The sequence below is a fragment of the Bufo gargarizans genome, chromosome 2 (assembly GCF_014858855.1).
Source record: "Bufo gargarizans isolate SCDJY-AF-19 chromosome 2, ASM1485885v1, whole genome shotgun sequence".
NCBI classification, from domain to species: Eukaryota; Metazoa; Chordata; class Amphibia; order Anura; family Bufonidae; genus Bufo; species Bufo gargarizans.
In genome coordinates this window covers 132210783-132354961 of record NC_058081.1, presented here as the reverse complement: position 1 = coordinate 132354961, position 144179 = coordinate 132210783, and the positions used below count along the sequence as shown (strand labels likewise).

Below are 144179 nucleotides of genomic sequence, written 5' to 3'. Positions count from 1 at the left end.
CAGAAGACTGGGTGGGAGATAATGTGAACGTGCTGGATCCACTGTCGGCCACCCAATTGACTAATGCCTGTACCTGCTCAGGCCTTACCATCCTTAGAACGGCATTGGGCCCCACCAAATATCGCTGTAAATTATGGTGGCTACTGGGACCTGAAGTAGTTGGTACACTAGGACGTGTGGCTGTGGCAGAACGGCCACGTCCTCTCCCAGCACCAGAGGGTCCACTAACACCACCACGAACATGTCCGCGTCCTTTACTAGATGTTTTCCTCATTGTTATCGTTCACCACAACAACAAAAATATTATTTGGCCCAATGTATTGAATTCAAATTCAGGACTTTTTTTACAGACACCTAACACTATCTGGCTATCTATTTAGGTACCGTATTACACTAATACAGGCACAGCAGTAACCACAGATTTAGCTGAATATAAATTTGAGGCCTAGTATTTAGGCGCTGGGTGACAGGTATAGGTTTACTGACAGAATTAGACTTGGAAATGCACAGTAGCGTGTGTGTGAAGTTATTCAGAATGACCCTATGTGCACCTTGAATATTATATACCCTTTTAGGGATAGATTTCAAATAGCTCTGATACAGCAGAAACCACTAAATTATGAAATTGCTAAATTGGGAATTGTATTTCAACCCAGAACAAAAAATGTGCTTTGACGGACACTAAATAACTTGCCCAGCCACAACAGTACGGCAGTAACGACAGATTTAGCAGGATATAAATTTGAGGCCTAGAATTTAGGCGCTGGGTGACAGGTATAGGTTTACTGACAGAATTAGACTTGGAAATGCACAGTAGCGTGTGTGTGAAGTTATTCAGAATGACCCTATGTGCAACTTCAATCTGATATACCCTTTTAGGGATAGATTTAAAATAGCTCTGATACAGCAGAAACCACTAAATTAGGAAATTGCTAAATTGGGAATTGTTTTTCAACCCAGAACAAAAAATGTGTTTTGACGGACACTAAATAACTTGCCCAGCCACAACAGTACAGCAGTAACGACAGATTTAGCAGGATATAAATTTGAGGCCTAGTATTTAGGCGCTGGGTGACAGGTATACGTTTTACGGACAGAATTAGACTGGGATATGCACAGTAGCGTGTGTGTGAAGTTATTGAGAATGACCCTATCAGCACCTTGATTCTGATATACCCTTTTAGGGATGTATTTAAAGTAGGCCTGATACAGCAGAAACCACTAAATTGGGAAATTGCTAAATTGGGAATTGTATTTCAACCCAGAACAAAAACTGTGCTTGGACGGACACTAAATAACTTGCCCAGCCACAGCAATAACCACAGATTTAGCTGGATATAAATTTGAGGCCTAGTATTTAGGCGCTGGGTGACAGGTATAGGTTTACTGACAGAATTAGACTTGGAAATGCACAGTAGCGGGTGTGTGAAGTTATTCTGAATGACCCTATGTGCACCTTGAATATTATATACCCTTTTAGGGATAGATTTCAAATAGCTCTGATACAGCAGAAACCACTAAATTATGAAATTGCTAAATTGGGAATTGTATTTCAACCCAGAACAAAAACTGTGCTTTGACGGACACTAAATAACTTGACCAGCTACAGCAGTAACGACAGATTTAGCTGGATATAAATTTGAGGCCTAGTATTTAGGCGCTGGGTGACAGGTATAGGTTTACTGACAGAATTAGACTTGGAAATGCACAGTAGCGTGTGTGTGAAGTTATTCAAAATGACCCTATGTGCACCTTGAATATTATATACCCTTTTAGGGATAGATTTTAAATAGCTCTGATACAGCAGAAACCACTAAATTATGAAATTGCTAAATTGGGAATTGTATATCAACCCAGAACAAAAAATGTGCTTTGACGGACACTAAATAACTTGACCAGCCACAGCAATAACCACAGATTTAGCTGGATATAAATTTGAGGCCTAGTATTTAGGCGCTGGGTGACAGGTATAGGTTTACTGACAGAATTAGACTTGGAAATGCACAGTAGCGGGTGTGTGAAGTTATTCTGAATGACCCTATGTGCACCTTGAATATTATATACCCTTTTAGGGATAGATTTCAAATAGCTCTGATACAGCAGAAACCACTAAATTATGAAATTGCTAAATTGGGAATTGTATTTCAACCCAGAACAAAAACTGTGCTTTGACGGACACTAAATAACTTGACCAGCTACAGCAGTAACGACAGATTTAGCTGGATATAAATTTGAGGCCTAGTATTTAGGCGCTGGGTGACAGGTATAGGTTTACTGACAGAATTAGACTTGGAAATGCACAGTATCGTGTGTGTGAAGTTATTCAAAATGACCCTATGTGCACCTTGAATATTATATACCCTTTTAGGGATAGATTTTAAATAGCTCTGATACAGCAGAAACCACTAAATTATGAAATTGCTAAATTGGGAATTGTATATCAACCCAGAACAAAAAATGTGCTTTGACGGACACTAAATAACTTGACCAGCCACAACAGTACAGCAGTAACGACAGATTTAGCTGGATATAAATTTGAGGCCTAGTATTTAGGCGCTGGCTGACAGGTATAGGTTTACTGACAGAATTAGACTGGGATATGGCCAAAAAATAACCACACTATTTATGGTTAAATGCACTTGGTGTGACAGCTTGACCAACCACACTACTGAGGGTTAAATGCACTTGGTGACAGGCGCAGCTTGCCCCTGATGTAGTATTTGCCCAAAAACTAACCAGACTATTGTTGGTTAAATGCACTTGGTGTGTCAGCTTCACACTGATGTAGGAATAAGCCAAAAAACAACCACACCATTAAGGGTTAAATGCACTTGGTCGCAGCTTGTGCTGGCACACCACAAGACACAAAATGGCCGCCAATCACCCCAGAAAAAAGTGACTGACAAACGGTCTGGGCAGCCTAAAAACAGTGAGCAATTGAGTATCAGCAGCTCAATGATCCACAGCTGCAGATCGATCAATTAATCAAGTCCTTTGGAGGAGTTAATCTGCCTAATCTCGCCCTACTGTCGCAGCTGCAACCTCTCCCTACGCTAATCAGAGCAAAGTGACGGGCGGCGCTATGTGACTCCAGCTTAAATAGAGGCTGGATCACATGGTGCTCTAGCCAATCACAGCCATGCCAATAGTAGGCATGGCTGTGACGGCCTCTTGGGGCAAGTAGTATGACGCTTGTTGATTGGCTGCTTTGCAGCCTTTCAAAAAGCGCCAAGAAAGCGACGAACACCGAACCCAAACCCGGACTTTTACGAAAATGTCCGGGTTCGGGTCCGTGTCACGGACACCCCAAAATTCGCTCTTCCCTAGTACGAAGCTCCCGTTCCACCACATCCAAAAGATGCTCTATTGGGTTGAGATCTGGTGACTGTGGGGGCCATTTTAGTACAGTGAACTCATTGTCATGTTCAAGAAACCAATTTGAAATGATTCGAGCTTTGTGACATGATGCATTATCCTGCTGGAAGTAGCCATCAGAGGATGGGTACATGGTGGTCGTGAAGGGATGGACATGGTCAGAAACAATGCTCAGGTAGCTTGGGGCATTAAAACGATGGCCAATTGGCACTAAGAGGCCTAAAGTGTGCCCAGAAAACATCCCCCACACCATTACACCACCACCACCAGCCTGCACAGTGGTAACAAGGCATGATGGACACATGTACACATTCTGTTTACGCCAAATTTGGACTCTACCATTTGAATGTCTCAACAGAAATCGAGACTCATCAGACCAGGCAACATTTTTCCAGTCTTCAACAGTCCAATTTTGGTGAGCTCGTGCAAATTCTAGCCTTTTTTTCCTATTTGTAGTGGAGATGAGTGGTACCCGGTGGAGTCTTCTGCTGTTGTGCCCATCCACCTCAAGGTTGTGCGTGTTGTGGCTTCACAAATGCTTTGCTGCATACCTCGGTTGTAACGAGTGGTTATTTTAGTCAACGTTGCTCTTCTATCAGCTTGAATCAGTCGGCCCATTCTCCTCTGACCTCTAGCATCAACAAGGCATTTTCGCCCACAGGACTGCCGCATACTGGATGTTTTTCCCTTTTCACACCATTCTTTGTAAACCCTAGAAATGGTTGTGCGTGAAAATCCCAGTAACTGAGCAGATTGTGAAATACTCAGACCAGCCCGTCTGGCACCAACAACCATGCCACGCTCACAATTGCTTAAATCACCTTTCTTTCCCATTCTGACATTCAGTTTGGAGTTCAGGAGATTGTCTTGACCAGGACCACAACCCTACATGCATTGAAGCAACTGCCATGTGATTGGTTGACTAGATAATCGCATTAATGAGAAATAGAACAGGTGTTCCTAATAATCCTTTAGGGGAGTGTATATAATCTATATCAGGATGGAATCCACTGCACTCCACACAGTTTCAGTGACATATTAGAGAAAGATCCTGGAGAGGAGTGAAACGTTGTACTGGCATAGGTGAATAAACATCATGTTGCTATGACGCAGTGCGCTTCATGCCGCCGCTGCACTACAGTAATACACTCGTATAGTGTATTACTGTACTGCAGCGGCGGCATGAAGCGCACAGCGTCATAGCAACCAATGACGCTGTGCGCTCCTGCTCTCAACAGGAATCCAGGATGTGTTACCACGGACCGCTCTCGGCCACGGAACATGGCCATGTGCATGAGGCCTTAGTCTCATCCCACAGCAAAAGCCATGGTCCACAGAGAGCTTCCAAAGCATCAGAGGGATCTCATTGTTATAAAGTATTAGTCAGGAGAAGGGTACAAAAGAATTCCCAAGGCATTAGATATACCATGGAACACAGTGAAAACAGTCATCATCAAGTGGAGAAAATATGGCACAACAGTGACATTACCAAGAACTGGACGTCCCTCCAAAATTGATGAAAAGACGAGAAGAAAACTGGTCTGGGAGGCTACCAAGAGGCCTACAGCAACATTAAAGGAGCTGCTGGAATATCTGGCAAGTACTGGCTGTGTGGTACATGTGGCAACAATCTCCCGTATTCTTCATATGTCTGGGCTATGGGGTAGAGTGGCAAGACGAAAGCCTTTTCTTACGAAGAAAAACATCCAAGCCAGGCTACATTTTGCAAAAACACATCTGAAGTCTCCCAAAAGCATGTGGGAAAAAAGATGTTATGGTCTGATGAAACCAAGGTTGAACTTTTTGGCCCTAATTCCAAAAGATATATTTGGCCCAAAAAAATCACTGCACATCACCAAAAGAACACCATACCCACAGTGAAGCATGGCGGTGGCAGCATCATGCTTTGGGGCTGTTTTTCTTCACTGGGAACTGGGTCCTTAGTTAAAGGGGTATTCTCATCTTAATGATCACTGTTAAATCTGTTAATGATTTAACAGTGATAATTTTTCTAAATATATTTAATTAACAAATTCCCACCACTTAGAAATAAATAAACATATACTTACCTGACTGTTGTCTTCCGTCTCCCCTGGTTACGGCCACCGCTCTTCTCAGGAATCGCGGTGGCCGCGCGTGCGCAGACAACTTCTTCTCTTCTCCCGGCCGGTCGCGCGCTGTACTGAAAGCGCACGCCGAGGCCGCGCATGCGCTATGGTGATTTCTTCCTGGCCAGTATAGTATACTTGCCAGGAAGAAGTCACCAGGGTGCATGCGCGGCCTCGGCGTGCGCGTTCAGTACAGCGCGGCGGCCCGGCTGGGAGAAGACTTTAATCAAGATGGAGCCCGCCCCCTGCCGAGTGCCGAAACCAGGAAGTGGACAGCGCGCCGGGAGCAGGTAATTATGAAATAGAATCTTGAGAATACCCCTTTAAGCTAGAGGGAATTATGAACAGTTCAAAATACTAGTCAATATTGGCACAAAATCTTCAGGCTTCTGCTAGAAAGCTGAACATGAAGAGGAACTTCATCTTTCAGCTTGACAACGACCTAAAGCATACATCCAAATCAACAAAGGAATGGCTTCACCAGAAGAAGATTAAAGTTTTGGAATGGTCCAGCAAAAGCCCAGACCTGAATCAGAAAATCTGTGGGGTGATCTGAAGAGGGCTGTGCACAGGAGATGCCCTCGCAATCTGACAGATTTGGAGTGTTTTTGCAAAGAAGAGTGGGCAAATCTTGCCAAGTCAAAATGTGCCATGCTGATAGACTCATACCCCAAAAAGACTGTGCTGTAATAAAATCAAAAGGTGCTTCAACAAAGTATTATGCAACCAGATTATTTTATTTTTATATCTTTTCTTCCCTCTACCTAAAAGATTTCAGTTTGTTTTTCAATTGAGTTGTACAGTTTATAGGTGGAAAAAGTTCTGAAATGATTTATCTACATATGACATTTTAATAGGGGTGTGTAGACTTTTTATATCCACTGTATATAATTTTTATTTTATTTTATTTTTCATTCTAATTCTGCCTGTAATGATGAGCAGATAATTGCAGTAAAGTGATCTGTACAGACCAAGAAGTGGCACCTATTATAAGGCTTAGTGGTCAGTGCAAAAACTGCAGGATTTTATGGTTTTATTTATATATATATATATATATATATATATATATACTGACATGAAAATTTTTAAATAACATTACCAAAAAATCTGAAAAAATATGTTTAAAGGGGTTGTCCCACAAACAATATTCTACAGTTTTCAAACCAGCACCTGAATCTGAATACTTTTGTAATAGCATATAATAAAAAATGTGGCATAGCCACTGAGTTATTCAATAAATCGTATCTGTATAGTAAAACATGTTAGTTTTTTTTTTCTTATTTCTTTGACCTGCTTACTGAGATGGCCGCACATGCTCAGCTTCATCCTTCAACTGCCTCCTGAGCTGTGATAGGGAGAGCTGAGACACGCCCCCTGAGCTGTGATAGGGAGAGCTGAGACACGCCCCCTGAGCTGTGATAGGGAGAGCTGAGACACCCCCCCTTAGATGCAGCAGAAAAGACAATCCCCTTGAGCTGTCAGCTTGATATAAATCTAGCAGAGCAATGAATGAGGAGATCTCTGGATCCATGTGAGGTACAGGGCTGGTTCTAGCTTTGTTAGAATGAGGTTGCCATGTACTATATGATAAATAATACAAATCAGCGGCTCACCCTATGTACTGTATGGAAAGGGTGCTCACCTCTCGGTCCACCCAGACCGCACGAAAGGTAAAAAGTATTGATGTAAGAAAATGAGGGGCACTCCGTATAAGGGAACAGGAAACGGTAGTTGACTGTACAAATTTAATATCGCATCAGATCATCATACATAAAAACATAATATCAATACACTAAAATATAATAAAATATAATATAACAACGAAGGCAGGGTCCTGAAAAACTGATGATATTTCAAGGGTCCATGAGACACTATCCAACCTATAATCAGTCTCAACAGGTAAGAATGGCCAAATGCCGTTCCCAAGATGTGTACTTCATGTGTATCAAAAGGAGGTATAAGATGTCAACACTGTCCAGTTTGAAACATCCAGAATCAAGCAATACTTCTGTCAAGTCCTAAACAGAGTTGCTCTTCGGATATAATGACACAGTAGCAGCCGAGATCTCTTACTATCTGTATCCACTCCGCTCACATGGAGACTCGAGGTAGCGGCCGAGTACAGCTGACGCGGCGTCCCACGTGATGTAGAGTCTAAACGTGACGTCTCACGTGACTCATCAGCTGGGGTTGTTGTAGCGTGTTTCTGTAGCGCTTAACGAACACCACCTCTGTACCGGACTGGCTCTGCAGATCACCCCGACCGACGTAATCACTTTGCGGTCACTTGTAGTACTTGGGGGAAAAGGCTCACTGTCCCAACTTGCCCAGACGCGTTTCAGGGTATACACCCCTTCCTCAGTGGTGTATTGATATTATGTTTTTATGTATGATGATCTGATGCGATATTAAATTTGTACCGTCAACTACCGTTTCCTGTTCCCTTATACGGAGTGCCCCTCATTTTCTTACATGTACTATATGATGTCTGATTTAATTTTTTTTTTAATTACTCATGGGATAACCCCTTTAAACAAGAGGTCATTTTCCCTTTAGAATTTGCAGTGCAGGTCAATTTCCACAGCGGATTTTAAAGCAGACTTTAAATCCCATCTACTTTTCTGCTACTCTAAGGCCTCATGCACACGAACGTTGTTTTGGTCCGCATCCGAGCTGCAGTATTTGCAGGTCAGATGTGGACCCATTCCCTTCAATGGGGCCGCAAAAGATGTGGACAGGACTCCGTGCTCCGTTCCGTGGTCCGCAAAAAAAATATAACCTGTCCTATTCTTGTCCGTTTTGTGGCTATTAATGGCTGTCTGTGCCATTCTGCAATTTCGCCATCCGTGTTTTGCGGATCCGCAATTTGCAGACCGCAAAACACACAACGGTCGTGTGCATGAGGCCAGATCCCCATGAATTTCCATGCGGATCTATGTGCATTTCTGCAGCATGTTTGCACCAAAATCTGCAATGTCTAACAATGGATTTTGGTGCATATTTGATGCGGTTTTGCCTCAGATCTCAGCCTTCGATTGAAAATGCTAAAATCCGCAGCTAAAACCACAAACATAATTAACATGCTGCAGAATTTTATATCCGCAATGCAGGTCAATTTCCGCAAGGAAAAAATCTGCAAAGTGTTCATGAGATTTGTGAAATCTTATACACTTTGTTGATACTGAACCTAGAAAGTCACACACATGTATATATTTGATAATGCTTTATTAGTAGAAAAACACAATAATAATTACATATATGGCGGTTTCAGTTAATGGTAAAAAGTGCAGGAGTGTAAAGTGACAAGTGCATGGAGCCACCCAACCAATCCAAAAAATTGATATATCATTAGGATTTCACGATTGATGTATCATGACATTGCTGGTTCCATGTGTACATATCACATGCTTTGCGATTGACCATCTCGACCCATCTCATGGGCCGTGATCTTCGTAGTCCAGTGATTGCTATCACACGCGAGATTCACTATGGACCTCTTTGTCTGTTCTGCGCATGCGCCAGCTCTGGGGACAGATAGCGCATTATGAGGGAAGTCCGATTCCACGCCTATATTCCCGCAAGATCTCCGAGCTCTGGGGTGTTACGTCGTATAGGCGCATCCCTGCTCGGATTAATACGCGCACGCGTAGTGATTCTCTCCCCGGAACTGGCGCTCTGCGCATGCTCCTCTCGCTGTGTGTGGATCGCGAGACACTTCCGGGTTCGGCGTTCTTGGTGAACACCTGTAAGATTGCCTGGGAGGTCTTCCGGTCGGCACCAGCGTTCATTGGCTACTTTGATGGGAGGTTCCCGGATGTGAGTGGGACTGTTTAGACTCACACAGGTATTTATATCGGCTCAATACCAGGAGAAACCATACGCCCCCTGAAGAAGCAAGGCGAAACGCGCGTCGGGTAAGGAGCCATCACACCATCCTCTTTGGTCAGTATAGGTTACCACGGTCGGTTCTATTGAATGGTTGTTTGCAGGCGGATTAGTATTGGTCTATGGATGTTCATTTTTACTGCTTACCGCTTTGCACACTATAAGTGTGGACTCTTTGTCTTTCCGCCTATACACCAGTGACCCTTGGTAGTGTAATAAGGTCGTTGTGCTTTTTTGCAAGTTTTAGTGGGTATTTTACCATCTATTGCAATTACTTCTAATCGTCCTATTACCGTTTGTACCATCCTACCTATCAGATATATCAATTTTTTGGATTGGTTGGGTGGCTCCATGCACTTGTCACTTTACACTCCTGCACTTTTTACCATTAACTGAAACCGCCATATATGTAATTATTATTGTGTTTTTCTACTAATAAAGCATTATCAAATATATATATGTGTGTGACTTTCTAGGTTCTGTATCTATGTACACACATATTATCTTACACCCTAGCCTTACATCTTTTGGTTGTGTAATTAATTTTTTCCTGTATTTTTTACAGAAGGCTATTCCCTAAGGGACAATGAACTTCCGTTCACGAGACAATTCCTGGTCTTCCCAGGTGGATGCGGTTTTTGCAGGGGGTATTGTGGCAGTGGGGGATCCGGGTCAGAGGAACATCACTGAGCTTAAGGCTCAGCTTAAACATATGCTACATAGAAGGATGAAGGTGTGGTGGAACAGGGCCACCCTTGACAAATACATCACTAGAGGTCTGATACCGCGAGGTCTAAGGGTTCAGACCTTTCCCTCATATGGTAGGGATGATGAGGACTTTTGCAAGAAATGGGAGTCCATTTGCGGCACTTGCTCAGGCTCTCTCATGCGCCTAATTGTGGAGCTTAACACAAAAACCCTAACAACATTGGAATCGGAGATTGGGGTGATGGAGGAACAGTTATCCCAGAAATTATCAACAGATGAGCTTGAAGCCTTTAAAAAGGAGATTGATGAAGCCTTTATATCATGGGAGCGGCAAATCAAGGCCGCAAAAACCAAAAAATTCCAGCGGGATCTCCTTGACATGGAAAATAATCGTGTATACCGTTGGAGAAGTGTGGTACAACCGACGGGCACACGATCTATGTCCATCTCATCGAACACGTCTATGAGCGATGATGGGAATCCCGCACCAGCCAAGGATCAGAGATATCCTAAGAGATTCCCTAAACGAAGAGGGACCACCAGCTACCACACTGGCCAACGCGGTCCTAGTGGTACTCATCAACTGCAGGTAATCAATCTCTCTGATCATGTTTTGACTCATGATCAAATGTCGATCTTGGAAAAGGGACTCTCTCTCTCACCAACTTGCAATCTCGACCTTTTTTCTATAGTGAAAGATCTTCACCTTTTCGCAAGAAAACTGGTTTTAAAAAATTATTTAGTGGTAAAAGTGATCCGTTATTTCCGACGCGAGTTGAACAGGATGCCTTGGCAACACTCAATGCACTCTTGGATGAGCAAGAAGTCACGCCAATCACGGGTGAGTTCCCTAAACATCTCCTACCCAGGTCTAGCAAATTTCCCCCCCTGTCCCTATTCCCCAACGTGGACATGTTTGTGAAGCTGGTGGAGGCTGAACTACGTGGGATTCCCACTAGTGGGGGAAGGGATAACTGCACTAGGGGTGAGAGAGCCGCTCTTCGTGAGATTAGTGGTTGGAGTGATGTGGTGGTGAAACCGGCGGACAAGGGTGGGAACATTGTGCTGTGGCCAACCACCCTCTATGAAAGGGAGGCGCGCAAACAGCTCAGCATTGGTGATTGCTATCAAAAGCTCACCTTCAACCCGTCCATCAAGTTCAGGGCTGAGTTGGAAGCCTTGTTGATGACGGGGGTGGATGCTGGAGTTCTATCAGCACAGCAGTGTTCCCACCTCTTGCCCGTCCATCCAGTGATTCCGACATTATATTTTCTCCCCAAGGTGCATAAGGCCCTGTCGAACCCACCCGGGAGACCGATCGTCTCTGGAACTAACGGGATGATCGACCCCATATGCAGATACGTCGAATACTTCTTACATCCTTTGGTGGAGGAACTCCCTTCATACCTAAAAGATACGATGGATGTGCTGAAGAAGGTCGAAAGTATCCACTTGGAACCGGACATGCTGATTGCCACCTGCGATGTCGAATCGCTTTACACCTCGATCCGACACCAAGATGGACTGGAGGCGACACAATTTTTTCTGCAGACATCAAATTGGGGTAAGGAGAAGTGCAAATTCATACTGTCCTTGTTGGAGTTTTTGCTGACCCACAATTTCTTCACGTTTGGGGGCTCCTTCTACCTACAGCTCCAGGGAACAGCGATGGGGGCCTCTTGTGCGCCCTCATATGCAAATCTGTTCCTGGGGCTGTGGGAGAGGGAAATCCTCCAGACTGATCCCCTGCCAATGATGAGCAAGGTCCTATTTTGGGGACGTTACATCGACGATGTGCTCATCATTTGGCAGGGGACCGAGGAAGAATTTGGGCTTCTTATTCAGGAGCTCAATATGAATAACAAAAATATTAAACTCACATTCAAGGTGGGTCGGACCAACATGGAATTCCTGGATGTGGTCTTCCGGGTGGATTCACAGGGCCTCTTGGAGACGGACCTCTATAGAAAGGAGACATCGGTCAATTCTCTTCTTAATGCACAATCAGCACATCCCAACAGCCTCATTAGAAGCATACCAGTGGGTCAATTTCTTCGGGCAAGGAGGGTATGCTCGTCAGACTCCGCCTTTGAAGTACAAGCAGAGGATCTACGACATAGATTCCAGCAACGTGGCTACGGTAAGAAATGCATCGATCGGGCATACTTGAGAGCTAGATCAGAAAAGAGGTCGGATCTCCTGTTCAAGAAAAAAGTAAGACAGGACTCTGTGGACGAGATTCGTCTGATTACCAATTATCACAAACAATGGAGAGAGGTACGGGCAGCACTAACCAAGTACTGGGGCGTGTTACGTCTGGATCCTCAGTTGCAATCCTGGGTTCCCCCATATCCGCGCATTACTTACCGAAGAGCCAGAAACATCAGGGACCATCTGGTTCGGAGCCACTATTTGCAGAAAGCTCCGGGCATTTTTGGCACAAAAGGTGCACCTTGGGGGAGCCGAGCATGCGGCAAGTGTGTGGGCTGTGCAAATATGGACAGGGCCACACACTTTTGGGACTCAGGTCACAAAAGGGAATATGTGATTACACATCCAATAACATGTACCACAGTAGGGGTCATCTATTGGGCAATTTGCCCCTGTGACCGCATATATGTGGGTTTAACATCCAGAGAGCTTAGGCGGAGAGTTAGGGAGCATGTTCTTTCCATCGAGGCTGCCAAGGAGGAACAGGACACATTGCAACTCAAAACATTGGCTAGGCATTTTAAGGAATGCCATGACTGTGACGGCACCCTTCTCAGAGTTAGGGGGATTGACAGAGTCATCGTGTCCCCCAGGGGTGGTGACTGGAAGAAGGTATTAGGTCAAAAAGAAACTAGGTGGATCTATACCCTGAATACCAATGTCCCACTGGGTCTCAATGAGGGTAATAGCTTTGCCCCCTTCCTGTGAGGCACTCTGGGATCATCTGGTCTCTGTTCGGACTGCTTTGGTTTTTCTGTTCCTCCTTGGCAGTTTCCCTCTCCCCTCTTTTCTCTCCCTCCCCCCAGTCCTGATATCTAGATTTGACAAGTTCCTCATCAACTTCTTTGTAGCGTTTTCCTCTGACCCGGTACCCCCGGTACCGACTGTTTTTAGCAGTTACTAATTTTTAACTTGATTATCACTAATTGTGTTTTTTTCATGTCTTTTTAACTGCTTGTTGTATTAATTGTGCCTGGTTCTCCTGGTTACTTCTTATGTATGTGAGCCTTTGTTTTTTTAGATTTGCGTGGATCAGTTGATGTCTATTGGCCATGCTGTTAAGGTTCTGCATCGTTGGATTTGGATACATTGTCAGCTGAAAACTCGCCTATTTCGGAATTCAACTCTTCCTCTCATCATCTTCGGTTCAACTTGATCCTATCGGACTAGTGTTATATCCTCTATCAATTAGATTGTTAGTACTGAGGGAGATCCTCTAATTGGAGGATTATATATAGGGTTGTATGTCTTTCAGCCCACCCTCAATCAATTTTTTAGAAAATACTGTGTTGTAGGCATTTTTTAGAAATGCTATCTTTGGGTCATATGTTGTGGACTTGGGCCAATATTGCCCATTCACATGTTATGTATATATATTATATTTATGCTCATTTATTTTCCTTCACTCTGGATCTGCATGCCACTCCCTGCACTTCTCACTCCCTCACTTGCACCCCTTTCCTGCACTTTGCACGTTAATTCGTCTTAGCTTATTTAGCCTTATATGATGTTTATCAACTCTTGTCTCCTAACTTTCACAATATTGTGTTAATTGGTGTGGTGCCATTGGATTTATTATCCACTGCACTCTACACCTTCTAGGGAAAACAATTTTTATCAATGGAGCAAGTGCTTATTTCTGTCTCGTATTAGGGACCCCCTCCCCCACCCCCCCCCTCTTTTCCCTCCCCTCCCTCCCCTTTTTTGAGCCACATTGTTCTGTGGTTGGTGTTCATTGGCCCAATTGGATGTGCATACACAGAATCTTTTTAATAATCATTAGGATCTCACGATTGATGTATCATGACATTGCTGGTTCCATGTGGACATATCACATGCTTTGTGATTGACCATCTCGACCCATCTCATGGGCCGTGATCTTCGTATTCCAGTGATTGCTATCACACGCGAGATTCATTATGGACCTCTTTGTCTGTTCAGCGCATGCGCCAGCTCTGGGGACAGATAGCGCATTATGAGGGAAGTCCGATTCCACGCCTATATTCCCGCGAGATCTCCGAGCTCTGGGGTGTTACGTCGTATAGGCGCATCCCTGCTCGGATTAATACGCGCACGCGCAGTGATTCTCTCCCCGGAACTGGCGCTCTGCGCATGCTCCTCTCGCTGTGTGTGGATCGCGAGACACTTCCGGGTTCGGCGTTCTTGGTGAACACCTGTAAGATTGCCTGGGAGGTCTTCCGGTCGGCACCAGCGTTCATTGGCTACTTTGATGGGAGGTTCCCGGATGTGAGTGGGACTGTTTAGACTCACACAGGTATTTATATCGGCTCAATACCAGGAGAAACCATACGCCCCCTGAAGAAGCAAGGCGAAACGCGCGTCGGGTAAGGAGCCATCACACCATCCTCTTTGGTCAGTATAGGTTACCACGGTCGGTTCTATTGAATGGTTGTTTGCAGGCGGATTAGTATTGGTCTATGGATGTTCATTTTTACTGCTTACCGCTTTGCACACTATAAGTGTGGACTCTTTGTCTTTCCGCCTATACACCAGTGACCCTTGGTAGTGTAATAAGGTCGTTGTGCTTTTTTGCAAGTTTTAGTGGGATTTTTACCATCTATTGCAATTACTTCTAATCGTCCTATTACCGTTTGTACCATCTTACCTATCAGATATATCAATTTTTTGGATTGGTTGGGTGGCTCCATGCACTTGTCACTTTACACTCCTGCACTTTTTACCATTAACTGAAACCGCCATATATGTAATTATTATTGTGTTTTTCTACTAATAAAGCATTATCAAATATATACATGTGTGTGACTTTCTAGGTTCTGTATCTATGTACACACATATTATCTTACACCCTAGCCTTACATCTTTTGGTTGTGTACTTTGTTGATACTGTAATACGCTGCAGTTTTTCTGCACAGGAATCTGCGCCGTAAAACCACACATATTCCGCACCGTATGCAGATAGCCTAAGGGTTGGGACATACACAGGTTTTTGTAGCAGTCTTTGAACTGATAGACCTTGGTTTATAACGCTGTGTGATCACTATGCGCCTAGGCCAAGATGTCGACGGTGTGTGTCCCTGTGGGTGGGAGAACAATGATGAACTAAAATAACAGAAAGAGTCACACAGAACAAAACCTCTGCACGAATGGATCACCTGATTAGAAGAATGGCGTGTAGTGATCCATTCTGTACTGTAAGTGAAATTGGACGTCACATCCCAAGCCTAGAGGGGCAAACAGTGTCTACACAAACCATCAGAAGGCATTTGCATGACAATGGGCTATGAGCCAGCAATGGAGGCTAGAATGGAGGTCTATCCTCTTCAGTGATAAGTCCTGCTATTTTCTAGAGATTAGTCTGGAGACCATGTGGGCAACACCAGGAAGAGGTCTTCACAAGGGAACATCACATTGGTCCTACTCTGGGGATTATGGTGTGGGTGGGTCTATTTTATAAATAATGCCCCTGTGCCCCTATTATAAATAATAATGCCCTATGCCCCCTGAAATTAAAAATAAGGCTCTTGTGCCCCCAAATAAATAACAGAGCCACAATTGCTACCAAAAATAAACCTTGCATGAACTTCAATTCAACTATCAATAGATGTCTCTTGCTCTCCTACACCTGAATTCGAACAGCGCTGCGGCAGCACATCAGTACCGCCCCTGCTGCAACCAAGATATCGACCACAAGAGTTCTAAACCATTGCTAACGCACAAGCTGTCTGCATCAATATCACCCTCGATTGCGTCATAAGGGTTCCTTGACTCTCTCTTTTTTATGCTGAGATCAGCGTCAATCACAGCATACAAAGAGTTAAGTGATGATCAGAGTTTGCTCTGATCTCCGCAGTTATGGCGGAGCTGCAGCTGGCTCCGCTCCCGATGACATGGATACCGTAGTAGCACCTATGCAACCACCAGGAGAAGCACGCTTGTTATGATGCAGCTATTTATTATACTCACTTATATAGCGCTGACCTATTCTGTAGCGTTTTACACCTTGTCATCATAAGCTCTCTCCAAGGGAGCTCACATTCAAAGTTCCTTATCTCATGATGAGCACGCTCCTCATTAGAAGTCCCAGCCTTAGTAAAAAAATAAATAAAAATAAACTGCTAGTGGTCTCAAATGCATAGTAAAACATTATATCATGCAGTTTCCATGTTATGAAATAAAGGCCCCTATCTATATAGTCTTTCCTTCAATTTCTCACGAATGCTTGACGCCCGAAGAACAGTGCTGTGACAGACAAGGGAATTAATTACATAGCTGGCCGGAAATTATATGATAGAAATTACCAGCACAAAATGGCTAAAATAACACATTAATAACACTTAAGGTAATATTTCACCTAGGTCACGAAGAGTTTTTAAATCACTGTGAAGCATTGTATAATTAACATTCTAATAGAGAATTTTCCTCTTAAACCCCAAGAAGCCACACTTTTACACACCTCCAAGACCAGACTCATTTTTAATATGTTCGCTGCATAGGGACCCTTTGTTTTACTTGATCTAAAGTAGGTCTTACTTACATTTTCCAGGACCGATAAAAAAGTAATATATTCAAATTTTGTCAGAATGGTTCCAGTTGTAGTAAGATTCATTACTATTGAATACCTGCATTGTAATCTATTACTAAAGATGCAATAATCATGGTGACAACAGTTTTACACTGTACATTTATCCCATAGGTTGGGCCGCTCTTCAATTAGGGTAATTAATCTCTCCACATCATACACTGGCATCTTGACAACTTTTCAATCCAGTCAGATTCAAAAAAAAGATGATCCAGCTCTGCAAAGCCCTTCCCCTTTGGTTTCTGTGGGCAGGATTTAATTTCCAGGAATGGAATCCGCAAAAAACGGATGACATACGGAATGACATCCGAATGTCTTCCGTTTTTTGCGGATCCATTGACTTTGTACCAGGATCCGATTTTTGCGGAACATAATAGGACATGTTTTATATTTAAACGGACATGCGGAACGGAACAACGGAAACGGACAGCACACATTGTGCTGTCCGATTTTTTTCCAGGACCCATTGAAAATGAATGGGTCCAGATCTGGTCCTGATCTGTTCCGCAAAAAACGGAACAGATCAGGAAAGAAAAAACGGACGTGTGAATGGACCCTTACACTGTACAACATTTATCCCATATGTTGACTGATTTAAAAGAGTGCAGATTAAAGGGGTTGTTTCATTTGAGACAATGGGGGCATATCGCAGGCTAAAGTGGTCGCTGGAGGACTCCAGTCCGGCCACCACCAAGCGCTCTCCTCTTAGAAGTGAATGGGAGCGCAACGTGCATGACCGGCCACTGCTCCCATTCACTTCTAGGGGCCTGACGGGAATAGCCAAGCTGGAGTTCGGCTATTTTCGGCGGCCCCAAAGAAATAAATGGAGGGCGGCTGTGTATCCTGCACCAGCTGTGGGACCCGCACCTATGAGACAATGTGAGCATATCCTGTCTCAGATGAGACAACCCCTTTAACTGTTGGCTTCTAAGGCCAAGCTCTTGATGAACGCAAGCCAAACAAAGCATAGAGCTCACACAAAACTATCATTTAGGTGAGGGCAAGACCATTAGCCAACAAACCAAACCGTACAAGACTGAAAACACCATTCTGAAAAAATGCCACCCCTTGTCCAATAAATTCCACATAGATATTTTAGTCTGTCCCTTCTCTGAACAAGATGCTGCCCATGAAATTGCTGTGAGTCGGACCTTACAGTGCTGCAATTTGCCCACTAGCTCCTGGTACTACCCATACGGTACAGGTAGGTTTAGCGTTAGGTCCCGGGCCACTTGAGAGACCTTGGTGTGGTGCACGGGCTCAGGTATGTCCTTAATATAAGAATATACTGGCTAAAGTCTCATTTTTAACATCAGTGTGATGGTTTAGTCAGATGTTACTGTTTGCATCCACCACAGTAGTGAACCTATTCTTGTAACTATTTAGCCTCTCTATATAAAAATGAAACACCAGGCCAAGATGGCCTATCGGCAGAAGCACCCGGGTTGCCTCCTTGCTTACTTCTTTGCTAAACTCTTTCAGCGGGGATCCTTTGTGGAAAACTTCTATAAAGCATGGACTCCAGCCAAAGCCAAACAGACGTGACATGTGGTATGGTATCGCCTGATATCCCTCTTAAATGTTGATTAGAAACTTTTGACGAGGATCCTGGCAAATAGACTTCAGGAATTTCTACCCACATAGTTAACACTTTCCCAATTAGGCATTGTTACGGGGTGGCACTCTACTAAAAGTATGGGCTTGACAATCTAATTTTCCCACTTTCCTCCTGCCCTTTCTTAAAGGGTTTTTGCCACTTCAGCAAATAGCATTTATTATGCAGAGAACGTTTCCATGGTTACGACCGCCCTGCAGTCCAGCAGCAGTGGCTGTGTTTGCACACTATAGGAAAAAGTACCAGCTTACGTGAGCTCCCACAGTCCCGTCCACCAGAGAGGCTGGCATTTTTTCTTGTAGTGCAAGCACGACCACCACTGATGGATTACAGGGTGGTTGTAACTATGGAAACGAGCAGTGTATAATGTGATGGAAAAATGAACCAAGCCAACAAAGGAGGCAATATGGACAATCACAATACATTAGTAGGTGGCTTGTATTAACTTTCTCTACATGATAAATGGATGCGGACAGCACACATATAACATTTGTGTGCTGTCCACATTTTTTTGCGGCCCCATAGAAATGAATTTGATCCGTAAAAAAATGCAAGCCGAAAATACATTTGTGTGCATGAGGCCTAAGTGTGTATACATATGTATATAGATTTCAGTCACTGATAGTTGACCGGGGGCAGTCATAACAATGGTCATAACCAGGGCCGGCCTTTGGGGTGTGCGAGCTGTGCGGTCGCACAGGGCGCCATGGCAACAGGGGCACCCGGTGGCCGACACAGCTCGCAGTCGGTCTCTTACAGCAGGCCAGCCCGAGATTGTGTGAGGAGAGCTGCTGCAGCTGCCAGGTCAGGTTCCGAGGCGTGGAGGAGGAGCTTACGGGCACAGGCGCAGCGTCCAAGTGCTGCGTCTTAAGGGGGCAGGGGACTGGATAAGGGTGACACTGGGTAGGATTAAGGTGCAGGGGACTGGCTTTGGTTGACACTGGGTATGAATAAGGGGGGCAGGGGACTGGGTAAAGGTGACAGGGTATAATTAAGGGGGGCAGGAGACTGGCTATGGGTGACACTGGGTATGATTGTACTTGTTTGCACTTGCACTTAAACTATCTGTAATTAAAAAAAAACTAAGGCCAGCCCTGGTCGTAACCATGGAAACGAGCAGTGTATGATGTGATGGAAAAATGAATCCAGTCAACAAAGGAAGCAATATGGAAAACCACAATACATTAGTAAGTGCCTTGTATTAACTTTCTCTATGTTATAAATTCTATTTGCTAAAGTGAAACAACCCCTTGTGTAATCTTGTGTACTCTCCGTTATTCACTGATCATCATCCATTATTTATCACACAGGTTATTGCGGATATTAGAACAGCAAATATATGTATCTTTATCTACTTTTACTACTGCCAATTGCAAGCAACTCTCCTTGTGCTTACACTGCCGCCTGAGATAATCCATAGGGAGGTTTATAGAAAGGCAGAGGTGCCAGAAACCAAACCAAACTGCATTCAGATTGTCAGTGGATATGTAAAACTCCCAATAGGCTGCCCCTACCCAATATGGTCCAGCAGTGGGATCCACATGGAGATCACCAATAATCTCCAGGCCACAGCTGTACTTGCTGGACCGTACTTGTACATGGTATTTGAAACAATCGGCATGTACAGGTGCAGCCTGGAAAGTACAGATGTGGCCTGGCAGTTATTGGTGATTTGCATGTGGATCCCACTGCTGGACCGGATCGTGGTCACTGGCACTGCTCTTATGGGGGCACTATTGTAGTTAATTTTTTCTTTAACAGTTTTCCAAGATTTTTATACTGGGGACCTATCCTCAGGATACTTAAGCGTAAGGCAGCTCTCACCTGCTCCACAACACCCACTGGGCACAGACATCACACCTGGACGCGGGAAAGAATGAAATAATGAAGTCCAGCTCAGTTCGGGTGCAAATAAGTGGCTCTTTTATTCCAGCGGTTATAAAATTTCCATGCAACAAGGTGCAAACAGTGACGCGTTTCAGACCTCTATAACATAAGGGTCCTTCCTCATGACAAACACAAAAATGTAATGGGAGCCCCCTCTGATAAATACCTGTCCAATCGCAAATTGCACCGTACACTGTAAATGCATTTGCTGTGAGCATATGGTCACCGACAAGGTTTTCAAGTCCACAGCAGATGGCAAAACATTCAACATACAATCATATATCAATTGTAGTACCAAATATGTGGTGTACTTGATTACCTGTGAAATATGCTCACTGCAATATGTAGGCTGCACAATGAATCCATTGAAAAACAGGATACGCAAGCACATTTCGGACATACCGCATTACAAGAGCCGCAACGTCTCAGCTGCTAGTCTACACTTCGCGGTATTGCATGCAGGGGACATATCTGGCCTGAAAGTGCAGGGTATAGAGAGGGTCTTCTTACCACCAAGAGGGGGTGACCGCAGAAGAAAACTTCTTAATAGAGAGGCCTTCTGGATTTTTCAACTGGGATCTCGCCAGCCAGTAGGTCTCAATAAACGTTATGTCCTCATTTTGCAATATTGAATTTGCTGATATTATTATCATTAGTATCACTATTTTCTGCCCTTTGTATTTATTCTATTTCTTTTTATGTTCCTGTTTTTTGTACTTGTATCGAGACATATATATTCATTTGTCAAAACAACTATGAACACACTACTCCCTCTTATGATTTTAATCACCACGCCACATTTTGTATTTTTTAACTGAGGACATTGCGGGACCTCCCCCCGATACCTCCCCCTCCCAGGTGATACACATCAGTCTGCGATTGGACAGGTATTTATTAGAAGGGGCTCCCAACATTTTGTGTTTGTCATGAGGAAGGACCCTTGTTATGGAGGTCTGAAACGCGTCACTGTTTACACCTTGTTGCATGGAAATTTTATAACCGCTGGAATAAAAGAGCCATTTATTTGCACCCGAACTGAGCTGGACTTCTCCTTCTTTTCAAGTTATTTTATCCTCAGGATACCTCTTCAGTAGAGTTGAGCGGACACCGGGATGTTCGGGTTCGAGAAGTTCGGCCGAACTTCCCGGAAATGTTCGGGTTCGGGATCCGAACCCGATCCGAACTTCGTCCCGAACCCGAACCCCATTGAAGTCAATGGGGACCCGAACTTTTCGGCACTAAAAAGGCTGTAAAACAGCCCAGGAAAGAGCTAGAAGGCTGCAAAAGGCAGCAACATCATAAATCCCCTGCAAACAAATGTGGATAGGGAAATGAATAAAAATAAAAATAAAATAAATAAAAATTAACCAATATCAATTGGAGAGAGGTCCCATAGCAGAGAATCTGGCTTCCCGTCACCCACCACTGGAACAGTCCATTCTCAGATATTTAGGCCCGGGCACCCAGGCAGAGGAGAGAGGTCCCGTAACAGAGAATCTGGCTTCATGTCAGCAGAAAATCAGTCTGCATGTCATAGCAGAGAATCAGGATTCACGTCAGCCACCACTGCAACAGTCCATTGGCATATATTTAGGCCCAGGCAACCAGGCAGAGGAGAGAGGTCTCGTAACAGAGAATCTGGCTTCATGTCAGCAGAGAATCAGTCTGCATGTCATAGCAGAGAATCAGGCTTCACGTCAGCCACCACTGCAACAGTCCATTGTCATATATTTAGGCCCGGCACCCAGGCAGAGGAGAGAGGTCCCGTAACAGAGAATCTGTCTTCATGTCAGCAGAGAATTAGTCCGCATGTCATAGCAGAGAATCAGGCTTCACGTCAGCCACCACTGCAACAGTCCATTGTCAGATATTTAGGCCCAGCACCCAGGCAGAGGAGAGAGGTCCCGTAACAGAGAATCTGGCTTCATGTCAGCAGAGAATCAGTCTGCATGTCATAGCAGAGAATCAGGCATCAACTCACCCAACATTGGAACAGTCCATTGGCATATATTTAGGCCCAGGCACCCAGGCAGAGGAGAGAGGTCCCGTAACAGAGAATCTGGCTTCATGTCAGCAGAGAAACAGTCTGCATGTCATAGCAGAGAATCAGGCTTCACGTCAGCCACCACTGCAACAGTCCATTGGCATATATTTAGGCCCAGCACCCAGGCAGAGGAGAGAGGTCCCGTAACAGAGAATCTGGCTTCATGTCAGCAGAGAATCAGTCTGCATGTCATAGCAGAGAATCAGGCTTCACGTCACCTAACATTGGAACAGTCCATTGGCATATATTTAGGCCCAGGCACCCAGGCAGAGGAGAGAGGTCCCGTAACAGAGAATCTGGCTTCATGTCAGCAGAGAATCAGTCTGCATGTCATAGCAGAGAATCAGGCTTCACGTCAGCCACCACTGCAACAGTCCATTGTCATATATTTAGGCCCAGCACCCAGGCAGAGGAGAGAGGTCCCGTAACAGAGAATCTGGCTTCATGTCAGCAGAGAATCAGTCTGCATGTCATAGCAGAGAATCAGGCTTCACGTCACCCAACATTGGAACAGTCCATTGGCATATATTTAGGCCCAGGCACCCAGGCAGAGGAGAGAGGTCCCGTAACAGAGAATCTGGCTTCATGTCAGCAGAGAATCAGTCTGCATGTCATAGCAGAGAATCAGGCTTCACGTCAGCCACCACTGCAACAGTCCATTGGCATATATATAGGCCCAGCACCCAGGCAGAGGAGAGAGGTCCCGTAACAGACAATCTGGCTTCATGTCAGCAGAGAATTAGTCTGCATGTCATAGAAGAGAATCAGGCTTCACGTCACCCAACATTGGAACAGTCCATTGGCATATATTTAGGCCCCGGCACCCAGACAGAGGAGAGGTTCATTCAACTTTGGGTAGCCTCGCAATATAATGGAAAAATGAAAATAAAAATAGGATTGAATGAGGAAGTGCCCTGGAGTACAATAATATATGGTTAAGGGGAGGTAGTTAATGTCTAATCTGCACAAGGGATGGACAGGTCCTGTGGGATCCATGCCTGGTTCATTTTTATGAACGTCAGCTTGTCCACATTGGCTGTAGACAGGCAGCTGCATTTGTCTGTAATGACGCCCCCTGCCGTGCTGAATACACGTTCAGACAAAACGCTGGCCGCCGGGCAGGCCAGCACCTCCAAGGCATAAAAGGCTAGCTCTGGCCACGTGGACAATTTAGAGACCCAGAAGTTGAATGGGGCCGAACCATCAGTCAGTACGTGGAGGGGTGTGCACATGTACTGTTCCACCATGTTAGTGAAATGTTGCCTCCTGCTAACACGTTGCGTATCAGGTGGTGGTGCAGTTAGCTGTGGCGTGTTGACAAAACTTTTCCACATCTCTGCCATGCTAACCCTGCCCTCAGAGGAGCTGGCCGTGACACAGCTGCCTTGGCGACCTCTTGCTCCTCCTCTGCCTTGGCCTTGGGCTTCCACTTGTTCCCCTGTGACATTTGGGAATGCTCTCAGTAGCGCGTCTACCAACGTGCGCTTGTACTCGCGCATCTTCCTATCACGCTCCAGTGCAGGAAGTAAGGTGGGCACATTGTCTTTGTACCGTGGATCCAGCAGGGTGGCAACCCAGTAGTCCGCACAGGTTAAAATGGGGCAACTCTGCTGTCGTTGCGCAGGCACTGCAGCATGTAGTCGCTCATGTGTGCCAGGCTGCCCAGGGGTAAGTACAAGCTGTCCTCTGTGGGAGGCGTATCGTCATCGTCCTGCCTTTCCCCCCAGCCACGCACCAGTGATGGGCCCGAGCTGCGTTGGGTGCCACCCCGCTGTGACCATGCTTCATCCTCATCCTCCTCCACCTCCTCCTCATCCTCGTCCTCCTCGTCTTCCAGTAGTGGGCCCTGGCTGGCCACATTTGTACCTGGCCTCTGCTGTTGCAAAAAACCTCCCTCAGAGTCACTTCGAAGAGACTGGCCTTAACCCCTTAAGGACACAGCCTTTTTACACCTTAGGACCAGGCCATTTTTTGCAAATCTGACCAGTGTCACTTTAAGTGCTGATAACTTTAAAACGCTTTGACTTATCCAGGCCGTTCTGAGATTGTTTTTTCGTCACATATTGTACTTCATGACACTGGTGAAATGAAGTAAAAAAAAAATGTTTTTTTGCACCAAAAAATACCTAATTTAACAAATTTTTGGAAAAATTAGCAAATTTCAAAGTTTCAGTTTCTCTACTTCTGTAATACATAGTAATACCCCCAAAAATTGTGATGACTTTACATTCCCCATATGTCTACTTTATGATTGAATTGTTTTGGGAATGATATTTTATTTTTTGGGGATGTTATAAGGCTTAGAAGTTTAGAAGCAAATCTTGAAATTTTTCAGCAATTTACAAAAACGAAATTTTTAGGGACCAGTTCAGGTCTGAAGTCACTTTGCGAGGCTTACATAATAGAAACCACCCAAAAATGACCCCATCTAAGAAACTACACCCCTCAAGGTATTCAAAACTGATTTTACATACGTTGTTAACCCTTTAGGTGTTGCACAAGAGTTATTGGCAAATGGGGATGAAATTTGAGAATTTCTTTTTTTTGTCAAATTTTTTATTTTAACCCATTTTTTCCACTAACAAAGCAAGGGTTAACAGCCAAACAAGACTGTATCTTTATTACCCTGACTCTGCCGTTTACAGAAACACCCAATATGTGGCCGTAAACTACTGTACGGCCACACAGCGGGGCATAGAGTGAAAGGTGCGCCGTTTGGTTTTTGGAGGGCTGATTTTTATGGACTGGTTTATTTACACCATGTCCCATTTGAAGACCCCTGATGCACCCCTAGAGTAGAAACTCCCTAAAAGTGACCCCATCTAAGAAACTACACCCCTCAAGGTATTCAAAACTGATTTTACATACGTCGTTAACCCTTTAGGTGTTGCACAAGAGTTATTGGCAAATGGGGATGAAATTAGCAAATTTCATTTTTTTGTCTAATTTTACATTTTAACCCATTTTTTCCACTAACAAATCAAGGGTTAACAGCCAAACAAGACTGTATCTTTATTGCCCTGACTCTGCCGTTTACAGAAACACCCAATATGTGGCCGTAAACTACTGTACGGCCACACAGCGGGGCATAGAGGGAAAGGTGCGCCGTTTGGTTTTTGGAGGGCTGATTTTTATGGACTGGTTTATTTACACCATGTCCCATTTGAAGACCCCTGATGCACCCCTAGAGTAGAAACTCCCTAAAAGTGACCCCATCTAAGAAACTACACCCCTCAAGGTATTCAAAACTGATTTTACATACGTCGTTAACCCTTTAGGTGTTGCACAAGAGTTATTGGCAAATGGGGATGAAATTAGCAAATTTCATTTTTTTGTCTAATTTTCCATTTTAACCCATTTTTTCCACTAACAAATCAAGGGTTAACAGCCAAACAAGACTGTATCTTTATTGCCCTGACTCTGCCGTTTACAGAAACACCCAATATGTGGCCGTAAACTACTGTACGGCCACACAGCGGGGCGTAGAGGGAAAGGTGCGCCGTTTGGTTTTTGGAGGGCTGATTTTTATGGACTGGTTTATTTACACCATGTCCCATTTGAAGACCCCTGATGCACCCCTAGAGTAGAAACTCCCTAAAAGTGACCCCATCTAAGAAACTACACCCCTCAAGGTATTCAAAACTGATTTTACATTCGTCGTTAACCCTTTAGGTGTTGCGCAAGAGTTATTGGCAAATGGGGATGAAATTTGCAAATTTCATTTTTTTGTCTAATTTTCCATTTTAACCCATTTTTTCCACTAACAAATCAAGGGTTAACAGCCAAACAAGACTGTATCTTTATTGCCCTGACTCTGCCGTTTACAGAAACACCCAATATGTGGCCGTAAACTACTGTACGGCCACACAGCGGGGCGTAGAGGGAAAGGTGCGCCGTTTGGTTTTTGGAGGGCTGATTTTTATGGACTGGTTTATTTACACCATGTCCCATTTGAAGACCCCTGATGCACCCCTAGAGTAGAAACTCCCTAAAAGTGACCCCATCTAAGAAACTACACCCCTCAAGGTATTCAAAACTGATTTTACATACGTCGTTAACCCTTTAGGTGTTGCACAAGAGTTATTGGCAAATGGGGATGAAATTTGCAAATTTCATTTTTTTGTCTAATTTTACATTTTAACCCATTTTTTCCACTAACAAATCAAGGGTTAACAGCCAAACAAGACTGTATCTTTATTGCCCTGACTCTGCCGTTTACAGAAACACCCAATATGTGGCCGTAAACTACTGTACGGCCACACAGCGGGGCATAGAGGGAAAGGTGCGCCGTTTGGTTTTTGGAGGGCTGATTTTATGGACTGGTTTATTTACACCATGTCCCATTTGAAGACCCCTGATGCACCCCTAGAGTAGAAACTCCCTAAAAGTGACCCCATCTAAGAAACTACACCCCTCAAGGTATTCAAAACTGATTTTACATACGTCGTTAACCCTTTAGGTGTTGCACAAGAGTTATTGGCAAATGGGGATGAAATTAGCAAATTTCATTTTTTTGTCTAATTTTCCATTTTAACCCATTTTTTCCACTAACAAATCAAGGGTTAACAGCCAAACAAGACTGTATCTTTATTGCCCTGACTCTGCCGTTTACAGAAACACCCAATATGTGGCCGTAAACTACTGTACGGCCACACAGCGGGGCGTAGAGGGAAAGGTGCGCCGTTTGGTTTTTGGAGGGCTGATTTTTATGGACTGGTTTATTTACACCATGTCCCATTTGAAGACCCCTGATGCACCCCTAGAGTAGAAACTCCCTAAAAGTGACCCCATCTAAGAAACTACACCCCTCAAGGTATTCAAAACTGATTTTACATTAGTCGTTAACCCTTTAGGTGTTGCGCAAGAGTTATTGGCAAATGGGGATGAAATTTGCAAATTTCATTTTTTTGTCTAATTTTCCATTTTAACCCATTTTTTCCACTAACAAATCAAGGGTTAACAGCCAAACAAGACTGTATCTTTATTGCCCTGACTCTGCCGTTTACAGAAACACCCAATATGTGGCCGTAAACTACTGTACGGCCACACAGCGGGGCGTAGAGGGAAAGGTGCGCCGTTTGGTTTTTGGAGGGCTGATTTTTATGGACTGGTTTATTTACACCATGTCCCATTTGAAGACCCCTGATGCACCCCTAGAGTAGAAACTCCCTAAAAGTGACCCCATCTAAGAAACTACACCCCTCAAGGTATTCAAAACTGATTTTACATTCGTCGTTAACCCTTTAGGTGTTGCGCAAGAGTTATTGGCAAATGGGGATGAAATTTGCAAATTTCATTTTTTTGTCTAATTTTCCATTTTAACCCATTTTTTCCACTAACAAATCAAGGGTTAACAGCCAAACAAGACTGTATCTTTATTGCCCTGACTCTGCCGTTTACAGAAACACCCAATATGTGGCCGTAAACTACTGTACGGCCACACAGCGGGGCGTAGAGGGAAAGGTGCGCCATATGGTTTTTAGATGGCAGATTTTGCTGGACTGGTTTATTTACACCATGTCCCATTTGAAGCCCCCTGATGCACCCCTAGAGTAGAAACTCCCTAAAAGTGACCCCATCTAAGAAACTACACCCCTCAAGGTATTCAAAACTGATTTTACATACGTCGTTAACCCTTTAGGTGTTGCGCAAGAGTTATTGGCAAATGGGGATGAAATTAGCAAATTTCATTTTTTTGTCTAATTTTCAATTTTAACCCATTTTTTCCACTAACAAATCAAGGGTTAACAGCCAAACAAGACTGTATCTTTATTGCCCTGACTCTGCCGTTTACAGAAACACCCAATATGTGGCCGTAAACTACTGTACGGCCACACAGCGGGGCGTAGAGGGAAAGGTGCGCCGTTTGGTTTTTGGAGGGCTGATTTTTATGGACTGGTTTATTTACACCATGTCCCATTTGAAGCCCCCTGATGCACCCCTAGAGTAGAAACTCCCTAAAAGTGACCCCATTTTGGAAACTACGGGATAAGGTGGCATTTTTTTGGGGACTATTTTTAGGGTAAATATGATTTTTGGTTGCTCTATATTACATTTTTGTGACGCAAGGTTACCAAAAATTGAAATTCTGAAATTTCATCTCCATTTGCCATTAACTGTTGAGGAACACCTAAAGGGTTAATGAAGTTTGTATAATCAGTTTTGAATACCTTGAGGGGTGTAGTTTCTTAGATGGGGTCAGTTTTGGGGAGTTTTTACTCTAGGGTACATCAGGGGGGCTTCAAAAGGGACATGGTGTCAATAAAAAAGGCCATCAAAATCGGCCTTCCAGAAACCATGTCGGTCCTTTCCTTTTGCGGCCTCCCTTTTACTGATACAGCAGTTTACGACCACAAATGTGGTGTTTCTGTGAACTGCAGTATCAGGGTAATAAATATTAAGTTTTGTTTGGTTGTTAACCCTTGTTTTATTACTGGAAAAAACTGATTGAAATGGAAAAGTGCCAAAAATAGCGGTTTTGGCACCGTTTTTTTTTTTTTTTTTTTTACTGTGTTAATCTGGGGGGTTAGGTAATGGGATATTTTTATAGAGGAGATTTTTACGGACGCGGCAATACCTAATAAGTCTACTTTTTTTTTACAATTATTTAGGTTTTTGACTATATTATCTTTTTTGATACAAATCTTTTTTTGGGTATCTCTAAAGTCTAAGGGTCATTTTTTTTTTTTTTTATCCAATTATCTCATGTGGGGACTCATTTTTTGCGGGATGAGCGGACGGTTTTATTGGCACTATTTTGGGGGCTATATGACTTTTTTATCGCTTGCTATTAAACTTTTTGTTATGTAAGGTGACAAAAAAATTATTTTTTTGCACCTATTTTTTTTTTTTTTGACCGTGTTAATCTGGGGGGTTGGGTCATGGGGTATTTTTATAGAGGAGATTCTTACGGACGCGGCAATACCTGATAAGTCAACTTTTTTTTACAATTATTTTGGTTTTAGACTATATTATCTTTTTTGATTCAAATTTTTTTGGGGGTATCTCTAAAGTCTAAGGGTCATTTTTGTAAAAAAAAAAATTATCCAATTATCTCATGTGGGGGCTCATTTTTTGTGGGATGAGCGGACGGCTTTATTGGCACTTTTTGGGGGGCTATATGACTTTTTGATCGCTTGCTATTAAACTTTTTATTATGTAAGGTGACAAAAAAAACACCTTTTTTTGCACCTTTTTTTTTTTTTTTTTCCTTGACCGTGTTAATCTGGGGGGTTAGGTCATGGGGTAGTTTTATAGAGGAGATTATTACCGACGCGGCGATACCTAATATGTCTACTTTTAATAAATTATTTTAGTTTTTTTTGGGTGTCTCAAGTCTGAGAACCAGTTTTTTTATCCGATGTCAGTGCTAAATTGGGATATAAATTTAGTACTCCATGGAAGTGTGATACTCCCTGAAGCAACCGTCAATGCAGAGGCCCGGATGATCGGGGCAAGTGTCGCACTGAGTAGTTGTGTCCTTCCGTATCCCCCTCCTGCGACACACTCTGCACTTTTTTTGGGTTCGTCCCTTCTTTCCAGTATGGGGGACCACACCTGGAAAGTGTTGGCCAGGGACGATCCGGGCACCTACAGTTCCCGAGGTACTCCGGCCTGCTCTTTCCCGGTCCGAAAAGATCAGGGCCTTGAGGACTGCCTCATAGAACTGGAGGAATGTCCCTGTGCTGCCAGCGCTTCGGGATAGTACAAAAGAGTTGTACATGACAACCTGCACCAAGTAGACCGCAACTTTTTTGTACCATGCCCGGGTTTTGCGCATGGCGTTATATGGCTTGAGGACTTTATCAGAGAGATCAACTCCTCCCATATACCGATTGTAAGCGACGATACAATCGGGCTTGAGGACCGTTGCCGCGGTACCTCGCACAGGGACAGGGGTGATGCCGTTACCATGAATTGTGGACAGCATAAGGACATCCCTCTTGTCCTTATACCTGACCAGCAACAGGTTTCCAGTGGTAAGGGCACGGGTCTCACCCCTGGGGATAGGTACCTGGAGGGGGTGGGCAGGGAGGCCGCGTTGATTTTTCCGCACGGTCCCACAAGCGGACGTGGATCTGGCGGCAAGGGACTGGAACAAGGGGATACTGGTATAAAAGTTATCCACGTAAAGGTGGTAACCCTTATCCAGCAGTGGGTACATAAGGTCCCACACAAGTTTCCCGGTAACACCCAGAGTGGGGGGACATTCTGGGGGTTGAATCCGGGAATCTCGCCCCTCGTATACACGAAATTTGTAAGTGTACCCTGAGGTACTCTCACAAATTTTGTATAGCTTCACGCCATACCTCGCCCGCTTGGAGGGCACATACTGGCGGAAAATGAGTCTCCCCTTGAACGCAATGAGAGACTCATCAACCGCGACCTCTCTTCCAGGTACATAGGCCTCCATGAATTTGGCCCCAAAGTGATCGATGACCGGCCGTATCTTGTACAGACGGTCATGGGCAGGATCACCTCGGGGGGGACATGCTGCATTATCGGAATAATGCAGACATTTCCGGATGGCCTCAAACCGGGAGCGTGTCATGGCTGTACTGTAAAGTGGGGCCTGGTATAGGACGTCCCCACTCCAGTACAGCCTGACACTGGGTTTTTTGACCAGGCCCATATGCAGCACGAGGCCCCAAAATGTCCTCATTTCGGCTGCACTGACCGGCGTCCAGCCACCGGGCCTGGCCAAAAAGGAGCCCGGGTGTTGAGCGACGAACTGTTGGGCGTACAGATTCGTCTGCTCCACCATCAGATTTACCAGTGGGTCATTGAAAAAATGACAAAAAAAGTCATATTCAGTGTAGCCCACTGTGGAAATCTGGATTCCTGATTGGCCTACAAAATCAGGAATCACAGGCTCGTATCGCTCTGGGCTACACCAGACAAGTTCACCGGCAGGGGGCTCCGGTGGATTTAACTGGTGGGCCGGGAAACCAGTACGAGCCCCAGAGCTGCTCGTACTAGTGTGGGCCACAGGGTCCCTAACATGGCGGTCCCCTTGCTCCGCCTGGCGGCGTCTCCGCCGCCTTGGGGGCTCATCATCATCGCTAGATGATGAGGAGGATGCGGATGACAACAGGAATGTGGGGTCATCCTCATCCTCACTGGGAGTCTCGGAGTCAGAGGCAATCTGGGCGTATGCCTCCTCGGCCGAGAACGTCCGGCGGGCCATAGGGGAGTGTGTGTCTGCGTGTATATGTGCGTGTGTGTAACTCTTTATTTTGTGTGCGTGTGTGTGGGGGCACGGGTGTTCACGAACTCACCCTAAAACTAACAGAAAAAAAAATAAAATAAACTAACTAAAAAAAGGGCAAAAAATGTGGGGAAAAAAATTCAAAACCGCTGATCAACCGTCCGAAGTTGATCAGCGGTGGGGTGTGCGATGCGCTAACAGTGGCCGGACACTAAGTGCCGGCCACAGTCAGCGTACACGAAAAAAAAAAAAATGCACCCCAAAAAAGGTGGGGGGGGGGGGGCAGGGGGGAAGGGGGCAAGTGGCAGCACCCCTGGGGGGTCTAGGGTCACACAGCTGTGCTGTGGACCCCAGACACCCTAACTTAGGGTGATGCAATCAAAGTTCAAAAACTAACTTTCCCTTTTTTTTCCCTGCCTAAACCAAACTTTCCCTAGCTGTCCCTATGTACCTGATGGGGTCCTGGGGGGCACAGATCGGGTCCTGGGGGGCACAGATCGGGTCCTGGGGGGCACAGATCGGGGTGCAGGCAGCGGTGGCAGACACGTGCAGGCAGCTCCTCTCTCCTCCGGCTCCGGAACACAAAAGGAGGAGGAGAGGAGCGCCTGCCTCTTTTGAATCTGCCGCCGGACCGCCCACAGACCAATCAGAAAGCGATCCTGAGTGGTGATGTCACCATCACCACTCAGGATCGCTGGATGGTGATTGGTGGGGTGAAATCACACCACCATCACCATCCTGTTCCGGGTTATCGGGACTTCAGAGACCCGAATAACCCGGAAACGCAGAAAACCGCAGGTCTGAATTGACCTGCGGTTTTCTGCGATCGCATACATGGGGGGGTCACCGGACCCCCCGGCGCATTTGCTCCAAGTGCCTGCTCAATGTTTTGAGCAGGCACGGGGTTCCGATCACCGCCCGCCGTGCGGCGGTGATCGAAAATGCACAGGGCGTACATGTACGCCCTGTGTCCTTAAGTACCAGGGCACAAGGGCGTACCTGTACGCCCTATGTCCTTAAGAGGTTAAAGTGCTAAAAATGACCCCTCTTCCTCCTCCTCCTCCTCCTGGGCCACCTCCTCTTCCATCATCGCCCTAAGGCCTCGTTCACACTTCAGTGTTTGGTCAGTGATTTCCATCAGTGATTTGTGAGCCAAAACCAGAAGTGGAGCCTCCACAGACATGAGGTAGAAGGGAAAGATCTGCTCCTGTTCTGTGTTTAGAGTTGCACCTGGTTTTGGCTCACTGATGGAAATCACTGACTAAACACTGAAGTGTGAACGAGGCCTAAGTGTTTTCTCAAGGAGACATAGAAGTGGTATTGTAACGCTGATAACGGCGTCATCGCCACTGGCCATGTTGGTGGAGTACTCGAAACAGCGCAACAGGGCACACAGGTCTCGCATGGAGGCCCAGTAATGAGTGGTGAAGTGGTGCTGTTCTGTAGTGCGACTGACCCGAGCGTGCTGCAGCTGAAACTCCACTATGGCCTGCTGCTGCTCGCACAGTCTGTCCAGCATGTGCAAGGTGGAGTTCCATCCTGGTGGGCACGTCGCATATGAGGCGGTGAGCGGGAAGGCCGAAGTTACGCTGTAGCGCAGACAGGCGAGCAGCAGCAGAATGTGAACGCCGGAAGCGCGAACAGACGGCCCGCACTTTATGCAGCAGCTCTGACATGTCGGGGTAGTTGTGAATGAACTTCTGCACCACCAAATTCAGCACATGCGCCAAGCAAGGGATGTGCGTCAAACCGGCTAGTCCCAGAGCTGCAACGAGATTTCGCCCATTATCGCACACCACCAGGCCGGGCTTGAGGCTCACCGGCAGCAACCACTCATCGGTCTGTTGTTCTATACCCCGCCACAACTCCTGTGCGGTGTGGGGCCTGTCCCCCAAACATATGAGTTTCAGAATGGCCTGCTGACATTTACCCCGGGCTGTGCTGAAGTTGGTGGTGAAGGTGTGTGGCTGACTGGATGAGCAGGTGGAAGAAGAGGAGGAGGAAGCTGAGTAGGAGGAGGTCGCAACAGGAGGCAAAGAATCTTGCCCTGCGATCCTTGGCGGCGGAAGGACGTGCGCCAAACAGCTCTCCGCCTGGGGCCCAGCTGCCACTACATTTACCCAGTGTGCAGTTAGGGAGATATAGCGTCCCTGGCCGTGCTTACTGGTCCACGTATCTGTGGTTAGGTGGACCTTGCCACAGATGGCGTTGCGCAGTGCACACTTGATTTTATCGGATACTTGGTTGTGCAGGGAAGGCACGGCTCTCTTGGAGAAGTAGTGCCGGCTAGGAACAACATACTGTGGGACAGCAAGCGACATGAGCTGTTTGAAGCTGTCTGTGTCCACCAGCCTGAATGACAGCATTTCATAGGCCAGTAGTTTAGAAATGCTGGCATTCAGGGCCAGGGATCGAGGGTGGCTAGGTGGGAATTTACGCTTTCTCTCAAATGTTTGTGAGATGGAGAGCTGAACGCTGCCGTGTGACATGGTTGAGATGCTTGGTGACGGAGGTGGTGGTGTTGGTGGTACATCCCCTGTTTGCTGGGCGGCAGGTGCCAACGTTCCTCCAGAGGCGGAGGAAGAGGCGGAGGCGGCAGCAGCAGAAGAGGCCGAGGCGGCAGCAGCAGAAGAGGTAGCAGGGGGAGCCTGAGTGACTTCCTTGTTTTTAAGGTGTTTACTCCACTGCAGTTCATGCTTTGCATGCAGGTGCCTGGTCATGCAGGTTGTGCTAAGGTTCAGAACGTTAATGCCTCGCTTCAGGCTCTGATGGCACAGCGTGAAAACCACTCGGGTCTTGTCGTCAGCACATTGTTTGAAGAAGTGCCATGCCAGGGAACTCCTTGAAGCTGCCTTTGGGGGGTCCCAGGTGGCGGCGGTCAGTAGCAGGCGGAGTCTCTTGGCGGCGGGTGTTCTGCTTTTGCCCACTGCTCCCTCTTTTGCTACGCTGTTGGCTCGGTCTTACCACTGCCTCTTCCTCCGAACTGTGAAAGTCAGTGGCACGACCTTCATTCCATGTGGGGTCTAGGACCTCATCGTCCCCTGCATCGTCTTCCACCCAGTCTTGATCCCTGACCTCCTGTTCAGTCTGCACACTGCAGAAAGACGCAGCAGTTGGCACCTGTGTTTCGTCATCATCAGAGACATGCTGAGGTGGTATTCCCATGTCCTCATCATCAGGAAACATAAGTGGTTGTGCGTCAGTGCATTCTATGTCTTTCACCGCTGGCGAAAGGCTAGGTGGATGCCCTTGGGAAACCCTGCCAGCAGAGTCTTCAAACAGCATTAAAGAGACTGCTGCATAACTTGCGGCTCAGACAGTTTCCCTGGTATGCATGGGGGTGATGTGACAGACTGATGGGCTTGGTTTTCAGGCGCCATCTGTGCGCTTTCTGCAGAAGACTGGGTGGGAGATAATGTGAACGTGCTGGATCCACTGTCGGCCATCCAATTGACTAATGCCTGTACCTGCTCAGGCCTTACCATCCTTAGAATGGCATTGGGCCCCACCAAATATCGCTGTAAATTATGGCGGCTCCTGGGACCTGAGGTAGTTGGTACACTAGGACGTGTGGCTGTGGCAGAACGGCCACGTCCTCTCCCAGCACCAGAGGGTCCACTAACACCACAACGACCATGTCCGCGTCCCTTACTAGATGTTTTCCTCATTGTTACCGTTCACCACAATAAGAAAAATATTATTTGGCCCAATGTATTGAATTCAAATTCAGGCCTTTTTTTACAGACACCTAACACTATCTGGCTATCTATTTAGGTACCGTATTACACTAATACAGGCACAGCAGTAACCACAGATTTAGCTGGATATAAATTTGAGGCCTATTATTTAGGCGCTGGGTGACAGGTATAGGTTTACTGACAGAATTAGACTTGGAAATGCACAGTAGCGTGTGTGTGAAGTTATTCAGAATGACCCTATGTGCACCTTGAATCTTATATACCCTTTTAGGGATAGATTTAAAATAGCTCTGATACAGCAGAAACCACAAAATTAGGAAATTGCTAAATTGGGAATTGTATTTCAACCCAGAACAAAAAATGTGCTTTGACGGACACTAAATAACTTGACCAGCCACAGCAGTACAGCAGTAACGACAGATTTAGCTGGATATAAATTTGAGGCCTAGTATTTAGGCGCTGGGTGACAGGTACTGACAGAATTAGACTTGGAAATGCACAGTAGCGTGTGTGTGAAGTTATTCTGAATGACCCTATGTGCACCTTGAATCTTATATACCCTTTTAGGGATAGATTTAAAATAGCTCTGATACAGCAGAAACCGCTAAATTAGGAAATTGCTAAATTGGGAATTGTATTTCAACCCAGAACAAAAACTGTGCTTTGACGGACACTAAATAACTTGACCAGCCACAGCAGTAACGACAGATTTAGCTGGATATAAATTTGAGGCCTAGTATTTAGGCGCTGGGTGACAGGTATAGGTTTACTGACAGAATTAGACTGGGATATGGCCAAAAAATAACCACACTATTGATGGTTAAATGCACTTGGTGTGACAGCTTGACCAACCACACTATTGAGGGTTAAATGCACTTGGTGACAGGCTCAGCTTGCCCCTGATGTAGTATATGGCCAAAAAATAACCAGACTATTGATGGTTAAATGCACTTGGTGTGACAGCATGACCCTGATGTAGGATTTAGCCAAAAAACAACCACACCATTGAGGGTTAAATGCACTTGGTGACAGGCGCAGCTTGCCCCTGATGTAGTATATGGCCAAAAAATAACCACACTATTGCTGGTTAAATGCACTTGGTGTGACAGCTTGACCCTGATGTAGGATTTAGCCAAAAAACAACCACACCATTGAGGGTTAAATGCACTTGGTGGCAGCTTGTGCTGGCGCACCACAAGACACAAAATGGCCGCCGATCACCCCAGAAAAAAGTGACTGAAAAACGCTCTGGGCAGCCTAAAAACAGTGAGCAATTCAATAGCAGCAGTTCAATCATCCACAGCTGCAGATCGATCTCTGAATGAAGTCTTTTGGAGGAGTTAATCACTGCCTAATCTCGCCCTAACGTCGCAGCTGCAACCTCTCCCTATGCTGATCAGAGCAGTAGTGACAGGCGGCGCTACGTGACTCCAGCTTAAATAGAGACTGGGTCACATGGTGCTCTGGCCAATCACAGCCATGCCAATAGTAGGCATAGCTGTGACGGCCTCTTGGGGCAAGTAGTATGACGCTTGTTGATTGGCTGCTTTGCAGCCTTTCAAAAAGCGCCAAGAAAGCAACGAACACCGAACCCGAACCCGGACTTTTACGGAAAATGTCCGGGTTCGGGTCCGTGTCACGGACACCCCAAAATCCTATACAGTTCGGGTTCGCTCATCCCTACTCATCAGTATCTGATCGTTGGGGGTCTGACACCCTGGACCCTCACCGATCAGCTATTTGAGAAGTACCACTGCCTTCTCGCAGCTCACCAAGCACAGTGCCGTACACTGTATAGCGGCTGTGCTTGGTATTGCAGCCCAGCCCCGTTCAATTGACACATAAACCTGTCATCACCGGCCTAGGGAAAGCAAAGAGAAGGCAGACTGGAAACTTGAAGTGGCCTGAAAAGAAAACCTAAAAGTGGCCCCTTCCTGCTTTAGCGCTGCCCTAGTCGTTTTGCAACGCTAATGCCCGCCTGATCCGTGCCGGTGACGTCACCAGGAACACTGCAAGGTGAAAGCTTTCATCTGGCAGTGTGCCATTGTAAACAAAAAAGCCAAGTATGTCACCGAATCTCCAGAAAATAAAAAAATACTTGCCCTGCACGATTCAGTGCAGGGCAATGCTCCGAAGCTCATATCAGGGGTCCAGCCTGGGCGAAAACAACTCTCTTAATCACCACTAAGGCTGGGTTCACACTTGAGCGTTGCGCAAACGCGCGTTTTACGCGCGTTTTTGACGCGCATTTTTATGCACGTTTTTGTAATAGCAAACGCGCGTTTGACGCGCGTTTGTGTGATTCACTACAGTGTCCTATGGCCACATACGCCCCAAAAGTCGCTCATGTACTTTTTGGAGCGTCGGGCGTTTTACAGCGCGATCGTACGCGCTGTAAAACGCCCAAGTGTGAACCATTCCCATAGGGAATCATTGGTTTCTCCTTGTTGAGCGTTTTACAGCGCGTAGGAACGCGCTGTAAAACGCTCAGGTGTGAACCCAGCCTTAAACGCCCAAGTGTGAACCATTCCCATAGGGAATCATTGGTTTCTCCTTGTTGAGCGTTTTACAGCGCGTAGGAACGCGCTGTAAAACGCTCAGGTGTGAACCCAGCCTGAGAGCTGATTATGTACCTGGCCAGCAGCAACGAGGAAGGCTTGGGTGGCCCCCGGGGCATCGGCCCACCGGGAAATGTCCCAGTAAGGTCTATGGCCAATCCGCCTCTCGCCACTGCCTTCTCAAACAGCTGATCAGCGGGGTTCCCGGGTGTCGGACCCCCAGAGGATAGGTCATCAGTAAAAGAAGTCTTGGAAAACCTCTTTAAAGGCAGGGAAGACATTAAAATAATACAAACTTGTACTCGATATCTAAAGCCCTTCCATGCCATCCTCCTACTGCAGTGATGTTCCTGGTGACCACTGCCGCTAACGGTACAGGGTGGGGCAGTGACATTTACAGGCAGTGTTCCCGACGGTGAAAATAAGTTTTATTATTATCATTATATTAGCTTCCCTTCCACAACCAATGTAACCTAAAAAGAAAAATAGAAAAATTAAAAATCCGGCATCCCATCCCTGGATTTCTCCATGAAAAACTAGAGTTTTGTAGGCTGTATCTTTTCCTTTGCAAAACTTTTTTGTTTTGTTAGAAAGCTGCACACTGTGAAGTGTGGACATTCCCGAGTCTCCGGGTGTGAACAGACGCCACAAAGAATCGCAACCCTCTACAGTACACAGCAGTACTCAGCACACCACAGCAAATAGGCAAGCAGTGCGATAACAGCGCACGCGCAGACCATGCAGGGGCCTGCCCCGGGTGGCAATACCCATCTGCGCAGGCGCAAACGGACACTTGTTACCAGCGCATTACTGAGCATGCGTGGAAGAGTTTCGCGTTTTGCCTAGTTAGTTGAGGCAACGCGAGAGTAAGTCTGCGCATGCACGGTCCTGAACGGTGAGTACCCGGGGCTGCTAGTGCTGGAATGATCAGTGCTGAGCGCTGTCACTTACCGGCAGGGTGTGTCAGTACGTGGTGTGTGGTCACTGCAGTGAGCTCTCTGTACATGTACGGCTCCGGTTAGAAAGCGGATATTGGTTATCAGCTGTCTGCTGATGTCACAGTCAGAGTTTACAGCTACTTTGTGGTGGAGATGCCTGTGGGTGCCCCGGTGCCGCCATGTGGCCTCCTCACACTGCTGTAACTGTATAAAGTAAGGTATACCGCATGATACGTCACAGGGCTGTGTTCACACCAGTGAGCTGATACATTGTATTTACAGTAGTAGATACATTGTTTCAAGCACAGGGTAGGACCTTTGTGCTGCTATGGGTGATTTTTGGAGGGTACATGTGGCATACCCTACCCCATGTTAGTGCGGTATGGGGAGTCACATTCACTGACAGCAAAAAGAGTTACTGAACAATAAATAATAAACAAGACAAAGTAAAGCAGAAAGTTGCCTCATGGTGCCACCTCCATTGTGTTCTATGAAGAACTGACCATCTCCTGCCCATATGAGACCGCTATGGCGTGTGGCCATTGTAGAAGTGGCGCCCATAGAGGATGTACTGCTCTGTAGTGCATGGCTCACCGTTACTATGAACACTACCTGCTCCAGTGCACATACCGCTATAAAGTGCACTTTAATACAAATCCGTCCCCTAAATCTGACGTGAATGACAATGTTCAGTCATGCAGCGGTTGTCAGGCTGCTGTATATCGGTGTATAAGACGGACCTGTCATAGGGCGCCACAGAAGTTGTGTGGGAGATATCGCGCACATATGGAAACTAGGGGTGGGCGATATGGCCCAAAATCTATATTGTGATATCATTTTAACCACTTCAGCCCCGCTAGCTAAAACCCCCTTCATGACCAGGCCACTTTTTACACTTCTGCACTACACTACTTTCACCGTTTATCGCTCGGTCATGCAACTTACCACCCAAATGAATTTTACCTCCTTTTCTTCTCACTAATAGAGCTTTCATTTGGTGGTATTTCATTGCTGCTGACATTTTTACTTTTTTTGTTATTAATCAAAATGTAACTATTTTTTTGCAAAAAAATGGAATTTTTCACTTTCAGCTGTAAAATTTTGCAAAAAAAACGGCATCCATATATACATTTTTCGCTAAATTTATAGTTCTACATGTCTTTGATAAAAAAAAAAATGTTTGGGCAAAAAAAAAAAATGGTTTGGGTAAAAGTTATAGCGTTTACAAACTATGGTACAAAAATCTGAATTTCCGCTTTTTGAAGCAGCTCTGACTTTCTGAGCACCTGTCATGTTTCCTGAGGTTCTACAATGCCCAGACAGTAGAAAAACCCCACAAATGACCCCATTTCGGAAAGTACACACCCTAAGGTATTCGCTGATGCGCATAGTGAGTTCATAGAACTTTCTATTTTTTGTCACAAGTTTGTGGAAAATGATGATTTTTATTTATTTTTATTTTTTTCTTACAAAGTCTCATATTCCACTAACTTGCGACAAAAAATAAAAAATTCTAGGAACTCGCCATGCCCCTCACAGAATGCCTTGGGGTGTCTTCTTTACAAAATGGGGTCACTTGTGGGGTAGTTATACTGCCCTGGCAATTTAGGGGCCCAAATGTGTGAGAAGTACTTTGCAATCAAAATGTGTAAAAAAATGGCCTGCGAAATCCGAAAGGTGCACTTTGGAATATGTGCCCCTTTGCCCACCTTGGCTGCAAAAAAGTGTCACACATCTGGTATCGCCGTACTCAGGAGAAGTTGGGGAATGTGTTTTGGGGTGTCATTTTACATATACCCATGCTGGGTGAGAGAAATATCTTGGCAAAAGACCACTTTTCCAATTTTTTTTATACAAAGTTGGCATTTGACTAAGATATTTTTCTCACCCAGCATGGGTATATGTAAAATGACACCCCAAAACACATTCCCCATCTTCTCCTGAGTACGGCGATACCACATGTGTGACACTTTTTTGCAGCCAAGGTGGCCAAAGGGGCACATATTCCAAAGTGCACCTTTCGGATTTCGCAGTCCATTTTTTACACATTTTGATTGCAAAGTACTTCTCACACATTTGGGCCCCTAAATTGCCAGGGCAGAATAACTACGCCACAAGTGACCCCATTTTGGAAAGAAGACACCCCAAGGTATTCCGTGAGGGGCATGGCGAGTTCCTAGAATTTTTTATTTTTTGTCGCAAGTTAGTGGAATATGAGACTTTGTAAGGAAAAAAGGAAAAAAAAGAAAAATCATCATTTTCCGCTAACTTGTGACAAAAAATAAAAAATTCTAGGAACTCGCCGTGCCCCTCACGGAATACCTTGGGGTGTCTTCTTTCCAAAATGGGGTCACTTGTGGCGTAGTTATACTGCCCTGGCAATTTAGGGGCCCAAATGTGTGAGAAGTACCTTGCAATCAAAATGTGTAAAAAATGGCCTGTGAAATCCGAAAGGTGCACTTTGGAATGTGTGCCCCTTTGCCCACATTGGCTGCAATAAAGTGTCACACATCTGGTATCGCCGTACTCAGGAGAAGTTGGGGAATGTGTTTTGGGGTGTCATTTTACATATACCCATGCTGGGTGAGAGAAATATCTTGGCAAAAGACAACTTTTCCCATTTTTTTATACAAAGTTGGCATTTGACCAAGATATTTTTCTCGCCCAGCATGGGTATATGTAAAATGACACCCCAAAACACATTCCCCAACTTCTCCTGAGTACGGCAATACCAGATGTGTGACACTTTTTTGCAGCCTAGATGCGCAAAGGTGCCCAAATTCCTTTTAGGAGGGCATTTTTAGACATTTGGATCCCAGACTTCTTCTCACACTTTCGGGCCCCTAAAAAGCCAGGGCAGTATAAATACCCCACATGTGACCCCACTTTGGAAAGAAGACACCCCAAGGTATCCAATGAGGGGCCTGGCAAGTTCATAGAATTATTATTTTTTTTGCATAAGTTAGCGGAAATTGATTTTTTTTTTTGTTTTGTTTTTTTTTCTCACAAAGTCTCACTTTCCGCTAACTTAGGACAAAAATTTCAATCTTTCATGGACTCAATATGCCCCTCACGGAATACCTTGGGGTGTCTTCTTTCCGAAATGGGGTCACATGTGGGGTATTTATACTGCCCTGGCTTTTTAGGGGCCCTAAAGCGTGAGAAGAAGTCTGGAATATAAATGTCTAAAAATGTTTACGCATTTGGGTTCCGTGAGGGGTATGGTGAGTTCATGTGAGATTTTATTTTTTGACACAAGTTAGTGGAATATGAGACTTTGTAAGAAAAAACAAACAAAAAAAATATATATTTCCGCTAACTTGGGCCAAAAAAATGTCTGAATGGAGCCTTACAGGGGGGTTGATCAATGACAGGGGGGTGATCAATAACAGGGGGGTGATCACCCATATAGACTCCCTGATCACCCCCCTGTCATTGATCACCCCCCTGGTAAGGCTCCATTCAGACGTCCGTATGATTTTTACGGATCCATGGATACATGGATCGGATCCGCAAAACACATGCGGACGTCTGAATGGAGCCTTACAGGGGGGGTGATCAATGACAGGGGGTGATCAGGGAGTGTATATGGGATGATCACCCCCCTGTAAGGCTCCATTCAGACGTCCGCATGTGTTTTGCGGATCCGATCCATGTATCCGTAAAAATCATACGGACATCTGAATGGAGCCTTACAGGGGGGTGATCAATGACAGGGGGTGATCAGGGAACCTATATGGGTGATCACCCGCCTGTCATTGATCACCCCCCTGTAAGGCTCCATTCGGACGTCCGCATGTGTTTTGCGGATCCGATCCATGGATCCGTAAAAATCATACGGACGTCTGAATGGAGCCTGACAGGGGGGTGATCAATGACGGGGTGATCAGGGAATCTATATGGGTGATCACCCGCCTGTCATTGATCACCCCCCTGTAAGGCTCCATTCAGACGTCCGTATGTGTTTTGCGGATCCGATCCATGTATCTGTGGATCCGTAAAAATCATACGGACGTCTGAACGGAGCCTGACAGGGGGGGTGATCAATGACAGGGGGGGTGATCAATGACAGGGGGGGTGATCAATGACAGGGGGGGTGATTAATGACAGGGGGGGTGATTAATGACAGGGGGGGTGATTAATGACAGGGGGGGTGATTAATGACAGGGGGGGTGATCAATGACGGGGGGTGATCAATGACAGGGGGGGGTGATCAGGGAGTTTATATGGGGTGATCAGGGGTTTATAAGGGGTTAATAAGTGACGGGGGGGGGGGTGTAGTGTAGTGTGGTGTTTGGTGCGACTTTACTGACCTACCTGTGTCCTCTGGTGGTCGATCCTAACAAAAGGGACCACCAGAGGACCAGGTAGTAGGTATATTAGAAGCTGTTATCAAAACAGCGTCTAATATACCTGTTAGGGGTTAAAAAAAATCACATCTCCAGCCTGCCACCGAGCGATCGCCGCTGGCAGGCTGGATATCCACTTGCTTACCTTCTGTTCCTGTGAGCGCGCGCGCCTGCGTGCGCGCGTTCACAGGAAATCTCGGGTATCGCGAGATGACGCGCCGATGCGTCCAGGAGGAGTAAATCAACCACCTCCCGGACGCATCGGCGCGTTAGGCGGTCGGGAGGTGGTTAAGCATGTGCAATATGTGATATATATCGCAATATATTCTTAGGGACTAGAACCCTTGTCCTAGAGCTCTATTAGGGTGAATAGGACCTCACACTCTCCCTGCTGCCTTGTGCATAGTACACACAGCATCAGGGAGCCAACTATGGCAGCCAGGGCTTCAGTAGCGTCCTGGCTGCCATGGTAACCGATCGGAGCCCCGCTATTACACTGCTGGAGCTCCGATCAGAAGCTGCTACCCTGGGGCCATTGCCACCAATAATTTAATCGTGGTGGTGGTGGTGGGGGGTGGGCGCAATTAATATAATACTTCGAAGAGGGGGGAGTAGAAGGGGGGAGGGCCGTGGCCACTGCGCCACCAATAAATATAGTTAATATGCCCGAATACAAACGTAGCCTGCATGTGCCGGCCATATCCCATACCTGGCCTCTATTAATGCTCGCCGTGATCCTCCGCAATTAACCCCTCAGGACCTGGGGGGTTAATTGCGGCAGATCACGGTGCGCAGTAATAGAGGCCGGGTATGGGATATGGCCGGCACATGCAGGCTACGTTTGTGTTCAGTCCCTCCCCTCCTCCTCTCTGTTCTCATTGGTGGCGCAGTGGCCACAGTCCCTCCCCTCCTCCTCCTAGTCTGTTCTCATTGGTGGTCAGCGGCAGCCGCACACAGTGGGGAGGAGGGGGACTCTCTCCTTCTCCACTGTGCCGGCTCAGGAGAACATGGTGAGTGCCAAGAGCGGCGCATGCCATGTTCTACTGCGATATGGTGATATAAACAAAATCTCTATCGTTGGCAGATTTATATCATCTATATCCCATATCGTTTATATCGCCCACCCCTAATGGAAACCAACATTACATTTCTTGCCGCTCATTGGTGAGATTTTATTTTAGGGTCGGCCATACGTTTTCACTGCCGTCAGACAGACTGCTGACCGCTCTCTCCTGACTCCCATACACGTCCATCCTCGCCTTGGCTGAATGTGTATTCGGTGGGGAGAGCGGTGAAGACTACCACCTCTGGTGGCGGCTAATCTCCCAGGAGAACAAGGATTTCCGAGTGGATTTATGTACATTTCTGCAGCATATCTGCACCAAAATGTCCAATGTCTAACAGCAGATTTGCTGCGGATCTCGTCCTTCCTTTGAAAAGGGTGAAATCCACAGCTATAACCGCAAACATAATTGATAGGCTGAAAATGTGGAAATCGGCAATGCAGGTCCATTTCCACACTGAGACGTACATGAGATTTGTGTAATCCCAGATGCTTTGCTGGTACTGTACTACGCTGCAGGTTTTCTGCACAGGGATCGCCGCTGAAAAACCGCACATATTCTGCAACTTGTGCAGGGGGTCTTCAGGGTGCATTCACAATACGGATGTATCCATAGGCTCCCCATTCACCAGACAGGGATAGAAAGTGTCCTTTTGGCCTCTGCGGTGTGGTAAACGGTGGTATACCTTTTATTTATATATGATTTTTTATTTTCTTTTTTATTTATTTTCTTTGGCTTCCTCTATAAGATACTGAGCTCAACTTCACTATTCTATTTTTTTTTTTTTTACACGAATGCCTTTGGTTATTATATGCCTACATAGTGCATACACTAGAGGCATGGGCGGACACAGCAGAGGGCCCTTGCCTTGTGTAAAGAATGCAGTGTAATCTGAAGGCAGCATGTTATAGAGCAGGACGAGCTGAGCAGATTAATATATAGTTTTTGGGGAAAAGATTCAGTAAAACTTATAATTTATTCATTTAAGTTCCTGCTCATTCTGGGCTTAGGACCGCCTCCTGGACTTCTATCAGTTATTGACAGTTATTCCGTCTATGACTGTGTACACAGATATAGCTGTCAATCACTGATAGAAGTCCAGGAGGCGGTCCTATCAGTGACTGACAGCTTCCCTCTATGACTGTGTATACAGACAGAGCTGTCAATCACAGATAGGACCGCCTCCTGGACTGCAAAGCCCAGAATGAGCAGGAATTTAGATAAATAAAATGCAAGTTTTACTGAATCTTTTCCTATCTCAATCTGCTCAGCTCCTCCTGCTCTATAACATGTTCAGCGTGACATTAGGAACTGTCTCTTGGGACATAGCTGCTGCATTGTTCAGATGTTGTTGATTTTATTAGTTATTATATATTATTTTATTTTTTTATAGATGAAGTTATGTTTAAGATGGATCCTGACACCCCTACAATTAGACCTAGGAGAATTCAGAACCAAAATGTAATCCATCGCCTCGAACGTCGGAAAATCAGTTCTGGGAAGCCAGGTTCTCACTGGCACCAAGTTCGCATCTTCCATCAGAATGTCTTTCCTAACTACACGGTGGTCAACGTGGAAAAGCCACCTTGTTTTCTGCGCAAATTCTCCCCTGACGGGAGATACTTTATTGCCTTTTCCTCAGATCAGACCTCCTTAGAGATTTATGAATATCAAGGCTGCCAGGCAGCTGAAGACCTTTTAAATGGATACGAAGGCGAAATCTTGGCAAACTCTAACGATCAGAGGTCTGTGAACATCCGGGGACGGTTATTTGAGCGCTTTTTTGTTCTCCTCCATATCACTAATGTGGCTTCAAACGGGGAGCACTTGAACAGAGAATGCAGCTTGTTCACTGATGACTGTCGCTATGTCATTGTGGGGTCAGCAGCCTATCTGCCCGAGGAACCATATCCACCTTTTTATGAAATTTATCGTAACAGCGAGTCTGTGACTCCCAACCCACGATCCCCACTAGAGGACTATTCCCTTCACATAATAGACCTGCACACAGGCAGACTCTGTGACACAAGGACCTTTAAATGTGACAAAATCATTCTCTCGCACAACCAAGGCCTGTACTTGTATAAAAACATTTTAGCTATTCTCTCTGTGCAGCAGCAAACAATTCATGTTTTTCAGGTGACCGCAGAAGGCACCTTCATTGATGTACGGACGATAGGACGGTTCTGCTACGAGGACGACCTTTTAATATTGTCAGCCGTGTACCCCGAAGTTCAACGTGAAACTCAAACTGGAATGGCAAACTTATACAAAGAGCCATTTATTAATTCGTTGAAGCACAGACTTCTGGTGTACTTGTGGAGACGGGCAGAGCGAGATGGAAGTGCTATGGCCAAAAGGCGTTTTTTCCAATATTTTGATCAGTTGAGACAGCTCCGAATGTGGAAAATGCAACTACTGGATGAAAGCCACCTATTTATCAAGTATACCAGTGAGGATGTGGTGACTTTACGGGTCAACGACCCATCACAGGTACAGGTATAAAGAAATTCCTAAATTACTTTTGTGGGGGGTGGTAACAATTTATTTAAAGGGGTGTTTTCCCACAATTGACATTTAGGGAGTCATTTGTGAAGCTGAAATACGCCTATGTTGCGACTTCTCCCTGCTTATGCCAGGTCTAAAGAAGTGGGCAGCCCCGTTTCATTTACCATTTTCTACGCCAGGAAGCTGTCTTACATTTAGAACTGGCGGAGGGTCCGCTGAAGTTATGGAGGGGCCGGCACCTCTTTATGACTCTGGCGGATCCACCGTCGGCTTAGAGCAGGCATGGCCAACCTGCGGCTCTCCAGCTGTTGTAAAACTACAACTCCCACCATGCCCTGCTGTAAGCTGCTAGCTGTAGTCAGTTTGGGCATGCTGGGAGTTGTAGTTTTGCAACAGCTGGAGAGCCGCAGGTTGGCCATTACTGCTCTAAGCCGACGGTGGATCCGCCAGAGTCATCCCTGCCTTAGAGGTTTATTAAGAGGTCTAAAATGTCGGTCTTCATAAATGTGCCCCTAATGTCTGATCATGCCTCGCTACTGTGACCTCCACTGATCACTAGTATTGGGGTTCCAGTCTCCCCATTTCTCCTCACTACATGACCGCAGTGAGAAGTAGGTTTAATTGACTGATGATCAATCATATGCCGTGAGTGTAAGTGATGGAGGGAGAGAGCTGAGGTATCTCTGTCAGTCCCATAGGTTTGGGGGTGCAGTGCAAATGCCCCGACCCCCTGCTCCATTCAGACTCCTAACTGTACGACCACTCAGAGACTGTGGACCCCGGTTCTGCAGATCTTTGGGTTGCCTAGATCCACATGGAGCTGAAAAGTTGCAGATGGGTCGCTGCAGATTTGTGTGTGGCACATCTGCAGTATTTTATAGCACCAGCAACGTGGGGGAGATTCTGAGAAGAATTGGCCTTTGGTGCAGGTATTAAATCTGTAACATTTCAATTCATGATGCGGATTTCACACTGTCCAATCCCCGGTAAATGCACAGCAAAATCCATGAAAAATCCACATGTAACTCATGCAAATTTTTGCCATGGATTTATCGCAGATTTTTCCACTGCAGATTACATCTTGTGTGTACACATTGTGCATTTACACGGCCCGAGAATCGGGCAGATTATCGGGAATGACCGTTGCTGCGAACAGTGGTTCCCGACAATCTGGCCATGTAAATGTGCCGGCGACCTCCAGATGAACAAGCGAAACGCTTGTTGTTTGGGTGATCCTGTCATTCATGCAGATTATGGCTTTTGGGCAGCAAATCGTGTGGTCTAAACAGCAATCTGCTGCTCAGAAACCATGATTCTGTATAAAGACGACTGATCGCTATATAAATCCATCCTCCTCATACAGTGAAGGCGATCGATGCATGGTCTCCTTCACTGAACAAGCAGCCGAATGTCAGGAAGGAACGCTTCCCTCCCGACAATCGGCCACTCAGTCGGCCCGTGTAAATCCAGCTTTATCCTAAAGGTTTAACTGTGTCTCTCTAGGGCCAGTAAATAGCCGCAAATAGCTGCTAGAACAGAAATGCATGTGAAACACAAGAAAAGGCACAACCACGTTAGTGTTGGTAGATTCGGATTTGTTCACTCTTAGACGAATCTGAATCTTTTAGATTTGTGTATTGTTGGTAGCGGCCCATTCAGAACTGTATTACAAGACGAATCCAAACCCACAATCCAGAATGAGTCCAGGTTCATATTCATTCTGCAATACAGTTCTGCATGCGCGAGACTCACATAGTCTCATGTTACTGGCAGCCACCTGCATGTGGCAGATCCCAACTAGGATTGTAGCGGGTATCGAATTATCGATACCCAATTGATACTTTTGTACCAGTATGGATTAGATACTGGGATTTGACATTTACTGATACTAGGCTGCGCTGCTGCGTAGCCTAGTATCAGAGAACATGGCGCACGCTGCTCAGCAGCACAGGGGAGAAGGAGTCTCTGTCGTCGTCCCCCCCCCTTCCCCCATGCCGCTTTCGCCGTCAAAAAGAGAGGGGGGCTGTGGCCACTGCGCCACCAATTATAACTCGCCCATTAATACAAATACAGGAAGCTTCTCTGACAGGGCGCTGCGATCTGCTGCGGTTAACCCCTCAGGTGCCACACTTGAGGGGTTAACTGCCGTGGATCGCAGCGCCCTGTCATAGAGGTCGGGTGCCGGCTATGTGATTCCGCCGCCGACACCTGCCTCCTGTATTTGTATTAAAAGGTTACTTATCTTCATTGGTGGTGCAGTGCACCCCCCCCCTCCCCAGTACTAAAAACATTGCTAGAGCAGTGAGCCCCCCCCCCCAACCCCCGCAGTATTATAATCATTGGTGGCAGTAGCCACAGGGTCCCCTTCTCTTCATTCATTGGTGGTGCAGTGGCAGTTCCGATCGGAGCCCCAGCAGTGTAATCCTGGGGCTCCGATCAGTTACCATGGGAGGCAGGACGCTACTGAAGCCCTGGCTGCCATGGTAAGCTCACTGCTGCTGTGTGTACTATGCACAAGGCAGCAGGGAGAGTGTGAGGTCCTATTCACCTTAATAGAGCTCTATTAGGTTGAATAGGACAAGGGATCAAAAGATCCCAGGTTCTAGCCTCTAAGGGGGGAAATAGTTATTAAATAAAAAGTAAAAAAAAATCGGATCGGACGTTCCATAAAATGTGGAATGCACGCTGCTTTTTTTGTGTTTTATTTTCTTCGCGTGGTATCGAGTATCGCAATACTTTTTTTTATGGTATTGAAATTGAATCAACATTTTGGTATCTCAACAACCCTAACTCTAACAATAGCAGCACACTGGTTTATACACCAACACACATGCAGACATTGAAAACATGAATAAATCTGAATTATGTCACAGCTATACTTACTATATGAAAATTAGAAGCTCTTTAAATAGATTTTTTTTAATCTAAATTGTCGGGGCCCATCTACCAGCAATGAGGTGACTTCCACCAGTCAGAAACTACACTAAAAAACTTGCCTCTCCTGGGCTTTTGGCCTACAAATTACAAAGAATAAAGACGTCATCTAATTTTTTGCACACAGTGAAAACCGTAATATCAAAACCTAAAAAAAAAACTTTCTTTCTTTCTCTTATCAATACAAACGGGGCCATTAAAAAATCTAATTTGTCCCGCAAACAATAAGCCCTCATATTTCTATGTGAATGGAAACTAAAGTTATAGAATGTGGGGAGGAAACGACGATACAAAAACTAAAGCGTGGAAGTGGTTAAATAAACAGAGGAAGAGATCAGCTGAATATTGACACATAAAAAAGCAAAATTCTTAGCAATGTATGATGGATTTTCAGGTCATGGTGATGTTAACGTTATTACTTTGTTCTTGGCACACCAGCATTGTGGCTTCTTTTTATAATGGAGCCAGGGCAGCAATGTCAGACTTGTTGCGGTGAGCCTATTGACTTCTGTTGGGGTCGCAGAGTTTTTTGATGCTACAAACTGCACTATTCTTGATTTCAAATCTACAGAAAAGCCTGATGGAACATTCCCTACAGAAACCTTAAAGGGGCTGTCTCACTTCAGTAAGTGCATTTATCATGTAGAGAAAGTTAATACAAGGCAATTACTAATGTATTGTGATTGTCCATATTGCTTCCTCTGCTGGCTGGATTCATTTTTCCATCTCATGGTTACAGACCACTCTGCAATCCAGCAGTGGTGGTCATGCTTGCACATTATAGGAAAAAGAGTCATCCTCTCCGGTGGCCGGGACCATAGGCTAGTGCTTTTTCCTATAGTGTACAAGCACGACCACCACTGATGGATTGCAGGGTGGATGTAACAATGAAACAAGCAGTATATAATGTGATGGAAAAATGAATTCAGCCAGCAAAGGAAGCAATATGGACAATCACAATACATTAGTAAGTGACTTGTTTTAACTTTCTCTACATGATAAATGCCAGTTACTGAAGTCAACGACCAGATGGCTGGCACTCTACATATAAATAAACTTTGGTGCTCAGTAATGGGAAGATATCCCAAATTTATAGGAAAAGGTTAGCGATACAGGTGGACTCAGCATATTCCTACTTATTTTCCTATACATGCTCTATCCATCTTTTCTCTTGTTAATGGATATATATGTGGTTTGTTTCCTTACATTTTTATGACACTGTAGTTTTGACTGATTATGCATCTAAATTACCCTATGCTGTATGCCCAATAGTCGTTCATGTTTATATAACATCAATTGTTATTTTTATTTTTTGCCTTATTTTTGTTTTCTGCCCTTTTTTGGTTTTTATTACTGTCAATTTTAGTTTTTATATTAATTGTGTAATTGTATATCATGTTTTGTAGGCCGTGAACAAGGTCCGGGACGGACCGAAACGTTGGCCATAAATATTGAAAACTAATGGTGGCTACAATAAATGTTTATTTTCTATATTTGAGTGCCGTGATCCTTTTTCCTACTTACTGAAGTCAGACAGCCCCTGTAAAGGGGTATTCCCGTCTCAGACAATGGGGGCACATTGCTAGGATATGCCCCTATTGTCTGATAGGTGCTGAGACCTGCACCTATCGCATAAACTGAGCTGGCAAAGTGGTGGAGGGCGCACTGCACATGCGCCGCCTCCCTCCATTCATTTCTACAGGGCTCCATTGAAGTAAATAGAAGCGGTGGGCATGCAAGTGTGGTGCGCCCTTTTTCACTTTGTCGGCTCAGTTTACGAAATAGGTGTGGGTCTCACCTCTGGGACCCGCACCTATCACACAATGGGGGCATATCCTAGCAATGTTCCTCCATTGTCTGAGATGGGAATACACCTTTACAGGGAACCTGTCACCTCCCAAAACCATCCCAAGCCGCCAGCAGTACCTGCGTGTAGCCAGCAGTGTGTTTCTGATGATGCCTTTCTTCCTGAAGGCAGATGCAGCAGAAGTACATTGTTTTATGCCCTGCCCAACGCACTTCTCCACACGTGCTTGAAGTCACGGGGCACCGGCCTCCTTGCTTCAAGTCATGGTAACCTAGCCCCCTTCCCTGCCCCTTCGCTGTGACCGACAGCCGGCAGTTTGACTGGCCCTGCATAAGCGCTGTCAGTCACAGCGAAGGGGCAGGGAAGGGGGCTAGGTTACCATGACTTGAAGCAAGGAGGCCGCTGCCCCGTGACTTCAAGCACGTGTGGAGAAGGCACGTTGGGCAGGGCATAAAACAATGTTTTCAGTACTTTTGCTGCATCTGCCTTCAGGAAGAAAGGCATCATCAGAAACACGCTGCGGGCTACATGCAGGTACTGCTGGCGGCTTGGGATGGTTTTGGGAGGTGACGGGTTCCCTTTAAGCATGAAAAATAAAAAAAACTGATACTGTATTACCAGTTTATGTTTGAGTGGCGAGAACACGACCGTTTTGTAAAAACGTAAATGTCCCTAATATATTCATGTAAGAAGTTGTCTTTTTTTTAAAATTACACTTATTATAAAAAATATATAGTCACTTTAGTTTTTCAACATAATTGTTCATAGCATTCAGGTCTTAAATGTTAAAGGGAAAGCCAAAAGTCAGCAATTGGAGTTTGTAAACCACTTTGGTTGTGTTAAAGCTGTTACCGTAATTTGTTTCGTGCCCTCCCTACCATTTTGTCCTTCAATCATATGAACCAGAGTACACATTAAAAGCTCTTAGCGACTTTTAGCATTTTAGGGGGGGAAAAACACGGTGAGTGAAGACTGTTTGCAGGACAATGTGTATGCCTACACATGTAACCAAGTTGGGAAACATAAAGGAATCTCAAGGGGACAAGGCAAAAAGCGAAATTCATTCATTCAGTACAAAATCAATAAATTCTAACATTGTATAAAGAAGAGCAAACAATATTACAAAAGGAGATTTTTTTTTTTTTCCCCTCAAACTCTTGCTATATATTCTGCATGGTGATGTGTGCTCAGATTGGAATACTCCTCCTATGCTACAGCCAGGGATGAACTGAGTTACAGAAACGGAGTCGGCTGTGGAAAGCTGTGTCCGTAACTCCCTTGTACCCCATAAACACTAGATGGTTGTCTAGTCCTGCCAAAAGTGCTGGGTTTAGGATTCATGCACAAGACCAAATCCATTTTACAGTCTGCAAAACACGGATCACTTCTGCATTGCATGCATTTTTTTATTTTAATTTTTTTACTTCTGTGGGTCCATAGCGTTCTATTTTTTGCGGAACAGGCACACAGATGCGGACAGCACACTGATGGCACACTTTTTGGCAGACCTATATAAATGAGTGGATCTGTGTGCAATCCACAAAAAAAATGCAGATGGGACACAGATACAAAATACAATCATGTGAATGAGTCAAAGTTAATATAATACGACTTAAGTTGGCCAGACAGATTATCTGTCAACAACATGCACACTTGGGTCAGCATCTGCCCTTACCGGAGAGTAGGCCTGCACAATATATCGCCAAAGCAATCGCAATTAATTGCCATATCGCAATCGCCAATTGGCCGACCCAAAAATGCTGCAATTATATTACCATATTTTTCGCTTTATAAGACAAACTTTTTCCCCCCCAAAAGTAAGGGGGGGAAATGGCAGTGCGCCTTATAAAGCGATGGTTGACTTTTTACGTGGTTGACACGGCTGTATCGCCGGCCGCTATGCTGCACAGCGCGGCCGGCGACACATCAGTTACAGTATGGGGAGGGAGGAGGGGCTGGAGGCAAGTCGTTATTTTAATGAACAAATGTTCTTTTATTTATTCTATTTTATTTATCTGTTATAAGAAAATGGCAAGTTTTGTATTTTGTACTTTTGCAGTGATGCAAATATGTTATTTAATTTAGTAAAAGATGTTTTATTTTGAAAAACACTGTGCATTTCAGTTCTTGAGTTACGCATAACTACATTTCAGCATTATCAGTAATTTGTGTGTGCTTTTGCCTTGAAAATCCAAGCAAATAGACCTCTAGCACAATTCCCTTAAAATATTGCATCGCATACAGTTCTCGCAATTTTTAGGGCCCTAATCGCAATCGCACAAAATTCCCATATTGTGCAGCCCTAGCGGAGAGTCAGGACACCACCATGCACTTTTGATGGTCAGCGAGGTTTCCATACGCATTAAATGGCTTATGCACACAACCGTATTTTGCATCTGTGTCCGATTCACACTTTTTGGCAGATAGCGCACAAACCCATTAATTTCTATGGGTCCTTTGTCAGTACCTGGCTGCTGGAAACTACAAAGGTGCGAAAAATGTTGCATGTTATAATCGGTATGCAAGGTGTGATAAATGATTATTTCTGGATGTTTCATACTGGTCTTGTTGTTTTGTTTCTTTTCAGCCTTCCTTCTTTGTGGTGTATAATATGGTTACCACTGAAGTTATCGCGGTCTTTGAGAACACATCCAATGAGCTGCTAGAGCTTTTTGAAAACTTCTGTGACCTTTTCCGGAATGCTACCCTTCACAGTGAAGCCGTGCAGTTCCCCTGCTCTGCCTCCAGCAACAACTTTGCCAGACAGATCCAGCGGCGGTGAGATGCGCCAATTTGTCTTTTGGTCTTTGCTTGAAGCCTAGGTACACCTTTGGAGGCAATTTTTGTTTATAATTGCATTTTACTCATTTTTGGCTAAAAATCATATTTTCAATTGGCCTTTATTACAAAATATTGAGAAATTCTGTTGCAAAGGGTTAAGTTTTTCTAGCTGTGTGACTGGTACTTTCACTTTTTGCAGATCATCTAATAAACCTTATCTTTAAACTACTAAGAGTTCCTAAACACTTATTTAAGCCAAAGCCTTATCAGTAAGATAAGAACTGAGCTATAATGAGTGTTTATAATGTCAGAGATAAGGAGACCGTCAGCTCCCCAGGTGTCGGAAAAGACAGAAAACGCACAGGCTGCTACTACAGCATCTCAACTCTGTACACAAACAAGGATTTCATAGTTTTAATAAAGACCAACTGATTTGTACCTCAAAATAAGTACAATGCAATAATTAAAAAAAAAATGCCACAAAGGTGTGCATAGCCTTTAATGCACATATGCAAAGAGATATGTCCCATAGACAGATCCATCTCGCTAGTGCCACCTTGTGGAAGTGGCTCCCTATGAGTCAAAATCTGAGTTGGATTGTGATTCATAGGGAGCCATCTTCACAAGGTGGTGCTAGTGAACCAGTTCTCTTTCCTTTGGAGATACCTCTTTGAGTATATACATATTCCACAGCACATCCAAATAGTAAAAAGTAAAAAAGCGACTTTATTCACCAGACACGCGACGTTTCGATCCGCTCAATGGGATCTGCTTGAGAAAGATCCCATTGAGCGGATCGAAACGTCGCGTGTCTGGTGAATAAAGTTGCTTTTTTACTATTTGGATGTGCTGTGGAATTCTCTGTTCTTATAATATATATATATATATATATATATATATATATATATATATATTTATATATCATTTTATTTTTTTCCCATTGAGCATGCCAATTACCATGGAGTGCTTACAGTAAGTCTCCTCAGAGGGCTGGTCTCTTTAAGGGTCCATTCACACATCCGTATGTGTTTAGAGGAGCTGCAAAACATGGACACCGGCAATGTGCATTTTGCAGACCGCACATCGCTGGCACTATAATAGAAAATGCCTAATCTTGTCCGCAGTTGCGGACAAGAATATGACATGTTCTATTTTTTTTCGGGAACGGAATTACGGACCCGGAAGTACGGATGCGGATCTGTATTTCCGGATCCAGACAGCACATAGTGTGGCCCCATAGAAATGAATGGGTCTGCCATTACGTTCCGCAAAATCCCGAACAGAATTGCGGACGTGTGAATGGACCCTAAAGGGAATTTTTCATCAGAAAATGACCTGTTGTTTAAAGGGAACCTGTCAGCTACAAAATGCACCATAAACCACAAGCATTACCTTATAGATGTTGTCATCATGTTTCTAAAGATGTTTTTGTCTTAGATGTCAGATGTGAATGATCGCTGAAAAAGGACTTTTAATCCCCTGCATATGTAAATTATGTTCTTGAAGCCAAGCTCACCGCGCCTCCCCTTTTTCTACATAATTTGGACCCTGACACATGTAAAGGCACTTAACAGTAATTTTACAATTAGTCTACCGACTATTAATTTTTCCTTATTTTAACATGTGCCTATTTTCACTTTAATAAAACTTCCTTGACCATTAATCTATTTCCTTTAAAATTATCAGTTGTGTCGCCGCATTGTTACTAGTCTTATATTATTATACTCCAGCACTGTGATCCTTAGTGCTGTAAAAATGTGGTAAGAATCTGGTAGCCGCGCGCTTGGCTCCTGATTCTTGTTCTCATTTTATATTCTTTCTACCACTTATTGCTAGTCATTTCCTCCTTAATATGCTGGCGTCACTTCTGTGCTAAAAGTCCCTCAAACACTGCCCCCTCGACATGTTTCGCCAGCTGCTCTGGCATTTTCAGTGGATCGGGCAGTGAGCATTTGATGGACATGGCACGGATCCTTTATAGCCTACTGCTATGATATCATCGCCATTGTCCTATCAGGTACAGCGACATTGTTTGTACATAGTTATTGTTTCTTATTTACGCTCCTATTGGAGCCGATGCCTTGTTTCTCCTCCCTTCTCGCGTTAGCTTTACCAAGTCCTGCACGTGTCCGTGGACTTGGAACAATTTACATTGCGGTGCGCTCACTGCGCATGCTCCAGAACTTCGCTCACTGCGCATGCTCCAGCTTCCACACTTCACATTACAGCTCATACTCAAGAACTTAGAATATCTTCTCTGGCTTTAGCGCTTCTGCGCATTCTCAAAAACTTTGAGTCTCTGCTCTACTACATTAGTTCTGGGCATGCCTGAGTTAAACTATACTTAGATGGATTCTTCAATATTGCTCCACTTCTTTACTTTATGATATATTCATTTGATGTTTGTGTGTCGTTAAAAGATATCAACACTATCCACTATAACAGTGACATCTACAGCACCCCTCCCTCTTAACACTGACCCCCCCCCCCCATGGCCCCGTCCCTTAAAATTAGGCCTCCACAGTAGTTGCCCCGTCCTTTTAAAATTGGACCTCCACAGTAGCCCACCCCCTTGTCTAAGCGTGAGCTGCATGTAGAAAGTCACCGTCCCTCCCACCACTGCAGCTCACAGAAGTTGATTTTTAACTTCATTTTTTTCAATCCCTGCCGACTGAGGCGTGGTAGGGGATGTGGCCTAACCAGATTAGGGCGTGGCTTAGCGGGACCTAGAAGTAGACTTTTAACTTCATTTTTTCGATCTCTGTCGGCTGTGGAGTTGGAGGGGGCATGCCCTAACTGGATCGGGGTAGTGTCCTTTTGAACAGCTCACACTAATACTGCAGCACTGTTTCTGAGCGTGAGCTGCAGGGAGAAAATCGCCCTCCCTCCCACCCCTGCAGCTGACAGAGGTAGATTTTTACCTTCATTTTTCAATCCCCGTAGGCTGAGGAGTGGGAGGGGGCGAGGCCTAACCAGATCAAGGGCGTGGCTTAGTAGGACCTGGGACGGGGTTTTAAGTTTGTCTTTTGAGGGTGGACACATTGTGGCAGGGGGCGTGTCTGGGCTCCTTTCTGCAAGAGTGACACCCCTCTGGGCACCTTACTGGCTCATTTGCATACCAAATAAACTGGATTTTCAGAGGATAAAAACATCTATTGCTGATACAAAGGCACATCTGGAAATAAGGTGCTAAGTGCTATTAGGCCATGGCTTTACTTCAATAGCAATTATCCTGGTGACAGATTTCCTTTAAAGCTCTCCTACAGCAGTGAAGATAAATGGCTGGGTTGTTATGGAAACCTGGAGTAAAACTGTGTGTATATGGAGGCTGGAGGACCTGCGAGCTTCATGTGACCAAGTTTCTATTGGCTAATGCATTTTTTGGGAATATCTCTACGTTCTAGAAAGCTGAGACCTGGTCTAAAACCTTCCTGGACACCTGATGTACCTGTGTGCCAAATGTGACGGTGCAGATTCCTTTAGCCGACATGCATACATACACACACATACACTCAGCTTTATATATAAAATTTTTGCCGGAATGACACTCTATCATGATTATCGTATTTTTCGCCCCATAAGACGCACTTTTTCCCACATTTTTGCAGCTCTAAGGATCACAGTGCTGGAGTATAATAATATAAGACTAGTAACAATGCGGCGACACAACTGATAATTTTAAAGGAAATGGATTAATAGTCAAGGAAGGGATTTAGCACAATAAAAGTTAAGTTTTATTAAAGTGAAAATAGGCACATGTTAAAATAGTGCAACTTAATAGTCGGTAGACTAATTGCAATCATATGCAATATGCAGAAATGCAATGATATGGAGCATGTGCGAAATCTAGGTTGGAAACGTGCCTGAAATTATACCAAATGCAGTGTAAAAGCTAAAGGGAGGGAAGTGGTGCAGCGTCCTTGACTTCAAGCGAGAAAGCCGCTGCTCCCTTTAAGAACCTAACTTACATACAGTTTGCAGGGGAATAAAAGTCCTTTTTTTTAGCGATCAATCACATCTGACATCTAAGACTAAAACATCTTCAGAAACATGATGACAACATCTATAAGGTAATGCTTGTGGTTTATGGTGCATTTTGTAGCTGACAGGTTCCCTTTAAAACACATTTCCTTGTACAATAACCTCTGCACAGGGCACACAGCATGTCTAGAAAATTCTCCCATAGAAGTCAATGAAGTCTTCATCTGACCATTATGTCAATGGCCCACGGTGCTGCCGTAAAGCAATTTTCTCTCTAGATGCTGGTAAGAACAGCTCAGGCAAGATGGCCGCCCCCATAATAATGTTCAGATAATAGAATTAAAAAATCTGTAATCCGAAAATAAAAACGGATTAGAAAAAAAGGATGCGTCACTTTCTGGTTTTAACTAGCAGGTAACATTTTTGGTGACACATTTCCTTTAAGAAATACCCAGCACCCCACCTAATTTTCCTACACATAAAAGGCTTTATCAGTCAGTACGGTGAAATGGTACGGATACTTGGTCTCAGCCCGTCTTGAGTTAGGATCCTTCTACACAGGTGGATTTTCAGCCTGTTAGCGAGCACTGATCGGTCATACAACCCGTCAGTCAGTGCCGCTGCCAGTTATTGTTAGTATCCATTTATTAATACGATCCTTCTCCCCCATACAGTTTTAATTTGACGGTTTACACAAGTTGATATGCTGCCAACTATAGTTTAGGGTGCAATCAGCTGACAGATATGAAATGTGACTTAAACCAAATTAAATGTTCCTAAAAATGTGTCAGCAGGGCAATGAAGAATGAAGAGTCATCATTTAAGAACTCCCAAGAAAGTAAATAAAACATAGGCAGACGCTCTAAAGGCATGTTCACACAGTGGACTTTGATGAGGATTTCAGCGCATTTTCTCACACTCACACCAGAAATTGCCCACATCAAAAATTGCTTCACATTAGCCTTCCATTGTTTTTTATGGAAATTTTTACTGTACAGTACAAACTATTCCTTGAGATCCTCGTCAAAGGTAAAAAAAAAAAAAAAAAAACAGACTTGTCCGTCCCTGTTTCAGTCTCAATATGGAAATCGCACTGGGTAGCAAAACGTGGTTAATTTGTGGGAGGATTCCACGCCAGTGCAGCAGTCCAAGGGTCAGCCACAAAGGACTCCACGGCAAAAATACACATTGTATTTTTCTGACTTGTATTTGTGCCTTTCATATGATCATGTCCTCTGGGTTCGGCCACACGTGGCGTAACTGCTGTGGGTCTTCTGCAGCGGAATTGCACATGGAAAATCCATACTTTACAGTAGCAGCAAAGTGCATGAGATTTTAACATAACTCATCACAACAAAACCCACACCTAACTTGACATGTGATATGGATTTTAAATCCACAGCGTCTCAATTTTTGCCACCGATTTCACAAATCCATAACATTTTCATGGTGAATTCCGCTATTTCATGTGGATTTTTCTGCTGCTTCTGAAGTCCAGCAGATACACAGAAACTCCGCGGCCATACTGGTGTTTCCGGAAGAGAAAAGAATGACTGTAATGTTTATGCATATTATGTTCTCTTCTGTCTCGCTCCATTTATAAAAACATAGGGCCAGATTTATCATTAGCTCAAGTCAAAATAATGGAGTGAAAAAGTCACCAATTTTTGCGCATCGCTAAAACTGCGCTCTGCGCTATGCTCGCCAGTTTTCTGAAAGTGGGCATGTTTTCTTATGTAAATGAATCTCAAGACAGATTTGCTATTGTGACAATTTAAAAAGTCGCACAAAATTGCGCAGTTTCACTACAGTGAGTACCATGCCTATCTTAGGCGACTTTTTAATAGAACATGCAACTTTTTTCGTGAAGATGTGCAACTTTTGTAAAGCCGCTTACTGAAGGATAAACTGCTACCGGCAAACCACATCTATCACAGTATTAAAGGACCATTAATAAATCTGACTTAGCCAAAAGTGACTTTGGACAGATGTAGTAGTGGAGTAAGATGCAAGTGTAATGATAAATCTGGCCCATAGTGTTAACGGACATCTCTCCAATTCCAGGTTTAAAGATACAATTGTGAATGCCAAGTACGGAGGTCATACTGAAGCGGTGAGGAGGCTTCTGAGCCAGCTGCCTATCAGCGCCCAGTCTTATAGCGGTAGCCCTTACCTTGACCTTTCTCTCTTCAGCTACGATGATAAGTGGGTTTCTGTTATGGAGAGGCCTAAAACATGCGGTGATCACCCTATCAGGTATGCCAAATGCTGTGCGGCCAGCATACATTTGTGGGTCATCATAATATAGCATACTGAGAGAAATTGCCTATTAGGGCTGTTTCACACGAGCGGATGCCGTGCGTGACATCCGCTCCGTGAATGACAGCCAAGACCCGATGCAGACAGCAGTAGCACGGAGCATTAACATGATTGATGATGCTCCGTGCCTCTCTGTGATCTCTTTACTACAAAATTACAATGACAACTTTATCTCACTGTGATTTTGTAGTAAAGAGATCAGAGAGGCACGGAGCATTATCAGTCATGTTAATGCTCCGTGCCCGATTTCGTAGTAAAGAGATCACAGAGAGGCACGGAGCATTATCAGTCATGTTACTGCTCCGTGCTTCTGCAGTCTGCATAGGGTCTTGGCTGTCATTCAGCATCCGCTCGTGTGAAACAACCCTTATGCTGGGGATATTCTCTCTCAATGTATTGTTAGTCAGTGATACTTACACTCTTGCTTTATCCCACTGATATCATGTTTCTGATTTGTGTCCTTCCTTTTTTTTTTTTTTTTTTTTTTAAGGGGAAATAATTGTGTGTTTTCCTCTAAGGCATTACAATACACGTTCCTGTGAGGCTGCTCAGCCATGAGTGTGTGTGGCACACAGGATGGCATGATTACCATCAACAGTTTGCACCTACAGTAGTGGAGCAGAGCCGCTACTCTACAATAGACAGTAATGCAGCCATTATGCATGAGATATGCAGTCTGGCTAAGCAGCCTGATGCAAGTCTGTGCAATGGACAGTAATGCTACGAGCCAAAGCACAGTGTAGCGAGGCCCCTCATCCCCACTAAGCAGCTCTGCGACTGCAGGCAACCCATGCTGGAAGCCATTATTATATAAATCCCAGAAAACTCCTTTAACCCCTTAGGGACCCATGACGTACCGGTACGGCATGGATCCCGAGTCCTTAAGGACCCATGACGTACCGGTACGTCATGAGTTTAAATTGAGATTGTGGCGCCCCAGGGGTTAATCCGCACAGGATGCCGGCTGAAATCATTCAGCCGGCATCCTGTCACACCGCCTGGGGGGGTCATATTACCCCCCCCCCCCCCGTATCGGCGATCGCAGCAAACCGCAGGTCAATTCAGACCTGCGGTTTGTTGCGATTTCTGCTGTTTCTGATCGCCGCGGTCCCTGACCGCGGCGATCAGAAACTTTAGTGTGGCTCAAATATATAGGTATCACCCCCCCTGCACCCCTGCATGATTTTAGCCTGGTGGGAGGTGCAGGGGGGGTGTTGCGGGCGGTGCGCCTCCCGCCTAATAATCGTTGGCTTCTAGTGGGTATACCAGGGTGCCAGCACATTGCTGGCACCCTGGTATAAACGGCTGACATCTGTGAATGGATGTCAGCCGTTTAACCCTTTCCATACAGCGGTCCGTACGGACCGCTGTATGGAAAGAGTTAACAGTAAGATGCGGCTCCCTCCCTCTCCCATCGGGGGGCTGCTGTGCCTTTGCAGCCCCCCGATGGCAGAGGGAGAGAGCCCCCAGACAGCCCCCCGAAGCCCCAGTCCTTACCCTTCCCCGTCTGCGAAGTTGTGGCAGACGGGGAAGGTTCCCATAGCAACAGGACGCCTGCTCAGGCGTCCTGCTGTCCATGGTGCTGAACAGATCTATGCTAAAAGCATAGATCTGTTCAGTGTAAGTAAAATACAGTACAGAACCCTATAGGGTTCTGTACTGTATTATGCAGACATCAGACCCACTGGATCTTCAAGAACCAAGTGGGTCTGGGTAAAAAAAAAAGTCAGAAAAAGTGAAAAAAAAGTGAAAATCAAAAAACACATTTATCACTAATTAAAAATGAAAAAATAAAATTCCCTACACATGTTTGGTATCGCCGCGTCCATAACGACCTGATCTATAAAGTGGTCATGTTACTTTCCCCGTACGGTGAACGCCATAAAAATAAAAAAATAAAAACTATGAGAAAATTTAAATTTTGCCCACCTTACTTCCCAAAAAAGGTAATAGAAGTGATCAAAAAAGTTGCATGTACGCCAAAATAGTGCCAATCAAACCGTCATCTCATCCCGCAAAAAATGAGACCCTACCCAAGATAATCGCCCAAAAACTGAAAAAACGATGGCTCTTAGACTATGGAAACACTAAAACATGATTTTTTTTTGTTTCAAAAATGAAATCGTTGTGTAAAACTTACATAAATAAAAAAAAGTATACATATTAGGTATCGCCGTGTCCGTATCGACCGGCTCTATAAAAATATCACATGAGTTAACCCCTCAGGTGACCCCAGTAAAAAAATAAAAATAAAAACGGTTTAAAAAAAGCAATTTTTTGTCATCTTACGTCACAAAAAGTGCAATAGCAAGCGATCAAAAAGTCATATGCACCCCAAAATAGTGCCAATAAAACAGCCATCTCATCCCGCAAAAAATGAGACCCTACATAAGATAATCGCCCAAAAACTGAAAAAACTATGGCTCTTAGACTATGGAGACACTAAAACTTTTTTTGTTTTAAAAATGAAATCATTGTGTAAAACTTACATAAATAAAAAAAAAGTATACATATTGGGTATCGCCGCGTCCGTGACAACCTGCTCTATAAAATTACCACATGATCTAACCTTTCAGATGAATGTTGTAAATAACAAAAAAAAAACGGTGCCAAAAAAGCTATTTCTTGTTACCTTGCCGCACAAAAAGTGTAATATAGAGCAACCAAAAATCATATGTACCCTAAACTAGTACCAACAAAACTGCCACCTTATCCCGTAGTTTCTAAAATGGGGTCACTTTTTTGGAGTTTCTACTCTAGGGGTGCATCAGGGGGGCTTCAAATGGGACATGGTGTCAAAAAAAACAGTCCAGCAAAATCTGCCTTCCAAAAACTGTATGGCATTCCTTTCCTTCTGCGCCCTGCCGTGTGCCCGTACAGCAGTTTACGACCACATATGGGGTGTTTCTGTAAACTACAGGATCAGGGCCATAAATAATGAGTTTTGTTTGGCTGTTAACCCTTGCTTTGTTACTTGAAAAAAGATATTAAAATGGAAAATCTGCCAAAAAAGTGAAATTTTGAAATTGTATCTCTATTTTCCATTAAATCTTGCGCAACACCTAAAGGGTTAACAAAGTTTGTAAAATCAGTTTTGAATACCTTGAGGGGTGTAGTTTCTTAGATGGGGTCACTTTTAGGGAGTTTCTACTCTAGGGGTGCATCAGGGGGCTTCAAATGGGACATGGTGTCAAAAAACCAGTCCAGCAAAATCTGTCTTCCAAAAACCAAACGGCGCACCTTTCACTCTACGCCCCGCTGTGTGGCCGTACAGTAGTTTACGGCCACATATGGGGTGTTTCTGTAAACGGCAGAGTCAGGGCAATAAAGATACAGACTTGTTTGGCTGTTAACCCTTGCTTTGTTAGTGGAAAAAAGGGTTAAAATGGAAAATTAGGCAAAAAAATGAAATTCTCAAATTTCATCCCCATTTGACAATAACTCTTGTGCAACACCTAAAGGGTTAACAAAGTTTGCAAAATCAGTTTTGAATACCTTGAGGGGTGTATTTTATAGAATGGGGTCATTTTTGGGTGGTTTCTATTATGTAAGCCTCGCAAAGTGACTTCAGAGCTGTAGTGGTCCCTAAAAATTGGGTTTTTGTAAATTTCTGAAAAATTTCAATATTTGCTTCTAAAGTTCTAAACCTTGTAACATCCCCAAAAAATAAAATATCATTCCCAAAATAATTCAAACCTGAAGTAGACATATGGGGAATGTAAAGTCATCACAATTTTTGGGGGTATTACTATGTATTACAGAAGTAGAGAAATTGAAACTTTGAAATTTGCAAATTTTTCCAAATTTTTTGTAAATTTGGTATTTTTTTATGCAAAAAAAATATTTTTTTTTACTTCATTTTACCAGTGTCATGAAGTACAATATGTGACGAAAAAACAATCTCAGAATGGCCTGCATAAGTTAAAGCGTTTTAAAGTTATGAGCACTTAAAGTGACACTGGTCAGATTTGCAAAAAATGGCCAAATCCTTAAGGTGAAATAGGGCTGAGTCCTTAAGGGGTTAAACACTTATGTTTGCTTTTGGATGGATATCACACCTTCTGCCTAGGACCGGACCATCTGTAGCCAGTGTATTGTCTGAACATGTATTCAGACAGGTTGCAAGAGAGCCCTGGAGAAAGACCCTCATGCGTCTTGAGGTTCTCAGGGTCCAAGCAATTTTGCTGCCTCAAGCACACTTACATTCATATTTATCAGGGTAAGTTTGACATCTGTGTTAAGTGTGGGATGAAACCCGAGTTTCAGGGACATAAGTAGGTAATTTTTTAGTTGGTAAAAACATGAATGTGGGACTATATTACAATTTTTATTGAATCTGGTGGTTGATTTTTCATAAACTTCCCATCCTTTTTCATTATACCCTCTTCTTGGAATAATGTGCATATATTCCTATTACCAGGATACTTAAAAGGGTTTCTAAGACTTATACTGATCAGTGGGGTTTGGACACCCGCAACCCCCGCCCACCAGCTGTTTGAAAAGGCAGCGGCACTCCTGTGAGTGCCGCGGCCTTCTCGCTGCTTACTAAGCACAGCGCCTTATGTTGTACAGTGGCTGTGATTGGTATGGCGCTCAGCCCCATTCACTAGAAAGAAGCTGAGCTGTGCCTAGGCCACGTGACCGTTAACCGCTTGTACTCCAGCTGTGGTGAAAATACAACTCCCAGCATGCTCTATTCATTTCTATGGAGTTCTGAGAACAGCCAAGCAAGTGTACATCTTGGGAGTTGTAGTTTTACCACAGTGGAGTGCCAGAGGTTAGCCACTACAGGGATAGGTCATCAGTTTTAAAGTGTCAGAAAAGCCCTTTAATGTCCAAACCATTCATTTCTACAATGATTTGTTCCTCCGTATGTTTTAGGGGGGGCTCTGCACTTAAGTTCTTGTATATACATGTATGTAAGAAAACTGCTCGCTCTGCCGGCTTGAATGACTCAAGAGAAGTGCAGTTTCTATTATAGCGATGCCACTGGATGAATTGTCTGTAGTAGATTGATTCATATTCTTTGAATTAAGCGCCTGGAAGTGCAGGAGAATTCCTTTACTTGTTATTTCCATCAGAATAAGCCCTCACTTGTAGGCACTCATGTCATCTAAACGCTTCTGTTCATGCACGTAAGCTGCACACAATATTGGTCCCCAAGGGTAGGTAGAAATTGTGCCGTGTGTAAAGCTGTCAAAATAGAGGATGTGAGAGTACTCTATTGCTGCAAAGAAGAAATACCCACAGGGTGCGAGAAAATGCCCCATGGCGAACCTGTGTTACACCCAGCTTTTAAGTACATGAACTACACGGTGCTCAATGATTCCCCCCCCCCCAACATGTCACATACCTAGTCCAGGACTTTGGTGGAATAAAAGAGATAGATACAGAATCCGTAACTCCTAGTCTTCTGAGCCGTCGACACCGGGATGTTAATGTTGCATAATCCTCCATTTTGGACCACATTTAATGTCGGTAAATGAGTGTAACTGCTTTCAGAATGGCTCTAATTACTTGCTGCTTAAATACATTTTTAGTTGTTGGTAACCTTGTCAGAAATTACCGAGAATTTGCCCTGTGTGCTGTAAATTGCTTCACATCAAAGATTTACAAACATAATTTTGCTAATGTTTTTCTAGAAGGAAAAGCTTTCCTCTTTAGTACTGAAAACGAAACGGAAAATACAGGTAATCTTGGCCCTCCATTACTCACATAGCATTTATGTGATCTCTAATGGGAAGAGCTAGCATTCCTAGTCCAAATCGATTTTAATTTATTTTTCTTCCATTTTGTACGGGGCTGTGTTTTTTGTTTTCCAGTTCTCTTGGAACATACCTAAAGCCGAGATGAAGATTTTCCGTATAGAGAGGTATTAACAGTTGGAGAGCTTTTAGCCAATGCATAAATCAGCGGTGTAAAAGCATAGAGGAGCGCAGACATCCCATGCATGTCAGTACTGATTATTATTCACATAGCTTTCTGGGGTTCTTCCACTATTAGGCCATTGGCGTTTTTCAGACCTCACTTTTTCTACCTGGAGGTATTTTTCATAGGATTGTTGTGCAGAATTTCTTTGCACACCCAGATCATGAAGCTGTATATTCTCGGAATCCAGAGTGCAGCATTTTATTCATTATTAGAATTCACATAGTAGTGGGCACAGCATCGATTATTTCCAAACAGCTTTGAGTACATCCCAACATTGCTCTAAAGCCTCATGCGCACAACTGTATTTTGGGTCCATGTCCGATACACAATTTTTTGTGTAAATAGCACGCACACCCATTGAGTTCTACGGGGCCGGGGAAAAAAAATATAAGACAGCACATGGATGTCACTTGTGTGCTGACCACATCCAAGAGGACGTCCTGTGAATCACAGTCCCTTTCTTCTGAGTGGCAGCTGTAGCATCCAAACAGGAGACCGCTACAGCTGTCACTCAGAACAGAGGGGAGGGGCTCTGACGCAGCTTAATGCAGAGAGCACGTCACAGTGAAGCTCCGGCTCGTGGACACTTGTAGGAGCAGAACCTGGCAGAATAAAAGTTTATATTCATATTATGCCTGTACTGCTTTCCCCAGCATCTGTCTAGTCCAATAAACCGTTAAATTAAAAACTAGGATCCTTGTGGTGAGAGCAATATAGAGCGGAAGCTTACAACTTTTTGTACCTTGTGAGCCACATTAAATGTGAGGAAACAAGAAAACATGAAGTTGGAATTGCTTGGTCCCTATACTTGCAACAAACTTTACACAAATCAATAGTACATTCAAATACAAGAAACGTTATAATATATCTAATCAGAGAAAAATGCTTCTTTCTTATGCTTTCATCCCCCCCAAACTGTTAACTCACTTTGAATTCACTGTGAAATCTGTCTTGGTCTCCATTCTGACCAGAGAAGTTTATAGGGGAGTGTGGAAGGGAGAGTGTACAAAGAGGCACATGCAGCCGATAGAAATCTGCAGAGAGGGCAGAGGGAGGGGTAGAGGAGCTGAGTGTCAGCCACATACACAGAGGCTGCTGCAGAAGCTCATAGTGAGTTCTCTATATCGCCCGAAGTGCTTTATTCACATCACGTTTTATATGGTACTGCATACTTACAAGCATTGGAAAAGGTCATGCACCTGTCACTGAGGGCACTGCCTGGCTTATAGCAGTCACATGTATGTATACGGCACATCATCACTTCTGGCCTTGGGGTACTGGGATGGTGCCGCTGGAACCAGGACACTGTGACTAGGTGTTTTTTTATTTTTTTTTTCGTTTTTTTTTACCGCATGTTACATTTTTTCCATCTCGGAGAACCCTTGTAAAATATATGCATTTGTTAACCACTTCAACCCCGCTAGCTGAAACCCCCTTAATGACCAGGCCACTTTTTACACTTCTGCACTACACTACTTTCACCGTTTATCGCTCGGTCATGCAACTTACCACCCAAATTAATTTTACCTCCTTTTCTTCTCACTAATAGAGCTTTCATTTGGTGGTATTTCATTGCTGCTGACATTTTTACTTTTTTTGTTATTAATCGAAATGTAACGATTTTTTGCAAAAAAATGACATTTTTCACTTTCAGCTGTAAAATTTTGCAAAAAAACCGATATCCATATATAAATTTTTCGCTAAATTTATTGTTCTACATGTCTTTGATTAAAAAAAAAAAATGTTTGGGAAAAAAAAAAATAGGGTTTGGGTAAAAGTTATAGCGTTTACAAACTATATGAATTTCCGCTTTTTGAAGCAGCTCTGACTTTCTGAGCACCTGTCATGTTTCCTGAGGTTCTACAATGCCGAGACAGTAGAAAACCCCCACAAATGACCCCATTTCGGAAAGTAGACACCCTTAGGTATTCGCTGATGGGCATAGTGAGTTCATAAAATAAAAAGTTCTTTGTCACAAGTTAGCGGAAAATGATGATTTTATTTTATTTTTTCTTACAAAGTCACATATTCCACTAACTTGCGACAAAAAATAAAAAATTCTAGGAACTCGCCATGCCCCTCACGGAATACCTTGGGGTGTCTTCTTTCCAAAATGGGGTCACTTGTGGCGTAGTTATACTGCCCTGGCATTCTAGGGGCCCTAATGTGTGAGAAGTACTTTGCAATCAAAATGTGTAAAAAATGGCCTGCGAAATCCGAAAGGTGCTCTTTGGAATGTGTGCCCCTTTGCCCACCTAGGCTGCAATAAAGTGTCACACATCTGGTATTGCCGTACTCAGGAGAAGTTGGGGAATGTGTTTTGGGGTGTCATTTTACATATACCCATGCTGGGTGAGAGAAATATCTTGGCAAAAGACAACTTTTCCAATTTTTTTATACAAAGTTGGCATTTGACCAAGATATTTATCTCACCCAGCATGGGTATATGTAAAATGACACCCCAAAACACATTCCCCAACTTCTCCTGAGTACGGCGATACCAGATGTGTGACACTTTATTGCAGCCTAGGTGGGCAAAGGGGCACACATTCCAAAGAGCACCTTTCGGATTTCGCAGGCCATTTTTTACACATTTTTATTGCAAAGTACTTCTCACACATTTGGGCCCCTAAATTGCCAGGGCAGTATAACTACCCCACAAGTGACCCCATTTTGGAAAGAAGACACCCCAAGGTATTCCGTGAGGGGCATGGCGAGTTCCTAGAATTTTTTATTTTTTGTCGCAAGTTAGCGGAAAATGATTTTTTTTTTTTTTTTTTTTTCTTACAAAGTCTCATTTCACTAACTTGCGACAAAAAATTAAAAATTCTAGGAACTCGCCATGCCCCTCACGGAATACCTTGGGGTGTCTTCTTTCCAAAATGGGGTCACTTGTGGCGTAGTTATACTGCCCTGGCAATTTAGGGGCCCAAATGTGTGAGAAGTACTTTGCAAAGTAAAAAATGTGTAAAAAATGGCCTGCGAAATCCGAAAGGTGCTCTTTGGAATGTGTGCCCCTTTGCCCACCTAGGCTGCAATAAAGTGTCACACATCTGGTATCGCTGTACTCAGGAGAAGTTGGGGAATGTGTTTTGGGGTGTCATTTTACATATACCCATGCTGGGTGAGAGAAAAAAAAGGAGGGGAAAGGCGTCTGCCAGGACATAGGAGCTCCGCCCAACATCCATACCCACTTAGCTCGTATGCCCTGGCAAACCAGATTTCTCCATTCACATCAATCGATGTGGATGAATAAATCATTGCCGGTATTTTTTATTAATTTTTTTATATACAAAGTGTTTGCCAAAGCATAGGAACGCCGCCTCCTCCTCAGCTCGTATGCCTTGGCAAACGTATCTTTTACTGCAGAGTAGAAATCTCGTCTTGCAGTGCCGCATACACCTACTTGTGTGTAATCTGACAGCAGCGCAATGCTTCTGTCAGAATGCACATCAGTGCTGCAGCTAGTCGATCGGTTGGTCCACCTGGAAGGTTAAAAAAAAAAAACAGGCCGCAACGCAATAATTTGATTAACTTTGGAACAGAACATATAAACTTTTAAACTTTTTGAACTAAACTTTAACCTTTTTGCTTACTGGTGTGTTTTTTTTTTTTTTACCTTTTCTAGAACAAACCTCTCCTTCCCCATGGGTCAATGTGCAAAGCGCAAATCGCCCAAAGATGTGGCGAAGTGCGTTATGCACTTTGTCCCAGGTGAAAGGAGAGGTTTGCAGCAGCTGTATGTGAATGGGCCCTAATAGCCCTGTGTGCCTGTCCTGGTGAGATGTGATCCCTATGCGAAGTGTACCTGTGTGTGGTACTTCCAGAAACACTCTCCAAAGCATAGGGCAGGGTGGTCAGGACAGTCAGGACAGAAATAGCGGGTGTCACGCCTTATTCCACTCCTGCTACAGACACAACATTTTTTTCGGGGTGGCGGTCGGTTTGAGGTACCAGGAACGACACTGGGGAAATGTCGCTCGTGTAGACGGCTAACTACACTGGTGGATGGGGCCACGGAACCTCCTGGGTACAGGAGCTTCGCGATGATCTCTTCCTGAAATTTGAGGAAGGATCCAGTTCTCCCAGCCTTACTGTAGAGAACAAAACTATTATACAGAGCCAATTGAATTAAATATACAGACACCTTCTTATACCAGCGTCTGGTTCTGCGGGACACTAAATACGGAGCCAACATCTGGTCATTGAAGTCCACCCCTCCCATGTGAAGGTTATAGTCGTGGACTGAGAGGGGCTTTTCAATGACACGGGTTGCTCGCTCAATTTGGATTGTTGTGTCTGCGTGAATAGAGGAGAGCATGTAAACGTCACGCTTGTCTCTCCATTTCACTGCAAGCAGTTCTTCGTTACACAATGCAGCCCTCTGCCCCCTTGCAAGACGGGTGGTAACGAGAAGCCCGCGCAACTAGTTCGCGCGGTGCCACAGGCGCCAATCCGTTCTAGAAACAAATGCCTAAAGAGGGCCACACTTGTGTAGAAATTGTCCACATAAAGAGGGTACCCCTTGCCAAATAAGGGTGACACCAAGTCCCAGACTGTCTTCCCACTGCTCCCCAGGTAGTCAGGGCAACCGACCGGCTCCAGGGTCTGATCTTTTCCCTTATAGATCCGAAATTTGTGGGTATAGCCTGTGGCCCTTTCACAGAGCTTATACAATTTGACCCCATACCGGGCGCGCTTGCTTGGGATGTATTGTTTGAAGCCAAGGCGCCCGGTAAAATGTATAAGGCTACTTTCACACTTGCGCTTGATCGGATCCGTTCTGAACGGATCCGATCATATTAATGCAGACGGAGGCTCCGTTCAGTACGGATCCGTCTGCATTAATAACTTAGAAAATTTTCTAAGTGCGCAAGATGCCTGAGCGGATCCGTTCAGACTTTCAATGTAAAGTCAATGGGGGACGGATCCGCTTGAAGATTGAGCCATATGGTGACCTCTTCAAGCGGATCCGTTCCCATTGACTTACATTGTAAGTCTGAACGGATCCGCTCGCCTCCGCACGGCCAGGCGGACAGCTGAACGCTGCAAACAGCGTTCAGCTGTCCGCCTGTCCGTGCGGAGGCGAGCGGAGCGGAGGCTGAACGCCGCCAGACTGATGCAGTCTGAGCGGATCCGCTCCATTCAGACTGCATCAGGGCTGGACGGAGGCGTTCGGGTCCGCTCGTGAGCTCCTTCAAACGGAGCTCACGAGCGGACCGACGAACGCTAGTGTGAAACTAGCCTTAGGGACTTGTCTACGCAGATGTTTTGCTCAGGGGTATGCAAATCTGCAAATTTCTGGTTGAAATGGTCTATGAGGGGACGAATTTTGTGGAGCCGGTCAAAAGCTGGGTGGCCTCTGGTGGTATTGTCGCTAAAGTGCAGGAAACGCAGGATGGTCTCAAATCGTGTCCTGGACATAGCAGCAGAGAACATGGGCATGTGATGAATTGGGTTCGTGGACCAATATGACCGCAATTCATGCTTTTTAGTTAGACCCATGTTAAGGAGAAGGCCCAGAAAAATTTTAAATTCGGAAACTTGGACTGGTTTCCACCAGAAAGACATAGGGCATAAGAGCTTCCCGGGTTGGCGGATATAAATTGTGTGGCATACCGATTTGTTTCGGCCACGACTAAGTCCAAGAGCTCCGCAGTCAAGAACAGCTCAAAAAATCCCAGGGCCGAACCGATCTGAGCTGTCTCAACCCGAACTCCAGACTGGGCGGTGAAAGGGGGAACTACAGGTGCGGCTGAAGTTGGGGACTGCCAATCAGGGTTTGCCAGCACCTCAGGGATTCTAGGGGCTCTACGGGCACGTCTTTGCGGTGGCTGCGACGGGGTCACTACTGCTCGTGCCACCGTACCAGCTTCAACTGCCCTTCTGGTGCTCGCCACTTCACCATGTTGTACGGCAGTGCTGGTACTAGGTCCAGGATGGGCTGCGCTGCTGGTGTATGCCTCACCACGTAATCCGACAGCACCAACCCCACTCTGCTGCTCTTGAAGCGGATCCTGCGCAACCTGCGGTCTAGCGACACGGGGCCGGGTACGCCTGTTGCTATAAGGGACCTCAGCCTCCTCGTCCGAACTTTGGGTCAGAGAGCCACTGCTTTCTACAGGTTCGTATTCTGACCCGCTAGATTCATCAGATGAGGGTTCCCATTCCTCATCCGACTGGGTCAGAAGCCTGTAGGCCTCTTCAGAAGAATACCCCCTGTTTGACATTTGGGCAACTAAATTTAGGGGTATTCCCTGAGACTACCCAAGAAAAAAAGCAAGCCTGTCTTACAAAGGGGAGGCTAGCGAAGTACCGGAGGCCGCTGCGGTTGATAAAAAATATCAAAACTGATTTTTTTTATCGCCGCAGCGCGTGTAAAGTGAATGTGCAGTTATCAAAAAAAATTTAAAAAATGTGTCACTGCGGTGGGGCGGGCGTGGGTGAACGCACGTGTGGGCGACCGATCAGGCCTGATCAGGCAAACACTGCGTTTTGGGTGGAGGGCAAACTAAAGTGACACTAATACTATTATAGATCTGACCATGATCAGTTTTGATCACTTACAGATACTATAAAAGTACAAATGCTGATTAGCGATACGCTAATCAGCGAATAAGGGACTGCGGTGCGTTGGGCTGGGCGCTAACCGATCGCTAAACTACCTAACCAAGGGACCTAAACTATCCTAAAACCTATCAGTCAATACCAGTGATGGGTACTCACAGTGATGTGTGCTCCTCTGCTGGAACCAACCGACCAAAAGAAGGAGCAGAGGAGCACAACAGCCATTTAACCACATCATATTTACTAAATATGATGTGTTATCTGGCTGCTGATTTGTTTTTTTGAAAATCAATAACCTGCCAGCCACGATCATTGGCTGGCAGGTTGATGACGAACTTGTCTTTGAAATTTTGCCGGCCCGCGATGCGCATGCGCATGCGCGGGCCGGCTTTCCCCGAAATCTCGCGTCTCGCGAGAGGACGCACCGGCGCGTCCACCCAGAGAAACAGGACCGCCGCAAAGACGCAATCCTGCGTACGGCGGTCCTGAGCAGGTTAAAAACAGCTCTTTCAATTGTATCTACAGTCATATACACACTAATATTTTTAAATATTCCTATGGCTGGGCCCCGACAAACTACATTCACGTTTTGTTTACACATGCCAAAAAAGCTGACATGTTGCTAGGCAACACGTTATATTAAAATCAGCGCAAACACACTCATGCGAGACCTCTGTAAGAATGAAAACAAAGTACATACATTTATTGAATTTTTCATGTTGAGGAAAGGTTTGTCTGCCCAGTAGATTATTTCTACTGCAGCGCTGTAAATTAAAGCGGAGGCATTGCTAATGATGACAAATGAGTCCCTTTACTGGTAAAAAGTGATGTGCAGACCATTTGGAGCCGCAGAAGTCCATCCACCTTTTTACATTTTATGAGAGAGTCTTAAAATTCCTTCTGTCCATATACAGTATCTTGAATTGCAGGGATTGATAGAATGGCTTTTTCTGAGCAGTTTATTTTTCTGGAATATTAATGTATAAATAATTTCATAAATGATATCTCTATTTATATGCATGTTTTGTTTTGTTTTTTTACTGCCTGGCAAGCAGATCATTATAAGAAACTTGGTGGAAAAAGCAGTTCTTTGAAGTAATGCTTTTTATCCTTAAATTCTCCCTTCGCTTCAACCCCATCAAAATGTGCATGGGGTAGTCATGAAGAATAGCTGTGGGCTGTATGGGCTCTTACAGGGTGATGATCCAAATCAGCATCTAATATACTCATTGACAAACAGCGCACCAGGAAGGAGTTGTTGGAATGAAACTTTTTATATGTGCAAGTGTAATAATGATATGTAAGTGAGTACAATATTCATAGGCGTGCGCAGCCTATTGCATTAGGGTGTGCACCCTAAAGCACAAACACACATGCCCCGCGCGTGTATGTATGATATAGAGATATATATATATATATATATATATATATATATATATATCTATCTATTTATGATATCCACAGATCCTCCATAACAGTGTGTCAATTTTTTGGGTACTAACCTAATACTTAAAAGACAAGCTTTCAAGAGTTTTCCTTTCTTCCTCGGTACGCTTGAGTATTCAGAAACAATCTATTCCTAAGGGTGGGTTCACATCTGCGTTATGCCATTCCGTTATAGGTTCCGTTTTAAATGGAATATAACGGAATGGCCAGATGGAATGCAAAATGCAAACCTTTAAGAGGCATTCCGTTTTGCTCTATCCTAATAGAAGTTTATGAGAAAGCATAACCGATCCGTCTGGGTCCCCTTATGCAAGACGGAAAACAAAGTCCTGTCGACAGGACTTTGTTTTCCGTCTTGCATAATGGTAACCAGATGGATCCGTTTTGATTCCCATAGACTTTTATGAGGACGGAGAGCAAACGGAAAGCCTCCTGCAGAGTCCGCGCTGTACGAGAGAGAGAGATAGCAGTGGCTGTGAAGGGGAAGGTTCCAGAGCACAATGACAGCCCCAGAGCCTTTCTGCTGCCTGACCAACCATATGCTGCCACAGCCCAGCCTGCAGGACATCAGAGAGGCCTGGGGGCCACATTATAGCACCACTACATTTACTTATCAAAAAGCATCATACATAACCAAGCAAAAGCCAGAATATAATAAAAGACAAAAACATTAAACTACATTTATAATAAAACAATTTACTTACAAAAGAAGCTGTTCAGTCATCTGCTGTGCCGTCCTCTGCTTGCTTCCGCGGATTCTTTGCCCTCCTTTCTGTCTCTCCTCAGTGCGCAGGCGCACTGTTATGGGGGACCTGTGGATGACGCACTGTTATGGGGGACCTGTGGATGACGCACTGTTATGGGGGACCTGTGGATGACGCACTGTTATGGGGGACCTGTGGATGACGCACTGTTATGGGGGACCTGTGGATGACGCACTGTTATGGGGGACCTGTGGATGACGCACTGTTATGGGGGACCTGTGGATGACGCACTGTTATGGGGGACCTGTGGATGACGCACTGTTATGGGGGACCTGTGGATGACGCACTGTTATGGGGGACCTGTGGATGACGCACTGTTATGGGGGACCTGTGGATGACGCACTGTTATGGGGGACCTGTGGATGACGCACTGTTATGGGGGACCTGTGGATGACGCACTGTTATGGGGGACCTGTGGATGACGCACTGTTATGGGGGACCTGTGGATGACGCACTGTTATGGGGGACCTGTGGATGACTCACTGTTATGGGGGACCTGTGGATGACACACTGTTATGGGGGCATCAGTGGATGACACAATGTTATGGGGGCATCTGTGGATGACACAATGTTATGGGGGCATCTGTGGATGACACAATGTTATGGGGGCATCTGTGGATGACGCACTGTTATGGGCATCTGTGGAGGACACTCCACTGTTATGGGCATCAGTGGATTACACACGGTTATGGGGGCATCTGTGGATTACACACGGTTATGGGGGCATCTGTGGATGATGCACTGTTAACAGTGCGTCATCCACAGATCCCCCCCCCCCCCCCATAACAGTGTCATCCACAGATATCCCCTTAATAGACTGTTAAGGGGATATCTGTAGATGCCGCTGTTATGGGTGGCAGGGGGATCTGTGGATGACACACATGTATGGCAGCGCAAGCATCTTGTGCTATATATGTGTCGTCATCCACAGATATTCCCCCCCCCCCCCATAACAGTGTCCCTGACGGTGTCCCTATTGTAAGACGGGCCCTGCTGTTCCTTATGTAAGTGAGCTATTGAGCTTGTAAATAAACTTGTGTAAAGTATATGTACTAGTTACTATCTAATAATCTGTCACTAACTTACTGGGACTGGGACTGTCAGGACTCCAGATAGTATTCACAATTACATCAGTTTTTATTTTTCACAGACAGTGCACAAAAGACATCACATCACCATCCATTCACTGCCTGGGCATGGGCACTGGGCGAGTGGGCGGGCAGGCAGGCAGGCTGGCTCCCCGCTCTTCAAACATTCAAACTAGGCGGCCGGCGGCAGCGTAACATGACGTCGCTCACTACGTCACACCGCACGCGCATGCTCCTCCCACTTTATTAATAAAGGCGGAGCAGGCGCGTGACGTCGGAGTGAGTGACGTTACGGGGCCGGCCGCTGGGAGACGGAGTCACGGAGGCGGAGCACAGGAGCAGAGGGGGTGGACTGGATACACTACAGTATGTGTCTTTGTGTCATAGTTACAAGCTGTGCGGTCGCCGATCGGACACTAGTGCGGAGCTGGCAGGCGGCAGTGCAGGAGGCGGAGCACAGGGGTGTGATTAGGGTGTGCCCAGGCACACCCCGTGCGCACACCTCTGACAATATTAGAGTGAAAAGAAAATTTTTTGGGGGATGACTGTACAGTTTAACCACTTCAGCCCCGCTAGGTGAAACCCCCTTCATGACCAGAGCACTTTTTACACTTCGGCACTACACTACTTTCACCGTTTATCGCTCGGTCATGCAACTTACCATACAAATGAATTTTACCTCCTTTTCTTCTCACTAATAGAGCTTTCATTTGGTGGTATTTCATTGCTGCTGGCATTTTTACTTTTTTTGTTATTAATCAAAATGTAACGATTTTTTTGCAAAAAATGACATTTTTCACTTTCAGCTGTAAAATTTTAGCAAAAAAAACGACATCCATATATAAATTTTTCGCCAAATTTATTGTTCTACATGTCTTTGATAAAAAAAAAATGTTTGGGCAAAAAAAAAATGGTTTGGGTAAAAGTTATAGCATTTACAAACTATGGTACAAAAATGTGAATTTCCGCTTTTTGAAACAGCTCTGACTTTCTGAGCACCTGTCATGATTCCTGAGGTTCTACAATGCCCAAACAGTAGAAAACCCCCACAAATGACCCCATTTCGGAAAGTAGACACCCTAAGGTATTCGCTGATGGGCATAGTGAGTTCATAGAACTTTTTATTTTTTGTCACAAGTTAGCGGAAAATGATGATGATTTTTATTTATTTATTTTTTCTTACAAAGTCTCATATTCCACTAACTTGCGACAAAAAATAAAAAATTCTAGGAACTCGCAGTGCCCCTCACAGAATACCTTGGGGTGTCTTCTTTCCAAAATGGGGTCACTTGTGGCGTAGTTATACTGCCCTGGCAATTTAGGGGCCCAAATGTGTGAGAAGAACTTTGCAATCAAAATGTGTAAAAAATGACCGGTGAAATCCAAAAGGTGCACTTTGGAATATGTGCCCCTTTGCCCACCTTGGCAGCAAAAAAGTGTGACACATCTGGTATCGCCATACTCAGGAGAAGTTGGGGAATGTGTTTTGGGGTGTCATTTTACATATACCCATGCTGGGTGAGAAAAATATCTTGGTCAAATGCCAACTTTGTATAAAAAAATGGGAAAAGTTGTCTTTTGCCAAGATATTTCTCTCATCCAGCATGGTTATATGTAAAATGGCACCCCAAAACACATTCCCCAACTTCTCCTGAGTACGGCGATACCAGATGTGTCACACTTTTTTGCTGCCAAGGTGGGCAAAGGGGCACATATTCCAAAGTGCACCTTTCAGATTTTGCAGGCCATTTTTTACACATTTTGATTGCAAGGTACTTCTCACACATTTGGGCCCCTAAATTGCCAGGGCAGTATAACTACGCCACAAGTGACCCCATTTTGGAAAGAAGACACCCCAAGGTATTCCGTGAGGGGCATGGCGAGTTCCTAGAATTTTTTATTTTTTGTCACAAGTTAGCGGAAAATGATGATTTTTTTTTTTTTCTCTTTTTTCCTTACAAAGTCTCATATTCCACTAACTTGCGACAAAAAATAAAAAATTCTAGGAATTCGCCATGCCCCTCACGGAATACCTTGGGGTGTCTGCTTTCCAAAATGGGGTCACTTGTGGCGTAGTTATACTGCCCTGGCAATTTAGGGGCCCATATGTGTGAGAAGTACTTTGCAATCAAAATGTGTAAAAAAATGACCGGTGAAATCCGAAAGGTGCACTTTGGAATATGTGCCCCTTTGCCCACCTTGGCATCAAAAAAGTGTCACACATCTGGTATCGCCGTACTCAGGAGAAGTTGGGGAATGTGTTTTGGGGTGTCATTTTACATATACCCATGCTGGGTGAGAGAAATATCTTGGCAAAAGACAACTTTTCCCATTTTTTTATACAAAGTTGGCATTTGACCAAGATATTTTTCTCACCCAGCATGGGTATATGTAAAATGACACCCCAAAACACATTCCCCAACTTCTCCTGAGTACGGCGATACCAGATGTGTCAGATGTGCCTAGATGCGCAAAGGGGCCCAAATTCCTTCTAGGAGGGCATTTTTAGACATTTGGATCCCAGACTTCTTCTCACACTTTCGGGCCCCTAAAAAGCCAGGGCAGTATAAATACCCCACATGTGACCCCACTTTGGAAAGAAGACACCCCAAGGTATTCAATGAGGGGCATGGCGAGTTCCTAGAATTTTTATTTTTTTGCATAAGTTAGCGGATATTGATTTTTTTTTGTTTTTTTCTCACAAAGTCTCACTTTCCGCTAACTTAGGACAAAAATTTCAATCTTTCATGGACTCAATATGCCCCTCACGGAATACCTTGGGGTGTCTTCTTTCCGAAATGGGGTCACATGTGGGGTATTTATACTGCCCTGGCTTTTTAGGGACCCTAAAGCGTGAGAAGAAGTCTGGAATATAAATGTCTAAAAATGTTTACGCATTTGGATTCCGTGAGGGGTATGGTGCGTCCATGTGAAATTTTATTTTTTGACACAAGTTAGTGGAATATGAGACTTAGTAAGAAAAAACAAAAACAAAAACAAACAAAAAATTTCCGCTAACTTGTGCCAAAAAAAATGTCTGAATGGAGCCTTACCGGGGGGGGGGGGTGATCAATGACAGGGGGGTGATCACCCATATAGACTCCCTGATCACCCCCTGTCATTGATCACCCCCCCTGTAAGGCTCCATTCAGACATCCGCATGATTTTTTACGGATCCATGGATACATGTATCGGATCCACAGAACGCATGCGGACGTCTGAATGGAGCCTTACAGGGGAGTTATCAATGACAGGGGTTGATCAGGGTGATCACCCCCCTGTCACTGATCACCCCCCCTGTAAGGCTCCATTCAGACATCCGCATGATTTTTTACGGATCCATGGATACATGTATCGGATCCACAGAACGCATGCGGACGTCTGAATGGAGCCTTACAGGGGGGTTATCAATGACAGGGGTTGATCAGGGTAATCAGGGTGATCACCCCCCTGTCACTGATCACCCCCTCTGTAAGGCTCCATTCAGACATCCGCATGATTTTTTACGGATCCATGGATACATGTATCGGATCCACAGAACGCATGCTGACGTCTGAATGGAGCCTTACAGGGGGGTTATCAATGACAGGGGGTGATCAGGGTAATCAGGGTGATCACCCCCCTGTCACTGATCACCCCCCCTGTAAGGCTCCATTCAGACGTCCGCATGTGTTTTGCGGATCCGATCCATGTATCCATGGATCCGTAAAAATCATGCGGACGTCTGAATGGAGCCTTACAGGGGAGTGATCAATGACAGGGGGGTGATCAATGACAGGGGGTGATCAGGGAGTGTATATGGGTGATCACCCGCCTGTCATTGATCACCCCCCTGTAAGGCTCCATTCAGACGTCCGTATGCTTTTTGCGGATCCGATCCGTGGATCCGTAAAAATCATACGGATGTCTGAACGGAGCCTGACAGGGGGGTGATCAATGACAGGGCGGTGATCAATGACAGGGGGGTGATCAGGGAGTTTATATGGGGTGATCATGGGTGATCAGGGGTTTATAAGGGGTTAATAAGTGACGGGGGGGGGGGTGTAGTGTAGTGTGGTGTTTGGTGCGACTGTACTGACCTACCTGAGTCCTCTGGTGGTCGATCCTAACAAAAGGGACCACCAGAGGACCAGGTAGGAGGTATATTAGACGCTGTTATGAAAACAGCGTCTAATATACCTGTTAGGGGTTAAAAAATTCGGATCTCCAGCCTGCCAGCGAGCGATCGCCGCTGGCAGGCTGGAGATCCACTCGCTTACCTTCCGTTCCTGTGAGCGCGCGCGCCTGTGTGCGCGCGTTCACAGGAAATCTCGCGTCTCGCGAGATGACGCATATATGCGTGACTGTGCGCCAGCCTGCCACCTCCGGAACGCACATGTGCGTTAGGCGGTCCGGAGGTGGTTAAAGGAGACTCTAGTGCCCTGTTGGGTGGCCTCTAGCCTGGATATGAGATGAGATACGGTTTCACATGAAGATCTACAGATTCTGTATTGTAGGCCATAATGTTTAATTAGTCCTATAAGTGCTTGATTGATTTTAAATCTGGTGACCGGGCAGACCAAGGAAGTGTTGATATCTGGTGGAGCCATTCCTCGGAAACATTTGCTCTGTGTGAGTGAGCATTATCCTGCTGAAAAATGCCAGTTGGGAGCCCCGGGGGGAGCAGCAACACATGTGGCCGCAGGATGTCCTGCGCGTATCACCGAGCTGTTAGCGTCCCTCATATCACTACAAGAGGTGATTGCCTGTCATATGCAATGACCCCCCAAATCATCACACCAGCAGTTGGGGCATCTGATATGGTTCAAGTTCATAGCAGTCCTCATTCACAACACCACAGGAAACGAAGACAACAGTTGGCTGTCAGTAGCAGGACACGTAGTGGGTGATGCAACACCAGATTTCCTTCTGATAAGCACCTGGAAATGGGCCGGGCAGAGACAGGGGTATGTAATGAAGATACCACCTGTGTCTGGATGGTGGAAATCGAAAGAGTGGGAGCTGCTTGTGCTTGTCGGCAGATTAAATGATCCTCTCTAGTTGCGGTTTGTCTGTGCCATCCTGGGCCTGTTTGCTGTGTGTGTGCGCCCTCATGCAACCACTACAACGCCTCCTAACAGCTAGGTTAGAATGGCCTAGATGGTGAGCAGTTTGTTAAAATGGCCATCCTACTTCTTTCAATCCAATCATACTTCCTCTCTCAAAGTTTGTCAACTGGACAAATTTCTTTGAGTGCGTTGTAGAGGAATGTATAGCAGTCGCAGATCTCTTACCAAAGGGTACACTACCCAAAAGTAGCCTGTGAGAGCCATTTCACTAGGTAGCCTGGAAAACAATTTTGCGCTCACTGGCAAGACCCAGTGTCTAATGAGACCACACCTGCAATCATTTACATATGCATCCGAGACATAACTGCATGCTAAGTTTTGCAGCAATCCAACATTTCTAACTGGGTGCTGATTTATTTTTATTTTTTTATCATTGTCTGTATATTGCCAGTTTCCTGACAAAGTTTATATTTAACATGTAGACACTATAAAACTGTAGATACATATTGCATACAGCATCCAAAATATCCATAGGTCCGCCAACCATTTAAAATTGATAGTTTATTGGGATAAGTGGGTAATAGAATTAAAACTAATATCATTAACTACTGGTCCAAGGCAGTGAAACTGGTTGTCTGATGTCTAAGAAGTTAACAAAAAACCCTGGGCTTTCAAGTGAAGGAGGCGGACATATCGGTGATTGATAGCCTTCCCCTTCCCCCCCATGACTGTGCATACAGAGATAGCTGTCAATCACTGATAGGACCGCCTCCTGGACTTCTAAGGAACAAACAAAACACAAAAATGGTGCCCAACATCTAATTTTTTAGATGCAGATCCTTCTCTTCTACCATCCAAGAGGTCGTACCACTTCTCAGACTGCCTGATGCATACTGTGCATTTGGCAGCCCAAGACGCTTCCTGCTTCCCTTGGATAAGCCACCACTGCTCTTGGGAACAGTGCTGGCTAATCCAAGAACAGGACTGGACAAGTAGGAAGTATCCTGGGCTACCGATGCACAGAAGTGTACAGCCATCTTGGATGGCAGACAAGGAGCCTGAGAATTAGCAGATCTGCGAATTAAATAGATGAAGAGGAAGTCACTCATGCAAGTGCTCTGGTTGTTCCCAGTTGATGTGATATTTTTTCTTCTTGAACCAGAGGGTGGCTTTAATGCCCAATTACCTAGTGATTTAGACTTAGGTTCCCAACCGGAGGTATATGTACCCAAGGCAGGTACGTGTCATGCATCCAAGGAATACTTTTGTCTTCATGCTAAGCTTTTTATGTGCAGAGCGGTGTTTGATCATTGCCTTTTGGGTTCTTTGGCTTAATTAAATTTAGTAGAGGACACTTGGTTTAGGAATATTGACAAGCTTTAGTCTAAGGTGTTAAAAGGCTTGATACCAAAATCACTGGCTGTCTAGGGCAGCTGTCTACAGGCCTAGTATCTGTTGAACAAGCATTCATAAGATTGTTCCCGATCATTGCCCATTGTAAAAAGGGCAGTGATCAGCTTACGAACAAGCAAATGCTCTTTGTTGGCTGATCTTTTATGAAGGCACTGCTCAACAGCACATCTCCCTATGTAAACAGCTGCTGATGTAATGCATTATGCTGCCGATATAATGTAAAGTGTATGGGGATGAACAATCGTAGGAAATGATTGTTCATTCCCCCATACAGTTTCCTTCGGCCAGAGCGATAGATCTCTAAACTATCACCAATTGACTTGTTTATTGTGGCCCCGCATCAGGCCATCTAAAAGGACCCTTACTTGTAGTGTTGGCTCTTGACATGCAGCTAAACCCTAATTTTGTTTGCCTTCTTCCTCCTCTGCGCTGATCATAGAGAGCACTTTGTTAGACCACTGGGGAGGGTTCATGGGGAACATGTTCCCAGGACGGGAGAATTTTTGAACTTGAACACGTTTTGTTTTTGTGTAAATGGTCGAAAACTGTATTCAAACGAATGCCGCAGCAAATACATTCACTTCAATGAAGGCAAAGGCAGTCCAAAGAATTCATCTTGGACTTTGTTTGACCTGCTTGCCATTTGTTTCAGTTTTTTTTTTTTTTGTCTATCATGCAATTCTGTCCAGCAGAAAAGCAGAAAAGACTGAAACAAACAGCTGGCAGGTCAAATAAAGTCTAAAGATGAATCGTTTGGACCCTGTTTGCCTCATTGAATTTAATGTATCGATCGCAATATGCATTTGAATACTATTTTCGGGTATTGTACCCCTAACAGAAAGCCGGGTGTAGAGCTAAAATGCAGTGCAAACCCAGCCTAACAAAGCAGCGTGCAGTAAAAATTATATTAAAGGGGTTATCCAGGAAAATATATTTGACTTGGGCTCCATTCAGACGTATGCACTTTGGGTCCGGATCTGGATTATGCGGAAAGGGTGCGAACTCATTCATTTTCAATGGGGATGGGAAAAAATAGAACATGTCCTATTCTTGTCCACAGCTGCGGACAAGAATAGGCATTTCTATTGGGGTTCCGGCCTGGTGTTATGCGGATCCGCTGAACACTGCGGACATGTGAATGGACCCTTATCCTCAGCATAGGTCTACAGTATCAGACCTGCCGGGCACGACACCTGTGGATCAGCTGTTAGGAGAGGCCTTGAGTGCCGCAGGCTCTTCCTATGCCAGTGACATCACTGTATATCGGTTACATGCCAATGAGGCTAAGCTACAGTACCAGGCACAGCCAATATATAATGTAGGGCGACGTCCTTGGAAAGCTGCTGAGAACCTGCATCGCTCACCAGAGCTCTGGTGAGTACAGCTGCTCCCTGAAACAGCTGGTAAGCGTGGGTGTTGGGCCTTGGACCTCTGCTGATGTGATAATGATTACATATCCTTAAGATAAGTCATCATTATCTATTCCTGGATAACCCCTTTAAAGCTACACCTGAAATTTTTCTAAGGAAAGACAGTGGGACACTGATAAAATGAACAGACCACTTCTATCATGATGATACTCTAGACATTTATTTTCTATTAGTAGACTACAAACCTGTTTATTTGAACAGTCATATCTACTTTTAGGCTGCTCTTCACCACCCTTTGTATTTTTGGTTTGACAGTGGTGATTATTAGCCATTCACCTTTAACAGGAAACGGATCACTCAGGATGATAGATGTGTTATTGTCACCTGGTGCATACCCAGATTATTGCTACGCAATGACCCAGGCACATTCTATTTTAAAATCTATTTTCCTATGCACAGTACCAGATGAAACAACATTGGCTTCAGGTATCATCATATCCGATGAGAAACCTTGTGAGCAACTCATTTTCAAAAAGCTCACTTCAGTCCACTTCAGCTCTGGTAACTGACTCTTCTGCTACCACTAACGATGGTGCTCAACAGTAGTTCAAGTCTCACATGTAATCCAAACAGAAGAAAAGCAGTGGCAATCACCAATATGCAAATAAACCTCTTTGATTGTGGCATGGTCATAGGATGTGGAGGATCCAGCCCATGGTTGTTTCACATGCTCCCACACTTTGTGACCATACCACAATAAAGAAGTTTATTTTCACACTCGTGAATAACTTTTCTTCTGTTTGGATGTCCTTTTTCAAAAAGTAGTGAAATGCCTAACATCTAGATATGGTAAAGAAAAAATTGACAGAATTTGAAAAGACTTTTTGTCTGATATTACCTGCACTTGAAATGATTTGGCCCAGTAAAGTCATCCTGAAGTCGAAAAAGATTCTGCCCTGAGAGGCAGAATTGCATACAAGTTAAGTATATTACAAGGGGTTAAATGTGGGTTAAGAGATAGTTCTAAGTGTCCACAGTGTGACTTATCTGGGGCTGATCACTTACCTATGCTTTGGTCTTGCCCAGAACTAAAAGAATACTGGATTGTGATTAACAACTTTGTTACTCAGAAATTGAGACCCGCGATTCCATTTATGGTTGAATGTTGGATATTGAGTGATTTTTCTAAGGTAAATTGCCATAAATATAAAAAAGATTATTTTGAATAGAAAACTCTTCTTGGTGAGATTTTTGATCACTCGAGCCTGGTTCTTCCGAAATGCTAGAAATCTGAACACATGGATAAACTTGGTTAATAGGGTTAAAAACGATGAAAATATTCTATATAAGCAAAGAAACAGATACAATGGATTAAGATATGGGAGGCTGAAACTTCCTCTACCCCAATTCTATGTTTCAACTCTCCATGACTCTTCTTATTTTCTCCCTCAGGGCTCTATCGCACGAGCAGATCCCGTCCGGGTAATCCGCTGCGTGAAAGAGAGACAAGCCCTGTTCTAGACAGCAGAGACATGCAGCATTCTTCTCCAGGCTGTTCCTGGATATTAAATGCATCGTCCCCAGGGGGAGGGTGCCTGAGCTTTAGGTTTCCTAGTTTGTCCCCAGGGAAGGCGTGCTCTTCTGAGCATCTGCCTGTGTACCATACCGCTTTCTGTGTTACTGACTCTGATTCTCTGCTACATGTCTTGACTTTTGCCTGTCTCTCGTATTGATCCATTTCCGCCTTCCCTGACCTTGGACTAGTCTCTCTGTTATGCACAAATTCCACCTACTCCTGTGATGGCTAACCTCCGGCACTCCAGCTGTGGTAAAACTACAACTCCTAAGATGTACACCTGCTTGGCTGTTCTCAGAACTCCATAGAAATGAATGGAGCATGTTGGAAGTCGTAGTTTCACCACAGCTGGAGTGCCCAAGGTTAGCCATCACTGACCTACTCTGTTTCTTAACTATGAATATTGCCCGACTCCTCGTTGCTTTGCTCTGGTGTCTCTGACCCCTTTGGGTCAGCTGCCAACTACATCAGGACTATCCCAAGAGGTATCGGCCTCATAGCCACCCTGCAGTGAAGACTGTATATTAGGGTGTTTCATTTTTCCAAAGATGTGATTTTCAGATGACTTTGCTTACGCCCCGAGTCTCAGTGATGTAATTTCAAGAAGATTGGATAATATTTAGGGGTTGCACACATTGATCACTTTTATTACTACTCTCACTCTAGTACCTAGGAGGTTGGTCTAAAAACGACTTCAGTTTCAGGATCCCAGGGGCTCTGCATCAAGCAAGGTGGATGGCAAAGAAAATATATGTACTTAAAATTGTCCTCTTCACTAAACAGTTGAATATTCCTCAACGAGAATTAAAAGGAATAAAACGGGTTGCACATTTTGTCAGCCTCATATATGGTCGCTTTTTGCACGAGGCAATTGTAAGTCAATGGGCTCCAAAGAATGATTTGGATATGCTACAGCTTCTGAGCACTTACCCAGATGCAGACGTAAAAAAAAGTGCTCTCACAGTTGCTAAGAGACACCTTTGGTATCTGTCAGAAACAAACGTAGGATTGGCTTTTTTGGACGAACGCATTACGCAGGCTATTAAGGAAAATGATGACTAAAAATTTTGAAACCAAACCTGAAAAGAAAAAGGAAATTAAACAATTAGAGGGTAAAAACCTAGTTTTTGAAGGAAAAGACCTGAGCCATTTCGTTACTAATAAAACAAAGACGTTCTTTGAATTGTTTGGGATCCACAATCTGACAGAATACTGCAATCATTCTCTAAGAAGCCATGTGAACGCTCTTAAGGTGGTCAATGATACCGCAGAAAGAGGATTTGCTCTGATAAAAAAAAAAAGTTTTACGGATCGGTCAGGGGCGAACAACAAAAACAATTCCTGTTGAGGGTCGTCGAGCATCACAGAAAAGTCGTCGCCAAGCTAACAAAAGAAGGGATTGCTTTGTTCAAAGTTGATTAATATAACACATGTTTTGCCTATAATACTACCTATTAACCTTAGTGTCTAGTTTTAATATTATTTAAAGTTTGTGATTTCTAGTTTTGCCAATAAAAGTAATTAACATTGAAAAATCATATTTTTTGCCTACTTTTACTAAACTGATCAAAGTGTGCAACCTCTAAATATTATCCAATCTTCTTGAGATTTGGCATATATATCTTTTACATCACCGAGACTCTTACAAAATGAAACACCCTGCTGTATATACTTGTATTGGAGCTAAAGCATGAAAACCAGGGGACTGCCAGTATAACAACCTTGGGGATAGCCCAAAGCCAAACTGGTTAGTTGGTACAGTGGGCCCGCACCCACTGTCTGTTCTCAAATGTTATTTTATGGTTTAGTTTTTGAATTCACTAACCTACATTTACTGCACGTGCCAAAAGGAAGGTTGCCAGGAGGAAGTACAAAAGATTTCCAGTAAACATATCAAAGAGCACCTATTAGTGGGATTAACCCATTAAACCAGGAATGCTGCCTGGTTGATCCTACTGATTAAAGTGGTAGTGAATATCACATATCTTAAGCACAAATCTGCATCTATCCATAATGTGCACACAGTAAATTTATTTTTATAACAGTTTGCATGGTTAAAATGTGCCAAAGTTATAAAGCTGTTTGTGCCTTGGAACTGGTATATGTGTTCATAAACTAAGATTTATATATTTGCGATGCAGATAATGTTTAAGCTGTGTCCAGAATTGTCTTGTGTCATAACTGAAGGACCACGCAACGCCAATTTTGTTATGGGTCGGGTACCACCAGTTTCCCACGCGCCGCATTGACTTATAATAGGGTCTGTCCAGTTCTGTCATCCGGTCTGTCATTTTGCCTTTTTACTATGAACATGTGAATTTGCCTATTTACAACTGAAATATAAAACAATTTTTTTTAATTATAGTGGCTGTTTTTTAAATGGACTATCATCATTTAGAGATTAGTTGCGAGCACCCTATATAGGGATACATTTAATGACCGTTCATCTGTAAGCATGTTCTGACCCATATTGGAGTCTGTTAGAAGCATGAATGTTCAATTACTATTCTTGAACAAATACAATTGTTCCCGGTGTTGCTGTCTTTTTAGAAAAGATTTACTCTGTTCGGTCCAGAAAATAAGAAGCATCTGTACAACGAGGACCTTGTTTCTCTGCCAAAAAATAAATTTCTATTCTTGTTGGAGAGTGAGCTCACTGTAAAGGAAACCTATCCAGACTATGGCTTCCTTACTATTGTGCTGTCCCTTCATACCCAATGTGTGTCTTCCTAATTATCAGAATATTCTATTAAGCCATCGCCTAGAAGGCAACAAATGAAAAAAGGAATATAATCCATTTTTACAGCTGTAGCAATACACCAAAACACCCCTGTCACTCCTGTATGGCTCCTTCACCCTCCATTGTCTTCTCATGAATACAAGAAAATGCTGGTTGCCATGGAAACATTAGCTTTTATGGTACTTGTGGTGAATAGGCTACACTTCACGCCTGCCTCTCTCCGCTACACAGAAACCTACTTCTCGCCAAGCCTTGCCCATCTGCTCAAATGCTGCGGTGCACATAGGGAAAAGATGAAATGAGTACAATGTAGTATGATCACTGAACAAATATATAGAGGTATGAATGCTTCCACCACAGGTTTGGCGTCATGTAACTTATCCTTACCATATGAAACCATCATCAATCCTTTTTTCAGCTAGAAGTATATATTTTTCTGGAGATTTTCTATACCTTTTTATAGTACAACATTTTGTAATGTTTCAAAGGCTCAAGTGTCTTCAGTGATCTTAGTGTGAAACCTAATCTAGAAATCTATATTTCATGGAGGTATTTTTTCTCATGATTAACCACATTCTGTAATGTTTTGTAGCCTGTTGAAAAATGGACATGCAAGTCATAAAAATGCAATTTCGGAGCTACTGTGACAGTAATATCCATTGCTCCTAAGAAATCTGCCTGTACTAGTAAAAGACTATAATGGTTGTCTGCTTAAAAGTACCTCACTATATATTTATGTTCAATTCTGTCATCCCAGATTGTCATTTTTATTATTTTCCGAGACCACACCTATCTTCTAGAGCTGTACTTGTAACCTACATAGACAATAGGAGGTCTTTAATAATACCTTTTTCCAGAAGGCATTGCATCATTTTCGTTGTCTTCAATTTCTACCAGTTGTCCAGAGCAATCACTACTCTATTAATGCCCTTTTCTGCTCAGCCTAGTAATTTTGCTGTTCATCTCTAACAAAGCTATTTTGTCAGAGCACCAATCTAATTTATGTGACAGTATGCATCATTTTGTCTGTCTCATGAACATCCTCCGTATTCTCATCTTAAGCATTTATGGCAAATCCACAGGATGTGCCATCAATGCCTGGATCTTTCCCCTGCTGTGCAAGGATCAGGGACAAGTGGCCTCCTCTCACAAAAACTTAGGGAGACACATCTGCATCAGCATCTGTCTAGGTTACTGCTGAAGTCTGAAAGTCTAATTTTGGCCCCTGGTGCCTCTGTAGGTGGCTATCCTGTAAGATAGTCACCTATAGGTGGCACTAGAAACAGTTTAATTCCTTTTGGAAGAGAGACATTTTCCTGTGAAGACTTTCCATAAGGCGGCATACATGGTCAAGTCAGTCTTCAGATGAAAACCTATAAGTCATTTCATAACTTGCACCATTGATCAATAAAACATAATTTTTTATGATGATTCTGATTACTAGATAAGTTTTTGTTGCACTAATAGAAGATATGTATCAGTAAATTTAACCTTTTGTGAATTATGCCTTTTTATAATTAAAGAGGTTTTCCCACAAAAAAAACACTTATCCCTTATACACAGTATAGTGGTTAAGTGATCGTGGGGCGGAGAACAGGGGTTCCGGATTCTTTTATGTGCATGAAATAGTGCATAGAAGTGAATGCAGCGGTGATCGCACATGCACGCCACTGTTCCATTCACATAGGGGACGCCTGGACCAGCATTTTTGTGATGAGTGAAGGTCCAAGCGTTTGGACCCTAAGCAATCAGATGCTTATTGCCCGACCTATGGGATAAGTGTTGTCTTGGGGAAATGCCTTTAAATTTTGTTATATTGTACTCAGAGTGGAAACGTTAATTTGTCTTGAATTCTTTTGCTCCTTTCTTTTTAGGTTCTATGCAAGAGATTCAGGACTTTTAAAGTTTAAAATCCAGGCTGGCCTTCTTGGGCGACCTATCAACCACAACGTGCGCAGGCTTGTGGCTTTCACATTTCATCCATTTGAACCATTTGCAATTTCTGTGCAGAGGACTAATGCAGAATATGTGGTGAACTTTCACATGAGACACATTTGTACGTAGAAGGAATTCAGAGATGTAACCTGTTGCCTTAATCCCGTCCACTTTTTACTTTTTTTATACTAGAACCCAATTCAGAATGTTATCCTCAAAAGCTTACAGTGCAAATTATGAATAAAATACAGGTGCGGTGAAAATACACCACACTAATATGTTCAACGTTGGTGCAAAGTTTTCAACTTTTTACTTTGTGTTTTGCAATCCACCACAATTGGGATGATATCTACCTCTAAGATTACGTGAAGTTATAATCTGACACTTATGGTACCAGAAATGGGAAAAGCTTTGATCCTGTGTTACCTTCCAATGTGTGGCTAATTGAAATATGTATTTTTATATTCAATCCTTTACTTGTAGGGGTGTTCTGGGAATATGGCCAGTCCTTAGGATAGGCCGTCAATGCATGGGTGTTGGGTTTCCCAGGGGGTAGACAGCAGAATGAAAGGGCTGCGTTGTGCTCCTTCAGTGTCTACCCAGGCACTAAACTGTGTCTGTTCATTTGGCAGTGCCTGGTACTACAGCTCAGCTCCATTCATGGGGATAAGGCGTAGCTGCTGTACCTCGCTGAGTGCCGTTTCTAGTTTAGCACATTCTACACTTGAAGTGCATTTGTTACTTGAGGAATACACTATATACACATTAGGAAGGGGACACCGCTCAGAATAATCTTAAATGTGATTCTTAATGGTGATATCTACTATAAAGTCTATTACCATTACCATTGCTAAAAGGGCTCCCTTCAGCACTCCAAACCTCGCTGGAACTGCTGAGAGATTTGTTACTGACAATCTGACAACATTTTAAGTAAATGTCAGTTTGCTTAGACTGTTGTCAGATAATCACTAAAAATCTTAACTATTTACAGTATATGCAATGCAAATGGGGTTTTGAGTATTATATAGATCACTTTCATCCAGCAGTGTTAGCCTAATCATAGTTTACAGACTTCACCTATGAGTTCTCATGTGTCCATCACATTAAAATGGGTTTTCCAAGATTTTACAACTGATGACCCATCATCAGTATCTGATTGTGGGGGTCAGACACCTGGGACCTCAACGATCAGCTGTTTGAGAAGGCACTAGCACTTCTGAGAGTGCCGCAGTCTTCTTCATGCTTACCAAGCACAGCGCTGTACATTGTATAGCGGCTGAGCGTGGTATCACAGCTCAGCCCCATTCATTTCTAAGGGGCTTAGCTGCGCCTAAGCCATGTGAGCCGTGAACATGTCATCACTCGGCATAGGGAAAGCAACTAGAAGGCCACTGCGCTACTGCAAGAGCTGTGCCTTCTCAAACAGCTGATTGGCGGGGGGTCCCAGGTGTTAGACCCCCACCGATCAGATACTGATGACCTATCCAGAGGATAGGTCTTCAGTATTAACATCTCGGAAACCCCTTTAAGATTATTTTGACTGGATGTCTTTCTCATTTTTGTATTTCTTTTTGTGTATTTCTTTTCTGTCTGAAAATCAGTGGTGTTCTGAGATCAGACTTCACTAATTTGACCTTGTTACATATATCTAAACTGTCAGATGCTCATTTTGAATGGATTTCCCATTTCATGAATTTATGGTAAGCAATAGGTGCCATTTGTGCCTACAATACAGCTATCCAGACTGCATATATACCCACGGTTTCCTCCTCCTCTCTGTTACGGTGGCATTGTGGTGAGGAATTCCTTGCCTTGTCAATAAAGCAGGATGGGTTGATTGGGAAATCTAGGTAGAAGAGCCACAAATTTCTTACACTGCACCTCCTTCTTCACTGTTTAAAATGTGGTCATTTTCAGACCATCAACAATCGTACTTGTATCTCCTATTATGTGGATAGTTTATAAATGATGTTTTATAGGAAGCCCCTTTAAAGAGGTTGCACAGGACATTGATAGCGATGGCTAGTCCTTGGGCCACTCCTGATTGGTGTGGTCTGTCAGACCCCTGCTGATGATCTAATAGTGATGGCTTATCCTGAAGGTAGTCCATCAGTATCAAAATATTAACATTCCATGTATTTTTCAAGTATGGAAATGTGTAGTTAGTATTGCAATAATTTGGATGTTAAATAACCTATAAGGCCACCTGTGCTATATTTGGCTTTAAGCTGCAAAACACCTATATTTTATACTTTTCACATGTGAGACTTTTATATATCTATATTGGTCCTATATTTTTTAGACAAAGAATCATGGATTAAATTCACAACAATTGATCAAAAACGTATTTGTTTTACTTTTTAAAGAATTTGGATATGCTGTTTGATAACCAGGTCTAGTTTATGACCGCGTCTGTCTCCTCTATAGTCCCTTGTAAGGTAGCAGGCAATTTTTTGCTTGCATTTTCCCCTAATAAGACTATGATGGGCACAGAAACCAGTTCAGTCCTCTGCTATAGAAATATGCAGTTTCCTCTAGATGTTTATATATTTTAAGCGTGGCATTAGTGGAACACCACAGACAATACTGATAAACTGTGTTATTCCTAGGTCAGGACCTCAGGGATGATACATCGTACAAAGATTTCAAAAACACTCCTCGTTTCATGTGTTCCCTCTTAGGCCTTCTTCTATTCACAACAGTATATCCGTTTTATTCAGTGTTAGGTTAAAATCAGATGTCCAAATTGAACTCCTGAACATCCATTTATCCTCTTGGTATGCGCCATAACTTACTGAATGGGAGGATCTTCAGTGTCTTGTGGATGGTGAGCTATGTTTTACATAATATTATTTTACCGGTCCTGGAATGCTTGTTTTAGGCGGCACTCACACGGCCGATTCTGTTTTGTGGTCCTCTATTTTATGAGGCCCCATTGTAACAATGCCTGTTCTTGTCGGCAAAATGGAAAAGAATAGGACATGTTCTATTTTTTTTGCAGATATACAGATGCCGTGCTGTCCGTATTTTTTTTTCATTATTATTGAAATTAATGGGTCCGCATCCCAGCCGCAAAAAATGTGTTTCGGGTGTTGACCAAAAATACACTTGTGTAAATGGGGTCTTAGTATATAATCATATTCCTGATGAAATAATAGTTTAGCAATAATCTGTGCAGGCCCTCTAATGTACTTCCTAGAAAAATATGAATAAATTGACCACTAGGGGTTACCAGTCCCCTTGTCAAAGCGAAGTGTCACTACAGTTTTTCGGGACACCTCAATGTCTTGTCCATATTTCCATGCCAAAAACCACTGGTGTATGCATGTGTGAATGAGTCACTGTGCTATCCATAAAAGATACGGAAAGCACATGGATGAAAGCCTTAGGAGGAATAACAAAGGATTGGCACAACACAGAGTTGTAAGAAGAGATGTTCCAGAATTATTTAATAAGAAATACAATTTATGCTAAAAGAGACCTGTCAAGAAAGGTAACCCATCTCCAATTAACATAAGGGGCACTTATTTGGTTAGTGGTTAGCAAAGATTAAAAATATATGTTTCCCAGTGATAAAATATTATAGATTGCGTAATGTCTTCAAAGCAACTAGATAAAAAGCATAGGCAGCAGACAATCAGAATTATCCTCAGGTTCTTTTTAGAGTTCCTATACTGTATAGAGTGCCAACTGCATGGACCGAAGACTCAAGAAGACTATAGTCTCTCTGCTGTTTAGCTGCTGATATGTAAGTTTATTTTTTTGCTAGGATTGGAACAATTTTCCATATAAAAATGAATCAAAAGCCAATGTGGCACAATTCATGCTTTCCCTTCTCCACAATTATGGGTCTACAGATCTGTCCGATAGATATTCCAGCCATTCTTGTCATATGCTGGCTGCAGAATTATCTGTACTTCCATGGCTTTAGTGGTATGGTTTGCTTTGTATTACATTTGGAACTCAATATGATAAGTGTTTTAGGCTGGCTATACTCTTTGCTGATTCCAAGGACCTTTCCAAAGATGGCACAATAGTAATTCAATTATGATCCCTCTAACGCGCTTTTGTATTTTTCCCTTTACAGTACTATTGAAAGCCTTCAAAATGAAGTAAAACTCAAACAGACAAAACCTGTAAAGCATAATGTGGGAAAACCTTGTACCCTTTTGTGTTGAAGAGTGCTGTAAAACCAAATATCTTTAAATGACAAATATATTTAGTACTAGGGAGAAATCCATTTTCTGTAAAGACTCTCCTCTAAAGATCCTCACTTTATGTCAGACCTTTCAACCTCGAGGTTTAACGGGGACTCAGTCTCTATTCAACAAGCCTTTGTCTTCTGAAGGTGAAATCTCTGTGTGGGCGTGATAAAGCTAAACACATATTTTATTTAAAAGAGGCATTTTCATGTAAGCCTATAAAGATAATGTTTTCTAGCTTGATCATTTTGTCTTTACACATTTTATGCTTTTATGTTGTTAAGGCTATTTTCTCTGCTAGGGAGGAGGCAAAATGTTTAAGATTGTAGAATTTCAAATGCCAAAGGTGGTACTTTTAATGTATTCAGATGACTATATTTTACAAGGTATTGATGATGAATTATACCTATTTACAGCTTTTTATATTCGTGTGTACAGATGGTAAAATATTTGTTTTAATTTAAATAAAGGATAATTTTTTTTTTTTTTTTTTATTTTTTTTTAACATATCGGAGGTTGCTGATCTGATTCTCATTGTGGAATAAACAATATATTTTATCAATTCCTTTTTTGAATGAAAGAAACTGATACAATTTTATCCAAATTGCTGTAAAGGAAAGGGGGAGTTACCCATAGCAACCAATCACATTGCTTCTTTAACTCCTTAGAATCACACCACAGCAGCACGTAACCCATTGGAGCAGCCTCATAGTATCTACTCCTAGGCCCTACTACTTCTAATCAGCCGAGCATTCCCCTGCACAGGCTTGTCAGTACAGTCTTAATGCCAGCATCTTCCACAGCATCTGCCCAGTGATAACTGACACAATAGTCTGTTTCTGGGCATGTGATAACTACAATAGCCAATCACTATAAAATGTATTTCAGAAGAAACGTCTGGTGCTGCCTAGTGTCTGTCGTCCTCCTTCCCTCTCCTGTCAGCCAGCTGAGAGATGAGACGGATGGATACAGGCAACTAATGTGAATAAAACAAAGTAAAAAGTTATTATAAACAAATACATTATATTCATAAAGTGTGTGTGTGTGTGTGTATATGTGTGTATATATATATATATATATATATATATATATATATATATAATTATATGTAAAGGAAAAGGGGCAGCACTCCAAGAAAATAAAATGATAAAAACACTTTATTCACCTCAGTTACAATGGTGACGTTCCGGCTCTATACCAGAGCCTTTCTCAAGCAAAGTAACAGGACATAGTAAACAATATATATATACACCTACAACTGATTACATCCTATCATGTGACTAATACATATTTAGTGCATTAACTCCTTGATATCTGAATACAAATATTAAAAACATATCTTAATCTCAAAACTTGCATAATAGTGACAATAAAAAATATTCCAACTATTTCAAACATGATAGGTGAAGTTACATATAACATACGTGTACATGTGTAAATTTCATTCCATTAAATAACTTCCAAAACATCATATTCTTGCATAGACAAAGTGCTGAAATGGTTAAGAAAGTGACATGTGCAATTGAACAGTGATGTCGATGAAGAGTAACATGACAACCCGGAAAACACTGACCTGATGAACTGCGATCCAGCACCTGTGGCAATGTCTGCTTTGGCGTGCACTCAAACTTACTACGCATGCCCCAGCTTGTGTATAAACCGATACGTCATTATGACGAAGGAGGATCTAATTGAGTTTGCGCAGATCAGTCTCTAACATCAAGCGGTCATCTTGAAAGAGGTCAAACGACCACACGAATCACAGTACATTGACTAGATTATCACGCAAGTCCAGATCTCAAACAACAGGCCACTTTCATTCATATTAGCATTCATACGTGCTACATAATACCGGATCAAAGCGAAATAACAAATGTTCACCGTCAAGCGAACAATTTGCCGCATGACAACAGGAGAGTCGTATGGATACCTGCATATACATGCCGCATCCATTACCAGTTATCCCAGTGTATCCTTACAAAGCCCAGGAGGGATCTCCTCCACACCATGCATCATATAATAGACAGATAAGCCACTCAGATCCATTCATATCTGTGTTTACGCAATCCGGGAACATACAATCTATTACACTACATGTATATCTTATATGTGGGGAGGTCACAGGGGCATCAGACCAGTGTAGTATTCCGATCTCATCATGTCCATCTTCATCTGCATTTCTGGACAAAAGAGAAAAAAATCTTTCAGTATATGGGTAATAAACAATAATAGTCCAAATACTAACTACCCAACACAGAATAGCAGTAATGGTCGGACCAGAACAGGGGAGAAATAGGGGCAAGCCATAATCCTATCTAACCAATCCTACATTGTATTCTACATTGAGACCACTTGGTTTGAGAGAGTTAAGTACATAGATCCACTCTAGTTCTTTTTTTCTTTAACAGAGTGGATCTATTACCTCCTCGTCTTGGCATAGGTACATGATCAATTATATAACATTTAAGATCCAGCCAAAGTTATTGTGGTTTGTCTCACCATTCTACTTGGGCCAACATCAGCTCTTACAAGTTGATCATGCAAACTTTTTCTTCTACGATATGACATTATTGGTAATGACTGAAATTCAATGACAGATTTGTGACAACACTTTAATATAGTCCAATGTTTTTTGATAATTTTGGAAATATCTATACTGCATTCCGTATATGTAGAGATAAATGGAATTCTCTTAGTGTTGGCACGAATCTGCTTTTTAGAAAGTATTGTATTATCTCTGTCATAGATTTTGTCCCTTTGTTGCTTTAAAAGTTTAGGAGCATAAACTCGATCCAGGAATTTGCCCACCATCACATTCAAAGTGTTGTTGAGCACCACTGGATCTGAGGTAATCCGCTGCGCCCTAACGAATTGTGAATAGGGTAAAGATTTGATCATAGATCTCGGATGGCTACTATTATACTCTAGAAGAGAGTTTTTGTCAGTTGGTTTAGTAAATACTTATGTGCATAATCAAGTAAGGAACCTGTCCATATGAGAAAGATGTCGTCCACATAATGCCACCACGCCAGTACATGACTGTAGTGGTGGGAAATGTAGACATCTTCCTCATAGGCCTGCATGTAGATATTAGTGTAGGTTGGGGCCACATTGGACCCCATCGCCACGCCTTGACACTGTATGTAATATTGTAATACTGATCTTCCAACAATGCCAAGATGAACTGGCATGTCTGTTCAGTAAATGAGGAATGTTGTAACATGTGTGACGCCGCTTTAAGCCCTTTGCAATGATCTATAGAGGTGTAGAGCGAAACTACATCAAACAATGCCAAAATGACATCATCTAAATGTGATATATTAATAGAATGCAGTTTATTCAAAAAATCGGATGTGTCCAAAATATGAGTCTGCTCCAATGGAAAAATTGTGTAATAACTTATCGAAGAAGATAGCAATGTGGCTGAAAATTGAGTCAGAGCCGGACACTATGGGACAACCAGGTGGATCACTTAAAGATTTATGAATCTTTGGTAATATGTATATAACCGCAGTGATCGGATGTGTAACTATGAGATAGTCCTTAAGCTCTGAATCAATAATCCCAGCCACAACCGCTTCCATCAATACATCTCTGATCATATCTGCAATCTGAAACTTGGGGTCAGCATCGATCAATGTATAAATGTTAGTGTCCCCTAATTGTCTCAAAATTTCTGCAACATGCTTATCAGTGTCAAGGATGACCACAGCCCCACCCTTGTTTGCAGGTTTCACCGTGAGGCTGCCGTCATCCTTCAACTCCACTAGTGCATTAGCCTCCTCTGTGGTTATATTAGGATGCTTAAACTGACCCCTAGAGTATGTTGATTTCATAATTTCTATATCCGCTTTTACGGCTGTAATATATGCTTCAACTGCTGGTGCCTAAAGCACCGGATTGAAGTTACTACCCAAAGAAAGATTCAGCATCCTCAGGGAGAGTTCACTCACCGTTGGACGCTCAATCCGCTCCTTATCATTAAACCATAGCTTCAATCTAATAGACCGAAAGAACATCATTAAATTAAGTTCAAGTTCAAACCAATTAATATGTGACTTAGGACAAAATGAAAGACCTTTACTTAGGACACTCACTTGATGAACTGTAAGCTCCTTTGATGACAGATTAACAACAGTCATTTCTTTCTGTTCGTTTGTGCCTTGCCTGTTGGAAACCGTGTCCTGGTGTTGCGTGGCTTTTTGGGATCTTCTATGTCTGTATCCTCCCCGTCTAGTGCGGCGTTTTGTGCTTTCTCTGGGGGTATATCAACCCCTAAAAAAGCTTGATCATTAGTTGTAGTGGCTTGTATATTTTTCTTCCTTTTCCTGATTTCTTTTGTATTATGGTAGATTTTTTTTATCAGATTGCCATATATAAATATTGCCTTTTTTATAGTCCTCAATATCACAGTTCCATTTTATCAGTTTGCCTTCCTCCACCTCATTTTGGAAACTCTGTAGATGTGTAGAAAAATCTGTCCAATAGTTGATCGAATCCTCATTAGACAACATGGTTCCTAGTTGTTGTTCTACCACAGCAAGATCGTTATTGACAATAGAAAGTTCACTCTGGATATATTCTATATTTAATAGAATAAATTCCATTGCGTACCTGTTAGAGAGATTCTCAAACCTTTTGCAAAACAAATAGTTGTTGGAAAATAGATTGGGGTGCAAGTGTGATGTCCAAAACCTTTTGAAGGCACGTGACATTGCTTTCCGAAAGGGAGACCAAGAGGAGTACAAAACAGCCAGGTCCAATCTGAAGAGGGGCATTAAGGAGGCGAAGCACTGCTACAAAACAAAAATACAACATCATTTTACAAGCTCTGATTCCCGACGCATGTGGCAGGGTATCAAGTCCATTACGAATTATAAGAGCAACACCTGTTTTATCAACACTGGAAATTCTTTCTCTCCTGATGACCTAAATCATTTTTTGGGACGATTTGACAAAGACAATGAGCTGCCTATCATCAAATTTGCCCAGCAAGAAGCTCCATCATGTTCCCTGATGCTGAGAGCACATGAGGTAGAATGGGCCTTCAGCCACATTAATCCCCACAAATCAGCTGGCCCTGATGAAGTTCCTGGAAAAGTCCTAAAAAACTGTGCTAAACAGCTGAAAACAGTGTTTACCAGTATATTTAACAGCTCACTAGAGCAGGCCATTGTCCCCACTTGCCTAAAGTCCTCCACAATTGTCCCAATTCCAAAACAGGCCGGGGTGAAGACCTTAAGTGATTATCGCCCGGTGGCTCTCACTCCTATTGCTATGAAGTGCTTTGAACAACTTGTCCTCAGGCACATGAAGAGCAAGATCTGCACCTCCATGGACCAATACCAGTTTGCTTACAGAGCACATAGGTCAACTGAGGATGCTGTCTCACTTACCCTTCACACTGCGCTGTCACACCTGGAGCAGAGAGACAGCTATGTGTGCATGCTGTTCATTGATTACAGCTCGGCCTTTAACACCATCCCTCCCAAGTTGGCAACGAAACTGAACAACTTGGGTCTCAGCTCACACCTGTGCAACTGGATACTGGATTTTCTTACAAAAAGACCACTAATCGTACGCATGGCCAAGCACTTTTCTTCATCCTTAACACTAAACACTGGGGTACCGCAAGGCTGTGTGTTGAGCCCTCTCCTTTACTCCCTCTTCACAAATGACTGTAAACCTATTCACAATACCATTATAAAATTTGCAGATGACACGACCGTGATAGGCCTAATCTCCAACAATGATGAAACAGCCTACAGGAAAGAGGTTGAGAACCTAGAGAGATGGAGTAAGAACAACAACCTCATACTCAATACCAAGAAAACAAAGGAGCTAATTCTGGATTTTAGGAAGAAGAAACAAAATGGACACCATCCCATTAGCATTAATGGTGGAAACGTGGAGATAGTTTAAAGTTTCAGATTCTTGGGAGTTTATATTAGTCAGGACCTGTCATGGATAAAAAACACAACAGAAATTACCAAAAAAGGCCTTCAGAGGCTTTATTTTCTGAGGAGTCTGAAGAAAGCACAACTCCCAAAACAGGTGCTTGTCAATTTTTACAGGTGCACCATAGAATCTGTTATCACATACTGCATTACAGTGTGGTACTCCGGCTGCTCTTCTGAGGACAAGAAGACCCTCAAGCGCATCATCAGAATGGCTGGCAGAATCACTGGTACTCAGTTACCATCACTGGATGACATCTTCACTGCTCGCTGCAGCAACAGGGCAAAAATTATCTGCAGCTCACCCCGGCCACAGCCTTTTCACTCCCCTACCCTCTGGTAGGCGTCTTAGAGCCCTACATGCCTGCACCACTAGGCTTAAGAACAGCTTTTACCCCAAAGCAATCAGTCTCCTAAATGCTCAGAGACTATTGCCCCTTCCTAGTATAGAAACTACCACAAACTGAAAGTGACTGCTGCATTCATGAACCCATGATGACCTCTTGTCTGCATTGGTGTCTGAATCAGTGTGTATATATACTCACAAGCACTTCCTACTTTGCTCTTGCTATATATATGCTGTGAACTGTGAATAGTAATGCCTTCTAGTGCAATGTTTTGTTTTTCTCTAGTGTAATGCTTTAGTTTAAATGTCAGTTCTTGTTCCTCTGTCCATGGCATCTAGGATTGCTCCAAACAACATTTAATTGTATTGTACATTGTATTGTACAGTGACAATAAAGGCATCTTATCCCCCTAGGAATACGTTAGACCTTGTAATACTCGCCAAGTGTTGTCATATGAAGACAAAGAGAGGTGGATCGTCTGGACAAAAATTCAAATTTCTTTTTGGTCTCCTTAATGGATGGTATATTGAGGAAAGTGGCATCTCCCTCTATTCCCCACAGAATCCGATCTGCCGCCTCCTGTGTATAGGTAAAACCACCGGGTGGGTCCAGTTCATCATTTTTGAAAAAACAAAAAGACAAAAAAATTGACACAAGAGATGCAGTTCTTGGACACAAAGGTTATTTTATCTTATGGGAAATTATGCACAGAAGTATTTACTAAACTAACTGACAAAAACTCTCTTCTAGAGTATAATAGTAGCCATCCGAGATCTATGATCAAATATTTACCCTAGTCACAATTTGTTAGGGCGCAGTGGATTACCTCAGATCCAGTGGTGCTCGACAACACTTTGAATGTGATGGTGGGCAAATTCCTGGATCGAGGTTATCCTCCTAAACTTTTAAAGCAACAAAGGTACAGAATCTATGACAGAGTTAATAAAATACTTTCTAAAAAGCAGATTCGTGCCAACACTTAAGAATTCCGTTTATCTCTACATATACGGAATGCAGTATAGATATTTCTAAATTATCATTGGAATTTATTAAAGTGTTGTCACAAATCTGTCATTGAATTTCAGTCATGACCAATGATGTCATATCGTAAAACAAAAAGTTTGCATGATCAACTTGTAAGAGCTGATGTTGGCCCAAGTAGAATGGTGAGACAAACCACAATAACTTCGGTGGGACTTGGTTGTTTCCCATGCCTTGGGTTTGTAAATTGTTGCTATATAGTAAAAGGAAAAAGCTTTTCGCATCCTCATACAGGGGAGCAATATCCAATACGGTTCCATTTAACTTGCAATTCAAGTTATGTTGTGTATGTCCTTACCTGTCAATGTAAATTATTGTACGTATGGGAAACCTCCACTGACTTAAAAACACGCCTCAACAACCACAGGTTATCCATTAGGAAGAAGCGCCCTGACTTGACGGTCTCAAAACACTTTCCTGAAATGAAACATGTTTAAAGGTATCTTAAATGTTATATAATTTAACATGTACCTATGCCAAGACGAGGAGGTAATAGATCCACTCTGTTGAAGAAAAAAGAACTAGAGTGGATCTATGTACTTAACTCTCTCAAACCAAGTGGTCTCAATGTAGAATACAATGTAGGATTGGTTAGATAGGATTGTGGCTTGCCCTTATTTCTCCCCTGTTCTGGTCCGACCATTACTGCTATTCTGTGTTGGGTAGTTAGTATTTGGACTATTATTGTTTATTACCCATATACTGAAAGATTTTTTTCTCTTTTGTCCAGAAATGCAGATGAAGATGGTCATGATGAGATTGGAATACTACACTGGTCTGATGCCCCTGTGACCTCCTCACATATAAGATATACATGTAGTGTAATAGATTGTATGTTCCCGGATTGCGTAAACACAGATATGAATGGATCTGAGTGGCTTATCTGTCTATTATATAATGCATGGTGTGGAGGAGATCCCTCCTGGGCTTTGTAAGGATACACTGGGGTAACGGTAATGGATGCGGCATGTATATTCATGTATCCATACGACTCTTCTGGTGTAATGCGGCAAATTGTTCGCTTGACGGTGTTATTCGCTTTGATCCGGTATTATGTAGCCCGTATGAATGCTAATATGAATGAAAGTGGCCTGTTGTTTGAGATCTGGACTTACGCGATAATCTAGTCAATGTACTGTGATTCGTGTGGTCATTTTACCTCTTTCAAGATGACCGCTTGATGTTAGAGACTGATCTGCGCTAACTCCATTAGATCCTCCTTCGTCATAATGACGTATCGGTTTATACGCAAGCTGGGGCATGCGCAGTAAGTTCAAGTGCACACCAAAGCCAACATTGCTACAGGTGCGGGATCGTGGTTCATCGGGTCAGTGTTTTCCTGGTTGTCATGTTACTCTTTATCGACATCACTGTTCAATTGCACACGTCACTTAGAAGAATATGATGTTTTGGAAGTTATTTAATGGAATGAAATTTACACATGTACACGTATGTTATATGTAACTTCACCTATCATGTTTGAAATAGCTGGAATATTTTTTATTTTCACTATTATGTAAGTTTTGAGATTAAGATATGTTTTTAATTTTTGTATTCAGATATCAAGGAGTTAATGCACTAATTATGTATTGGTCACATGATATGACGCAATCAGTTGTGGGTGTATATATATTGTTTACTATGTCCTGTTACTTTGCTTGAGAAAGGCTCTGGTATAGAGCCGGAACGTCACCATTGCCACTGAGGTGAAAAAAGTTTTTTTTGAATTTTATTTCCTTGGAGTGCTGCCCTTTTCCTACTTATTGTTGTGGGATTGGCTTTTCCCAGTGGGCCGTGCACCCATTACCTGATCGATTCGGTTAATCCCTAGTGAAGAGCGTAACTTTTATTTTTGTCAACGCGTTTCAAGGGCTCAGAGCCCTCTTCCTCAGTACAGTTACCAGTTGGGGCATGCACAGGAGTATAACTTAGTATTTTGGCAAAATCCTTTTAAGGCCCATTTACACAGTGCAATGATCTTTCATGCAAGCATATAAATTATCATTTGTTGGCAGCACATTCCTTCATGTATTCACGATGTTCTTCCGACACTAAAGTAACTCTGTAAGAAGGGAGAAATGAACAATCTGTGATAACTGTAATGTAAATGAACGCAAAGACCACTGATGGACTTGTTATAAAAGGACCTTAGGTCAGTCTCAGCAAAGCTAATTCACTGTGCGAAACACTCTGCATGTGGGTGGGGGATTTCTAGTTCTGACCTCTGTTCCTTAGATCTACTGAATTCTTCTGACATAATGCTGTCAGTGCAACTCAGTAGATCCAAGGTCTGGCAGGGACATAGTATTATACATCCTTATAACGCTGTGAAATTTTCATCATTAAAATTCAGTAACTGGTTACTGTGGTGTGACAAAAAAAATGCCTGAAATGATTTTTGCGATAGTGTTACTTCAGGGCCATCCAATGCTTTCATCCTTTGCATTGCAAGGTTTAAAGGGAACCTGTCACCGGGATTTTGTGTATAGAGCTGAGGCCATGGGTTGCTAGATGGCCGCTAGCATATCCAGAATACCCAGTCCCTATAGCTCTGTGTGCTTTTATTGTGTAAAAAAAAGATTTGATACATATGCAAATTAACCTGAGATGAGTCCAGCGTGAAGGAGCCCAGCATCACCCCGCATCCTCAGAATCTCCTCCTTGCTCCCCGACGTCAGAAAGCTAAAGCGCCATAATCTTGCGATGTGCGAGCTAGTGCATGCGCAGTGTTGTCATAGTGTTCCTTCCCTGTGCTGGCATCGCGAGATTACGGCGCTCTAGTTTTCTGATGTTGGGGGAACAAGGAGGAGATTCTGAGGGTGCGGGGCAGTGCTGGGCTCCTTCACGCTGGACTCCTTTCAGGGACAGGACTCATCTCAGGTTAATTTGCATATGTATTAAATCGTTTTTTTTTACACAATAAAAGCACACAGAGCTATAGGGACTGGGTATTCTGGATATGCTAGCGGCCATCTAGCAACCCATGGCCTCAGCTCTATACACAAAAATCCTGGTGACAGGTTTCCTTTAAAGCCACAAGTAAACACCGCAGCATAAATTGACATGTTGCAAATTGTAAAACCGCAGAGCAAGTCAGATTGCCAAGTTTTTTTTCTACAGTCCCCAAAATTGCCGAAATCTCATCCACTATGCTCATACACTAAATGCTGCAGGTTTTCCACAGGAAATTTCACCTGGGAGAATTTGTAGCATTTACAGAACGTGTGGCCATACCTCCCAGCAATTACAATGATGTCATGTCCCAACGTAGTGTGAGCCTGCATTCAGAATTTATAATGTATAGGAAAAATAAGTTAATCACATTTTTACATGTGATAATTCAGTTGGTCATGGTCTAGTGGCAAATGAAGGCAGAATTGAAGGTTATAAGCAATTGAGCAATAAATATACATAAGCGTGATGATGATTTTGTGCATTTGGAAAGCAGATGGTCCCTGTATTGTAGTGTGGGTATAAAGTATAGCTGTTTGTAATTGTGAGCCTAAGGGGAAGCATCTTGAGGCTGGCACACAGTATACTTGGCATTCAGCTGCCAGATTCTCTGCTGCCTTGTAGCTTCCAATAATCAAGGACGGGGTTGGGAGGATTATGTGTACCTGCTGACCTTAGTTACTGTACATGGAGGGACAGAATGTCCCTCCTCCCTCTAGACTGACTTGATATTTTAGCCTTTGCTAATCACTGTAACTATGACGACCAGATTGGCTGCAATGCTAAGAATAGCTATTAATAAGGAAATAAATTAGTTTGGTCTGTCCTTCACTGGATTTGCAGGCAAAAAATATTGTGTAAAACAAACAGGAAAAAAAAAAAAATTTTTAAAGGCATTGATAAAAATATTTCCATGAGTATTAATGCATATGATTGCTTTAGGTCAGCTAAAAAGCTGCAAATTAATTCACACAGTTTATACTACAAAGTTTTCTTTTGTGTGAGTTTTATAAACTGACAAAAAATGAAGCAAAATGAAAATAATCTGTTAAGAAATAAGAACATCCTTAGATTTTTGGGCTGGGTGCTTAGCCTGGGGGTCCAACTAGTGTTCACAGCACGGCCAAAGACTTTTCCTATATGCAGTTTTACTGCAGATCGGCACAGTTTACAAATTGATTTTTAATGGCCATATGGCTTGGAGCAAAGAGTTTTACCCATAAAACCAAATGGCCACATTAATCAGTTAAAAACCTTTCTAATGTGTAGTAAAACCCCAAGTCAGTGCAGTTTTCAGATACATAATGGCTGCTATGTGGTAATCCAGCATAAGATCCCTCCTTTCTTTTGATTTTGAGATTGTTATATACTTGCTTTGCTTTAACCGCCTCCGGACCGCCTAACGCAGGATCACGTTCCGGAGGCGGCAGTCCCAGGCACAGTCACGCATATACGCGTCATCTCGCGAGACGCGAGATGACGCGCTTAGCCGGCCCGCGCATGCGCATCGCGGGCCGGCAAAAGTTAGAGGGGGGTCACGTCATCAGCTTGCCAGCCAATGATCGTGGCTGGCAAGCTGATGATTTTTAAAAAAACGAATCAGAAGCCAGTTAACACATTATATTCATAAATATGATGTGTTAAATGGCTTCCCTGCTCCTCTGCTGGTCCTTTTCGTCGGTTGGTCTCAGCAGAGGAGCAGGCTTCACAGTGAGTAGCACCGAACACTACACCTTAGCCCCTAGCACCCCAATTAACCCCTTGATCACCCCTTTTATTGCCCCTGTCAATCACTAGTGAAAGGGAAAAAAAAGTGATCCGTGTAAACTGTCCCTTTTTTTTAGGCCCCTTGGTTAGCTAGTTTAGCGATCGGTTAGCGCCCAGCCCACCGCACCGCAGTCACTTATTCGCTGATTAGCGTATCGCTAATCAGCATTTGTACTTTTATAGTATCTGTAAGTGATCAAAACTGATCACAGTCAGATCTATAATAGTATTAGTGTCACCTTAGCTCGCCCTCCACCCAAAACGCAGTGTTTGCCCGATCAGGCCTGATCGGTCGCCCACATGTGCGTTCACCCACGCCCGCCCCGCCGCAGTGACAAAAAAAATATATTATTTTTTTTATCACTGCACAATCACTTTCCAAGCGCTGCGGCGATAAAAAAAATCTGTTTTGATATTTTTTATCAATCGCAGCGGCCTCCGGTACTTCGCTAGCCTCCCATTTGTAAGACAGGCTTGCTTTTTTTCTTGGGTAGTCTCAGGGAATACCCCTAAATTTAGTAGTCCAAATGTCAAACAGGGGGTATTCTTCTGAAGAGGCCTACAGGCTTCTGACCCAGTCGGATGAGGAATGGGAACCCTCATCTGATGAATCTAGCGGGTCAGAATATGAACCTGTAGAAAGCAGTGGCAGTCTGACACAAAGTTCGGACAAGGAGGTTGAGGTCCCTGATACCACCAGGCGTACCCGGCCCCGTGTTGCTAGACCACAGGTTGCGCAGGATCCGCTTCAAGGGCAGCAGAGTGGGGCTGGCGTTGTCGGATTACGTGGTGAGGCATACACCAGCAGCGCAGCCCTCCCTGGACCTAGTACCAGCACTGCCATGGTGAAGTGGCGAGCACCAGAAGGGCAGTTGAAGCTGGTACGGTGGCACGTGCAATAGTTACCCCGTCGCAGCCACCGCACCGACAGGCCCGTAGACCCCCTAGAATCCCTGAGGTGCTGGCAAATCCTGATTGGCAGTCCCCAACTTCAGCCGCACCATTAGTTCCCCCTTTCACCGCCCAGTCTGGAGTTCGGGTTGAGACAGCTCAGATCGGTTCGGCCCTGGGATTTTTTGAGCTGTTCTTGACTGCGGAGCTCTTGGACTTAGTTGTGGCAGAAACAAACCGGTATGCCACTCAATTTATATCCGCCATCCCGGGAATCTTTTATGCCCAGCCTTTCCGGTCGAAACCAGTCTAAGTTTCCGAATTAAAAAAATTTCTGGGCCTTATCCTCAACATGGGTCTAACCAAAAAGCATGAATTGCGGTCATATTGGTCCACGAACCCAATTCATCACATGCCCATGTTCTCTGCTGCCATGTCCAGGGCACGATTTGAGGCCATCCTGCGTTTCCTGCACTTTAGTGACAATAGCACCTCTCGTCCCAGAGGCCATCCAGCTTTTGACCGGCTCCACAAAATTCGGCCCCTCATAGACCACTTCAACCAGAAATTTGCAGATTTGTATACCCCCGAGCAAAACATCTGCGTAGACGAGTCCCTAATACATTTTACTGGGCGCCTTGGCTTCAAACAATACATCCCAAGCAAGCGCGCCCGGTATGGGGTCAAATTGTATAAGCTCTGTGAAAGGGCCACAGGCTATACCCACAAATTTCGGATCTATGAGGGTAAAGATCAGACCCTGGAGCTGGTCGGTTGCCCTGACTACCTGGGGAGCAGTGGGAAGACAGTCTGGGACTTGGTGTCACCCTTATTTGGCAAGGGGTACCATCTTTATGTGGACAATTTCTACACAAGTGTGGCCCTCTTCAGGCATTTGTTCCTAGCTGCTGCAAACCTCTCCTTTCACCTGGGACAAAGTGCATAACGCACTTCGCCACATCTTTGGGTGATTTGCGCTTTGCACATTGTCCCATGGGGAAGGAGAGGTTTGTCCTATAAAGGTAAATAAAAATAAATAAAAAAAAAACACCAGTAAGCAAAAAAGTTAACGTTCAGTTCAAAAAGTTAAATAAAGTTTATATGTTCTGTTCAAAAGTTATTATAAAGTTAATAAAATTTATTGCGTTGCGGCCTGGTTTTTTTCTTTTTTGTTTTGTTTTTTTACCTTCCAGGTGGACCAACCGATCGACTAGCTGCAGCACTGATGTGCATTCTGACAGAAGCATTGCGCTGCTGTCAGATTACACACAAGTTGGTGTATGTGGCGCTGCAAGACGAGATTTCTCCTCTGCAGTAAAAGATACGTTTGCCGAGGCATATGAGCTGAGGAGGCGGCGGTGTTCATATGCTTAGGCAATCCCGGCAATGATTTATTCATCCACATCGATTGATGTGAATGGAGAAATCGGGTTTGCCAGGGCATACGAGCTAAGTGGGTTTGGATGTTGGGCGGAGCTCCTATGTCCTGGCAGACGCCTTTCCCCTCCTTTTTTTTTTTTGGCAGAGATTTTTTCATCCACATTGATCGATGCGAATGAAGAAATCTGTGCCGTTCATTTTTTCTTTCAGCCCAGAGGCTGAACGGAAAAAGAAAATCTCATTACCCGTATGCTCAATATAAGGAGAATAGCAGAAACTCCTAATGCTGGCAATACATGTAATGATTGCGGAGACCCTCAAATGCCAGGGCAGTACAAACACCCCACAAATAACACCATTTTGGAAAGAAGACACCCCAAGGTACCCCAGCATGGGTATATGTAAAATGACACCCCAAAACACATTCCCCAACTTCTCCTGAGTACGGTGATACCACATGGGTGCAGCCTAGGAGGGCAAAGGAGCCTACATTCCAAAGAGCACCTTTCTGATTTCACAGGCCATTTTTAACAGATTTTGATTTCAAACTACTTCTCACGCATCTGGGCCCCTAAAATTCCAGGGCAGTATAACTACCCCACAAGTGACCCCATTTTGGAAAGAAGATACCCCAAGGTATTTCATGATGGGCATAGTGAGTTCATGGAAGTTTTTATTTTTTGTCACAAGTTAGTGGAATATGAGACTTTGTAAGGGAAAAAAATAAAATAAAAATCATTTTCCGCTAACTTGTGACAAAAAATAAAAAGTTCTATGAACTCACTATGCCCATCAGCGAATACCTTAGGGTGTCTACTTTCCGAAATGGGGTCATTTGTGGGTTTTTCTACTGTCTGGGCATTGTAGAACCTCAGGAAACATGACAGGTGCTCAGAAAGTCAGAGCTGCTTTAAAAAGCGGAAATTCACATTTTTGTACCATAGTTTTGTAAACGCTATAACTTTTACCCAAACCATTTTTTTTTTTACCCAAACATTTTTTTTTTTATCAAAGACATGTAGAACAATAAATTTAGCGAAAAATGTATATATGGATGTAATTTTTTTTAAAGAATTTTACAACTGAAAGTGAAAAATGTCATTTTTTTGCAAAAAAATCGTTACATTTCGATTAATAACAAAAAAAGTTAAAATGTCAGCAGCAATGAAATACCACCAAATGAAAGCTCTATTAGTGAGAAGAAAAGGAGGTAAAATTCATTTGGGTGGTAAGTTGCATGACCGAGCAATAAACTAGGGGGGCTGAGGTGGTTAAAGCATGCCTGAATTTTAAAAAAAGTTTGCATACTGGCTGTGCTTCTTTGTACAATGATAACTGTGAAGGAACAGGTCTTTTTCAGGCTTCTCTAATGTCTTTTTGAGCCTAATTATTGCTCTCTTTAGCTGCACAACTAGATGCATTTCTCTCACAAGCTGGAGGCATCTTACTTCCGTGGATCTGCCAGCACTGTACTGCTGTGACTCTTTCCCTTACTTCCCACTATCTTTGTTTTCAGCTCCAAAGCTCACAGAACAGATATGGAGGGAAAAATCACACTTAGACACACAGGATGCTCCTGTGATCTTCAGAATCAGCTCTTTTATCAGGGTTACAATTTCAACTAGCTTTGACATTCCCCTTATTTCCTGTGAGCAGTCATCTCTGTTACTAGGGATGGATCTTGACTGACAACAGGCAGTGGACTAGAAATTAGATAGAAGCGAGACCTCTAGTGGCCATGACTTTACAGCTCTTTTTTTCAGGTTAATGCAGGCAGATTTTTTATGAATTGATTTGGAACTTTGCTAGTTACACCATTCTCTATTAAAGGAGTTTTCCCATGACGAATGTTAAGAATAAAAACCAGACATCATATAGTAAATGACAATCTCTTTTTAAAAACGCTAGAACCAGCCCTGTACCTCACATGGATCCATACATATATCTTCTTTCATTGCTCTGCTAGAATTATATCAATGAATAGAGCATTTTAGATGAACTACTGATGTAGCAGGGTTAACACACAAACTCTTAACTCAAATTTCTTAACTCATCGCGTTTTCTTGAAACAAAAGCCATTGAAAAGCAATTGAAGGTGTTTGGTTAATGCATTTAGTTTAGATAACACGTCTCATAAAGCATGTGTGTTAACTCTACTACTCCGATCAGAGCCCTTGCAGTGAAATTGATCACTCTATTTTCCTAAATTTACATATAAAAGTAAACAACGAAAAAATAAACATTACAGTAATACTGTGCCTAAAATATTAACATATAAAATATTGTAGGAAATGTGGGTTGTTTTTCAATTTCACCACACAAATAATTTGTTTCCCATTTTCCAATACAAAACATGATAAATAAAATGATGCCATTAGAAAATACAACTAAGGCTACTTTCACACTGGCGTTTCTGGGTCCTCTTGTGAGATCCGTTTCAGGGCTCTCACGAGCGGCCTAAAACGGATCAGTTTTGCCCCAATGCATTCTGAATGGATAAGGATCCGTTCAGAATTCATCAGTTTCCCTCCGTTCAGCCTCCATTCCGCTCTGAAGGCGGACACCAAAACGCAGCTTGCATTATTTTGATTTCCAGCCCGACGATCCGGAGCCAAACGGATCCGTCCTTAATTGCAATGTAAGTCAATCGGGACGGATCCGTTTTCACTGACACAATATGGTGCAATTGAAAACGAATCCGCCTCCCCTTGACTTTCAGTGTAAGTCAAAACGGATCAGTTTGCATTATCATGAACAAAAAAAAAAATGTATATATATATATATATTTTTTCATGGTAATGCAAACGGATCTGTTCTGAACGGATACAATCGTTTGCATTATAGGTGCAGATCCGTCTGTGCAGATACCAGAGGGATCCGCACCTAACGCAGGTGTGAAAGTAGCCTTATTTCACACAAAAATAAGCCATCATATGGCTACATGAACAGAAAATTAAAAGGTTATGGCGATTAGAATGTGGGGGGAAAGAAATGAAAATGCAAAAAAGAAAAGGGGTTTTCTCACTATTCGCAGGGTGGTTGTAACCCCTGGAAAAGAGCAGTGTATAAGGTGATTGAAAAAATGAATCAAGCCAGCAAAGGAGGCAATATTGACAATCACAATACAATAGTAAGTGCCTTGTAATCACTTTGTCTACATGATAAATGCCTGTTACTGAAGTGAGACAACTGTACTCAAACCTTTGTTTTTGTTTTTTTAAACTGCCACAAATACCCTAATACTCTGTATAATACATTGGCGCAGGATACCCTGCACCCACGTGTTATGCCAAGCTTGGGCAGAGCGAGGACAGGCAGGAGCAGTGGTGTGCTCCTTACACTACAGATTCTATATGCTCTGCAATGAAAAGCACCATTGAGTTTTGAGTTTTAGAAGTCTATTTTGGTAGAAATTGTAGTGCAGTGAGGAACCGCACTCAATCAAAAATGTCTCTGGTGCCAATCGAGGGCTGTTAAGCCACCATCCAAGTAATGAAGTATTGAGGCGCTCAGATTAAGGTTTTGCAATTAAAGAATAGCTTTATTTTACATAATCTGCATCATCCATTTGCCCAGTGGTACATATCAATAACAGAATATTTCTGACCGGACGTTTCGGTCCCATCCAGCGCCCTAGGAATGTCTTTTACCCGCTTCACCGATAATGTGACCGTTGATGAAGGTCCACCGTCACCGAAACGTCTAGTCGGAAATATTCTGTTATTGATATGTACCACTGGGCAAATGGATGATGCAGATTATGTAAAATAAAGCTATTCTTTAATTGCAAAACCTTAATTTGAGTGCCTTAGGGCTCTTTCACATCTGCGTTATAGTCTTCCGGCATAGAGTTCCGTCGTCGGGGCTCTATGCCGGAAGAATACTGATCAGGATTATCCTAATGCATTCTGAATGGACAGTCCGTCCTTCAGGATGCATCAGGATGTCTTCCGTTCCGGAACGGAACGTTTTTTGGCCGCAGCAAATAGCGCAGCATGCTGCGCTTTTTGCTCCGGCCAAAAATCCGGAACACTTGCCGCAAGGCCGGATCCGGAATGAATGCCCATTGAAAGGCATTGATCCGGATCCGGCCTTAAGCTAAACGTCGTTTCAGCGCATTGCCGGATGCGACGTTTAGCTTTTTCTCAATGGTTACCATGGCTGCCGGGACGCTAAAGTCCTGGCAGCCATGGTAAAGTGTAGCAGGGAGTGGGGGAGCAGCATACTTACCATCCGTGCGGCTCCCGGGGCGCTCCAGAGTGACGTCAGGGCGCCCCAGGCGCATGGATGACGTGATCGCATGGATCACATGATCCATGAGCATGGGGCGCTCTGACGTCATTCTGGAGCGCCCCGGGAGCCGCACGGATGGTAAGTATGCTGCTCCCCCGCTCCCCACTACTACTATGGCAACCAGGACTTTAATAGCGTCCTGGGTGCCATAGTAACACTGAAAGCATTTTGAAGACGGATCCGTCTTCAAATGCTTTCAGTACACTTGCGTTTTTCCGGATCCGGCGTGTAATTCCGGCAAGTGGAGTACACGCCGGATCCGGACAACGCAAGTGTGAAAGAGGCCTTAATACTTCATTACTTGCTTTGGTAGAAAAACAAAATCAATAAAAATATATTACAAAAAATTATATTTGGGTATTTAATGTTTAGGTATACGTTAAAGCTGTCAAGCCTCCTAAACCACCTCCTGTTCTGACAAAGGCAAGGATATTAATCTGTAAGGGAACATAGTGGTTTAAAATCAGTTCCAGACACAGACATATTTAGAGGTGCCAAAAAAAAGGAAAAAACAAACCAGCTACCTGGTGAAGCAAGTAGCTCTGCCTGATTTCAATTCAGGTCACTTACTGTTAATACACCCTACAATCGTTTTGTCTTTCCTGCTACACTCACTTATCCTCCTTCCCAGTTAGAGTAAATGAGGAGGTGATAAGCGAGGCACGTATACTGGAGACGGCCTTTTGGAAACCAGTTGCTTGGTTCTTTGAAATTAATGGATTGATTTGTCAGTGGTGACCCAGTTAAGCTCTTAATAGCACCTTCAGCAATGATTACAGGGAAGGTGAGATTGGCCTAAATTGCACTGAATGCTCCTTTGCTAGTCATGAAATAGGGCACTGAATGGTTTGCTTTGATGCTGTTAACTTAAAATGAGAGAGAGACACTAGCAGATCCATGTTTTGGAAAGTTACAAAGTATGACCACAAGAGTTGTTCTGCTAATTTCGAAAAATTGCGTAAAAAGGATCCTGAATATATAAAAACACCCCGTACATAAGCTCAAATACAGACTCATTTCTCGTTAAAGCAATTTAACCCCTTAATAACCTAAAAAAAAAAACTAAAAGTCTTGGTCTATCAGATATATTTTGTTTAAATAAAGTTTTGTTAAACATTTGTAAATAATTTTATTTACTTTTCCATATTACTATCTACAGTATATATATAAAAAAAAAAAAATTAAGAGGACCTGTCACCTCTCCTGACATGTCTGTTTTAATAACTTCATGCTTTCCCCATGTAATAACAATTCTGGAGTATTTATTCTTATGTCTCTATGTTGTGCCATTCCTTTATTATTTCTACTAAAAGGTATGAATTAATTTTTAGCAGTCGGCAGTAAGGGTACAGAAGGGGGGGGGGGGGTGTACCTGCACAGTCTCACTCTATCCAATCAGTGCTGCCACTTCCAGACTGTGCAGGTACACCTCCCCTCCCAAATCAATTCATTCATCATAGCTTTTAGTAGAAATAATAAAGGAATAGCACAACACAGAGACATAAGAATAGATATTCAAGAATTGTTATTACATGGGTAATCCATGAAGCTATTGGGCTAGGTCTACACGACGACATTTGTTGCGCGACAAAAAGTTGCGCGACAGATAGGGCGCAACATTTGTCGCGCAACATTTTGTTGCACTAATGTCGCGCAACAATTTTTATAATGGCAGTCTATGGTGTCGCACTGCAACATGCGACATGCTGCGTCGCAGTTGCGGCATGTCGCATGTTGCAGTGCGACACCATAGACTGCCATTATAAAAATTGTCGCGCGACATTAGTGCAACAAAATGTCGCGCGACAAATGTCGTCGTGTAGACCTAGCCTTAAACCAGACATGTCAGGAGTGATGACAGGTCCTCTTTAACCCCTTATGGACTGGGTTCATTTTCAACTTAAGGACCAGGCCATTTTTTGCAAATCTGACCAGTGTCACTTTATGTGTGAATAACTTTAAAATGCTTTTACTTATCCAAGCCATTCTGAGGTAGTTTTTTCGTCACAAATTGTACTTCATGACACTGGTAAAATGGAGTCAAAAGTTTTTTATTTATTTATAAAAAAATACAAAATTTACCAAAAACTTGGAAAAATATTAAAATTTCCAAGTTTCAATTTCTCTACTTCTATAATACATAGTAATACCTCCAAAAATAGTTATTACTTTACATACCCCATATGTCTACTTCATGTTTGGATCATTTTGGGAATGCCATTTTATTTTTTGGGGATGTTACAAGGCTTAGAAGTTTAGAAGCAAATCTTGACAAACCAATATACAAACCAATAACTTTATACATGCCTAATGCCAAGGTGCTTCCATTAACCCCTCCAAACCCAATGGGCATGTATAAAGTTATTGGTTTGGAGGGGTTAATGGAAGCACCTTGGCATTAGGCATGTATAAAGTTATTAACCCCTTCAAACCAATAACTTTATACATGCCTAATGCCAAGGTGCTTCCATTAACCCCTCCAAACCAATAACGTTATACATACCTAATGCCAAGGTGTTTCCATTAACCCCTTCAAACCAATAACTTTATACATGCCTAATTACGTACGTTATTTTAAGTAGCTTTTTCTTATTAGATTACTCGATGAATCGAGAAATATAATCGATAGAATACTCGATTACAAAAATATTTGTTTACTGCAGCCCTACTCCCATATACCGATTGTAGTCGACGATACAATCGGGCTTGAGGACCGTTGTACCTCGCACAGGGACAGTGGACAGTACAAGGACATCCCTCTTGTCCTTATATCTGACCAGCAACAGGTTTCCACTGGTAAAGGCACGGGTCTCATCCCTGGGGATAGGTACCTGGAGTGGGTGGGTAGGGAGGCTGCATTGATTTTTCTGCACGGTCCCACAAGCGGACGTGGATCTAGCAGCGAGGCACTGGAACAAGGAGATACTAGTATAAAAGTTATCCATGTACAGGTGGTAACCCTTATCTAGCAGTGGGTGCATAAGGTCCCACACAAGTTTCCCACTAATACCCAGAGTGGGGGGACATTCTGGGGGTTCAATACGGGAATCTCGCCCCTCGTACAGGGACATGCTGCATTAACTGCATAATGCAGGCATTTCCGAATAGCCTTAAAATGGATATGTGTCATGGCCGTACTGTAAAGTGGGGTCTGGTAGAGAACATCCCCACTCCAGTAATGCCTGACACTGGGTTTTTTGACTAGGCCCATGTGCAGCACGAGGCCCCAAAATGTCCTCATCTCGGCTGCACTGACCGGAGTCCAGCCACCGGCCCTAGCCAAAAAGGAGCCTGGGTGTTGAGCAACGAACTGTTGGGCGTACAAGTTCGTTTGCTCCACCATCAGATTCACAAAGTGGTCACTGAAAAAAAGACTAAAATAGTCAAATTCAGTGAAGCCCACTGTGGGAATCTGGATTCCTGGTTGTCAACAAAATCAGGAATCACAGGCTCAAAATCCTCTGGGGTACTCCATGCAAGTTCATCGGTAAGGGGCTCTGGTGGACTTATCTGGTGGGCCGGAAAACTAGTACGAGCCCCAAAGCTGGCATGGCGGTCCCCTTGTTCCACATTGGGGGCTCTTCATCATCGCTAGATGATGAGGAGGACACGGATGACAAGAGGAAAGTGGGGTTATCCTCGTCCTCACTGGGGCTCTCGGACTCGGAGGCAAGCAGGGCCTTATATGAGAAGGAAAGGAGATGTGTAGAAACGCTAGAAGCTTTACAGAAGGAGAGTGAGGGTCATCAGATTCAACCTGACCCCCCCTTCTCGACCTTGAAACCTAGATCTAGAACCACACCACAATTCACACAATTTAATGAAATAGAGACCTTTGTACAGCTGGTCACACAGGACATCAAATTATTGCAGATGAGGAAGGAACATATCGAACCAAATCTGAACACCCAGGAACAAGAAGCCCTGGAAACCCTAAAGAAAAATGAGGGGATCATAATTAAACCTAGTGATAAAGGGGGCAATATAGTTATTCAAGACCGCAAAGACTATATAGATATGGTATTAAAAATCTTAGAAGATAAACAGACGTACCAACTTCTACCTAACGATCCAACAAAAGAATACTTGAATGACTTGAAAAATCTACTACAGGAAGCTCTTCAGACTAATATAATAACTAAGGAAGAATATCAATACCTTTTTAATAAAAACCCCACGATTTCTACCTTCTATTCATTACCGAAGGTGCATAAGAACAGAAAACCAGTACCAGGTAGACCGATTGTGTCTGGCAATGATAACTTAACACAAGCCTTAAGTGAATATATAGATCAAATCCTACGACCTTTTGTTACCACCTTACCTTCTTATATAAGAGATACTAAAGACCTCCTCCTTAAAATAAACGATATCACAATTACAGAAGGCACCTTTTTAGCTAGCCTTGATGTCGAATCATTGTACAGCAACATAAAACATTCACTGGGGATACACGCAGCTGAATATTATTTGAGCACCCGTAGCCAAAATTTTGTTAGGCACAATAATTTTGTATTATTATCACTTAAATTTATTTTAGAGCACAATTTCTTTGTCTTTCAAGGACAATATTATAAACAAATTAATGGCACTGCGATGGGGACGTCTTGCGCCCCTACCTACGCAAATTTATTTTTAGGGTGGTGGGAGAATTGTCACGTCTTTACGGAAGGGATGTCGTCTTATGTCTGCCACATTTTATTTTGGGGCAGATATATTGACGACATCCTGATTCTGTGGGATGGTGACCGTACACAGTTTCAGGAATTTGTCCAGACGCTAAATCGAAATAATATAGGCATGAAATATACACATGAAATTCAAGATCATGAAATAGTGTTTTTGGACTTAAAAATAAGAAAAACAGAAGGAGGCCAATTGGTGACAGAAGTCTTTAGGAAACCTACATCGACAAACAGCTACCTGCATTGGGACAGTTGGCATCCAGTTCCCCTTAAGAAAGGGATTCCCATAGGACAATATCTGAGAGCACGTCGTAACTGTTCGGATGAAGCCTCCTTTTTCTCGGGAGAGTCAACAACTGCTTCAAAGGTTCAGTAAAAGGGGTTACCCCAAAAGATCTCTGAGGAAAGCATACAATCGAGCTAATAAAACAAAGAGAGAAGATCTTTTAAAAGAGGCACCACCTAAAAGAAATGAGATCATCAGGTGCATAGGGACTTTTGATGGATACAATAATGAAATCTATAGTATCCTAAAAAAACACTGGCACATAATAAGGTCAGATAGAGATCTCAACTATGGTACTTAGCACCAATCCGTCAGTTACATATAGACGAGGTCCCAATCTCAAGGATCAATTGGTCCATAGTCACCTCATGGAAGAAGGAGCCAAATGTGGCAGAAAAGCTGAGAGATATCGTGGATCAGCCCCATGCGGGGACTGCTCCTTCTGCAGGTATGTTCCACGCATAAAAAAATATGTCAACCCTGTGGACAAAAAGGAGTATGAGATAAGGCAACTGATTCACCTGTAAAACCCAAGGGGTAATCTATCTAGCTTCTTGCCCTTGCCCGAAACTATATGTGGGCAAAACCACACAGGAGCTGCGACGTCGGATATCGGGCCACCTTAAGCACCATAGAAACAGGGAAAGACACAGCAATAGCCAGACACATCAAGTACTTCCATAACAACAAGAGTACAGTACTGCGCTTCTGGGGTATAGAGAAAATATCCCTAGGACCAAGAGGAGGCAGTCTTGATAAAAAACTATTACAGAGTGAGGCTAGGTGGATACACAGACTGGATACAATGAGTCCACAAGGACTAAATGAAGGATTTTCCTTCACGGCATTTATATGACTATAGATGTATATATAGGAAATGGAAGTTCCTCCCTCTCTCTATGTAAGAGTAAAAATTAAGAAAGAGGGGAGGGAAAAAAGAAAAAAGAGAAAAAAGAAAGAGTATACCAACAAAAGACCTCAAAAATCCCACAGTTAATACAATAATACTACTATTCAATGAAACTATAAGGGTAATTTACCTTTTTGAATGTACAAATATTGATATGAACATGGATATAAATAATTAAAAATAAATAAAATAAAAATACAAATATATGGTTAACTTACCTGGAGAAAGGGAAGGAGAAAATTAATCCTTCCGGTATTCTGGAAAAAACGCCCCTTCTCCCCTTCTTCTTCACCCCTAAAATGAGGAGAAAATGAATATAATATATAAAAAAAGAAGATCAGAAATTGTACAATCAAAGATTTTAAAGAATCAAGTCCCCAATATATACGGATAGTCGACAAGCCATAATATTGTCTTTGAAATAAACAGTGACATATGGTGAGTAATAATGTGGCAAAATTCTAACAGCCAGGCGAGCTGTAGAATTAGCTGTAGAAACATAGACAATAATGATATAACTTGAAAGTGTCGACGTATATATGGATACCCTACTTAGATTAATAAGCAGAGAATATAGTCTATACCCTAAGATATGTATACCAGAAACCCAAAAAGAGAGAAAAAAAGAAAAAAAGAAAAAAAGAAAAGGAAAAAAAGAAAAATAATCGGAAGTAAAAAAGTTTACATATTCCTAAGAGACATCTGGAAATATATTGGAGAAGTTGTAGGTAATAACCTCTAAGTATAGGGGTATGCATAATAGCCGTTATTCAATGGGGTCTCAACAGAAGTGCTTGCATATGCGCAGTAGACGTCTCTGAACGGGACGTGATTAGAAGTTCTGACGCATGCGCAATTGGCACATAGAGCAACAAAAAAGAGAAAAAAATCTTCTAAGTACCGACGCATGCGCACGCGAAGGGGGTGACGCGAGTATATGACGTAAGAGAAGCGTCCAAGGCACCGGACAGGCTGATCAAGCTGTCACACGAGCTCTGAATGGGGATAGGGCAGAGGATGACTAAGAGCCCACCCCGAACAGATATAAGCATTTACTTACGAAGCGCTCGTGTTGATAGTAGCTCCATCCCCTGATGAAGCCACATCTAGTGGCGAAACATGTCGGGGGAGCTCTAGCTTGACATCTTTTTAATTAGGTGTGTGATAGACTTGGCGTCTGAGTAGTGAAAACTGCAGATTCACTAACACTCGGACGCACCTAGCGGCAGAGGCTACACCTATAGAGCGTTAATAAGGAACATTTCCTAAACGATATATATAATTCTATCGCTGAACAATTCTTATGATGGTAGTGATACCTTAGGTGGCGCCAGTGGGAATCATCCCAAAGCAATTTAGGATACACTCATGGGAATTTAATACTACTGCCGTCAGTATCATCACAGCACCTTAGAAATTTTAAAAAGTTTTTCTTTCTTTCCTTCTCCTGTTTTGTATTAGTTTAATTGAGAGAAATAAATGTTAAGTTTTATTTGACCAGAAACAGGAGCTTTGTAGCCTTAGGCTATTTGAACAATATTATTTCTATATCCTGGGTCCAAAGGGGTCTATGAAAAAGAATTATATAAGTGGAGGCTTAACCCTCCTTTACTGACCCCCTGTAAAATAGCAGACAGGCCTACCACTGGTCGCTGCTAAAGAAGGGCATTTTAGAGGTCCGGATCAGTTTTATATTTGAAAACAAATCCTATTGTTTATCTGTATTAGCCGTATATTGAGAACCAGTCTTAGTGTTTATCTACCTCTGAGTAGCTAAGTCAAATAGTATCTATAAATCATAATTATGAATATAGACTCGCTATATCTGTGCTTACTCTGTGACAGATAGGAGTTGGAAATTGAGATCTGCCCCTAAATATAATGGCAGGTTTTCTCAAACAAAAATTGAGTCTGGAAAATCTGACCCTGGAAGCGAGTCAGGTTTTTTCCAATGCACATATCCCATTGGGGCAAACAGATATCAACATAGCCTTTAGAAACTTAAATAAAACCTATAGTCAGCATATACGGTCGTGGTGGGAAATAGCAAGCCTTGAAACATACCTGCAACAGGGTATGGTATATAGAGGTCTACGTATTCCTCTGAGACCCAACGTACATCTAGAGGATACCCAATTTACAAAGGGCTGGGAAGATCTCCTAACGGAGTGCTCACTTAGACTAATTAAATATCTGGCTGATTACGAAAAAGGCTTCTTTAATAAAAATTGACCAACAGCTCGAAAAGGAGATCCGAGAAATACAGGAGTTTACTCCACACCCAGAATTCCTTGACCTGGAACAAAAAATAAAGAAAAATATAGAAATATTACAACATGAAATAAAGGAAAGGAAACACGTTAAGTACTTGAGAGATCGTACTGATTTTGAAAGCAACCGTGTATATATCTGGAGGAACAATAGAGCCAACAATCGGAATCCACGTAGAACATACAGGGAGAATTCGGAAACAGAAACCTCCGGTACAGAGGGATCAGGCTATAGTTCAACTGGACAGGGAGATCGATCTAAGGGTACCAAACGTAAAAATAAAAAAAGACAATATCCCCCTAGAAAATCATCTCTTGAAAGACGCGAACAATCCCAAGCATGTTCAGGGGGAATAATGCCAAAACAGGGGATAACAATAAATCCTGGTGGTACATCTACTCCATCCTATCCATCTGTTTCTACCCAACCCTTTTCATTTGGGATTCCAGGCCAGGGACAGAATGTATTTCAAACACAAACATTACAAACATCTACCCAGGCACTTCCCCCCTCAACAAATATGGGAGAGAGGACCCCAAATATTGCCCCCCTTTTTTTAGGACAACCAGGGGTTCAACGGAGGGACCGAGAGAGATGGGGCTACAACAAATAGTTGATAGGACACGAAATGAAGAAATAGATGAGAAACAGATTATAAATCTATCTAACTACACTCTAACACCATCAGAAAAATTACTTCTATCTAAAGGCCTTACCTTTGCCCCGGTCCCCCAATGTGATAAATTCCTCTGGATCAAAGATGTGAACCTCTTCGCACGTAAACTGGCCCTACATAAGGTACATAAAAAAGAAGAACAGGATGCTCGTACATTATATGAGAAGGAAAGGAGATGTGTAGAAACGCTAGAAGCTTTACAGAAGGAGAGTGAGGGTCATCAGATTCAACCTGACCCCCCCTTCTCGACCTTGAAACCTAGATCTAGAACCACACCACAATTCACACAATTTAATGAAATAGAGACCTTTGTACAGCTGGTCACACAGGACATCAAATTATTGCAGATGAGGAAGGAACATATCGAACCAAATCTGAACACCCAGGAACAAGAAGCCCTGGAAACCCTAAAGAAAAATGAGGGGATCATAATTAAACCTAGTGATAAAGGGGGCAATATAGTTATTCAAGACCGCAAAGACTATATAGATATGGTATTAAAACTCTTAGAAGATAAACAGACGTACCAACTTCTACCTAATGACCCAACAAAAGAATACTTGAATGACTTGAAAAATCTATTACAGGAAGCTCTTCAGACTAATATAATAACTAAGGAAGAATATCAATACCTCTTTAATAAAAACCCTATGATTTCTACCTTCTATTCATTACCGAAGGTGCATAAGAACAGAAAACCAGTACCAGGTAGACCGATTGTGTCTGGCAATGATAACTTAACACAAGCCTTAAGTGAATATATAGATCAAATCCTACGACCTTTTGTTACCACCTTACCCTCTTATATAAAAGACACTAAAGACCTCCTTCTTAAAATAAACGATATCACAATTACAGAAGGCACCTTTTTAGCTAGCCTTGATGTCGAATCATTGTACAGCAACATAAAACATTCACTGGGGATACACGCAGCTGAATATTATTTGAGCACCCGTAGCCAAAATTTTGTTAGGCACAATAATTTTGTATTATTATCACTTAAATTTATTTTAGAGCACAATTTCTTTGTCTTTCAAGGACAATATTATAAACAAATTAATGGCACTGCGATGGGGACGTCCTGCGCCCCTACCTACGCAAATTTATTTTTAGGGTGGTGGGAGAATTGTCACGTCTTTACGGAAGGGATGTCGTCTTATGTCTGCCACATTTTATTTTGGGGCAGATATATTGACGACATCTTGATTCTGTGGGATGGTGACCGTACACAGTTTCAGGAATTTGTCCAGACGCTAAATCGAAATAATATAGGCATGAAATATACACATGAAATTCAAGATCATGAAATAGTGTTTTTGGACTTAAAAATAAGAAAAACAGAAGGAGGCCAATTGGTGACAGAAGTCTTTAGGAAACCTACATCGACAAACAGTTACCTGCATTGGGACAGTTGGCATCCAGTTCCCCTTAAGAAAGGGATTCCCATAGGACAATATCTGAGAGCACGTCGTAACTGTTCGGATGAAGCCTCCTTTTCTCGGGAGAGTCAACAACTGCTTCAAAGGTTCAGTAAAAGGGGCTACCCCAAAAGATCTCTGAGGAAAGCATACAATCGAGCTAATAAAACAAAGAGAGAAGATCTTTTAAAAGAGGCACCACCTAAAAGAAATGAGATCATCAGGTGCATAGGGACTTTTGATGGATACAATAATGAAATCTATAGTATCCTAAAAAAACACTGGCACATAATAAGGTCAGATAGAGATCTCAATATGGTACTTAGCACCAATCCGTCAGTTACATATAGACGAGGTCCCAATCTCAAGGATCAATTGGTCCATAGTCACCTCATGGAAGAAGGAGCCAAATGTGGCAGAAAAGCTGAGAGATATCGTGGATCAGCCCCATGCGGGGACTGCTCCTTCTGCAGGTATGTTCCACGCATAAAAAAATATGTCAACCCTGTGGACAAAAAGGAGTATGAGATAAGGCAACTGATCACCTGTAAAACCCAAGGGGTAATCTATCTAGCTTCTTGCCCTTGCCCGAAACTATATGTGGGCAAAACCACACAGGAGCTGCGACGTCGGATATCGGGCCACTTAAGCACCATAGAAACAGGGAAGGACACAGCAATAGCCAGACACATCAAGTACTTCCATAACAACAAGAGTACAGTACTGCGCTTCTGGGGTATAGAGAAAATATCCCTAGGACCAAGAGGAGGCAGTCTTGATAAAAAACTATTACAGAGTGAGGCTAGGTGGATACACAGACTGGATACAATGAGTCCACAAGGACTAAATGAAGGATTTTCCTTCACGGCATTTATATGACTATAGATGTATATATAGGAAATGGAAGTTCCTCCCTCTCTCTATGTAAGAGTAAAAATTAAGAAAGAGGGGAGGGAAAAAGAAAAAAGAGAAAAAAGAAAGAGTATACCAACAAAAGACCTCAAAAAATCCCACAGTTAATACAATAATACTACTATTCAATGAAACTATAAGGGTAATTTACTTTTTGAATGTACAAATATTGATATGAACTATGGATATAAATAATTAAAAATAAATAAAATAAAAATACAAATATATGGTTAACTTACCTGGAGAAGGGGAAGGAGAAAATTAATCCTTCCGGTATTCTGGAAAAAAACGCCCCTTCTCCCCTTCTTCGTCCCCCCTAAAATGAGGAGAAAATGAATAATAAAAAGAAGATCAGAAACTGTACAATTAAAGATTTTAAAGAATCAAGTCCCCAATATATATGGAGAGTCGACAAGCCATAATATTGTCTCAGAAATAAACAGTGACACATGGTGAGGAATAATGTGGCAAAACTCTGACTGCCAGGCGAGCATGACTACATAGACAATAATGATATAACTTGAAAGTGTCGACGCATATATGGATACCCTATTTAGATTAATAAGCAGAGAATATAGTCTATGCCCCAAGATATGCACACCAGAAACCCAAAAAGAGGAAAAAAAGAAAAATAATCGGAAGTAAAAAAGTTTACACATTCCTAAGAGACATCTGGAAATATATTGGAGAAGTTGTAGGTAATAACCTCTCAGTATAGGGGTATGCATAATAGCCGTTATTCAATGGGGTCTCAACAGAAGTGCTTGTATATGCGCAGTAGACGTCTCTGAACGGGACGTGATTAGAAGTTCTGACGCATGCGTAATTGGCACATAGAGCAACAAAAAAGAAAAAAATCTTCTAAGTACCGACGCATGCGCATGTGAAGGGGGTGACGCGAGTATATGACGTAAGAGAAGCTTTCAAGGCACCGGATAGGCTGATCACGCTGTCACACGAGCTCTGAATGGGGATAGGGCAGAGGATGACTAAGAGCCCACCCCGAACAGGTATAAGCATTTACTTACGAAGCGCTCGTGTTGATAGTAGCTCCATCCCCTGATGAAGCCACATCTAGTGGCGAAACATGTCGGGGGAGCTCTAGCTTGACATCTTTTTAATTAGGTGTGTGATAGATTTGGCGTCTGAGCAGTGAAAACTGCAGACTCACTAACACTCGGACGCACCAGCGGCAGAGGCTACACCTATAGAGCGCTAATAAGGAACATTTCCTAAACGATATATATAAGTCTATCTCTGAACAATTCATATGATGGTAGTGATACCTTAGGTGGCGCCAGTGGGAATCATCCCAAAGCAATTTAGGATACACTTATGGGAATTTAATACTACTGCCGTTAGTATCATCACAGCACCTTTAAATTTTAAAAAGTTTTTCTTTCTTTCCTTCTCCTGTTTTGTATTAGTTTAATTGAGAGAAATAAATGTTAAGTTTTATTTGACCAGAAACAGGAGCTTTGTAGCCTTAGGCTATTTGAACAATATTAAGCAGGGCGTATGCCTCCTCAGCCGAGAACGTCCGGCGGGCCATAGGTGTGTGTGTGTGCGTGCATGAAAAACTTTATTTAGTGTGGGGGAACGGGTGTTTGCCCTAAACCTAACAGAAAAATGAAAAAAAAAGGGAAAACCCCCAAAAAAGGCAAAAAGAAAAAAGATTCAAACTCGCTGATCAGCAGTGGGGTGGGCGGTGCGCTAACAGTGGTCGGACGCTAAGAGTGCCAGCCACATAAAAAAAACGCTTGCGCCCCAAAAATGTGTGTGTGGGGGGGGGCAGGGGGACAAGCTGCAGCACCCCTGGGGTATCTAGGGTCACACAGCTGTGCTGTGGACCCCAGACACCCGATCAGGGTGATGCAACAGTTAAACTGTTATGCAAGCGGGTGTTGACCCACTGGGCCACTGACTGGGTATACTCCGGAGGGGCAAAACAAAGAAGCTACCTGGTATTCACTAGAGCCCCTGATGGTGGGGATAGGCTTAGGCTGTAGGGTAGCTGCCAGGTGCCACTCCAGAGTAGTCCCCAAGTCAGTGACAGCTAACCATGGGGTCAGAGTTCTCGGTGCAAGCACCAAGGGGACGCACGAGGCCTGGAGGTACGGGTCAGGACAGGCGGCAATCAAAAGAAGCCAGCAAATAAGATCCGAGGTCAGGGACAGGCGGCAAACAGGCAAAGTCCATTAACGAAGTCCAAGGTCAGAGGTAGGCGGCAGAAAGCACAGTCCAGGAGTACAATAGCAGGATTCAGTACACAGGAAGGCAGACAAGAAAAACACCTTTGCACAGGGACTAGACAGGCTAGACACTGAGGTTGCTCAGGCAACTTCCTGTAGTAGGAAGTGCCTTTAAACACCTGCTGCAATCCATAGGCTGCTGAGACAGAGGGCGTGTGTGTGTTGCCTCTTAGGTGAAGAGAGACACACCCATGCAATGCTTCAACACTAATGCAAGTCTCCAGCAGGAAGGAAACTCTGGCATGGAACATATGTAGCAGGGTTAAGTTAGTTGCTGCCTGTGTTTGTCAGCAGGGTGGCAGGAGGGAAAAGAGGGAGCCCGGCGCCAGTTCCTGCTGATAGGGGCAGCGGCGCCGGCACAGGTCACTGGGCTAACAATACCCCCCCCCCCCCATCCCTTACGCCCCCTCTCCTCAGGCGTGTTCCTAGACAAGAATTTTTTTTAGCAGAAGAGGGGCATTGATGTTCTCCCTGGGTTCCCAAGATCTCTCCTCAGGGCCAAACCCCTTCCAATCCACCAGAAACAGGGTTTTCCCTCTACTCTTCTTCATCCCCAGAATGGCCTTTACCTCATAGACAGTCTCATCACTGACCTCAACAGTAGCAGAGACCGGTTTCTTGAAAAAACTATTCAGGATGACTGCTTCAGCAGGGAGACATGGAAGGAATTTGGTACCCGGGGGAAGGCTGGTAGCTTAGGCTTGTAGGAAACATCATTGATTTGTTCAAGAATTTCAAATGGACCGATGAAGCGAGGACCCAATTTGTAGGAGGGTATTTTGAGCCGGATGTATTTGGAAGCAAGCCAGACTTTATCACCAGGACGGAATTTTGGAGAACTTTCATGTTTTTTATCTGCAGACACTTTCATGCGCACAGAAGCCTCTTTTAGAGCTCCCCTAGTCTCGTCCCAGATTTTAGAGAACTCTCTTGAGGTAGCGTCTGCAGCAGGGATACCGGAAGAAGGAGACAACGAGAGTGGGATGTTTGGATGTTGGCCATAAACAACAAAAAATTTAGATTTCTTGGAAGACTCGCTGACATGATTGTTGTATGAGAACTCAGCCCAAGGCAATAGTTCGACCCAGTTGTCGTGATGACTGTTAGTGAAGTGGCGCTAGAAGTTTGTCAGAATTTGGTTAACACGTTCCACCTGACCGTTGGACTGAGGATGATATGCTGATGAGAAGTCCAGAGATACATCTAATAGCTTGCAGAGAGCTCTCCAGAATTTAGACGTGAACTGTACGCCTCTATCGGACACAATACGGAGTGGAAAGCTATGGGGACGAAAAATGTGTTCGATAAATTTCTTAGCCAGTTGGGGAGACCAGGCAGAGGGACGAAATGTGCCATTTTGGAGACTAGGTCAACCACTACCCAAATTACAGAACAACCGAAGGACGTGGTTAGATCTGTGATACAGTCCATGGCTATTTGTTACCAGGGAACCTCAGGAACTGGAAGGGGAAGCAGAAGGCCTGCTGGATGCTGTTTGGAAGTTTTATTTTGCACGCAGGATGGACAAGCAGCTACAAATTCTAGGATGTCTTGTCGCATGATTGGCCACTAGTACCGTTGTGCAATGAACCTGAAGGTCTTTCTCTGACCAGCATGACACGCCACTTTAGATGAATGACCCCATAGTAAGATTCGCTTTCTGAGAGATTCTGCAACAAAAGTTTTTCCAGGAGAAATTTAGGATAAATTGACTGGACAGGCCGAGATTTTAGCAGGATCAATGATGAATTGGAGCTCCTCCTCCTGGTCAGTGGAATCAAAGGATCTTGAAAGAGCATCTGCTTTGATGTTCTTATCTGCAGCACAAAAGTAAAGAACAAAATCAAAACGAGCAAAGAAGAGGGACCATCGAGCTTGGCGTGGATTAAGTCTCTGTGCAGACTGTAGGTAGGTGAGATTCTTGTGGTCAGTATAGATCACTACCGGATGACTGGCTCCCTCTAGAAGGTATCGCCATTTCTCCAATGCCATTTTTATGGCCAACAACTCTGTCCCTGATCGAGTAGTTGCGCTCCGGAGCGGAGAAGGCCCTGGAGAAGCCACATGAGGGAAATCTTACCTGAGGGAGATCTTTGTGAAAGCACAGCCCCAGCTCCAATAGACGATGCATCCACCTCCAAGAAAAATTGCTTAGTGGTATCAGGACGATGGAGTACTGGAGCCGCAGAGAAGGCCTGTTTCAAGGCTTGGAAGGCTGATTCAGCCTTAGCAGTCAAATTTTTGGGATTCGCCCCTTTACATGTCAAGGCTGAGATGGGGGCTGTCAAAAAAGAGAAGTGTGGCACGAACTAGCGGTAGTAGTTGGCGAACCCCAGGAAGCGTTGAATAGCCTTTAAACCAGAAAGGACGGGGCCACTTCAAAAACGAAGACAGCTGTTCAGGATTCATTTGTACACCAGTATCAGATATTATGTACCCCAAAAATGGAAGCGAGGTTTGTTCGAAGAGACATTTTTCAAACTTGGCATACAGACAATTTTTTTTTTTGCCTTTGAAGGACCAGGCGAACATGACTCTGGTGAGTAGCCAAATCTGGAGAAAAGACAAGGATATCATCTAGATAAACCACAACACAAGAATATAACAAGTCTCTGAAATATCATTACTGAATTCTTGGAAGACTGCAGGAGCATTGCTTAGTCCAAACGGCATCACCAGATATTCATAGTGACCGTCACGGGTGTTGAAGGCGGTCTTCCACTCGTCCCCTTGACGAATTCGGATCAAGTTGTAGGCCCCACGCAGATCTAATTTGGAGAAGATTTTAGCTCCACTGAGGCGGTCAAACAACTCTGGAATAAGGGGAAGGGGGTATTTGTTCTTGATAGTGATTTTATTTAGGCCCCTATAATCGATGCATGGGTGGAGAGAACCATCTTTTTTCTTTACAAAGAAGAAGCCAGCGCCAGCCGGAGAAGATGATTTCCGGATAAATCCTCTGTCAAGATTTTCTTTAATGTACTCAGACATGGCTTGTGTCTCGGCTGGTGACAGAGGATAAATGCGACCACAGGGAGGTGAAGAACCAGGAATCAGATCAATTAGACAATCATTAGGCCTGTGTGGAGTTAACGTCTCAGCCTCCTTCTTATCAAAAACGTCGGCATAGGCATGGTATGCTGCAGGCAGATTTTCAAGATTTGGTGGTCCCGAGCAGGCCGAACAGGAGAAAGACACTTTCCAAGGCAGTACTGTCCCCAATGAAGCACCTCTCCAGACTTCCAATCAAGAACAGTGTAACGGATCTCCTGGCACCCCGCCTGGGTACCTCCGTTGATGGATGCTCCCAGCGCTTTCCGAGGACTCCAAGCACTCCGCTCTACAACAAAACCACCACAGGAAACAGGAACAGCTTGGTTAGGGTCTCACCGTCTTCCACCCACGCTGGACCCAAGACCGGGCTTCCGCTTCCAGTGGGTGAACCTCTCCTAAATCCAGAGAGCAGGAACAGCTCTTACAAGAGCTAGTAGTTATAGCCAGGGGAGTATAGCAAATCTTCAGCGTATAGTAATCCCCAGTGTCGATCAGTTACCCAAACACCGTCCTCAACATGATGAAGGGTAAAACAGGAACTCTCTTTATTGAAGATCAACTCAGTATATATACAGTTAAAGAAGTCTAACAACATAATGCAATCAACCATGAACAACATGCAGACATCCTCCCCCCCTCCATAATGAATGAATAGGGAGAGAGGAGACACATGTGATGGGATTATCTCCTGAGTGTATCATAGAATGATTTACGCATCTAGGAGTCGGCTGCTCTTATAATCAGATATCTTAATCCCATCACTAACACAATCAGTGGGAGTCTCTGTGCAGAGTTAACCACCCTTTTTGTGTTGCTGAATCCAAACCATGCCTTTTAATGGGCAATAGGAAATATGTGGCACATAAATCAGGGTTCATAGTTCTTTGTAACCCCAAAAGGTCTGAGGGGGTCTCCATAGTTCTGGGTCTATAGTCTGTAGGAAGGAGGCTGGCCCTCAGGCTTCTCCAGCAGCCCCAGTGATGGTTCAGTCCGTCACAAACAGGTTCATGGGTACGGAGCCATGGAAGCCCCAAAAGGAGAGGGTGAGAAAGACTTTAAAGAACCAGGAACGAAATCTCTTCTGTATGAAGAGCTCCCACCTGTAGTCTCAGGTTCAGTACAAAATTGTACGGACTCAGATAGAGCCATTCCATCGACGGATGACACCATCAATGGTCTCTGCAGGCGTCGGACTGGATCCTGCTGATCCAGAATCCAGAAGAGCCGTCTTCGTGAACCAATTATCTCCAAACTACAAGTTTGCCGGCAGAGTCAGGGGTGGAGAGGAATTATCTTCACCTAGAGCCGCCTCTCCAACGGAAGTTTCCCGGCTTCAGGGGACAAGCACGGAGCACATGATCAGAACCACCACAATAGAAACAAAGTCCTTTGGCACGGCGGTGATCACATTCCTGTTCAGACAGCCTAACTGCATAGGTTCAGGAACTGCAGACAACATGGAAGGTTAGAGGCTTGCAGAAGGGAAGATGCCAGATGACTAGGCTTCTTCTTACATGCCACTTCTCTGGCACGTTCTTGGAACCGTAAATCAATTCGAGTAGCCAGGGAGATGAGGTCATTCAGGGGGGAAGGAACATCCCGTCCGGCCAATTAATCTTCAATTCTCCCACAGAGGCCCTCCCAAAAAGGTGGCCACAAGTGCCTCATTATTCCAGCCGAGTTCAGAGGCTAGTGTACAGAACTGCATACCGGCCCACAGATTGGTTCCCTTGACGCAACCGCAGTAGGGAGGATGTGGCGGAGGAGGTGCGTCCGGACTCGCTGAACACCTTGCGGAAGGTCTCTAGGAAGGTCTGTAGATTAATTATGACTGGGTCGTTCCTTTCCCAGAGGAGATTGATCAAGGCCAGTGCCTCCCCAGTAAGGTGTGACATAAGAAAAGCCACTTTGGCTTAGTCCGAGGCAAATTGATGAGGCAAAAGTTCAAAATGAAGGGTGCATTGATTTATGAACCCCCGACACTGCTTAGGGTCACCGTTGAAACGTGGAGGAGCAGAGATACGAGGTCCAGATCCGGGTACGTAGGAAGAGGACGGAGCAGGCGCCGAATTAACCTGGGCAGAGAAGCTTGATGACTCTAGGTTTAGCAGATGTCAGGTCATTTAGACGCATATTCACATTGCGTATGTAGGAAAATATTTGATCCTGATGCTCATGCTGCTGGGGCAACTCCTGGTGTAACTCAATGTTACTGGGCAGGTTCGGATCAGCGGGGTCCATGGCCTGAGCAAACTGTTATGCAAGCGGGTGTGAACCCACTGCACCACTGACTGGGTATACTCCGGAGGGGCGTAACTAAGCAGCTACCTGGTATTCAGTAGAGCCCCTGATGGTGGGGATAGGCTTGGGCCGTAGGGTAGCTGCCAGGTGCCACTCCAGAGTAGTTCCCAAGTCAGTGGCAGCTGACCAGGGGGTCAGAGTGCTCGGTGCAAGCGCTAAGGGGACGTACGAGGCCTGGAGGTATGGGTCAGGACAGGCGGCAATCAAGCAAAGTCAGCAAACAATATCCGAGGTCAGGGACAGGCGGCAAACAGGCAAAGTCCATAAACGAAGTCCGAGGTCAGAGGCAGGCGGCAGAAAGAAAAGTCCAGGAGTACAATAGCAGGATTCGGTACACAGGAAGGCAGACAAGAAAAACACCTTTGCACAGGGACTAGACAGGCTAGACACTGAGGTTGCTCAGGCAACTTCCTGTAGTAGGAAGTGCCTTTTAAATACCTGCTGCAATCCAGCCATAGGCTGCTGAGACAGAGGGCGTGTGTGTGTTGCCTCTTAGGTGAAGAGAGACACACCCATGCAAGCTTCAACACTAATGCAAGTCTCCAGCAGGAAGGAAACTCTGGCATGGAACATATGTAGCAGAGTTAAGTTAGTTGCTGCCCGTGTTTGTCAGCAGGGCGGCAGGAGGGAAAAGAGGGAACCCGGCGCCAGCACAGGTCGCGGGGCTAACATAAAAAAATAAAAAATCCCCCTAAACTTTCCCTGAATATCCCTGCCTAACTTCTCCTTTCCCTAACATGTCCCTATGTACCTTTTAGTGCCAGATGGCACTGTGGACAGTCAGAAGGGCGGTGCTGGGCAGAGATGGGGGTTGCTGGGCACAGATCCGACGCTGCTCCTCTCTCCACGGGCTCCGGACACAGAAAGGGAGAGGAGGCAGAGCTGCAGTAAGTTTAAACCTCCCGCCCGCCCTGCAGCCAATTAGAAGCAATCCCGAGGGGTGATGTCACAATAGCAGGATTCGGTACACAGGAAGGCAGACAAGAAAAACACCTTTGCACAGGGACTAGACAGGCTAGACACTGAGGTTGCTCAGGCAACTTCCTGTAGTAGGAAGTGCCTTTAAATACCTGTTGCAATCCAGCCATAGGCTGGATTGCAGCATCACCAGTGTTAAGTGTGCTGCATTGTGCTGCAGTGTACTTTTTCCGTAGACGGTGTCCGCTGCGGACAGTGACATTAGCTGCGCTACATCTCCAGTGTAAAGTGTGCGCATCCCAAAAATATCTGTGACATCCAGTGTACTTTTTCAATAGACGGTGTCCGCTTCTGACAGTGACATTACCAGGGCCACATCTGCAGTGTAACGTGTGCGCTTAAAAAATATATCTGTGACATACAGTGTACTTTTTCCCTAGACGCTGAGGACAGTGACATTACTGGTGGTACCTCTCCTGTATAACATTTCCTCATCTCAAATACCTGTGACATTCCCTGTAAAAAATTTTTTTTTGCTGCTGGTGACAGCATTGACATTATCTGCGGGATATCTCCTGTGTGACGTTTCGACATCCCAAATACCTTTTAAATTTTTTTTGCGCATACGCTTCCAAATCCTACGCTACGCTACTGTACGTGTGACAGACTTTCAAGCATACATAACATTTACACAATAAGTAGAAAAAAAGCTGCAGCGCTCACCTGTGCACATGCGAGGAGACACGGAATAGCTTGACCTGGACGCGGCCACGTAGAGACTCCAAAAGAAAAAATGGATTCCAGCTTTTCATAAAAGGTAATATTAATTGACTTCGGATTAAAAACCAGGCATCATCAAGGTAGACAGAAAAAATTATACAGTGACGCATTTCGGGCTCCTTAATTTCTGCCCTTCATCAGGACATACAAAAGTAAAATAAAACCAGCTTAAATAAAAAGTAGGAACTGACACTGATCGGCTCCTTGCCCTGGCCAAACCCATTCACACAGGTAATCTGGTGGTGGGGTGCGAGAGGGGAACGAGCAGAAACAGCATAATAAAATGTATTTATTAAGACCATTTGGTACACGAGTTCCCAAACTGAAAATCCAAAAAGGTTTCTGTGCTCAGTAACTTGAGCCTCCGGTCACCTCCCCTAATCAGCAAAGTGACTCTTTCAATTCCCTGAGCAGTAAACGCAGATGTATCACCTCTATGTATAGTTGCAAAGTGAAATGTCGCTGCTGAAACATTACGTGACTGGTAATGTGCTATATCTGAAAGATGACTTTCAGCTGTTGGTAGTACAGCCCACGTATTGTAATGAGCAGTCTCTGCAGGTAATGACAACATATTCCGTATTACAGTTAATATACTGTTGCACTGTATACCCATTGCCATTAGCCGCAGAGACAACATTGCTGCTGACTGTCATATATTTACAGCAGATACATTTAGTACTGCCACACCTGTAACTACCCACGGTGGAAAGCCAGGTGGGTTGATTAGCTTTGCGGTCATAAAATAAACTAGGCTAAGATTTCTGTCTTACAGTGGGTGCTTTTTTTTCACCACAAATCTAACTCCTGCTGTGACTATATCTGACCATTCCTTATCATGTTTGCGAATGATGTTACATATTGGTGTATACTCCTTGCTGTAATTTGTGACAAAAGTGACAGGTGAGTTAGAATGATTGTCCCTGCGCTTATGTACGGCTTTCCTGCGGTTTATATTTCCTGCAGGGGTATGTGGAAATAACAAAGTTTCCCTTTCACTTGCTGCAATTCTTTGGCTCTATTCACACTAGGTGAAGTGTATTGCCTAGTCTGTAATCTTGCTGCAATGGTAGTTGCTTCAGATTCAAATAGATCGGAGTAGAACAGTTGAGCTTGGCTCTCAACATTTCTCACTTTGGAATATTTTTGATGACATGTTGGGGATGGCAGGACGAGGCCAGCAGAGTGGTATTGCCCTCAATCATCTTCCTGAAGGTGCGCGAGCTGACACTCTGTGGCGGCATCCACCTGCAAAAGCAAGTCCAGGAAAACGATGGATTGGGGATCACTCTAGTAAGTAAGCTGGATGGAGGGAATACAGTGATTGAGGTACTGGACAAAGACCGCCATATCACTCGTCTCGCCATGTCAGACCCACAACATGTCAATGTAACGACCATACCATTTTAAAGAGCGGGCATAAGGGTTGCTATCAGAAAACAAACATTTATTCTCCCACCAAGCCATAAAAATGTTTGCAACCGATAGCGAGAATTTGGCACCCATAGAAACTTCTGATATTTGGAGAAAATATTCACCATTAAACATAAAATAGTTATGTCTGAGCAGAAAATCAATACAAATACAAATAAAATCCTGTAACTCAGCAGTGTATATGCTATGGGTTACTAAATACCATTGTAAAGCCTCAATGGCAAGATGATGGGGGATGTTAGTGAACAGAGAGGTAATGTCTGCGGTAACCCAGGTATAATGTTTGCACCATTTGAAGATGACAACATTTTGTAAAACCATGCAAGTATCCCTAAGATAGCCAGGCATTTGGGGTACCAATGGCTGGAGAAGGGAATCAGCCTACTCCGATTCCCTTCTCCAGCCATTTTATTTCACTTTTGTATGTCATGATGAAGGGCAGTAATTAAGGAGCCCGAAACGTGTCACTTTGAATTATTCTTTCTGTCTACCTTGATGATGTCTGTTTTTTAATCCGAAGTCAATAAATATTACCTTTTATGAGGAGCTGAAATCCATTTTTTCTTTTGGAATATATAACATTTAATATGAAGAAGGCGAGCAGTAAGGGACGGGGAAGTGACCGTGATGCTGATGGTGCACGCAGAAGCTGTGGCCCTGGGCGTGGAGAAACTGTGCCTGCTGCCAGAGCACAAGAAAAACAATCATCCACGATATCTAGCCTGTCCCAGTTTGCAGGGCGACGCAGAACAACACTTTTGAATTCAGACTAATGCGACCAGATGGTCGGTTGGATTGCAGCAGAAAATACTTTCAGTCGGTTAAGCACCACCCTGTCTTCCACCAAGTCCAGTCTCAGTAGCCAAGAGTCTGCTCAACACAATCCTCACCCTGATACTACTTCCTCCCACCATGGAGAGTCAGCCAAACAAGTGATCCCACACTCGGATATTCCGAGAACCTCTTATTATCGCCATTCCTTGATTTGGCCCTCGCGCCAAGCACACTTGAAGAGGGACAGATCTTGTGCCCTGATTCCCAAACTCTTGAGCATCCACAGTCACAAGAAGATGACGGTGGGGAACGACAATTACTGTTTAGTGAGGTGGGTGATGATGAGACACAGTTGCCAATAAGTCCACGGCAATTAGTGTCTTAAGAGGTTGATGAAGAGGATGAGACACAGTTGTCAAACACTGAGGTTGTGGTTAGGTCAACAAGTCAGGAGGATGAGCAGAGTGAGGAAGTGGAAGAGGATGTGGTGGACGATGAAGTCACTGACCCAAACTGAGAAGGTGGAAAGCCAAGCAAGGACAGCAGTACAGAGGGGGAGGGATCTGCAGCACCACAACAGGCTGGAAGAGGCTCTGGGGTGGCAAAGGCGAGCTAGACTAAAAAAGCCTGCAACTGTTCCACAGAGCACACCCTTGCGGAAATCTCTCTTGCCAAGGGGTAGGTGTTCTACAGTATGGCGCTTTTTTTAGGAAAGTGCGGACAACAATAGAATAAGTAGTTTGCAACCTGTGCCGTATAAAAATAAGCCGGGGCATGAACACTAGCAACCTCAACACCACCAGCATGATCCGCCACATGGAATCCAAGCACTGTAATAAGTGGGCCGAACGCCTGGGTCCGCAATCTGTGGTTGCGGGTCACACCACTGCCTCCTCTTCCCCATGTTACGTGCTGGCCATCCCCCTTTCGAAGGCGTAGGCCTGGATGCCTCCCACCCTGCACCTAGACCTTTGCAAGCACCATGAGCGACCACATCCATGTCCCAGCGCAGCATCCAAATGTCCTTACCCCAGGCCTTTGAACACAAGCGCAAATACCTAGCCACCCAGCCACAGGCCATAGCACTAAATGCGCAGCTTTCCAAATTACTGGCCCTTGAAATGTTGCCATTTAGGCTTGTGGACACTGAGGCCTTCTGCAGCCTGATGACGCAGTCCGTCGTACCGTGGGATGGCACAGGTGCTACCGATGGCAAGGATCATGGGCCCTACATCGATTAGGGTTTTCGCCAGCACCGACGTTAGTGGCTCCAACCCCCACTTCTCCTCCTCCTCCTCCACTTCCACCTCCGAATTATCCACGTGCAGCACCAGTTAGCCATCAGTCGGTAGCTGGAAGCAGTGTACCACTGCAGTGGGAAAGCGGCAACAGCTGAAGATGATATGCTTAGGGGACAAACATTACACCGCTGCATAGCTGTGGCAGAGGATAAGAGACCAGACTGAGCTGTGGCTCTCGCCACTCGACCTACAACCCGGCATGGTTGTGTGTGATAATGGCCATAACTTGGGGCGGTTTTGGAACTCGGCAAGCTGATACACATCCCATGCCTAGCCCTCATATTAAACTTAGTGGTTCAGCATTTTCTCAAAACCTACCCCAATTTGCCTGAGCTACTGGTGAAGGTGCGCCTTGTGTGTACATTTACGCAAGTCATCGACAGCTTCAGCTAGTGTGTCAATGCTGCAGCAGCGCTTGAAATTGCCAGCTCACTGGCTGTTGTGCGACGTGAGCACGCACTGGAACTCGACGTTCTACATGTTAACCAGGCTTTGTGAGCAGCAGAGGGCAATAGTGGAATACCAGCTGCAACATGGTCGTCGCCTTTCCAGTCAGCTTCCGCTATTCACAAGCGAGGAGTGGGCATGGATATCTGACCTCTGTAAGGTTTTAAGGAACTTTGAGGAATCAACACAGATGGTGAGCAGCGATAATGCTATTATCAGCGTAACCATCCCACTTCTGTGTCTACTCAAACGCTCGCTGCTCACAATAAAGGACAACGCTTTGCATGTAGAAGAGGTGGAAATGGGGGAAGACATTACACAGGGTGATAGCCAGACCCCCCTCAGTTCGTCTTCTCAGCGCAAATTGGACGATGAAGAGGAGGAGGAGCAGGAGACGTTTGCCTCCGCTACAGAGGGTAGTACCCACGGAAGTTTAGTTCCATCTGTTCGGCATGGGTGAACAGAAGAGGATGAGGAGATTGAGAGTGATCTTCCTGATGATGGCAGCGAAGTCTTGTCTGTTGGTACTCTGGCACTTCACGTTAGGCTGCCTTTCCATGCCCTGCGCGTTATACGCATTTTAGACAACATGAATTGCTGGTTGTTTACCCTTCTCGACCCCCGCTACAAAAAAAAGAACTCATCTCTCATTCCTCTGGTAGAGAGGATAAGCAAAACGGTGCAATGCCAGAAGATCCTTCTTGAAAAATTGCTCCAAAAATTTTCTTCTGACAACGTTGGTGGCTGAGTCCGTAGTTCATTGGCCAACCGAGGAGGGGAGACAAGGGGAACACAGCAGTTCCAACAGAGGCAGAGCAACACTCTCCAAAGCCTGGGACCGTTTTATGACACCCCGCCAGCACCCTAACCCGATGCGCGGCCTACTGTCACAAGGAGGTAAACATTTTGGAAGATGGTGAAGGAGTACAAAATAGACCGTGTCAGCATCCTCAATGATCCCTCAGTGCCTTACAACTACTGGGTGTCCAAGCTGGACAGGTGGCATGAACTAGCGCTCTACGCCTTAGAGGTGCTGGTCTACCTTGCCGCCACCATTTTGTCTGAGCGGGTATTTAGTGCTACTGGTGGCATTATAACAGATAAGTGTATCCGCCTGTCAACTGAAAATGCTGACAAGTTGACTCTTATAAAAGTGAACAAGGCCTGGATTGACCATGACTTCTCGACTCCACCAGAGGAAAGCGGCTGAACATAAAGGCACTGTAAATGTGTTGTTTATAATGTACTGAATACACTATATTCCCATGCACTCCTTCCACCACAAAAAAGGGTGTATGGTTGAATCTTCCTTTTCTCATCCTCCTTCTCCTCTTCCATCATATCATATCAATATTCGTCTCATATAATGCCCTCACATATAATGTTTTACAGGGTCAGCTCACCAGCAGGCCCTCACCTACAATCTTTTACAGGGTCAGCTCACCTTCCGACTCTCGCAATCAATTTTTTAGAGGGTCAGCTTACCAGCAGGCCTTCACCTACAATATTTTACTGGGTCAGCTCACCAGCAGGCCCGCACCTCAAATTTTGTACAGGGTCAGCTCACCAGCAGGCCCGCAACTCAAATCTTTTAAAGGGTCAGCTCACCTGAAGGCCCTTGCATATAATGTTTTACAGGGTCAGCTCAGCTGCAGGCCCGCACCTAAAATCTTTTACAGGGTCAGCTCACCAGCAGACCCGTACCTAAAATATTCTACAGAGTCAGCTCACCAGCAGGCCCTCGCATTTAATTTTTTACAGGGTCAGTTCACCAGCAGGCCTTCACCTACAATCTTTTACAGGGTCAGCTCACCAGCAGGACCGCACCTAAAATCTTTTACAGGGTCAGCTCACCTGCAGGTCCTCACCTAATTATACCTAATAGGTAATTTGCGCGCATGCTGCCTTGCTTGGATGTGGTAGCCGTAGCTGTTTCTCAGGCTGCCTCTCTGGAATCGAACCATGATTACCATTTTACCCATGGTTTACATGGCTTGGGCTGAAAATAACATCGAAAGTTGATAGGGCAGACATCCGAATGGATCGTCGCCATCACATGGACGTGCGATCGTCTCCAGGTTATCAAGAGTCACCAAAGCGGCAGCAGGCCCTCGCCCATAATGTTTTAGATGGTCAGATCAGCAGGCCCTTGCTCCAAATGTTTTTGAGGGTCGCCAGCAGGCCACCAATCATAATTTTTCAAGGCTGTGTATAATGCCCTCCTTTATGTGTAACAAAGGGTGTATTGGAGTGCCAGTTCCTTGTAATTTTTGGCAGCCCTTTCACTTAGTGCATAGGCTTTATGAGTGTAGGAGTCCCACTACATAAACAATTGTACCGCAATGTGAATGAGGCCCTTCTTTATGTGATATGCAGGTTGTATCGGAGTTCCTCTTGCTTGTAATTTTTGGCAGAACTTACACTTTATATACAGGAAAGAATATTTTTCCTCTAAAATCTATTTTATATTTTGTTTTGTGCATATTATTTTTAGTCTGTAAAAGTGGCGTACTACTCGGACAACATCGTTCCCAGCAGCGACCTGGGAGTCCAAGATGCATCCAGACATCCTCCCCATGGTGTTCCCGAACCATTTCGGTGATGTTTCCATCAATTTCTGACCTTTTACTATGAACCAGGCACCCTCCCCTATTCAGAGCAGGGGGTGCCTGATTTAATGCTCAGGTTCTCCCATTGACTTCCATTATGCTCAGGTGCTCGGTAGAGCACCCGAGCATCCTGATGTGTTCAGCCAGAGCACCCAAGCACCTTGGTGCTCGATCAACACTAATGGCCACCCTAATAGGTTAGGATATCCGAGGGGAGCTGTGGACAAACCATCATCTTAATATTGATGGCACAGTATCCCTGTCTTACTCATGTGTACTGATTTTCCCCTGTCATTCTGTCTTGTGGAGACCAGCAGAATACATGGCATAAGTCATGCCTTGACTCTTCAGGACTCCACAACACAAACACAGGCCACACTCTGCTGTCAATCACTCTGCGTCCAATCCCAACCAGAGCTGTGTTATCTAATCGGACTAAACAAAAGTGAGTGCCCAGTGTAACCTTACACTGAACCTAGTGCCAAGGTTACCTGATCGTCACCCACTGCCCGTAGTCCCCAGTATAACACAGCCCTATCGAAAACCTTTAGCAAAACAGTGTTACCCGTATCAATCTGAGACCTTGGTTGCACAGTGTGACATCCCACTAAACCATGTACCAATGGCACCTGTTCTGCAAACCAACACCTTTCTCAATCCACAGTATAACACAGTTCTACTCAAAGGGGACACAAGAATAAATCAAAGACAGCAGCGACTGGACTCACAGCGGGGAATGTAAAGTATAAAAATCAGCAGGGTGAAATACATTCGTAAACAGGGGCTACTGCCATTAACATAAAAAAAACATACAAACATATAACAAAAACACATTACATGGACGTACACGGGGAACAAACGGTGTAACTAATAGTACAGGGGTGTCAAATATTTCCTAGCCTAACTTGGCCATTCTGACCCCTGAGCGCCTGGTGAGGCGTATGCTGCTGAGAGGTAACCCCTTTATGGCCAAGCTGACTAGACCCCACTGCACGATTTGTTACTTGGATACCACTACTGGACACATTGCAATTATCTGCCAAGGGCAATTCCTTGCAATGTGTCCTTTGTTCCCACACCTGAAACACCTGACTTGGTTTCCTGTCCTGTATGTTTTGTTCTTACCTGTTTTCCAGTGTTTCGCTATATGACCTCAGCCAGCACATGCAAAACAGCTGATGTTTGCCCTGCATGACTGAGGTCCATCTACACTGCCGTCATTCTCCCTTCTCCTGAACTGTTTCACAATATTTATTTTTCCCAAAGTCAGGGAAAAATCTCTGTTAGTCTGCACAGGCTCAAATTTTGGGAGATTTGGCCTGTCACAGACTAATTTCCCCCCCTTTTTTGCCCTGGACAGGGCAACATATTTGGAGATTCTGGCCCTGACTTTAAGGAAAAAGAAAGGGCCGGCACCATTTTGGATGATGATTTTGGTGATGACATGTTGCATGCCGGTCATCAATTTGGAACTAACAACAACCTCATCCTTTAATTTATCTACCATCACGTTAGTAGAGGAAGCCCGTTCCTTGAAGGCCTTGATCTCAGCATTCGACTGAGTCAACTAAGCCTCTATTTTTTGCTTCTGTCTCTGCAGCTCTACTAACTGTGACTCTATACTAGCCATCTGCATATCTCGGTCACTGGTAGACTGTACATTCTCTGCCAGCTGTGCCCGCAATGCCGAAACCTGGTTCGAATTACTGGCACAATGAATGGTAGGAGGAATTGTCTTTGTTGACTGAGACACCAGTGCAACTTGCTTTGGCTTGCAGATGCTAACCTCAAATGTATGCACAAGTTTGGCTAGCATCTGAAGCTGTTTGGTTGCCTTATTCAATACCGTCCATTTGTTAACACATAGCTTGTCATAACTACAAGCCTGTGCTAACAAACCGGACTACAGCATTTCTGCCGAGTGGTGGGGTGGATTGGGTTGAATGTACTGTGTTTTGCTAAGTGCTGTAGTGTGGACAAGTCCATACTCACTTTTTGTTGAGAGGCCATCTTCTTTGGTGCTGCGACTTTTCTTGGTGTTCTGCGTGAAGGAGGTCCTCTATACCAGGAACGCCTTCTCCCGACCAGCTGGACTTTTTCTGTCCAACCGCAATGTTTCTCTTACAGTGACGTATGTGACGACTTCTTCTGCATCTCTATGCTAACTACCTCCCAGGGAGCAGTTTGGCTGTTTCCCAGGTACTATACAGACAGATCGACTCTATATACAGCCTTAAATCAATTACCCCCAACATGGCTGCTGGCCTTGTATCAGCTGTTATAAGCCTAACAATGCAAGACATGACCTACAGGCCAAACATGGGCCTGTTTCAACTAGTGGGATCAAGGTACATATCCCACTGGGCCATGCAGGGCCAATATATATATACATAATATATACTGTAGGAAGGCGCAAGGGGCCGTCATTGATGGAAGGTATGTGTCACCGAGATTTCTGGCCTCGGTAAGGTAAGAGCTGGTAGTTTTAAGTGTCAGCGGCAGCTAGTGCTGGCTGACACTGTTTGTTGTTGGTGTGGCTGTAAAGCCGATACGGGCCGGCTCTTACTGGGAGTAGCCAAAGTGCTGGGTGGGTGGCAACTCCCCACGCTCCAGGCCAGCCAGCAGTCTCAGCTGGGTGTGGATTATCCTCCATCTGACAGTGGAGTCCTGTCAGTCTCTGTGTGTTTTGGAACTGAGAACTTGTGCCGTGCTAAAGGGCTGGTGGAAAAACTGCTGACCAGGTGAAGGCTTTTGTTCTGTGGACTTTTTATGGTGTGAACAAACACCAAGACTGCTAACCGTTACTTTTTGTTTTTCCCTATGTGTGAACAAAACACTGAACTGTTTAAGTTAAAGACTTTGTGGTTGCCTCTCTACTGTGTCCGCTAGCCTGTCTACCAGAGCAAATCCCCAAAATTGGCGAAGGATGCACTCAAACGCAGTGAGGAAGGCCTGAAGGCCGAAATTTATTTTTGTTTTCCCGGGCACAAGTGCATGTCCTATATTAAGCCGGCAAGGTTACGACCCGTGTCCCCTGATAAAATGTCGGTCGTGAAAGCGGGAGGCTAACAAGCAGCAGCAAGAAACTAACCAGCTGCTATTACAACATGTGATGGCTGCAAGCGGCAGGAGCATCCCAGAATGTGCACGATGCCTGGAAAGCTGTCCGTGCAGCGATCTCTAAGATGACCCTCTCGGATAACATCTAGACCTATATGGCGGTGTACGAAAAGGTGGCCGTGAGGGAGAAGTTACCTTGAGACCAGTGGGCTGAGGTCGTCACTCCATTCCTGGCGTCTGGACCCCAGCAAGTGTTTTTTTTTATCTCCCCGATGATCAAGTGGCCGACTACCCAACTGTAAAAGGTGAGATCTTGGCGAGACTGGGGGTGAATGTATTGGTGCGGGCCCAGCAGGTGCATCAGTGGGAATTTAACCTGGCTGAACCTGCCAGACCAAAATATTATGACCTGCTACAACGGTTGCAAAAATGGCTACAGCATGATGTACTGACTACCACTGCTATGCTGGACCGTCTGTTGGCGGATGTATTCTGGAGGGCTTTGCCGTACCCTCTCCTGCACTGGATTTTCCAGGTGTCCCCTGGTAATGCTTTAGAGATGGTCGACCTGGTGGAGCGCTATGAGGCCACCAGAAATCTTCAGGGTTTGTTTTGGGGGAGGGGGCCAGTCAAACCTTGAAAATTTCCACCCCAGACCTGGTGGCTGAAGCCAGCCAAACCCGCCCGGGACGTAACCCCTGCAGACCCAGCCTGGTGGTCTGCTGACGGTGTCACAAGCCAGGACACATAAGGACCGAAGGTCCCCATCGGGGTGAACCCATGGATACCAACTATGCCTGCCTCCACTCATTGTATGCCAGGAAGCTGTGTGCCACAGGTACCT

General features: G+C 43.9%; 1 protein-coding gene and 1 long non-coding RNA gene across 3 annotated transcripts; one reads left to right on the top strand and one right to left on the bottom strand.

The window, feature by feature from the left end:
* Positions 1 to 38681: 38681 nt before the first annotated feature.
* DET1 (DET1 partner of COP1 E3 ubiquitin ligase) lies at positions 38682 to 94023 on the top strand. Of its 2 annotated transcripts, none has more exons than XM_044279466.1 (5): positions 38682 to 38753; positions 45603 to 46702; positions 54046 to 54236; positions 60285 to 60476; positions 90357 to 94023. In XM_044279466.1, the coding sequence occupies exons 2-5, from the start codon at positions 45611 to 45613 to the stop codon at positions 90544 to 90546; spliced, it is 1665 nt and encodes a 554-aa protein (XP_044135401.1). In that variant the 5' UTR covers positions 38682 to 38753; positions 45603 to 45610; the 3' UTR covers positions 90547 to 94023. The 2 variants fall into 2 exon arrangements, with proteins under 2 accessions (XP_044135401.1, XP_044135400.1); XM_044279465.1 differs by having other exon boundaries at positions 45603 to 46708.
* Positions 94024 to 117016: 22993 nt separating this feature from the next.
* Positions 117017 to 119407, bottom strand: LOC122929585. The gene is made up of 4 exons (XR_006387984.1): positions 119347 to 119407; positions 118584 to 118698; positions 118171 to 118352; positions 117017 to 117180 (listed from the first exon to the last, which is right to left on the bottom strand). It is a non-coding gene; the product is annotated as an uncharacterized LOC122929585 (long non-coding RNA).
* Positions 119408 to 144179: the final 24772 nt, after the last annotated feature.

Bases quoted from the DNA above. Each gene is read 5' to 3' on its own strand.
- DET1 (XM_044279465.1), top strand. From the start codon at position 45,611: ATGTTTAAGATGGATCCTGACACCCCTACAATTAGACCTAGGAGAATT. The intron at 46,709-54,045 runs GTATAAAGAAAT...GTTTCTTTTCAG, and splicing joins ACGACCCATCACAGGTACAG to CCTTCCTTCTTTGTGGTGTA. The intron at 60,477-90,356 runs GTATGCCAAATG...CTTTCTTTTTAG, and splicing joins TGCGGTGATCACCCTATCAG to GTTCTATGCAAGAGATTCAG.